Here is a 144,179-nt window from a genome sequence, read left to right on the forward strand (position 1 = left end):
AAACTCCGTAGCGTAACGTAGTAATCTCTCTTTATCACTCTTCTATATTGGTGCGACAATGACAGTTGCGTTTCGTTCGCTACAGAGCTATTATTTTGGTTTTTGTATTAAATACATGTATTTATCATATTTTATCTACACACAATCATATCATAAACCCTCTAGGACGCGTTCAAAAATGCGAATTACAACCAGCATGAATATAAACTGTTTTGTTAGAACAAATTTCTTATAAATCTATGAAAATGTTATTATTGCATAAGTATAACATCAATAATAATATCGAATTTATAAATTCTATCAAATTTCGACGAACTCTAGCCACAAAGCAATTTGATTTACCTATATTTTAATATCAGTAGACATGACGTTTTGTTCAAAATTAAGTGTTGATTGCTAATTGCAAACGATTTTGACAAATCTCGATATCGAACGATGCCTATGGCAGTTGGAGCTGACGTATGTTTGCCTCTAAAAGCTTCATTTACCGCCATTTGACATTAATTTTATCTTTTAATTTAGCTTGTTTTGTTGTTTCTAAGCTAACCATAACACAGATTTCGTGTAAAATGAGTGATCAAAATATTTCGGAGACGCCATAATATGTGTGTAGATAAAACAGTATAATAATAATATATGTAACTGTATATAATTAGGCATTAAAACCCCGTGTGGTCCTATTATGAAACGAGCAAACCCACTCTGGTATTTAAATGTCTTTCATTATAGTAGCACATGGTATAGTACATTGTGCAAATAGGAGATTAAGTCCAATTTTGGATACGAGGGTGGTCATTAAAGGTGGTGGGAATTAAAGACCCGAGTTTGCAATATTCCTACCCTCAGAGTTACTCACAATGTTTTGAAGTGAAAATTTTAAGCGAAACAATTCTTAAATACGGTCACATATCAAACATTACACAGACCTATTCGGCATTCAGCCACAATTGAAAATTATGTAAAAATATTTTAAACGGCGGTTAAATTAACAAATTAAATAATATTAAACATAAACAAAAACATTAAATTGTTAACGTCAGTATTTAAAAAAGTAAAACTCATTTATGCACCTTGATTTGTATGAATAAGTGACATAATTTAAAGAGAACTATAACTCCCTAGAGAGTTATAGTTGTTTTTTTCAAAATCCATAACTCCCGGGGAACAATATAGGTCTTTGTTCTTCAATACACCTGCATGAAATAAGATCTTGTTCGAGCAAGTGTGATGAAAATAATATTTACAGTACATATGGGGCTACTTTATAGCACTAGTGCGAGAAGTAGCATATTACGTTACTGTGTCGAACATTTAAAGGGCCATATGTACTGTAAAACGTTGTACGATACATGTGCGAATAGGTAATTCGCAACTCGTGTCGATTTAAAACACTCCCTTCGGTCGTGTTTTAATTTATCGCCACTCGTTTCGAATTTCCTATTTTTCGCACTTGTATCGTAATGTACTATTCAACTCTTTGTTATGTTTAACTCTTTGTTTGTTGTTTGTTTGTTCGTTGTGTTATGTTTGTTTGTTGTTTGAATCCACTGCTTTGTAAAACAAAACAAGTAACTAACACATGGTTTGATATTGCTGTTTAGACTTTTTTAAATCATAGCCAATGATACATAATGAATAACACAACAAGCAATATGGAGTATAAAATTACACAACCATTTAATTGAAAATGCATTAGTCTTATAAAAAAAAGTTTATTTCACTCATGTTCAAAACAGTGTTACAAAATTTACCGCCATTGCGTGTCTAAAATATGAATTATGTTCGCTAGACTATGGACATTATCTGGCCGTGGAAATAGGACTAAAACGTGTTCAAAAACGGTAAACTCACAATTCCCTACATCCTTGATTTTATTCTTGGATTTGTAGGGAGGAATACTGCGCTAACAGCCCGTGCTTTTGCACAGAACTTGCATAAAAGTGTGGTACACAATGTCAACTGGGACAGAAGGCACCTCCAAATGCACGTACAATTTTATGATTAAATTTCTAATTATTCTAAAATGGCGACAAGCAAGTTAAAAAAAACAGTAAATTGTATAATTATTAGGGAAACTGACACTAATATAATATCAAAAAATACATACATCAGAATCTACTGTCTTGTTACATACCTGTCTAACTTTAGGTAGATAAGATAAAAAATATTTTTACCTAGACCTATCCAAAAGCATCAGGAATCTAATTAAGTAGTTGATGATGTTTTTATTACATGACTTTTTAGAGTTTTCTTCGTATTAAAAAACTGTTTTTTCCACCCCAAAAGAATAAAAATACTGGTACAAAAAATAGCAGGATTACTCATTTAAACATTGTGAACTATTGTAAATACAAATATCTTTGATTATTGTTGCGCTGTGTCTGATGATGTCTTGTCTTACGAGTTGTTCCTCTGGTATTTATATTTTTTATTAATACCTACCATAAACAATTCAACTCTAGAATTTGACCATTTTTTTCCGGTATAATACTTTACTATCCTATTATAAAATAGTGACTTACGTATATATGCTCGAGTTTTACACATCAGTTCTGTATTTTTCATTAAAGAGTAGGTGTATACCATATTTATAGAACAGGTACTTAGTGTTAAAAATGTGTTGTATTTACTCTTATTTATTCTTCTACCTTCCTTTGGAAGCGATTACTGAAAATTGATAATATTTATGTTTTCCACTAAAAGAACATTAAACAGTTTCGTATTCTCATTTCAATTTGTACTTTTATTTTAGTAGAAACATCATTTTTCATGTCAGTGATATTGTATTATAACGTACAGCTTTACTAAGAACTAGGTATACTACGGTGCTGTAAAGAAGCCTCAATGTTATCTAATGTCGCCTTTAAATGGTTTAGAAACACTAAGAATAAATTTATAAAAAACACGTCACTTGTAATACACAATCGTCTTTACAACGATCATAAATACAGGACAATACAAAATGTATTTGCTCTTAAAAGAAAAATAATAATAACATTATTTACATATCACTGATTTAAACTTTCACGATTTTTACACATTATTAACTAACATAAACGGGACTTAATCGCGTATTAAGTTTTAAATTTACCTCCGACGTTTCGAGGACAGCGTTGTCCCCGTGGTCTCGGAAAAGACTGGCTAAAGTTCAATCAGACATCAACATCTTCTAGCCGCGCGAGTTTTTCGAACTACCCGCACTTGATCTTGTTTATTGACTTGAACATTATGCGCACTAGGGATGTTACTTTGTCGACACACAACACTAACGATATTCGATTTTTCGACTGTCGATATTCGCTCTCGCTTACATAAACCAATGATTGGATTCCATGTGGATGAGATCCCCAAACCCTCGTCCCGATTGAAATTGCAATGTTTGTTAAAACTTAATACGTGATTAAGTCCCGTTTGTGTTAGTTAATAATTATTGACATATGTTTCTGAAATGTTTTTGGTGCCTTTATTTTTAGTCTTAATATCTAGTAATCTTAATTAAAAACATTATAATCTCGGTCTACATCAGGGCTTATGCCATTTTGACCATATGACGTGTACTGATTTTTAAGGCAAATTCAGATTTTGACAATATGATTGTAATCACAGCGCGTCCCGCTTGCATTGAGAAAAGGATGAACTAAGATTGTAAAAATCTGAAAACGTTCTGAGGGCTCTTTCCCACTGATCATCCAGTTTTTTGGGGGTAACGGTTGTCTTTAGGATCCCGTTTTAGTAGTATACGTGCTAATATACATAGCAACGTTCACACAAGCATACTATTTGCGGGATACTGCACGGATACTACTAAAACGGAATCCTGCAGAAAACTGTAACCGCTAAAAACAGGATGTTCAGTGGGAAAGAGCCCTTACGTGTTGATAATATGGAGACGTATTCTTTGCGCAATTCGATGGCATAGGCCACCACATGGTAGTTTTAACACTTGCATTAAAACTAATATGCGGGTAAGTGGTACGTGCTAATTATTAGGTATATAGCTATTTTAGCCATGCTTAGGTATATAAAATGAGCATGAAAGTGCACTGATATAGACTGACTCTATATATATAACTACGGAATCATCATAAAACGTTGTCTCAGTAATTGTTTGGTATTATTTTTGGTAAGTTCCGAGGTAGGTGTTGCAGCTTGGGCAGTAGTGGTCGGCATTCCTACAGGAATCCATGCAATAAGGCACGCACACGCATGGCCAGCAACTGCAATATAAAAATATGAAAATTTATTACCAGACAATACTAAAAAACTACATCTTAAAAGAAATACCTAATATATACCAGACAAATATTAAGGCTTATTAAGTTATGGATTGGTCATGTGGTCAAACGCAACAGCTAAAATATTTAAGACAATGGGGGTCAAAAATTGCCTCTGCGAAACCTCAAAAATGTCCGGTAAGGACAACTGCGGCTCCGTCCAAACAATCGATATATAAACGTAATGAGAAAGAAATTATCTGTGTCGGTTTGATTTTTGCGTTTATTATTTCGAATAGGCGTCTGTTTACGGCGCATTTATTTGGCCATTTTTAGCGCTGTTTGAAGTCACCTAGTTCTTATAAGAACAAGAATATTGGTAATATTGAACTCATATTAAAAAAATATTCATCTAGGGCCAAAATCCAGAGAAGAAAATATCGAGAACGTTTGTAAGGAAAAATGATCACTCATCTTTCCTCTTACATTGGAAATAAAACAGTACATTTCGATGCTAGTGCGGAAAGTATGTCATTACTTGAAATGAAGAATGACATTTCCGCACGTGTATCGAACGACGTTTTTTCAGTTGCGAAAAAATAAGAAAAACAACAAGTAGTTTTTTATGCATGTTCTTTAAGACAGAAACGATTGTTAATATAAAGTATTATACTACCTAAGTATCGTTATTTACGATTATTTGTGTCTCGTATATTTAAATTGTATGAAAACAATATCGAATGTTGCCTTTGGAAACTTAAAACATTTTTGCAGAAAGAAAAAACGCCTGTGCTTTGACAGGCGTTTCGGCAGCTATTCCGTTCCATTCAGACAACTTATTAAGAACGGTTTTTCAAATTTCAATATTAAAAAATAAACGTGTTATAATGATGAAGAGGTAAGTAATAAAATATGCTTATATTTATTATTTTTACAATTATTAACAGTAGGTATTTATGCTGATTACGACTTTTAAAGGAAACTAACATTAACACTCATCAATAAGTAGTTATGAATTGGAACAAGTGGAAAAGTAAAAAGCACTAGTTCTCGAGATATCTCGGTACTCGTGAAGTAATGACATAATTTCTGCACTAGAATCGAAATGTACGAGTACTATTACGGTTTGCCTTCTACTCGAAAAAGACAGTCAGTGGAGCCAGTCTATACAAGTTATAGGATATTAAAATGAAGGTACTAGGTACTTACAGGAACAAACACAGTAGCAATGCGATGACGTGTGTTTTTGTGGTTGCTTTATGATCTACCCGTGTCACAATAGAGGCGCGGCATGACGGGCAGGTGAGGTTGGTGGGTTGAGGACCGACTGGGGCTACGTTCATGTTGGATCTGCAGGAAAATAAACACAATTTTAATAAATCCAAAGTGGGTAAGCTCAATCATTAAGTAAAGTAGTGTTTTGAAACACTTGTATTTTATTTGGATTGAAATAGTTATAACACATAAGTAGTTATTTGGAAAAATCTCACTTGACTCGACCGATCGTGTAGTTAGAAAACAATTTTAGTGGAATGTATTTATTAAGCTAGGTACATGTCGGCGAAGTTCCACTATTCGTATGGTCCGCATGGTCATCGGGTGGTAACACATTCTCATCTTCATCCATTAGGATAGAAAAGAAGATAAGAAACAGACGTTTCACTTAATAACTCACTTGTTTATTTATTCACGATTAGAGCTCTTACACAGTCTAGGCTTAGCATAAGAATGAATCAACCAAAGGCATGCAACCACTTAAATAAACTTTCCCGCCCTACCCTTCCAGGTAGGACTACCTGAGATCACGCCACACCACCTGAGCTATAGTTGTTTATCAATACAATTCCCAATTATTAATATTTCCTAGATCGTCTAATGATAAGTTATAATTTAACAATAATGTTTATTTAGTACAATAATATTGTGATTATTTTAATTAAACATGATCAGCTTCTCATATAAAAGTTATAATTAAACAGTCAATTGACTACGCCTCCTTTAAATCAAATATTTTTTATATTAATTCGTAACTATCGATTTTAGATTATTAAAATCTAATTAAAATTAAGTATTTAAAAATATGCATATAAACAAACATCAAGGATTGCCGCCCACATACATTACATATATTTATTTTATTTTAATTGTTTGGCATACAAATGTTAGAGGAGGCACATTTTTTTGACTTTTAAAAGCTTTAAATTTTACCTCCAAATTTAAGACTAAAATTCTAAAACAAATGAAAAAAGTTTTTTTTTTTGTAATATGTAACACTTATACAAGTGATTAGTTTTACTACATTTAATATTATGCATTTTAAGGTTATGGCTATTGTAGAAAATAAAAGTATTTTAATATAACTCACTGAATTATACGGCTACCTACACATGTTTTAAAGATGACAAGTATGACAACTAAGCAGTAACCAATATTGTTGTGAATTTAAGCTTCGAGGCGTAAACTACAAAACTCGATTCGCGATTGCTGAGTCTAGAAGCCTTGAACCGTAAATCCTCGACCGTATAAGCCTCAAATTCGCGTTACTGCTTACGATCACAGAAACCTCGAGTCTTTAGGCCTCATGCTTTAAAGCCTCCTAAGCTTTGAATGTTTAAGTCTATAAGGTTTAGAGCATTTAAGTATTAAAGATTCTAACAAATTACATAGATCAATTTATGCCATATTTGATAATTATACAGGGTGCCCGTGAGGAACCCGAGAGATTTTAACAGCGTAATCCTGAGGTCATTAGAATTAAAAAATATTTTTTTTTTTTTGTGAAATAGGGGAAAAAAGAATAAAATAATTCGTACTTAATCGCATTTTGGTTGGTAAAATATCAATTAAAGTGGGTAAACGATACCTCTAAACATAAAGTTTAAGTTTTTTTTTTCGACTGCAGATCAATTTTATAAGTGACATCAGTCTTTTTGCGATCTGTTAATCACTACACCTAGACATGACTACAAAGTGGCAACGTACCTTGTTGGGTTCATAATATACTTAAAAAAAAACCACGATAATACTTTCTGCCTAGAACGCTCATTGTTTGAGCTCTAATGCTCTACTTAGGCCTTCTAGGTTCGAGGGGCTTGGGCTATGAAGCCCGGGTCTTAAAGACTTACTCTTAAGAGCTCATAAAAAGCTTGAGTCGTTAAGATTCTGAACCGTTTTTGAGCTCAAACCTTCAACGCTTAAGTCTTCAAAACTTAAACCTTCAAGGTTTGCGAGTCTTTAAGGTTTCAAAGTCTTCAAGACTAGTCTTTTAACAGCACTAGTAACTAAGTACTAAGTACGGAACATTTTATTAGCTTTTCAAAAATATAAGATGTATTGGTGTATTGAATTAAATAACCAAGTAATGATGATTTTTTTCAGCATGGGTCACTACCACTACGCACCATCATATAAATGGCGGTTGACCGTCGTCGACATTTCGTTATTTCTTGTCTTCTATTTTAATGATCAATTTGTATAATTGTGATTGGACGTACTATTATTGTTTATTAACAACCGTTGTAGTCATAAATAAAAGTAAAATTTCCATTTTCGTGCAGCAAAAACTGGGAGTGGCGTGCGTTTGGTTTAGTAGTATAAGCGGTCAATGTGATGGATACCGGATGCAGGTAGTCCATATTTCGCTGGGTGTAAGTGATTTGATATGTGACGTAGTTACTAGATAGAGATAGACGCGTTGAGTATGTAGTTGCTAGATGGAAGCAACTGTTAGAGCATAGCAAAAGCATCTCATTACTTTGATTTGGTGACCTTTTTGTCATGAATTATTGTTCCATGAAAATCAACACGTTGAGTTTCATTTGTTAACTTATTTTGATACTTAGCACATTTTGAAATAGTTGGTTTATTCAAAACGTAAAATAAAACTGATAAGGGTTCTATAACTCTGAGAAATGTTAAATTGGCTTTAATTGCTCTGTTAATAGGGTTACAGAGTTCTCGCCTCTTCAGTTGATGAAAAGTAAGGTTAAGCAGGTAGCAAGACTGTTGTCATTGATCACTAGGGATATTGAGGTGGATGTAGGCTTCGAGGAAATCAGGGAAAATGCTGCAGAGGAGATATAAAAATCGGTTCTAAACAAAAAGTTGACCAAAATCAAGGCAAAACTTTGAAGTTGGACCCTAAGTTTAAAGGACCCAATAAGATCATATAGTCACATGAAGGTGACCGTTGTGTTTTAAAGGCTCTAAATTCAAAACGCACCTACAAGTACGCTCATGATAGGTTAAGAGATATGTCCGAGGGACAAGCACCCATTAACATCAGTGATTCTGAAATATCTGAACTGGTAGAATCTGATTAATAACTTTACCATATTGGTAAGTATCTTCTTGAGTCGCAGTCATGAAAATCACAGGGATGATTTTATGTGTCACATAAAACCACAGGGATGGTTATATGTAAAGTGATCACAGGGTTGGTTGTATAGGCTACAGGGATAGCCGGATAAAAGAGACACTGTAATCCAATATTTTGAATATTGTAAAAGATGAGAACTTGTTTTGATGGGTGCTTGAGCTCGAACTATTTCTTTTGTATCAGAATTATTGATATTTTCTTTTCTTAAGGTATTAGTTGCTTGTGTGAAATAACAAAAAAAATTGCATTTTGGAGTTTTCATTGTTCAAAACGGAATTCGTGACAAATACTTAGTCAGGATTGACCGAACTATGGTGATACTGTTCATGTATTTTCGCTGTTGCAGATTCACACGAGGACGTGTGTGACGGAAGATGGCCGTGTCGCATCCTGGTCATGATTATGGATGGTCAAATGACTCTAATGGTCATGAGTCTGTACTCATAACTCGTCGGATGTTGCTGCGGGATGCAAGCGCCATCTGTGGCGCTGTACGGAGTCTAGGGGAAGGGCACGAGAATGGCGAGAGGTCATTCTACTTCCAGCAGTTGTAGAGTGCGCTAGTCTCTTAGGAACTGCACCGCGTTTCGTTAGAAATACCTAGTTAATTTGTGATTAAGTTCTTCGAATTTCCCTCAATAAAATTATAAACAGTGTTTTCTTGAGTTTTGATTTTGATAGTTAAATACAAGTAACATGTCCGAAAGCATATTTCATGAACTGCCAGCATACTAGTTAAACTGTGAGGCTATTACATTGAGGTACTACGCCCCCGGCCTTAGGCCATCTTATTGTTTATTTATTTAAGTTTACAATTGTACCTTAAAAATCTGTACACTCCTTTTTTGAAGAACTTCATACTGTAGACCCTCGGGAAAACCTCGGCAGATAGCTCATTCCACAACCGTAGCGTGCGCGGGAGGAAGTTCCTCTTAAACCGCGCAGTGCGTGACCATTTAGGTTCTAGGGTGTGAGGATGAACACCCTGCCGACGGCGGGCGGTGCGGTGATAGAAAGTAGCCGTGGGCATCATGTCAAACGATTCTTCTGAGCACAGCCCATTGTACAAGTGGTAGAACACACATAAGGAGGCAAAGTCTCTCCTTAGACTTAAAGGTTCAATACCGCTTGTGAGTTGGGATCGACAACGGCGACGACGACGACGGGTCATTTTCCCGTTTTTTAATATACTTAGTCGTATTTTTGGTTCTAACGTTTGAGGCACATTTTTTTTCGAAGCGATTATTTCCGAAAATAAATAAGTTTATCAAAAAATGGGTGTTCAATACCCCCCTATTCGTTTCAAATTACCTATCCAATGACACCCAAAAAAAAGTTATCCCCATTTTATGTCTAGGGGTGGTAGGTACCTTAGTTTTTTTCTAGTTTTTATATTTACCACTTTGCCGCCGTGATTTATTTATATCTACGAGCAAAGCCGCGGACAGAGAGGCAGACAGACGGCCATGCCGAAACGATAAAGGTTCCTAGTTGACTACGGAATCCTAAAAATGTTAGTCGCATAAATGTTCCCCTGAGTTCAGTGTTGTCTACATCTTATTGACTGAGTGGCCTAAGAGCCGCTATTTATTAGGTATACAATGTTCGTTCCAATTTTCCCCGATTCAAGTCTGCTACTTTTAGGACTAAAACTTTATGTTCAATTGTTAATTTACCAACCACTTGATATAAAATATTGAGTTACTGAAACGAGAGTACTTGTACCTAGCTAACATAGCAATTTTTTTGGCTAACAAATTCCAATTGAGGTTTTAACTATTTAACGAGTTATGTCACTAAATGTACCTAATTGCTTCTATTAAGGACGGGATAAGAACATTTGCTCTATTAAAATGATCCAGCTGTAACCAACCCACTAAAAAGACAAGGTCACGGTCAATTTTAGATGCGCGATACGCGGCGCCTCTCGAATTCTCAACACACACGTTTTAGAGAATGTAATAATACTGGTATTTCAAGGGGGTAATAAGCTTAATTAAAGATAACAAAGATTAGACCTATAAGAAAGACTATTGATGATTATTGGGAGGAGGGGTATAATCAGGATCCCTAGTTAGTCTAAGGGGTGACAGGACTAAAAAGGTTAGGAACCACTGCTCTAAAATATATTTGTTCTAACAATACAGTATTAATCATTATGAAAGAATATAAGTTAGTTATATCTTTCGTAAAAAATAAATCAAGTGGGATAGGGCTAAACGGTAAGAAAAGTAACAGCGCAGTCACTGTAGCCTATGTTTTTTTTTAATACGACGTCGGTGACATACAAGCATACGATGGTATTTGTTTATACCAAAAGGTGGCAAACAATAAAGTTTACGCCCCACCTGATGGTAAGCAATCACCGTAACCTATGTTTTTCTTTACTACGTCGGTGGCAAACAAGCATACGGCCCGCCTAAGTACTGGCCTTACACCTAAGCAGTCACCATGGATTTAAAACTACAAACAAGGCGCACGATTCTCATCTTCCCTGTTTCCTCAGGCCGCCCGCACAGTTCTGGCTAACACACAAGTTTTCTCTCCTGTGGATAATAGTTTACAACTTGTGGGCATGTAGTTAATGATTTTATCATACTAATCCAAATAAAAGGAGTACCTTTTCATCTGGATAAGGATTAAATACGAAAATGAACCTTTACACCCCTTAACTTTTGGGTAGGTATGTTTTCGGAAAAGACAGGGAACACAGGTTTATGTTTGGGCCAGATTGAAAGTGACATCAGCATCATAATTCATCAGCAACGCTGCTGCAGTCGCTATCCAACTGAAACCTTTCCTCCAATAATTATGCTTCTTATTTAAGTGGTCTTGATTGTTTTCTTTTTGTAACCTTATAATTTTGTCAATTAAATTAGTGCCATAAAAGTAGCTACGAGAAATTTGCCTTTTACATTAGTAGTGTAGTTATTTATATTGTAGGATCAATAATCAATTGAATCTACTTATTTGATAACTTGTCTTACTCATTATGAATTACACCTTAATTGAATAGATTAGATAGGAAATGACACGCTTTTACATACAAGAAGTGGTAACCGATATTTCCACATAAAACGTTAGTCATCAACGACTGTTAATCTAAATTCTAGCTTATTTTTCCATATTGGGTTTATTGGCCCAAAGACATCTGGCCCAGGATTCAATATATGTATTTCCTATAAAACTTGGTTACAACATTTACATATGTAGATGAGGTATCAGGTGTTTTTTATTTTATTTCACCAGACCAAGCCGAAAAATTTACGTGATATTTATTAATCTTTACTACACTGACATGCCTGATTTGAGATACAGTTAGGTATACTATACTAATAAAAATTTGCATCCTAAGATTGTTGGGGCCAGAGATTAGTTATATTAATTTATATAATTATATATGGCCGACTACCTAGTCACGTGGATTATACATATCATTTATATTACACTATAATATTTTATTTCTTCGTGATTGATTACAGTTGTTTATTGAGAAGAATTCAAGGGTCAAAGTAATTAATGCTAACAATATCATACCACCACCCCTCAACCTTCGAAGTCTGAACAAAAAATACCTCTGCAGTGTATACCAATTATAATGGTCATTTCAGGAGCCGTGAATTTATCAAAATCGTATCATACCTTCTCTTCTTCGTTCACAATGTTTTGTCTTTCACAAACAAAACTCAAATGATATCGATCAAGAATTTGTTTTATTAGACTTAAATCGACCGGAATATAAACAGTGATTATCTTTTATATTGTTTTTGAACTCCCGATAGTTCGACGCAGTTACATGCATCTCATTCACGGGTAACTGGTGTCAAAGTTGTGTAGACCGCGCTCGGTCTACCCTCATTCGTGCGCATCGGCTGCGTTCGCTTTCAACGTTACCACTGGTCGCGTCCACACTTGTTAGTCTTTCCAAGCACGCCACACTCACAGTGACACTGCGCGTGATAGCTGACTCGCGAACGTCATTGTTCTTGACCGCAGCGAAGTGTTCTTTGATTCTACAGGCAATAGTGCGCTAGGCAATAGTGCCCAATTTACGAACTTCCACAGCTGCACTTAACTTTGTACACACCAGGTATCTCCAGAGGAAAATTGTCTTTAGTCGACCGCAAAAATTGTGCAATTTTCCTATGCGGGGTGAAGATAGTTTTTACAGAGTAGTTATTGAGTATTTTCAAATCAAGGGGGTGACAGATAAGATCTTAAAGCATGGTTCCATTTTTATCGCTTGTCACTATGCCCGTCACTTTCGCACTTACATACGTTAGAAGGTGACAAGTATGGTGACAAATGATAAAGAGCCGACCATCTTAGCCCTACTGGACGGCAACAGGATTAAACTACGTGGCTACGAAATCGCAAAGGCGTGGTTTAGGCGCGGTCAGTTACCTAATTAACGCCATAATTATTAATATTAATATGGCAGTTAGTTAGTATTTTGCAGTATTACGAGCATAATTGAATTTAAAAAAAAAACTTTATTTAGCTACATGATAGCTCACAACTGCTTACAAGTAATAAATGATACAAGGTGAACTTACCATTGTAAATAATTTGTACACAAGTTTTAAGGTAAATACAATGAAACATTGAGTAAGCGTCATCTGATCCCCGTACTAGTAAAAACTGTATCACGGTGGATCAGGATTCCCCTTGTCGTTGTTTACATTAATGTGTAATTATTATAACTATTTAATATTAATATAACATGACTTTTCTATCGTTAAATAAATACCACTGGTATCTTGTTAACCTTGTTGCCAGCGCGGCGTGTAGATAAACAGGAAGATGTCTTTATTTGTGTTCCGATTAAATATGTTTTATTGTAATAAAAGTAAAAATAGTAATACATAATGCAAATCACATGATTTGTTTATAACTGGCTCAATTGTTACATAGTTTATATGCTAAACAAATATTTATTTTACGTAAACTGTCGCCATGACAGTAAAAGTACCTATATAAAAAATAGTTACAAGTTTGTTGTTTGCCTCTCTTTTTTACGATTTTTTTAGACAGAAGCCTACCACGATTATGACCATAGAGAAATAGTTAAGTAAGCTCAGAGTGCGTAATTCATACATCAGTTTACTTAATTAATAAATAATAAGTTGAATGTGTTATATAGTAAAACGTATTATTAATAAGTTATGAACTCGCTTAAAACTTAATAGTTAGTTAAGCTTAGTTTCTATTACAAATAAGTAATCGCAAAGCTTGCTAAAAACATACTTAATTACTGAGTTTTTAACTATTTATTGAGTAAGCATAATACTTATTTCTCTATGTTTTAACGAATTTCTCGATAGATTCCCGAGTACCTCTAAGGTTTACAATTGAATTACTTTGTGCCCACGCTAAATTGGTGAAATAAAAAAATATACTAATCCAGGGCTTAAGCTTAGTACTAACAGCAAAACACTTAGGTGAGCAATAACAGCAATACATAGTCTTTGTCTCGTTATAGTTTATCCGCGGTTTATCCAATGGTTAATTAACATATGTGTGTCAACACTGTTACAGGTAGGTACTCAATAAATAGATCGATACACTTGAAAAAGCGACCATAAAAACTATGGTGACCAAGTACAAATAACCTAAAACAAACATCATTAGATAGTTAGATGTTATCTGTATACAAGCATTGGCCTGTGTCGTGCCAAGGTCACTTGTCTTATTGCCTGCTTTCCAGTCGTTTTAAAAGGTAAATGCTATAAACAACGAGAAAACATAAATGGTTTAAAATATTTGTGATCAACGAGCCTTACAGAAAAAATTTACTCATTTTTTTATTTAAAACTTATTTCCGAAATAAAAATACTTTGATTTATTTTTCAGACAGTCAAAGTGGTGAAGAAGGTAAGCACCTACCTACCTACTTATACAAATTTAAAAGGCAGCGACCGGTCAGTCACAAGACAACTTAATAAAAAGGTTAACTATAACAATGTATGTAAATTAAGAGATATTTAATGAAAATATGTCAATCAATACATACTATTATAATATCTGCTCTCTCTGCACGCCTATATAATAGCTAATTTAGTTGTTACATGATATAAGATTATGTATTCTCTGTATTATTTGCCATCTTAGGCCAATCTACCGTTCAACGGAAAAGAAGATGCTCAGATATCTTAAAAGAGGGCTTACCAATATGCCCAATTCACAATGAAATATTACTCGTACTGTTGTTAGAAACAATTGGCTACGCTACCAAACAACCGAATATAAAATTATAAAACTTATATATAAAATACGTATAATAAAATTAACTAACCTGGTATACCGGCTGTCACTACAAAATCACTATATATCGTAAATACTAGGTAATGAATGCCTCAGAACGGGCGCGCGCTCGTGGTGGTGATTTGAAACTAGCGGTAAGCCGTCGTGTTGTATGTCGGCGTCCGTAGCCCCCAAAGAGACGCACGATGACTCATCACTGACGTAGGCGTGATAATAGTAGTCAAATAGACATATGTATATTATTCGTCTTAAACTTTCCTTCTTGATAATCATATGTATTTTCTTTTTGAGCACATGGCTATTTAAGAGTTCACGTTGTGGTAATTGAAATAAATATATGAAATGAACACTGGAAAATGTCTTATCTTACTTAACATATTATTCTTTCACAATTATATGAATGCTTCTATGATTGTTGTACCTGTGACGTTCGTGTGTATCGTGTTTTGGTATAGTAAGATTATATATATTATATAGGTATATATATTTAGTATAGGGCAAAGAGCCATAAAGATAACCTAGTTAGTTATATACTGTAAAAAGAGCTTAAGTAATTTTTGACATGTACAAAAAGGTGACGTATTAAGGTTCAATGTCAAATGACATCACTAAAATAGCAATGGCAATAAAAAATATTAGACGGTAGGGATTGTAACGAGACAGATGTCCTCAGCCATCGTTAATTAGAGACATAGGGACATATAATTGTATATAGGAATACTTTTGTTAATACTGAGCTGGATAGGAAATCAAATATCACAAAGGGTTCATTGACATTATTAATTAAACAATTTAATGTTTGAATCTATGCGGGATAGTATTAAATAGGCTGGGATTGCAGAGAATTTCATAGGAAGACTAGTCTCTTCACATAAGGTTGAAACATAATCATGTAAAACGAAGTTATGTATGTAACTTTTGCATAGATGATTTCTGAACAATTGGAAACTTAATTATGTTAATTACTATAAAACTAGAGAATCATATTATGTATTTACCCTGAAAATTGTGTTAAGTATGAAACTGAAACTCCAAATAAATAATATTATAAGCTAATTTGTACATAGGAAAATATTTGATAGAATGTAAGCATTTAAACCCTAAAATTATCTAACTCTGAATTTCACTGAGAAATCAAGGTGTTTTAAAGAGATAAAAGAAGAATATTCCAGTTGATTTATATAGAATATTATATGTAAAGTCAGACAGTTATTTAAGAAAGTGATCTCCTACTCTTACTAATAAGAGATAAACAAGAAAAGTTTCAAATGATAAAAATTATAGGAAATTGAGAGATTCTAAGCTAAGTGATGCTGTATAAAATTAGGACACATGTTTTAAGAGATAATTCTAGCTATAATTAATAAAGGAAATAATAGGACATACAGGAAAACAAGTAAACAATAAATTAGGTTATTATTTGTTCATGTAAAATTCAAATGTTAAAAATTATGGAAAATTGGGGTTTTTGAAGTTAAATGAAGCTGTAGAAAATTAGGATATATGGTTAAAAGATAATTTCAGTCATAATTAATAGTGGAAATAACAGGAAATTCGAGAAAACATGATAAAAATTATTCTAGGTTATTTTCTTCATAACATCAAAAATACGCAATTTCAAAGAAGGAAGTTTATTAAAAATTGTTAGTAAATAATAAATATATCTGATTTAGTATTAAATTTCATTAAAAATCAAGTATTTTACTTAAAAATTAGAAAAAACAAATCCCATAGGAAAAATTCCGAATAAATGAGTTATTTAAAAATGAATCTTAAGTTCATACACAGTAAGTTCAAATTCGCTTGCACTCTGGAGCCAAAATGTCGTCGATGAAAAGTTAGAAGAGTACAGAAGATACTTTGGGCGACAAACGCAACGAAGAGAGCGATCGAGACGATCAGGACGAAATGAACGTTGTAATACCAAAATTTAGAGGGTATAAATAGGAAGAGCCAAGCTAGTGGCATTCATTCAGTCTCCAGCAGCGGGAAAGAGAAGACCTCCAATAGAAGAAGGAAAACCAGCGGAGCCGAAGACGGAAGATCTACACAGGACTGGAGCAGCCAGCGGAGCCCTACGGAGGACCGGAGCAGCCAACGGAGCCCTACGGAGGACTGGAGCAGCCAGCGGAGCCCTACGGAGGAGCGGAGCCCGAAAGGCAGTCTCCGAAGACAGACGCCCTACGGAGGACCGAAGCAGTCAGCAGAGCTCCGTGTGCTGTCGGCAGAGCACCCGGCTGAACTTCACAGGTTGTAGTCCTCGAGAGTCCGGTGAGTGATTATGTTTTCACTTAGACTGAGTATATTAATATTTCAACCTTCGAGAGTAACTTAGAATTTTAGAGGCAAATCTAAATAATTTACAGTTATTAAGTTTCATTCAATGTTTAGAATGAATTGTTTGAGAGTGGTCTTGAATAATGTAGGAAATTATATAGAGAAGGATAATATGTTGGCTATGCGAATTATTTGTAGCTCTATTCTTAGGGAGACATTTATTTAAATTAATGTGTGTGCTTATATTCTGCTAATCTGAATATTTGTTGATGAATTTACAAATAATGAAGTATCTCTAAGCTTTGCCATAGCAAAATTATATGTTATATTGGAAACAACTGAAAAATATATCTAGATAATATATGATCTCACTTTGGATAAAATATATCTAAGAGAATGAACATGGTTGGAAAAGGGCCTTGCCAAATTGAATAAGGTATCTGGAATGAAAAACTATTCTAAGATTCAATTCAGAATTCAAACTTATAGTGTACATCAGGTCAGCAAAGCATTCCTGAAAGTTTATGGATGTAATAAAACCTCATCTATACTCTTGAGTACTATGCTATATCAAGTGAATCTGGAGTTTGAATTGAATCAGGGTTTATCTATTATGTATTTATATTTTGACTTTTCCCTAATTTGTTTGTTTAGAGAGGTCTATGTAATGAGGATAGTAGTTTTGAAATGGCAAGTGAATTTAAACGGTTATTAATAAGATTCATAAGGTTATAACATAGAATTGTTTGAGGAAACTACCGGATCCAATGTGTTTTCAGGGCGTAGACTCAAAGCATTACTCCTATCATCTACTGAAGCACTCTACAAAAAAACTGTAGAATTATATTAATTATTTTTAGATAGTATGCATTAATGTTAGATAACTATCTTCAACTAGAGTCATAGTACTAGAAATCTCTCTCGTTGTGTCGCGTTGTTAGGCATCTGATAGGTTTCTTGTGGTTTTCTTCCTATCAGTATGTAAGTTTCGAAGCCACAGTAAACTCCTTCACTTAGTTAGTCGACAGACAGGTAATGTTAGGGACTAAAACCAATCAAACTTAATAAAATAATACTCTTCTACTCTTAAATATGACTAAAATAAGTATAAAATCATCTTTTGGTAAATAAATGCTTTAAAAACCTATTCTGTTGTTTGCTTTAGCGACTATCCCTACTTTCCTAAAGAACTTGGTGTTATTAATGGACACAACTTAGGGATCCTAACGATACCACTACGATCTACTTCTGGCCATAGTTATAAGTAAGACTGCAAAGCAAGGAACTAACGACTCATTGAGAGTAGGTATAAGATGGTAAGTTTTAGGTTATCTTTACTTTAATAAATATTATTGGTGTTTTGTACTCTTATATTAGGTTTACTATCAGAAATTAGTTAAAGGGGTAAGTTGAAGGGGTGGGTTTTCTACAGTTTGGTTTGCGTGACCAGGATTTAACTTTTATTCAAGTTAAAGTTAGATTTTATATCGAGTCAGAAGTTCCAAGCTTTGTGGTCAGTTTGTTGTTTTGTGAAAGTTGGAGGAAAGTGGGAACGGTTGCTGAAGCGAATGGGAAAGGGGGATAATTGATATCTACTACATATTTCCTTACTGATATTTTGAAACATAAGTTACACAATCTTGGTTTTTCACTTTACACTACACAACATCATATCCACATTTCAAATCACTGCATTCCTTTGTTTTGTTATTTTATACGCGCGATTTGAACTTAATAACATGGTTGAATAGTTTATTTATTACAAAAAGTTCCTGAAAACTTAGTTTTATCGCAAGCCGGGCATTTTGACAACTACGTCAAGGTTACTCTCTTGTTTGAAAGTTCGGTTGACATTGACATATATATTATTTTGTAAAGACGGGCCTTAGGAACATTACGAATTGGGCCAATACATTGGGTGTCAAGATTGCATTTAGTAACACCCCTGTGTTCCGTTGTATGGCGAATTGCACAGTGGAAAGATATCACGTGATGCCTTTTTCAATTTCTTTTAAATGCTTAATTGTCTTGAAATTATATAACAATTATTACGGGAAAATCGAATACACTCGCGAGTTTTCATATGATCGGAATCATCGGTAAATCATTTCAGATTTCATTAATTTCTAGTTTAAGATCGATTTTAATCGATCATTTTGTTTCATTATGATGGTTGATTGACTTTGCTTGGTGCTCTTTAGGCTGATTTATTGCCTCACTTTATAATAGTCCTTTTCTAAATGCTGATATTTAGTTAAAATCATGCTTCTTTGGTTACGAAGAGTTTTGTTTGTAATTTAAAAGAGAGATGTATTTATCTAGCACATCGGCAAAATCTATTATAACGACATTTATATCAATAGAAATAGTAGCATGGCTTGTTTAGCTGCAGCAATAATGGTAACATTTATTTGTCACTTCGATGTCGCTTTAAAGAAAGAGAGGACCTAAGGTCTCCCTTAAGCTATTTGCCAAGACTTATATACTGGGACAAGAGTGTGGTCTACTTTAGCGTGTGTCTTTGACCATCTGACACGTAGTTTACAAGTGATTAGATAGGTCGGAATTATATGCATGGGCTTATCTTCATTTTTAAATCATTGACTGTAAAGTTTCAAATATTTCTTGCAAGTTTTGGAAATATTAACTTTCTGTTAATCTTAAATAATTAAAAAAGAAATTATTACTCTGTCTTTAAAGCGTTATTCATTTATTTAAGTACAAACTTTGTATACGTCTTATTAAAGGAACCCACTGATTACCAGTTCGACTAATGATTGCATTTTCTTTAGAAGCGGGAATTTTGAAAAGATGTCATTACTTTCGCAATTCGTTTTGTAATTTTAACTCTAGTATTTTTCGGGATTATTTTGCGAGATTTGACATTATTAAGTTATGAATTGTAAGGATATGACATCAGTCAGCGTGCTCTTCCTGTTTGAAGGATATTATAGCATGGTAGAAATGCCGACAATTTGCTTTAAATTATATTATACCTAAACTTTATATTAGAATCATTCTATTGATAGGGCCATCGCGTGGAAACCTGTTTAGTAATTTTTGGGTTTATCATCAACTTACACTTGGGCAGATGGGGAAGTCTTTGGAGACTTTGTTTCATAATGGGTACCTAATGGTAAATCTGTAAGCTAGGCTCGAGTCTTATGTTTTAAGGGCAGTTAGTAATAAATTGTTAGTAATAAGTTGTAGATATCTAATTTGCTATGTTACTATTTATGGATCAGTTATTTAGAAAACTAGTTATCTAGTCTAAATATTGAAAAAAAATAGCATTTAGTTTGTTTGCGGTTAATCTATTTGTAAGGGTACTAGGTCAAGGCTAGCACACACTGGGGTTGAAATAAAGTGGAATATTTCCTTTATTAATGACCAAGTAACACATTTCTGTCACATGTATATTACACATGGAGTCAAATGCATAGCATAATTAGTGAAATCTTCTTAGGCAGCTTGTAGTTTGATGATTTGTTATGGTATCGGACAGCAGACCTCAGGTTGATTAGACTAGAGAACAGGAGAGATTACAGACTTTCTGAAATCAGAAAAATAAATAAAATCAATATCTATTACTTAAGTTAATAGTTTCAGTATATCTACTGTTGTTTTTCTTGTATGATTTAACATTTGTAAGTTTAATATTTAGTTAAAGGTTAAAGTAAGGATTAGGGAATTTAAATTTGTAGATATATTACTAGAATACATTTATAGGAAGATGTAGTTAGCGATATTCACATGTTACTTGGCTGATAACACATAATTTAAGAGTAATTATGTAGGTACCGTGTAGACCAAATTAGGTTAATCACTACATAAAATGTAAGGATGTCTGTATGCATGTATTAACAACTAGATTTAATATTAGAATCGAAATAACAATAACACTGATAGGGTATTCAGACATACAAACATACTTAATTCTCTATCTGTTAAATTTAAATTCATTTTTGTTTAAAAAAAATATGAAAGATACCTTTTTGTTTGACAACATAATACATGATGTTGGTCTCAGGACACTTCTAGGATGCAGGGTGTCTGCACGAACTCGCGCCATGCCATGCTATCTTCTGTGATCTTATGGGCTTGTTTCATTTCAGTTTTACCTTTCGTAGTTTACTCAAGTTGAATCATCTTGACAAGTGTGTAGGACGCTCGGAGTTATGGCTTTCATTTGGCATATTGGGATCATAAATAGTATTTGTGTTGCTAATTTCTCTTCTAGAAATACTGTAATCTATTTATCTTCATTTCCGTCGCGGCGACTACTCCGTCTTGTCACAGATTCTAGGTCAAAAGGTGTTTGTCTGCATCAATAGGATTTCATTTCAAAAGGATTTTGTTCAGGAAACGTGTAGAACCAATCGCAGGGACATGTTGTCAGGAATCTGTAGTCATTTACTAAGTTTTTCAGTCAAATGAAGTGCAGACATTACAAGCTGCTAGTAGAAGGAAAGCCTGATGAAACATGTAAGTAAATTTGTTTTTCAAACAGGGTTTTGAAGGGGCAAGCGTGGCCATCATCTTCTGCGTCTTACTGTCAGTGTCACAATTTGCTTCATAATTGCAGGTTAATACATACTCTATGTATTTAAAGCTTAAAAACAGAGTCTAGAATCCCATAACAACGTGTAAGCGAAGACTTGAAGTACTAGGATCTTCAATCTCTATGTTTTTTTAGTCACAAGATAGTGCAGGTTTTACAATAGAGTCGAAATAGTAAAGCATAATAAGTTATGTGACTACATATACAACTTTCAAACAGGTTTGATGGAACAAGGGCAGCCTATACCTTCTTAGTCTTCTGTAGGTGTTTTTATTCACAATGGATTGGTGCATTTTTTCCAGCCCGTAATCTTGTTACTCTGCATCAGCGATTTTGTAGTATTTTACCTCATTTGAAACTCGATTGGATACTAATGATGATTCATAAACTAAAGGTTGGCAGGCTCATTTTATTTGTTTTTCCATATAGGTCTGCACATTTGACTCTTGTATGGGCGGGAGAGATGTTGCTGGCTCGAAATAATTAGTGTGGCGGTGATAGCTTGCTGTTCATGTTCAGGTTAAATATTTCAGGATGCAGAGTTGAGCTGCAACGAGGTATTTGAAGCTGGTAACTTTTGCTGTTCTGAAATTATACAGTGAAACAAATTATTAACATATAGTAGTTAATTCATAATCAAAGAGTAGAGTACAAATTAAGCTTAGAGTAAGAATTGTCTAATATAGTTAAGCTAGCTACCCAGGAACAGAGATTACATAGTAAATAGGCATTAGAGTTAATTTTTGTCATACTATATATGCAATTGGACTTGTGTGTTTGGTTTGATACATTTTAGAACTAAAATCTGACATGAAAATGTTGTTTATTATTGTTACATGTTATTTAATTTCAAACAGAAACATCAGAGTTTCACAACTGACCCTTCATTATATAATATTTAACATTTTGGGATTTATTTGGTAAAAACAAGTCAAATAGTAAACATTTACCTGAATTAGTGAAGAAGACATGGGAAGTAGTTAGACCAGGTGTAGAGTTTCTTTGAGTCAGGCTAAGTACACTCCGATAGGCTGAAAATTTATGAGACATTTTTTTTGTTAAGGAATGGGTTTCAATGACAAAATAGTATAGTTGGGATTAATTTATGGAAGAGTGTATTACAGGTTGTAGTATGGCAATTTGGCAAATAAATGCAAATTTAGAGTTGCTTAAGTTGATTTACTTTTACTTCGACTTGTGTTGTATGGTTATTTGATTCTTTGATAATGGCTTAGGTTAATTAAAAAACCAGATATGACAAAGAGGTTAAAATGTAAAGGGCAGTCAGTGCCTCTTTCTTTAAAAAAATAATTAAGGGATCACTTTTTAGCAAGAGGTTATTTCAAATTTTGTACTTACATGATAGTTTTCATTGATTTGACTTTGTCAATTCAAAAGGCGCGGCTTAGGCACAATTCATTCAAGTTCTCGCACTTATTGTTTCACTTTGGATGTATTGCTTTTATAACCTGAAAATCAAAACAAATTTATTAAATATTGGTTATGAAAAAATTAGTAGATGTTATTCAGAACGAAACTGTCAGAAAGACTGGATATAAAATAAAATATTATACATAGCTTGTTCATTATGGGGAATTCTTTTATGGGATTGAATAGCAAAAATACATTAATATGGTTTAGATAATGGTTTAAAACTGAAAAAAATACATACCATTTTCTGTTCCGTAATCATCTTAAACTTTTAGTATTTGTATTTTGTTTTAAGTTCACGACAAGGTCCTAGATTCTTGCGAACTTTATTTTAAATCCGGAACCTAGATCAAACACTCAGAACACTGTACATAGATTCATATTTACAATTAATCACAAGGCTTTATAAAAGCAAAACGTTATTTAAAGTCTGAAATATTATACTTACAAACTAAGTTAACACATCAAACAATTATAGCCATTTCGAACTTTGTTCTGCATGTGTGCTGGTGGACGTAATTCTCTACCGGTAAAATCACATGATGCATAATCAAAACGGGATTCAATAAACACGTCTCTTTTATTAGTTCTTAAAATGAAAGGGATACACTGAATTCAATACAATGTCAAATTGACGCTTTAATATGTACGCAATAGTGTAAGGAGCGGATCATAGATAACAACAAAATGGCGTTGAAGCGTTCGCGTTTTATTTCCTTATGTTGGTAGTGTCTTTTTGTATGAATATTTCTTAGATACGAGAAAATGACTGTGACGCATTTACACTTGTCATTAAGGGCTCTACAGATCTTGCGATTAATTGTGTGCGGTTTTAGTTAGTTGTGCTTCGAGTTTTTACGTGTGTTGTGATATATGAAGAATAAAAAGAAGAAAGATCCTGTAATGAACACAAAAGTATTTTCTTTTCTAGTAAAGATAATTATGATATAATTTATTGCGGAAGCTAAATGAAATTCGTAATAGACCGAGTGCAAATGCATTTAGAACTGAATATTGACCACTGTCATGTTTATGTATGGAAAGAGAGAGATATAGAGGGGGAAAAAGAGGAACGTATTTAAGAAATTTATTGGAAACCATAATTTAATTAGACACAAAGAATGTAGAAGAATTAACATGGAACGAAGAAAACCTTATAATGATTAGCGAGTGTTCAAGATTTCATGGAGTGAAGTAAGTGTGAAAAGCAAAGTAGACGAGAAAAGCCCTGGATGCGGACGCAGTCAAATACATTGTTCTGACCAATTACGCACCACTGCCGCCATAGACAGAAACAGACGGAGAAAGATCATAAGAGAGAAAGTGATGCAAAAGGCAGGCCAAGACTTTCAATATGTGGAAATACGACACAGGGAGGAGAGGAGTGTAATATAAGTGCGATTTTGTATTTGTTTTTATCTCTTTCACGCGAATACCGTTTTATGATTAAAATAGATAAGGATGAATTTGTGAAGTGTTTGACCCATCATTTTAAAAAGGTATATCACAAAAGTGTAGTGATAATGAATCGTTCGCGTGTGTGTTAATGTTCATGTTGTGTAAAATATTTAGTTATGTTTGCCGTGTTTGAAATTCTGTGTTTTATAAAAAAAAACAAGATTTTTACATATCGTACAGTCTGTGGAGGCCTGATTTCAACCACAGAGAATAATTTTTGTTAAGTTGGGTAGCCTTAAGCCTACCAATGAACAGAACGGACCGAGTAGCCAACATGTAAGACGCTTACGCTTAGTAGTGATCATAGCGCAACTGTCACTGTCGCACTAATATGGAAGAGTGAAAGAGAGACACAAAGCGTTTGGTAATCGAAGCGATTTAGCAATTGTCATCTTGGCTGTTTTATACTCTATGTTTATCTTGAAGGTCAAAATTGACAAAATGTAAAGAAAAAATAAATTATAACCTACAAAATTGTTGGATAAGAAATGTGACGATAATTTGTTTTTATTTATTATACGCAAAGTTAAAGAAAGCAAAATTAAGAAACGTTCCATCATCAAGAGAAGAGAAAAGACTGAATAAATATCTCTCTGAGTTCTGTAAAGAATCTAAATTCCCATGATCCATGACAAAACAACGTTATTGAAATAAAATTGATTGTGTAATCAATTCATCACTTCAATTCAAAAGTAGATATATGGAATCATCATACACGACAAGATGCCTCAAAGCATTTCACCAGCTTAGAAACAGGAGATAAGATAATAATACGATACGAGTGACCCAACATGTGATTGAGAATTTTGAAGATACATGATTTCTACATCTACTGCCATGCGAAAGCCTACATCAGGGATCGTTACACTGTATATTCATGCATTGTTTCTCACATCAATTCTTGCGACTATGGCCGGATCGTCGAACCAGTTCGTGGAGAAATCTATCTTCGAGATTTACCGGATCATGGTGATATAAGTGACTTATTAGTGGAAATTAGCCTAGAATCAAGGAGCAGTTTAAACTAGAGAAAGGGAAGGAAATTCTACAGTTAAGAGTGTACATCATCTTTAAGAGGAACTTCATCAATATCATACATAACATAACATTTCCGTTCTATCTGTAATGAATATAAAATGATATGAAAGGAGAATCTAGCAATTTCAGCAGGTAGAGAATGGAGAAATAAGAAAAAAAAAAAGGGGAGTGTTACCTAAACTAAGAAAATTATTTATTGGAAGGATAATTACATATTGATGAGTATGATAGTAGAATGACAAACATTGATCAGTACTACTTCTGAATCACCTCTTCTAAGAAATGCCACAGTGATTGAACTAGCGTTCATTGGATCAACGGCTCGAAAGGAAGCAGAGTTAACTTGGAGAGAAGAGAAGAAGCTTCTGAATTGACAAATCTGAAGACAGTAATACTATTTCAGCAAGTTAATAAAGGGAACAGTTATGTTTTAAGTTTAAGTGCAGAAGTGTCAATATAATGTTTATTTAATTTTTTTTAATACATTTATAAGTTAGTTTGTAAGAATAGATTTTAAATTATTTTCCCTCTTAAATTGATAGATAGTGTTGATAGTGTTTTAATAGTAAGGTCATTGTGTTAGAGTAAATAAATTCAAAATAATTTATTAATGAAGATTTTATTCTGACTTATCATTAGTTTTCCTCCACAAAAAAAAAAAAAAAAAAAATATGGTTGCCTTTGGTATAGGTCACTTTTATATTCCATCATGCATTTCTGTCTAGAGTCTGTCTGGTCTGGTGGGTAGTGACCCTACCTATTTTGAAGTCATTGAATCTGGGTTCGAATCCTGGTAAGTGTATTTAATTGTGTAAAGAACATGATATCTGTCTTAGAATCATGGGTGTTTTCTAAGCAACAAAGTGCATATGTATTTATCTATGTAAGTATATATTAGCTCAGTATCCATGGTATCTGTATAATTCGGTATGGGACTAGGCCAGGTTGAGTAAGTTTATGCCCAAAATATTTATTTATTTAATTATTATATAATTATAACGAGCCCATTGTGTCCCACTGCTGGGCAAAGGCCTCCCCCCTCTTCTTCCACTCATCTCGGTTTTGAGCTACGACCGACCATATTTATTTAATATTTAAAGAAATTAAACGACGTTAAGTCTTGACGGGATGCCTTTGATAATAAGGGCAGCGCTAATATTAAAACGGATCACTTATTTCGCAGCTACTGATATATCATATTTGGTTAAGTGGATCAAAGAATTGATTTTGAAGCAGAAGAAAGTGGGTTCGAAACCTACCTGTGTCATTTGAGATGTTACTTAGTTCTCCCGTTACTTATTTAGTTTTTGTTTTTCTCTATATTTTATTTATTATGTTTTTTGTAAAGGCTATTGTAAATAAATAATTTTTATTTTAGGAATTTAAGCCTACTTTAGCTCGCTTCTTTGTACATACCTTGAGCCTATATTTATCATATCCTAAGTACAACACTTCTTTGTATGGAATATAGTATATAGTTCAATTTAAAAATATGAATAGAAAAGAGGTTAATTTATACCAATTGTTTCATTCAATAATAATTGTTCTACGAGATAAACCCTCTAAATAACGTCACAAATAAGATAACACGTCCGTAGTTCGTAAATTTGTATTTTTAGTGAAAGAATTAATAAAGTTTAACTGTCTGCAGTTGATAAACAAATTTCTACATATGGTATTGTATGCCGGCAATAAAATTTCAACTGCAAAATTAAGTTTGTTTCTCCTAAAACATTCATAAAATTTAATAGAATAAGTATCAAGAATCGGATTTTTCATGCTAATATTGTACGGAACCCTTAGTGCACTAGACTGATATACACTAATGATTATTTGGTAAAGTTTCTTGAGAACAGTTTAAATTGTGAAAGAAAATATTAAATCAAATGTGATTAATAAAGGTCTTCGATCGAAAATGTAAGCCACAGATGTGTTGTTCAGTTTTAGGGGATTAATGTTGTATTTATTATGAGTTACCAGGGAATGTTTAAAATCGTCTGATTACGACAACCGAGGATCTCCTAGCTGAAGGTAACTTTCAAGATAGCCACATCATTAGCAAGCAGAATAAACTTCGTGGATCAACACAAGTTGACGGGGGGCTGCTGAACGAGCGCAACGGACATTTCTGTCACCAGAACAAGGAACGTGAGTCATTTTAATTCATAATAATTTTAATTACATATCTATTTAGAAGACCATTAGAGTATTTATAATGAATATAATGTCTTTAATAATTTACAAAATTTTAAGTTACAATTTAACGCTAGATGTCACTGTACCCTCTCGAAACTAGATAACGATGTTCTCCTTAAGATTTTACTTAGTGCTAAAATATTTTAATTCTTAAAAACACCACGAGATGTCACTATGCCTCCTAGGAACTAGCTAGCGATCTGCTACTGAAGATTTTACTTAAAGAAAAAAATCTATCTTTTATTTATTAAAATCATCACGAAACTGTATTTACCACAAACTAATTAACGATATGATGAGTAGAATTATCCTTAAGGTAAAAAAAAAAAAAAAAAAAATGCTTAGTTCCAGTATTTTTTCTATTCAACAATAGATGGTGCTGCAGACAACACAAAACAATTTTAAGATATTATGTATTTTGTGTAGTATTAAGATTATTATTGTGTTACTTCGTCTAGTTGACACTGGATGGTATGAGCTTTAAACTAGATAATGGAATGTAGATAGAAGTTTTATATATTGTTAAGAGAATTTTTAATAGTTTTATGATTATTCGACAATAGATGTCACTAGTTTACTGTAAGTTAGGAAACTTAATTGAAACAAATTTTAATTTGTCTAGTTGGTAATAGACGTCGTAACTTGTAAAACGTTTGCACAAAAAAAAAAATTGATTTTAGTACTTTAAGCAATCGTATGCAAGATTTATTATACTTGTGATATGTGTTTTTCGGAGAAGAAAAATTCCTTTAGATTTCTGCCACAATGACAGTGGGTGCGGTGAACAGGCCAGGGAACTCGTGTAATCATTTTCTTTTAAAATTCCTTATTTGAGCGAGTTTTCGGGCATGGCAGCTGCATTCATGATAGGCAAGATAGTATTTTGATATAAGGTTTTGTTATATTATAATTAATGTATAGTTGGAATTTGCGCAATATCCATATTTATGGGGTACTTGGGTATAAACAGAAAAAAAAATTGTTCACAGTTTTTTTTATTATTTCCGAAAGTTAAAAGTTAATTAAATATTCATGCGTTTAGGAAATTTAATTTATTTTGACCATGTTTATAACGATTTTGTGTTTTTAAACGAAATAGTGAGATAAGCAATGACAGAGTAGGCAAATGTTAGGGAAATATACTAACTTGACAGTGTAGGTAGGCAGACTGATGACTTATGCTTCTTTACGATACATATGGTGTTACTTTACCGCACTAGTGCGAAAATTAGCATATTACGTTATTGTGTCAAATATTTAAGGGGCCATATGTACTGTAAAACGTAGTACGATACACGTGCGAGTGGGTGAACCGTGATTCGTGTTGATTAGAGCACTTTCTTCGGTCGTGTTTTGATTTATCGCCGTTCGTTTCGAGTTTCCTATTTTTCGCGCTTGTATCGTAATATACTATTATAGTAATGACTGAATGATTTCTGTGTAGGAGAGTTTTTTTTGTTTAATGATACAAAATCTGGAATATGGTCATCAAAGTTATGGATATTTCGAATGATTGAGCTTAGGGACGGGAAGGAAGGGGTCGTAAAGGGACATCAACGATCATTGTCAAGGAAAAGTTGGTGCTAGGATAGAAGATACCAGTTTTAGGAGTATTTCTTTGACAATGAGACACTCAACACGCGGTGATGATTAAAAATCCACACATCCTGTATTCGGATGTGGGAGAATCAATGAAGAATATTTTGATCTTTCAAGTATTTAGTAATTGATTTGCCTACATTTGAGTGGGGACATTACGCCATAAAAGGTGATACTAGTTGATTTGATGAGAATTGCGGACTGGTTGTTGGTTCATGGGAATATTATTGTGGGAGGTTATATATCATAAAAGGAATGATCATTTTTGGAGAAGACTACCTTGTCTCATCGTTAGTCCGGACAATGTGGATGCGATATTTGTATGTCAAAAAAAAATTGGCTTAAGGATATCAAACGAGTGGGCAGAGTAAGTTTCTATTAGAGATTACGAGAATTCACACTTTCGTACTTCATCTGAGAGTGGACATTCTGGCTTCCTTATAATCTTGCCTCATGAAACTAATTAAACCTTAAAGACTGGGATTCCTCTTCATAATTAGCTGGTTATTACTGAGTAATGGTCATTTTACATATCACACTTATAATTTTACTCTTTTTGATGCTGCTGTCAACTTTTTGATTGATGGTTATTCAGATAGGGTGAAATCACACTTGGTGGGTGAAATATCGATAATTTTCTCATTTTGGGGTGCGAGATGTTTTCTGTTTGAAGAACTAATGTCCTTCGCGCGTCAAACATCACGAAGGGCAGACTGTAACGAGACAGATGTCCTCAGCCATCGTTAATTAGAGACATAGGGACATATAATTGTATATAGGAATACTTTTGTTAATACTGAGCTGGATAGGAAATCAAATATCACAAAGGGTTCATTGACATTATTAATTAAACAATTTAATGTTTGAATCTATGCGGGATAGTATTAAATAGGCTGGGATTGCAGAGAATTTCATAGGAAGACTAGTCTCTTCACATAAGGTTGAAACATAATCATGTAAAACGAAGTTATGTATGTAACTTTTGCATAGATGATTTCTGAACAATTGGAAACTTAATTATGTTAATTACTATAAAACTAGAGAATCATATTATGTATTTACCCTGAAAATTGTGTTAAGTATGAAACTGAAACTCCAAATAAATAATATTATAAGCTAATTTGTACATAGGAAAATATTTGATAGAATGTAAGCATTTAAACCCTAAAATTATCTAACTCTGAATTTCACTGAGAAATCAAGGTGTTTTAAAGAGATAAAAGAAGAATATTCCAGTTGATTTATATAGAATATTATATGTAAAGTCAGACAGTTATTTAAGAAAGTGATCTCCTACTCTTACTAATAAGAGATAAACAAGAAAAGTTTCAAATGATAAAAATTATAGGAAATTGAGAGATTCTAAGCTAAGTGATGCTGTATAAAATTAGGACACATGTTTTAAGAGATAATTCTAGCTATAATTAATAAAGGAAATAATAGGACATACAGGAAAACAAGTAAACAATAAATTAGGTTATTATTTGTTCATGTAAAATTCAAATGTTAAAAATTATGGAAAATTGGGGTTTTTGAAGTTAAATGAAGCTGTAGAAAATTAGGATATATGGTTAAAAGATAATTTCAGTCATAATTAATAGTGGAAATAACAGGAAATTCGAGAAAACATGATAAAAATTATTCTAGGTTATTTTCTTCATAACATCAAAAATACGCAATTTCAAAGAAGGAAGTTTATTAAAAATTGTTAGTAAATAATAAATATATCTGATTTAGTATTAAATTTCATTAAAAATCAAGTATTTTACTTAAAAATTAGAAAAAACAAATCCCATAGGAAAAATTCCGAATAAATGAGTTATTTAAAAATGAATCTTAAGTTCATACACAGTAAGTTCAAATTCGCTTGCACTCTGGAGCCAAAATGTCGTCGATGAAAAGTTAGAAGAGTACAGAAGATACTTTGGGCGACAAACGCAACGAAGAGAGCGATCGAGACGATCAGGACGAAATGAACGTTGTAATACCAAAATTTAGAGGGTATAAATAGGAAGAGCCAAGCTAGTGGCATTCATTCAGTCTCCAGCAGCGGGAAAGAGAAGACCTCCAATAGAAGAAGGAAAACCAGCGGAGCCGAAGACGGAAGATCTACACAGGACTGGAGCAGCCAGCGGAGCCCTACGGAGGACCGGAGCAGCCAACGGAGCCCTACGGAGGACTGGAGCAGCCAGCGGAGCCCTACGGAGGAGCGGAGCCCGAAAGGCAGTCTCCGAAGACAGACGCCCTACGGAGGACCGAAGCAGTCAGCAGAGCTCCGTGTGCTGTCGGCAGAGCACCCGGCTGAACTTCACAGGTTGTAGTCCTCGAGAGTCCGGTGAGTGATTATGTTTTCACTTAGACTGAGTATATTAATATTTCAACCTTCGAGAGTAACTTAGAATTTTAGAGGCAAATCTAAATAATTTACAGTTATTAAGTTTCATTCAATGTTTAGAATGAATTGTTTGAGAGTGGTCTTGAATAATGTAGGAAATTATATAGAGAAGGATAATATGTTGGCTATGCGAATTATTTGTAGCTCTATTCTTAGGGAGACATTTATTTAAATTAATGTGTGTGCTTATATTCTGCTAATCTGAATATTTGTTGATGAATTTACAAATAATGAAGTATCTCTAAGCTTTGCCATAGCAAAATTATATGTTATATTGGAAACAACTGAAAAATATATCTAGATAATATATGATCTCACTTTGGATAAAATATATCTAAGAGAATGAACATGGTTGGAAAAGGGCCTTGCCAAATTGAATAAGGTATCTGGAATGAAAAACTATTCTAAGATTCAATTCAGAATTCAAACTTATAGTGTACATCAGGTCAGCAAAGCATTCCTGAAAGTTTATGGATGTAATAAAACCTCATCTATACTCTTGAGTACTATGCTATATCAAGTGAATCTGGAGTTTGAATTGAATCAGGGTTTATCTATTATGTATTTATATTTTGACTTTTCCCTAATTTGTTTGTTTAGAGAGGTCTATGTAATGAGGATAGTAGTTTTGAAATGGCAAGTGAATTTAAACGGTTATTAATAAGATTCATAAGGTTATAACATAGAATTGTTTGAGGAAACTACCGGATCCAATGTGTTTTCAGGGCGTAGACTCAAAGCATTACTCCTATCATCTACTGAAGCACTCTACAAAAAAACTGTAGAATTATATTAATTATTTTTAGATAGTATGCATTAATGTTAGATAACTATCTTCAACTAGAGTCATAGTACTAGAAATCTCTCTCGTTGTGTCGCGTTGTTAGGCATCTGATAGGTTTCTTGTGGTTTTCTTCCTATCAGTATGTAAGTTTCGAAGCCACAGTAAACTCCTTCACTTAGTTAGTCGACAGACAGGTAATGTTAGGGACTAAAACCAATCAAACTTAATAAAATAATACTCTTCTACTCTTAAATATGACTAAAATAAGTATAAAATCATCTTTTGGTAAATAAATGCTTTAAAAACCTATTCTGTTGTTTGCTTTAGCGACTATCCCTACTTTCCTAAAGAACTTGGTGTTATTAATGGACACAACTTAGGGATCCTAACGATACCACTACGATCTACTTCTGGCCATAGTTATAAGTAAGACTGCAAAGCAAGGAACTAACGACTCATTGAGAGTAGGTATAAGATGGTAAGTTTTAGGTTATCTTTACTTTAATAAATATTATTGGTGTTTTGTACTCTTATATTAGGTTTACTATCAGAAATTAGTTAAAGGGGTAAGTTGAAGGGGTGGGTTTTCTACAGGATGCAACAATAGGGAATTAAGAACTAGTATTTAGTAGGAACTGGTTTATTGATTACGTGTATACGCCATTAACGTGTTTTGATAAAAAATATGTATCTTCCGTCGCTATAGGTATACTAATTTAAATAGTGATAAAACATCCATGACCCAAGACAAATATTTGTGCTCATTACACAAAATAAATGCCCATACCATACATACAGCAGCAGTTATCCTCAAAAAAGCTATTTTCTTCCAATAGGGTTGTTTCCAATTTTTTGAAACGCTTTTATTACGTTCTATATTAACTAAAAGTTGCCCTAAAATTCAACTTTTATACTAAAAACGGCTTTAAATATGTTAAATTAACAAAATATATTTTGACAGATGCTTTCCCGCCCAAAACGCTCTTTGAAAATTGTGTGACGTCACAGTTTACGGTTTGACACATAACTTCATACACACGTAGAAGATACGAACTGTCAACTGACATTTGTCATTTGTTGTTTATCGCCTAACTGTCAACAGTGTCACTCCGAGAGTTGTGACGTCATCAGAATCTTCAATGACGTTTCGAGTTTGGTCACGGGACGTGTGCCAAAAGATATTTTAAATTCAATATTTACAAAAATATGGTCATTACAAGTCACCTAAAAGTAGTTTAACATGTTCTTATAATCCAAAAGAATTTATTGGGATACAATTCTGCCCTAAGATTTGTAGATGGAAACAACCCTATTCGCTAACATCTGCGTAACTTGCTTTCTATACATCTCGCTCGCACTAACATGCGAGCTGGAGCGCGATGAATAGCAAGTAATTTACGCATACGCTAGCGAAAATGTCAGTGTCAAACTGGTGTTAACCGTACTGGTGATCTTTCGTAACACATATTGCCATTCCCATTCTAATGTTAATAAGTAGTCTCGTCTCGAGATCATTTCATAGTAAAATGTTACCCGCTATGCACTGACTTGTAATGTATTTTATTCATTGTTACCATTTTAATCATCATTTCCTTCCTAATAATTTTGTCTAAATTATTCCTTATTGATATTTTTATCGAAATTAAAATTTGGTAAATGCTAGTCGGTGTTTAAAGATTTTTTTATTTATTTATAAAAGATAACCTTTTCATTTCATTAGGCAACCAACCTTTTGCCAACCTACTTATTTATTTATGTTCAGGAACATATTTTCTTTCATAAAATATAAGTTTCAACCGTCAGACAGATCGGTGAAGGTCGACCATATATCAAAGAGCATATAATCACTACGTTTTAAGAGACGGGACTTCCATACTAGCGAGTGGAAGCCCTTTGTTTCGCAAATCATTACCAAAATGTACAAATCATTACAAAGAACTGTCAAAGAACCATAGTACCAACATAAGCAAGTTAAATAGTGTAGTACGCTACACGCTTGCGTTTCTTATCGATATCGATAAAATGGGGAGGGTTGAAATATAGACTCGTGTCTACAAATTTTGTACTCGAAATCAAGTTAGGATCGAGTCCACATTTAAGTTGTATGTTATATAGTGGATAGTTCTATGAGTGGACTAATACGTGGTCGAGCTTAATGTGGACTCGATTTTTTTTAGAACACCTTGTTGTTCTTCACCACTAGGAAAGATCAAAGTAGCACTTTTTTTCCCTACTAGGAGGGATCACTTTTTCCCCTTTTTGCATACTTCTTAGGTTAAATTATTTAATTTAATTACCATTAATTAAATTTATTTATTTATTTGTACCATAATAATTTTGTCATAGGTGATGTGAAAAGCAGTATGTAAATTTATCGCGTGGTAGCAAAAATATTTCCACCTTAGGGTGGTATTCCACCTCTCCAATTTCTTGGTCCAATGTCATTGCGTCTCACTCTGTCATTAATCAAAATGTGAGACGCAATACACATTGGACAAAGAAATTGCATAGGTGGAATACCACCCATAGGCGTTAACACTTGAATCCCTCACTACGCTACGATTCTATTTTAGAATACCTCGTTACACTCAGATTGTAATTATAAAATCCTTCACTATTTTTTTTCTAATTTTTTTTTATTAAAAGCACTATTTTCAAAATGATCTGCAGATACATGTTTCAATAAATGTAACTTTTCTATGGGAAGATGTATCAGGTCTTCGTTCCCAACAAATTTAACCCACTGCCTGCATCTGAAAACATACAGCCTTGGTTATGTACAGTTAATATTCCAAGTGTTTGCTAATGAGATGATCAACTGATGATTTAGCGCTAATATGCATCTATAAATCAAATCAAATATGTTAAATAATGACCATTAATGCATAGATGATAGATAATTTTCCACTGAAAATCTTCGACGAATTAACTTTGTGTCATATTGCATGCAAGTTCTCAGGAAATTTCACATATTTTATTATATTACTTACACTGATATACAAAATAAACATACAATTATCGATAGTTTTAGTACATCCCTAGTTCACAACTAAAAATAATATAAAATATCAAATTTTCGATGTGTTTAAAGCCTGCTGCACCAAAATAAGGTCAAGTATCTAAAGCAATACGAACCGGTCTTTATCCAAGGGAAATTTCGCCATAAAATCTCTTTTTTCGTGATTTTCTCGAGTGGCTCGCTTGCCACATATTTCACACTTAGTAAACCGTTTTCTCGGTGGCATTGTAACAAACTCGTTCTTTACTCTGATCACGGTTCACTATTTTCGATATTTTCACTAAATAATAAAGAAATTGCACGAAATACCCGAACAAAACATTGAAGCCTTCATAACAAACAAAACAATTAGGCTGACAGTTGACTTGATGTAAACTTGACAGAATAAATAGCACTGACGTTTTATTTTTCTTCGTTGGCAAAGATTTGCGAAACAAGTTCCATACAAAACTTATTTTGTTCCTAGTTGCGTCAGCCTGCATATATAATGTATTTTAGACTATTTTACAATGGGGCAAAGTTGTTGTTTAACCGCTCGTGCTAATATTCCAAATTTTAACCACGAGCTTAGCGAGTGGTTCGAGAAGTGGAATATTGAGCGTTGCGAGGGTTTCAAGGCACGAGGGTTAAATAAACTTTTCCTCTGAGTGAAACACAAAAATTTTCACCACACCAACGCACAGAAAATACTAACTATGACATTCCAAAAAAATCGAAGCAATCAAATCCTAATAAACGAAACAATTATGTACCATTCAAAATCATCAATCAAGTTAAATCTACTAGCCAACATAAGGAAACAACTCAAAAATTGCATCTGATTGGGTACTTTATGCATGAAATGCAACTTTCTCATTAGTATTAAAACAATCAAAATGGCCTTTACCAATTAGGTGTGGTGAAAAAAATATTGTTAAAATTAAATAGTTTTATTCATAAAAAATAACAGAAAACTCTGAATATCACAAGTGCTCCTATGTTAAATAGCATTTTTTAAATATCATGTTGCGGTGTGTATCCTAAAAAATTTTTATATAAGTATAAGCAAATATAAATATTAACAACAGAAAATAAACTTTAATCGCTATTTCAATAGAACTGTATTTGCTTGCCCTATTTAAAAAGGAGCTACTTAGTAGCCAGGCTAAGGTCACATTTCATTACATCAACGCAACATCATGAAACTAGCGACGCTACTATCAATTTCCTTGATAAAGTAAGTAACGCAAATAGTAGAACGATTCAATCGCGATGGCATTGACACAACGCTAGCAACTTTACAGTGACACCGCCTGTTTTCCGTTGCTGCAACGGTTTCGCTGCTGCGTCGTAATCGTAATATAACATTTAGGTACACTGCTGGAGATGGCGAGTGAATTATTTAAATATTTCAGCGTATAAGTGGCTCCATTTTTGATATGTCTCGCTCGAGTTATACAAGTCGAGTTTAATACCAGGTATACAGAAAGGCTATCCAACGTGGGTCCCAATAAAAGCTCCACAATTTGTGCAATAGTGATCGGTATTGAGACACGAGTCCATGCAGTAAGGGAGGAACACGCAAGGCCAGCAACTGTAAGTAACAAACTTTAATTAATTAAAGCAATGCAAGTTTACAAAATATGAATAAAAAATCGGCAAAGCGCATGTCGGGCCATGGTCAGTGTAGGGTGTCACAGGTACCATAATGTCAGTACAGGCCAAACGGGGGCTATTATTATTAAGTATCATGTACATTACAAGCATAAGGTACTAAGAAAGTATCTTCGCAGCACTTTACGCGTCTTTTTACTAAAAAGACAAGATTTTTTGCAATAACTCTATAACGGCTGGGCCGATCATGTTCACTGTAGTTTTCATTGAAAGTATTTATTAAGCTTTTGTTTCACGTTTTATTTTTATATTTTTTGGACCCATGGTTCAAAAGTTAAAGGGGGTGGGGGGCACATTTAAAAAAAATACCTATACAACGATACCCCATACTATTGAATCAAAGCAAAATTAAAATTAAAAAAAAAAAATTTGGTATGGGAGGTAACTTATTTTTTTTTTTGTAGTTTTTATTTTTACCGTTCTGTCGCCGTGCATGATTAATGTATTCATGCCAATTTGCAGCTTTCTAGCACTAACGATCACAGAGCAATGACGGACAGACAGACGAACATGGCGAAACTATAAGGGTTTCTAGGTGACTAAGAAACCCTAAAAACGGGTACAATAGAGTTTGATTGGGCCAATAACTCATTAAAATATACTTATAACAACTAAAGTATTAAAGTATTACGTTTGCTCAACGAGGGTGCAACCACGGGAGTGTTATGAGTCGGCCACGCGCATTTAACTCCTCTGGAATTGCAGGCGTCCGTAAGGCTACGAAGACGGCTTATTATCAGGCGGGACGTAAGCTTGTTTGCCACCTACGTAGTATAAATAATGTAGTCGCAGCCATATCTACAGTGTATATTTTTGATACGACCACATAATCAAAGGGTAGTTAGTTTAGCCTGTAATTAACACACTATCATAGGTTTTTAAAAAATGGACGACTTTTATTTTGTCATACAAAATAATTCAGCAAGCAATGTATAACTACTTTGTTTTAACTCAAAACGTCTCATTAATGACGCGACGTCACAACTGTCACAAGTGATCATGAATCATGATGTCCAAATACATTGCCGGTCGAAAAAAATCCAAAAATTAATTATGCTCTGGCAGTGAAGACTATGCTAAAAAAAATCTTTCAGAATTATAGCACTTTAACCTACGTCTAGTTTAAGTTTGAGGTTAAAGGTTATCAAAAACATACACTGTACATTGCTGGCCAGCCGTTAATCTATTCTTGTTATTTTTAAATATGTTTTCAGAATTTAAAGGGGTTGCAGTTGACGTCTAACAACTTTGATATATTAAAAAAATACTAGCTAGCATTTTTCATCAATCCACATCAATCATGTTCACGGAATAGATAAATGCAACAAAACTAATAAAACTTCTTGATTAAATTGTAGATGTCAACTAAAATCCACAATAATACTACGTACCAGTCTTTGAAACATCGTTGGGCAGAACATAACTTTAGTTTACTAGTTCCATGAATTTTTGTATACCAAAGAGCAGGCAATATTAATACAATATTCTTACGTTACGCTTTTTCCTTGCCGTAAACGTAGATGAAACTTATTGTCAGCTCTTAATTCTTCACACTGAACTTGTACATTTATAATCAAGCTGATTCGAAATCGAGATTATAAAAAACTTTACCCAAAAAGACAAAGCAGCAATGCAGCCACGTGTGTCCGCGTCGATGCTCTACGGTCAACCCTTGTGATTATACTCTGGTGGCATGAACGGCAGGTTGCGAGCATGGAATCGGGCCCAACAATCTGTTGGTGCTGGATGATTACTGCCCCAGGGACCACATGGGTGACCTGGACAGGCGGCGGCCCCGGTGGTGGTCCTGGTGGGTATCCTGAATAAGGAGGGGGCCCTGGTCCTGTGAAGTGAACTGAGAAATTAGCTAAATCAAGGTCTGTTTAATGTTTATATAGGTATACGACATAGAACTTACTAACACTAACTTATTCTTAGGTCTCTTCATCATTATTATTAGGTAAGTTATAAAAAGTAAATTAACATTACGGCTAAGGATTAGTTTCTTCTTAACTTTGTCGCATTAATGTAATTCTTTTTTTCGTCTCTTTTTGTATTAATTATTTATTTATTGTATTAATTTTATGCATGTCACTGTAGGTATATTAGATACTAGTGAAAACTAAACACGAATATTTAGACAAATAATGGGTAACGCTGAGTTTTCACACTAATATATAAAAGTATATTTGACTAGAAATTGGTGGGTAGGTAGGATCAATATACACCGTGATATCAGATTACTTAATACATTTTTTTATAAATAATCGTCTTAAATAAATTCATAATAAGATAAATACACCATAGATACAATATATACCGAACAAAGATGAAAAGTAAAGTTTTGTTTAAAAAAATCCAAGTACTAAAACTTACTCTCCATGTCTGTTATGTTTGCTGTTTTTTTTATATATTTTTACTATAAGTAATATGTGTTTGGGAACTCAATTATTATAATGAACTGAGTCAGCCCATCCAGTATATGAGACATCAAATGTATGTTGTTGATAATTGCAAGATATCAGTGATAAAAAATACTTATCGAATGTAAGACCTGATAAAAACATTACACGAATATATCAAAATTGTATTTATAATAACAATATACATAATGGATATTATATAGAGGATTAGTATAACTAGCTTAAATCTAAAATAGGCCCTTGAGGCATTGTACCAAGGATGCTGACGGCATTTCCTCGTTGTATCGCAATACTAATTCGTAGTGCGAGGAAGTTGCCAGCTCTTCGGTCACCAGTTACGTCAACCAGATGCTTCGCGATTTCTGCAAAAAAACTTGTACGCGCCCCAGCGCAGCGGTCTCAACCCCATGGGCCTAGAGTTTCAACGCCAAATGGTTCAAAATGGTATTCTTATACTTATTACGTTTAATATTTCACCGCTGGAGGTGGGAAGGAGCCAGTGTGTCTACGCAGGTAGCATCCCACACTAACATCCATCCCAGACTCCAAGGAACCAAAGACACCCCATCAGGCCTCTTGCCATCATCCCTCAAGAAGATCAGGCACATTGATGGTGGCAAGAGACCGACTTGACTAATCGGACAGACAGACGGACATGACGAATCTATAAGGGTTCCGTTTATTGCCATTTGGCTACGGAACCCTAAAAATGACAAGATGACCTGCACCGTAGTGAAACTATAAGGGTTCCGTAGTCAACTAGGAACCCTTATAGTTTCGCCATGTCCGTCTGTCTGTCCAAGGCTTTGCTCCGTGATCGTTAGTGCTAGAAAGCTGCAATTTGGCATGGATATATAAATCGATAAAACCGATAAAGTCGTACAATAAAATCTAAAAAAATAATTTTTGTAATGGTGCACGTATCGTGGGGATGAACATTTTCGCTTCAACACTACTCTGGAATATTGTTGGAAAGGTCTTTTAAAACTAATAGAGGTCTTTAACAAAAAAATTTGATAAAGTGAATATATTCGGAGATAATCGCTTTGAAAGAAAAAAAATGTATCACCCCCACCATCAAACTTTTGAACGATATGTCCAAAAAATATTCAAAAATCGTGTAAATAGAGCATTAGAAATACATTAAATGAGAACTATAGCGGACATGATCAGTTTAGGTGATTTTAAATTATCGTAAAAAGTTTCTCCTTCATAGTAAAAGACGTACATCCACAGTTAAACGTTATTAGGACCTTAAATGAGTTGGGTTGTTAAGGTTATTTGGCATTATTCATGTAAATAAACTAAAATTTAAGATAAAAATGGCTTATTTTATTAATTCTATTTTTGTTTTATTTCTCTAAAACACTCCCATTAGCTGTATGAGTAATGCCGTTGTCTATGGGTTTTAGAACGAAAGAGTAAAAAAAAACTAAGACGCAATCCTGCTAATTTTATATTCAGATTCGTTTGCATTACAATGCACTATGTCTAGGACTTATTACTATACTTTACTTTTTCATGTGTGTTTTTCATCTATATAGTATATAGCAATCGAAATGTTTTTAGCTAGGAGATATTTATTTTTAGATATGCAAAGTCTCCGATTGCATATAAGTCCTAAGATACAATAACGGCCATACGTCTACTACTTTAATTAGGTACCTGATTATGCAAATTTGCCTATTTTTTTAACTCGGCTTGACTAACCATCGACTATACTAATAGCTACAGTTATATAACCAATAGACCGCGGGCCAGGAGCATATATCGTCAGTCATCGCGTCCCGGCTGATACTTTGTCAAATGATAGTTTAGATGCTATTATTAATTAAAAAAATAAACTGTTGTATGGCGGTGGAATGACCATCATGCATCAGTTGTTGACATGAACATGTAAAAAAATATATTTTTCAGTCATCCCCTCCCGATTGATATTGTGTCAGGTGATAGTTCAGATGCTGTTTAAAATATAAAAAAAACCGTCAGCCGGTTGTATGGGGGTGGAAAGACCGTCAGCTATTCACATGAACAAGTAAAAAATACGCGCCTTACAACTTTATACCCGCAAAGTATGCGTAATATGTAAATTGCGTAGTCCGTTTATTTGAAACGCTTGATGGAATGCTACATGCAAAGTTTCATGATTTTGCTATTACTATCATAAAAAGGTAAAGCGGTTATTTTTTAAATGTTCATGCGACCAGCTGACGCTCTTAGAACAGCGATACAACCGGCTGTCAATTTTTTAAATTAACAATAGCAGCTGAACTATCATCTGCAAACGGAAGGCTATGAATTTTTTTTTTACATATTTTGGTGGTTGCCATTCCTCACCCACCAACGGAGCGGCAGCTGACGTCCACGGGGGTTCATCATACATAGCCACTTACCACTATACGAGTTTATGCTCGGGAGGCGACTGGTCATGGAAATCTGTTCCTGGCTCGCGGTCTATATGGGATTCTTCCAATAATACTTAGTTAAAATAAGCAAGTAACCAAGAAAACAGTTTATTGCTAAAATAAATAAACACAAAACTTAGACATAAAATCTAGAATTATTTTGTATTTCCCATCACGGAACAATGATGTTCCGAACCATGGGAGGCGTCCGCGGGGCCGAAGCCAACACGTGGAGGCCCGTTTGACACTTCAATGAAATGTGAGGGGTACACCGAGATTACTATTATAGATACACCAAATGTTAAGTTTTAATGTAGTGTTAAAATCAAGCATAAAAATACTTCTAAAGGAGAAAGAGCAATTTGTCCCATGTAAGTATGCTGTTGAGATATTTTATTGTATGACACAGAAAACTTGCAGGGACTAAGCAATTAAAAAAAGAGTGGCGCATATAGACTGTTGTTTTACAAAATACTTGTTATGTGGCCGGTTGTTAGGTGTCTTATATAAAAGAATATGAGCAATGTTGGATTTCTGTTTACCACTACCTACGTTTAAGTGCGTACAGGGCTGGAATTATTTGATGAAACATATGCTTGAATAAAAAAAATTGCTATTAAACACTGAAACTTGCATGTATACTCAAGGCATTTTAAGAATAATAAACTTAATTCCAAAAATTTGCAAAAATACAAATGTATAGAAGTTTATATTCAACCCTTTATTTTCCTATTCCTGCTATAATTATAAGTCAATTATAATTATAGAATAAGAATACTACCCACAATTTGAAAAAAAAAAATTTTTTAATTTGTTTGTGAGGTCTTACCTAATTTGTTTACTTATAATGCATACATATAATTTCTGTAGATGTTTTGTGCCATTTTTTTGTTTCTAGTATTGGTCCCTTTTTTTAGTATATGACATCTATTTTAGTTTATAATATATACATAGTAGTGTGACTACATAAAAATACAAATAAAAATAATAACAAAACAGTTTTATTTGTTCCTTAGTTCAAATTAACGGCAAAATACCTTAGTGCGCCCTTTGAACAGTCAGTTGGACCACTCCTGTCTCCTAGCCACCAACCGGAATGTGAAACCAAACCTAAATTGAAGAATATTATTTCCAATGTAACTACACTCGATATGTTCATTTCTTATATTAAAAAAAAATTAGGGGTGGAAGGAAGTGGGCAAGCTAGCGGAAAAAGCCTAAAATATTAGTCTTCGATTCCACTAACGAATTTCATTCCATTCGACAGAAGAATTATCGAATTTAAACATAGACAAGAAAATTGTGTATTAATTTATTAAAAAAATTCGGACTCTCCAAAAACCCGCTTAGCCCTGCCTCCTACTCTGAGGCCGCGTTTCGACCAAAGCTGTGCGATGTAGCTGAGCGGTGCGAGGATATGTGTAGCGAGGATATAGAAACTACATTACTGTCACAAATGTAAAAGATCTGGGCAGCAATATCGATTTTGACATTAGCGGCAGTAATGCAGTCGGCAGTACTTTCTCGCTGTAATACTGTCGCAGTCGACTGCGCCACTGCAGAAAAAGTCAAAATATCAATTTATCGACAAAATATGAAATTTGACGAGAATTTGACACTCCCTTCAGTAATGTCGCGCTGCAATACTGCCGCAGTAATGCAACTGCAATCGAAATCCGAACGTCACCTTTAATATTTTTTGCTCGCGTTTCGCGCGCAACGTATTCCCGCAACACATTCCACGCGTTTCACTTGTTTTGTAAGCGGGGACAAAGAAGAAGACATTCGTTGCTGTCATACTTTTAACAAATTCGTCGATTTCATTATTTTGCAATAAAATAGCATGTTCTCGTTTTAGGTGGGGTATCCGCTTCAGGATTTTCTCCCCTGTGTTCGTATCCATTAAGATTGGAATCCGATTATGACTACAGCAGCAAAAAAAGGGTGTATTTATCGATTAAATTAGTAACGGAGTTGAACGTTCCAAAAGTGACAGAATTGTGCCGACTACAGCAACGCACGCATTTATCAAGTAAATTGACAGTGGCATCGTCCGTTGTCCTCTGCTGCGTCGCTGTCACAGTATTTCTACAAATCGAACCTTTACTGATGAAATTGAGAGCGGCATCGCCTGATTCCTGCTGCTGCAGTCGCAATCAGAATATAACCCTATTGTATTCGGGCGATTTTCCGCAACTCGACGACTTACGCCTATTTTGCGTGATAGTGAATATAACCCTAACAATAGAACTGGGGTTTTGCCTACAATGCACCACAATATTACACGCCTAATACTTCAGCCTTCATTGTTCATTTCAATTAAACTTAGTTAAGGTAGATGCGATGCGGTGCAATCTGTCTGCGGGATATTCTATGCATGAGCGCGTAAGTATTTCAAACAACAGCACGCAATCGTTAACGTTATTGTTAAGCAGCGTTTGCGGCCATAAAAGTTTATCTTAGTTCATTTTATAAAAATAATTTGGTTTGCCCCTGTTCAATTGCCACCTATAACTTATAAAGCAAGTCTATCTAATGTAGGTTCCGATGAAAGCTCCACAATTTGTGCAGTAATGATCAGTGTTGAGGCATGAGTCCATGCAGTAAGGGATGCATACGCAAGGCCAGCAACTGGAAAAAAAAAACAATTGTATCATGGAAACACAAATCTGCTTTACTTAGATATATACAGTCAGAAAAATGTTAGCTCAGAAATTCTGCATACACATTTGCAGGCTTGCAGGTGTTCTAAGCTAATAGTTTTGATGAGTGTCATAGGAATCGGTACAGTCACGTCTGAAAACATCTACACGATCGAAGTGCCAAAAATATGTATACACGACTTTATGGTCATGTATTAGGATAATGTATACATATTTTTGCCACTTTGTCTGTATCGATATTTTCAGACATGACCGTACAAAAGAAAACCGATTATTAGCACTCCGCCAATGGTTAGTGGGGTGTTGACAATAGGTCAAGCAATGCCTTAGTAGTTTGGCAGCTAAAATAGATACTGCGTCATATATGTTTGGTGGTGAATCGATTGACAAACGTCAAATTTTGACAGCCAGAGCTAATACCATATCATGACCGTAAACATTTCCGTATAGCGCCATCTACGTAGGCTGTTCAATTCGAAGCATGAATTTGTCTTACATTTAACACACCTTATAAAATCAAATTGATTATTTGCTTTAAGATAGACATCGCTACAAAAATAGGCGGCACCTATTTTTGTATATATACAATGTGTTTGTGCACGTATAGCAGAGCCGTTAACCACGTATATTATGATGAATTTAATCTACAAATCACCATTTTTTTTCAACCATTTTAAAATGCATCCCTTCAAAATTTTATGACGCCAAACACGACTGCACTCGGTTAATGTACCATTAGGTATCTGTCGGTAAATGGACGCATATTAACAAAAAAACTTATGAATTAGGGCAAAATTAATCAATTTATTTCTCAGATATTAAATAGTTTATAACAATAAACTATAAATAAACTTAATAATAATAAAAAAGGCTACAAATAAACTTAAAGTAAATAAAAAACGTCTCCCAAGTCACTGCCGATGGGCAGTGTGCCCAGAAAGCTGGCCGCATTGCCACGTTGGATGGCAATGTTTATCCTTTGAGCAAAATACTGGCCAGCCCTCTGGTCACCTGTGGCATCTATATTTCTATAAGGCGGTACGCTAGGTCCTTGTAGAGTCGATGCGCGCTTGGCCCCCACGGCCCCAGCGTTTCGACCCCAAACGCCTCCAAAATGTAGCTACTACTAGGGTGGCGTATTTTCGGCGTTTGAGGTCTTCGGCCGCGGACTCGGCGCGCCCAGCACCACTGCTGGTACCCGAAAGATGGGACGGCGCGAGGGTGTCAACGCATGTGGCATCCCAAACTAGAGGCCGTCCCAACTTCCAAGGCACCAGAGTCATACCGTCGGGCCTCTTGCCATCGTCCCTTGCCAAACCGACGGGCTCCAGTATGGCCGGAACTTTGACACTGACAAAGGCCCTTCGGATGACATCGTTGATGCTGGCGTGTCGGGGTATGCGGCCGGCGCTTCTGCCACAAGAGAGTCCATTGTGACCATAACTATCCACCATGGCACCACAACGGCAGCGATGGGGGACGTTCGTTATAGTCCCTAAACGCAAACAAGCTGCTAGTCGAAAAGTGGAGTTGTCGATTAGGGTGCCTATGGATGGTGCAGGTAGAGCTTGCAACCACAGTCCCGACTCTCACTCCGCAGTGGCAAGAAGACGAGCTCGATCTAAGATAAGGGCATAAATTTCTATCATAAATGCCACAAAGAATTTTCCACAATTACTCGAGAATTAATATCGAGAAAGGAAGATGAGCAAAGGACGTTACCGAAATAAAAATGTTACATTGGGCCGGAGGAGTTACGAACGAAACGAATATGTTAAAGGAACATTCAAGGTCACAAAAATTGAGAACAAACTGCGAGAAAATCGCTTGCGTTGGTATGGGGCGTGATGAGGCGAGACAAGGGCTATATGACGAGAGCAGTAATGCAAGTGGAGGAAATGAAGCGAGGCAGAGGCCGACCAGCCGCCACCTGGAAAAGCATCATCGAAAAAGACCTAAAGCGAATAATGTAGATGCAGTGACACACAAAATAGATTGTTGTGGCGAAAACGGACGAGGAGGGCTGACCCCAAGTGATATGGGAACATAGCCAGGAGAAAGAAGAAGGCTCAAGAATTAATAACAAAGATAAAAATCGTAATGTAAAATTTACTTTTTTTTACATTCTATCTATTTTTCGAAAACGAGGTCATTGACCTGTACTTTTTTTATTGTTAAATTATCATTTATACTATCGTACAGGATATCAGCTAAAAGTTGACATCAAAATGATAGCCCTAGTTAAAACATTTCACAAGTTACACGAGTCCAAACAAGACCTTATTTAATGAGCGGTAACTGTGCAGTCGCGTTTGGCATCATAAAACTTCGAAGGGGTGCATTTTTAAAATGGTATAGAAAAAACATAGATATGGGGAGTGATTTGTCGATAAAATTTATCGTACTTTACGTGGTTATCGGCTTCACTCTACGTGCACATACACATTGTATATACATATAATACACAATGTGTATATGTACGAGTATATGTATGTGTAATTAAAATTATTACTTTTAGGAGTTTTAAGTACCATATACAGGTAACAAGAAATAATTAAAACGCTTCCTTATCTTTCTATTCATATAATAGTGAATAGTTTTTAAGAATCTTATTTAATTTTTTATCGCAATTTTAAAAATTATTTTAATATGTTTTCAGTACAATGTAATTCTGATATAATACTAATCTGCTGATTAAAAAGAGTTCCAAACTATCCACACACCTAGAAGGAAATTTTTTTAGCCAACTTTCAGTTTTTTATTGTCTAATTTGCATTGACTTAGGCTGTTAGTACATACCTAGTTTTAAATGATTTCATAGTAGGTTATACTGATAGTTAAGTAAAAAGCCCGTAATAGTTATCACTTAAAATTTATATGAAGACACTCCCAAACAGCGGTTATTTAGTACCAAATACCGGCACATTTACGAGCACATTCACAGTTTTAATGGCACTTGGAAAGCATCATGTAAAACATGAAAAATCTTACCCAAATAGACAAAGAAGACCAGCCATAATGTGTGTTCGCATCGATGCTTTGCGCTCAACCCTTGTGACTATATCCTGGTTGCAAGAACGGCAGGTTGTGTGCGTAGAATCTGGTCCTACGGTTTGCTGGATGATTACTGCCGCAGGGGTGACCTGGACCGGCGGCGGCCCGGGCGGCGGGCCTGGCGGGTATCCTGCGTAAGGAGGGGGCCCTGCAGGGTGCCCTGATGAATTAGGTACGTCAAAGTCGTTGGAACCTTTACCTAAATAAAATATAACCTTTATTACCTTTTTAAAATTTTACACACGCGTAAAATGAAAAAAGAAAAAAGTTTGTATAGTAACATGAAAAGTAAGTTAAACAGGTAGTGTGTGACTAGGACGCCGAAATTAGCCGAGAGCCAAAGCCCTTATGTGCAATATTCATCGTCGGGTACTGTACCTACTTAAATAAACCAACTAAGTAAGTTATTCAAACACTAACAGTAAGAAAGCGGGAATCGACCATTTACTTATATGTAGATCTATCATTTAACTTACGGCCCGATTCGAAGAATGAGATACGATAACGATAAGTTCTGGTTTAGATAAGTTCTCATTTAGATATCGTTTGCATGTCGTATAATTGACAGAAGCAGCTCGATTCGGGCAACCAATGTCACTTTGACGTTAGAATTATCCTAGATAGATCTTATTGGGATCACAGCGGAATCGTAATAAAGGTCAAATTTGACATGTCGTTTAGTTATCGATCTTTTGAAGATCTTTCCAAGATCCTAAACGTGTCTTAATCATTCTTCGAATTGGGCCATTAGGCAGTTGGTGAGAAGTTAATAATATATACTTATTCAGGTACGGACTGGTTGCATGAACATAATTTGCATTATATATAGTCATAATTTAATAAATAAATAAATTCTTGTAATTTAACATTGAAAAAGATAATATTATTATTTAAGTACCTATTTACCTATGGCAAAAAATATGTTGTTTTATTTCAAGGCATGAGGAGATGGTGCTGACTGTACGACAAACTACTAATAAAATATACTAAAAATAGTAATAAAAGAAGTATCGGTCTTGATGGATGTTATAGGTAAGTAATAGATAGGTAGGATAGCTAGATAAATATTTGCTTTGAAACTTACTTTCCATGATAGTTGCAATTTATTTTACTAATTTCTTCCGTTCCGTACTTTTTGCAAAAAAAAACGTATCCAAATATTAGATAGTAATATTGAACTGAGTTAACCCATCCGTGATGCGACACATAAAAGGCATGTTGCTGATAAATGTTGGTACGTAATCAGTGATAACAAAACTATCGGATATGTAACTGATATAAATTTAAAAATAACTTATTTTTCGACGGCCTAGGCAGCTGGCTTGGGATTCTACAGAATGATAATAAATTATGGTGAAACGCAGATGACTCATGCTATTTGTACTCGACAAACGCGATAAGTGCGTCCGGTTGTCGCAGTTTTATACCTATAGGTCACAGAATGTCTGACATAATAAGCTCTTGTTTCGTATAGTTTGAGGGTGACGCTATTTTATGGTAGTCACTGTAGTCAGGGGATTTTCGCTTTAGGGGTTCGTTGAGAGTTTGATGTGGATGTTTTGTACGAGTATGTATTTAAGTATTAATATAAATCTATCTATCATTATCATCGCCACACAAAGGTCACAAAGATTTTAACTGATAAAATGTAATACAAACCTTTAAAAAAGAGGTTGCCATTATGTGAAAGCTCGCTTTGTGCTGATCAAAACGTAATGTAATTAGTTTAAAATTTAGATCGCGTCTTTATTTACTACTTGTTTACTTTGGTATTGTGGTTAGACGCAAATACGCAGCTGGATTGTGAAAAATTATACTTTACAAAGGGAAGTAAAAATAAATGTCACATTTATACAATTAGAACGTTATTTTATCGCCAGCATTTAATTTTCCGACAAGTCTGTACTTCAGCTATTATCCTTCAAACTTAGGGTACTTTTCAGTAACACACTAATTTAGCCAACTTGCCAATCGTTAACGATTAGTATGTAGCATAGCATAGTCATCTCTCTCTATCACTAATATGGTAGAGCGGTAGTGACAATTGCATTTCGTTCGCTACGGAGCATAAACGATTAGCACGTTGGCTACGCTCTTTTCACATTTCTATCTTCATCCATTCTCTTAAGATGATAAAACCAACGGAGTCTGTGAGCCTAACCTAAGTGTTATGAAGAAGTTTTCTTATAAACCTTTATCAATTAGCAGTACTGATAATTCCGCTACTTGACGCTAGATGTCAACTACGAAAATAATAAGCGTTTTGGTAAGAAAACTGTTGTCTAGAGTCAGCACCCTATGCTTACTTATTTCTCTATGCCAAACTCTGAGCTTCTTTAGGATGCTACTACATAGTATAACGCGGTTAGATAATAAGGAGGTGGAGAGGGATCAATAAAACAATGATACAGTTTTTAACTATGAATATTTACTGATTTATTCAACAGATTTCACTTACTCGTACAATCATAAAATAAAAGACAAACGAAGTACAGGGCATTGAATTAAAACTAAACTTAGGAACATAATTTTGTGAAATCAAGATATATGTGTAATTATATATATAATAAATAAAATAACGGGACTGGTAAAAAAATTACTGACTCTTCACTTCTATTACCAACTTACTATACAAAACATCAGCCTTAAAACTGATGGGTTAAAACTGCTAAAAAGTCTGTTTTGTCTGTAGTATACAAAAAATGTATACATTGAAAACCGCTTGCTGTGCTAAAATTTATAATTTTTCCAAATTACAAACTACACTTTTGGTATTCCAGAGATCACTTGAATATTTTAAATTAGCTCTCAGCCAGGTTAATCTGAATTAAGCTGGTTGAACTAAATAATTTTGGCGAGATAAGAAGTGTTGCATTGAAACCAACGTGTTGAAAAATTGTACATTTTAGGGGTTAAAAGCAAAATAGACTTTCCTATTCCATCGAGAACAGTCCTGTAATATGGTTTACAATGAGTAAAAATGACGTTCGTAAGATGGCGGGATAAGACCAATATAGTATCTAAAACCGTGTATATGAATGCTGTACGTTATTCATCATCGGAAACAAGTTTACAAACGTTAAATACTCAACATTGACTATCGTGTGAACCTTCCTTAAGATAAAAGAGAAATAAAGGTTTAGCTACATACCTATGTATTTTACTCTTACTCCACGGGGGTTAATATACAGCATGCCGTGCCCAATGCAGTTGACACATGTGTCATCTTACCCCAGGAATTTTTGCTGGGTAAAGGTGTAAACGTGTTGTAAATCCTAGGACAACGTCGAGTCTATTGACGACAGTAATCTACTTCAAAATGATGTGAATGTTTTTTTTTTATATTGTTCTAAAAATACGCTGCAATCGGCAAGTAATAAATGCTTGCAGATGACCTTTACAAAAAATAAAAAAAGAGTTATCAACTCGAAATATAAAATAGGTAACAATGAGTATATCAAAAAAGTGTCAACGTCACGCGATCTAGGAATCCTATTCGATGATAAACTAGACTTCCAATTGCACATAGAGCGTATCATTTCAAAAGCGTATCAAATGCTAGGTTTGGTTCTGAGAACAGCAAAGGTTTTTTAAAAATCTTTAAGTTATCTTCTGCTGTATAAATCACTGGTTAGACCCCACTTGGAATATGGCTCAGTAATCTGGAATCCACTGTATAGAAAATATGCAAATGCAATAGAAATGGTTAAAAAAAAGTTCTTGCGGGCATTACACAGACGATTGACAAGGAAACGACTCTACCATACGTTGATCTGTTGCAATATTATAAGTTGCATTCATTAGAGACAAGACGCAAATGCCATGCTGTGACGCAATTACTCTGTATAAAATATGCAATGAGCATAATGAAAAAATAAAAAAATTATAAGACATTATTACACAAATTGACTAATTGTAAGTCCCACAGTAAGCTCAATAAGGTTTGTGTTGAGGGTACTTGGACAACGATATATATAATATGTAAATATTTATAAATACTTAAATAATAATAATAATAATTCAGCCTATATACGTCCCACTGCTGGGCACAGGCCTCCTCTCATGTGCAAGAGGGCTCGGGCTAAATACTTAAATACATAGAAAACACCCATGACTCAGGAACAAATATTCATGCTCATCACACGAATAAATGCCCTTACTAGGATTTGAACCCGGGACCAACGGCTTCATAGGCAGGGTCACTACCCACTAGGTATTATTATTATTATTTAATCTTTATTGCACATAAGAAAACACACTGTACAATAGGCGAACTTAATGCCGTAAGGCATAACAGTAACAGTAACAGTAGGTATAACAGTAGGTATGGAACTGCTGGAGCGGATACGGTTCAGAGTCCCAGCTCGATTCAGATCACACTCTAATACTTTGTTCTCGGTTCCCACTGCCTCTTATAACGCCGGTTTGCGAGCCACCTTAAGTCGCTTCACGACTTGGCACTAAAAGTGGATAGGTATTGACCACTGAGCGATGGGGCAGAATTAAATAGCAATTGTAACAATGCTGCCAGACCAAAACATATTACACGTGATTCGGAATTACGGAGGACTTAAGAACTTTGCGCATTGAAGCAGTTCCAGTAACAACATTTAATGAATATGCGACGCTTACATTCTATTCTTAAAATTCGACTTAAACTACATACAACTTACAAGTATAACTTTGGAAAACAGTGAAAAAATAAACCTAATTCATAATTATGAATGTAACGTAACATACATTTTTAAATATACACGTCGACTTCCATAATATGAGATTATATTAGAATTTTATCAAAGTCAAAAATTTCACATTGCTTCGAATTTGACATACGATGTAGATGGCGCTGTCCGGCTCCATACTGTATGTTTTAACTCTGGTTGGCAAAACCACAACTATTATTTGGTGACTTTTTCAAACTAGTTACCAAGAAAGATAATGACGCTAGACAGAGGTACGACACTATAATTTCTAACATGATGATTTTCTTACGTTTACGTGCGACACGAACACATTCTGCATGTGTGTAAAATCGGCTTGCCATGAAGTCACTATTTTGTCTGTGCGAACCGAGCTCTGTCTAGCTATCAACGCATTAAGGCTGCTGCAGCAGGCGCCATCCGAATGTAACCTTTCTAAGTACGAATTTATTCTTATAGATTAAAAATATTTCTTTAACTATAGCGTGAAGCGAATTTAATGTGCGTAAGATCCAACAAAGGCTCCACAATTTGGGCAGTAGTGGTCTACGTCAAGGCAGGAGTCCATGCAATACGGCACACACACGCAGCACCAGCACCTGAGCAAGAAATACACATCTTACATTACACGAACAGGGTGAAAAATATTACGAAAAACTAAAATCTAAAACAATATCCATTTTTGTTAAATTTCAACTCTTCATTAATAAGAAACCGATTTAAAAATTGTAAAGGGGTAAGAGGCAATTTATCGTTCCCGAGCGAAGCGAGTGCCTTATAAATGGAGCATACAATGGGTATTTATGTTAGAGTCAATTATACATTCCGCTTTTCATTTCGTTGCGAGAAAAATACATATACATAAATATTATACATATATATTTATAAAGCGTGATTTGTGGTAGTACTTAAATTTTGAATTAAAAAATAAACTAACTTTATGAATTATAAGAAGTTATTTTAGTAGGATCGTAGGCACATTTTTGACAGAATTCAGATACAATAAAGATCCGTAGGCCCTTTTTATACTCGTAGTAATATTAATTAATTGTTCTTTAAACTCCTAAATATAAATAAATTACACCTTAGATAATGTACCTTATTTTATGCACAGGCTTGACTGGCTTGAGTGAATCATTTAAATCACGCTTATATAAATGCCTTCATTTTACTGACGCGTGAAGTATGTTATCAGTATGACCTTGGCGTAATGACGTTCGTAACCATCGAGTGAATGATAAAAAGTATAGTGAACTAAACATAATTTGCACCGGTTCATCATATAAACATTATCTTCAAATACAAACAGACAAAATGGATTGTCATAATTTGACATGGCATAACAAGATTGGCAAAACGCTATTTCGCATAAATATAATTTTAATAATTCTTCAATTTGCCTAAAAAACTGTGTTCTCACTCTCATTTACAAAAATGACTAATGTCGGATGATGAAATTCCTAACATTGAAATGACTAAAACTAAAATTACTAATATAATTTATCTATCTTTCTTATTATTTATCTTTCTTTCACCCGGTCTGGATCATTAGTCGTTTTATTTTCTTAAAAAATATTCTTGAAAAGAATGTCATCGTGACTGACCCTCCAAAAAATAAACGCAGTGAGGTTACTTTGCGTTTATAATTTTAGGCTGTAAAAAACGACGAAACATATACTTATGTACTTGAACTCACGGCGTCTGGATCAATACTCCAGCGCTCTGCCATCTGAATCGTGAGTTCAAGTCTCACCCAAGACAGTAATTTTTCCACTTTTAAATTTATCCGAATATTTATTTTATTCTGTTTTTAGTATTTGTTGTTATAGCGGCAACAGAAATACATAATCTGTAGAAATTTCATCTGACTAACTATCACAGTTCATGAGATACAGCCTGGTGACAGACGGATGGACGAACGGACGGACAGCGGAGTCTCAGTAATAGGGTCCCGTTTGACCCTTTGGGTACGGAACCCTAATAGACTCCTATTTTAGAAATGAAAACCCTTACATTTTGTCTCTTTGTTGATGACTAACATAACCTGTAACCTGTAACCTGTAATAGGTCATCAGAATAAAACATATTTTTCCTCGCCTATACTCGTCTCGGCAACGTAAACAATATTTACGGTTTCCATTTTACATTTGATTGTAATAGGAAAACCTGCTCGCCCAAGCTTCGTCAGTAAACAACACTTATCACAATTGAGGAATACAATTTTCTTGGAAGACTCCACACTTGCATTACCTACTGGTTTAAGACAATGATGATTTCCCGTACAAACTTCCTCATTTAAAGGACAACTATATAATAACGCCTAGATAAAGTGTAATGGCAATCTTTCAACTAGCTTATGTAACTTAGTATATGTTTGTGATTGTCACAAATAAATTTATTTTATCGTAGGTATCTTATTTTTACTTAACTTATCCTAACTTATCTCACCTCGTCTTGTTTCCTCTCACCTCGTCTCGTCTCGACTCGCCTCGTCTCGGCCCGGTTCGGCTTGTCTTGGCACGACTCGTCTTGGCTCGTCTCGACTCAACTCGTCTCAACTATTATATTTTATTCAATCTGTTTTTTATTGATTCCCCATACAATCTTCCACCCCCTTTTAAATAAATAAATACTATAGGGACATTCTTACATAATTTGATTAAGACCCATGGTAAGCTCAAGAAGGCGTGTGTTGTGGGTACTCAGACAGCGATATACATAATATACAAATACCTTATATATACATAGAACACATCCATGACTCAGGAACAAATTACTGTGCTCATCACACAAATAAATGCCCTAACCGGGATTCGAATCCAGGACCATCGGCTTCATAGGTAGGATCACTAATACCCACTAGGCGAGACTGGTCGTCACCCCCTAAAGGCTTTGTCTTAAATGGCTTATTTTAGCCAAAACAAGCAAGTTTTCTAGTTTATGGTCAGGTCATAAAAAAACATAACGAGCACCTACCAATAGAAAGGCCTCATAAAACCGTAGGCTAGAATCGGGTGTATATGTATGACAGCTGAAATCAAGACGTACCCAAGTACACAGAGTAACACCGCCATGAGATGCGTCTTCATAGTCGGTTTCCTGTCAATCCTTGTAGATATCTGGGCATTGCAATTGCGACACGTCGTGCGGGTAGACTCTGGCCCCACGACTGTTTGAACGATGACGGTCGGTCCGGCGATCACGGTGGCTCCAGGCGCCGTTGGGTACACTGTCGGGCCAGCTTGAGGATGAGGATACCCAGCGGTCGAGTGTGGATACCCCGTGTTAGCATCTTGTGGCGGGTGGGGGTATGCAGTATGAGGCTGAGGGTGATCAGTATAAGGAGGTGGCGCTGTACGAGGTGTCGTGTCCTGCATTGGAAGCGTCGGGTACCCCGCGTCTAAATTAGAAGCGTCTTTACCTGAAAGAACAACTAAATTACGTAAAGAGACAAATACCATATTGTAGGTATGATAATGTTCGTCTGCATACTGATAACTAAAGCTAAAGAAAACTATGACGCAATGAGCATGTACAAGAACAAAACAAGTATTTTCATAGATAGGACTGATAAGAAGCTACTTACAAAAAGAACAAACAAAAATATATACTAAACAGAAAAAAGACCGATATTATTGTAACTTAGATAACTTTTTGGAATTTCCTAAACAAAAACAGCTAGGTAATCGATAAGACTTGTTAATTTAGAAACTAATTAAGCATTTCTAGGTAGTGCTTATTGTCCTACTTAATCTTACTGTGGATCTGTACAATAAGTAAATAAAAAACTATGTATATTTTATTGAGGTTGTTAAATAGGTACACTCATATATATGTAAGCGGTGTCAGCAGAGAGAACTTTACTATTTTACTAACACGGCTTCAGACATCCAAAAAAGTCCATGTCTGAAGTGACTCTGAACAATCATAATGCAGGTACGATTATTATAAATACGTCCATAGGATACGAATAAAGCGACTAACAAAAAGCAAAAACTTCGCGGCAATTACGCATTATTATTATGTAATAATGTCGTATAATATTTATTATTATTATTATTTATTACGTATTATAAAAAATGAATTTATTAGTTAATGTAAAAACGGTTGAACAGATAATGTTTAATATTATTTTTGTAAAAAGTAATCGTCCCATATCAAGCCTTATTTTCTGATATTTCCGCATTTTTTCAAATCCTCAGTCTAACAGTTAAAATCACTTATACTATAGAAATCATAATTCACTATATTAGCATTCGGCTCCATAATTAATTACCTACTGAGTAAAATGGCTGTGGCAAACGAACAAGGCTAGCATGACCTAACGTATTATAAGGGTTCTGTTTTTGCCACTTACGATACGGAACCCCAAAACGGGTATTTTAATAATATGATTCCACAACAACCGTTAATGACCCCGCCGTCTATCTTATAATCTTGCCCACATTCCCGGTGTTAAAAAAGCTCAAGTACAGCCTAATATAAATTGGCACAAACCAACATAAGACCACGCCTAACAACAGCGTCCTTGGTAACACACCAATTTTAGACTAACCTTGCATTTTATGCGATGCGATCCTATTCACACTTGAAGTGAGATTATTTCAGCCGTAGGTTATTATTACCCACTTTTAGGCACACAACGTAAACAAAGTGAGTATAACAATTAAACAAACCGGACCACACGTCCGAACAGCTAGCTTGTTGTAGCTCAACTAATGGACAGTTTCGTTACTAAAAAGTACGCACGGATAGTTTTTCTGATAAAACCAAACGCATTATGAATTTTTATCAGACAAGCACAGAGGGCATAAACTATTGTTAAAACATGAAGAAATTGAATTTAGTTATTGACTTTGTGTTTGCCTGGTCAAAGTCATGTTAAGTATTTGTTCATAATATATGAAAAAATGCGCCTAGTTGTTTCTCATTTTTTAGGAATAGGTATGGAATATTGACTACTCGATACTAATTACTAATACTAATTATTGAATATTGACTACTCGAGCATTTACTTTCTACAAATTATTTATTGAAAATGTAGTATAGTAGAGGATCCGAAGTAAGATCAACCTTTACTGATCTGCTTACCGGATGAAAATTATATTTTATCAAATGAAATATGTTCCTGAATATAAACTGACTAATAGGGTTGCCGTAAATATTTGTTCGTGGCTATTTTTAATTAAAATTATAAAAAAATATTTTATTATACCTAGCTATATATTTCTTTTTTTACTGATGTGTTAGCCGAACCAACAAAGTTTCAGTGGAAAGCATACAATATAAATAATATGCATCAGTTAGGTTGCTTAGATACTCTTTCCATTCCGTACCTCAAAAGAAAATAACGGAAACGGAACCTCACTCGTGCTCTGTCCGGATGGATCCGTCCGTCTGTCCGTCTGTCACAGCCCATTTGCTCCAAAACTACTAGACCAATTAATTTGAAATTTGGTACATATATGTAAGTCTGTGACCAAAAGACGGACATGTAAAGTCAATAAAATAATTTTAAACATAGGGGCCACTTTTGGGGGGTAAATCAGACAGTTAAAAATAAAAGTTTTGCAAACTATGTCGTGCTGTATAAGTATCAAATGAAGTATCAATGAGCCCTATTGTAGAATCTCATATATATTCATCGTCTCCTAGCCGTTTTCGGCCACAGCAACTACTTTCTACCGCTGAGAGTGTCGCTGGTGCGCTCTCAGGTGACTGACGTAGCCAATCTTAACAGCGAATGTGCGGCCACTCGCTGCAGGTCAGCACCCCTCCGACGTAATTATATGTTATGGCCATAGGTGGTCTGTGAGGAGAGGCAATACCATTTAGAGCCGGGAGCCAGTGTACAGGGGTGGGCACCCCGTGATGAGGCGCATCGTAGCATTTAGCTGCGTATCAATAACGTTTGTGTGGGCACTGTTGAGCCAGGCGGAGGCGCAGTATTCCGCTGTTGAGTATACAAGCGCCAAGGCCGATGTTCTTAGGCAACTAGCAGAAGCTCCCCATGTAGTTCCCGTTATTTTTTGCAGAACGTTATTTCTGGTCCTCAGTTTTGCTGCGGTATTATTAAAATGAGAGCTGTAAGTTAAACTGCAGTCCAGAGTGACACCTAGGTATTTGGGAGACGGATTGTGATTGAGCACGGAGCCCCTGAATGGGATGCTGAGTTTCTTGGTAGCTAGTCGTTTATGTGGATGGAAGTAACACACTTCAGTTTTCTAGGCGCTAGGACACAGTCGCCAGCGAGTAAAGTACTCGTCCATAACGGCTAGGTCATGATCTAAGCAGTTTTCAGTGGAGCTTATATTGCAATCATGCGCGACTAAAGCTAAATCGTCAGCGTAGGCGAATTTCCTCGATTGAGTCTCTGGCATGTCGTAGGTGTACAAATTGAAAAGAGTGGGGGCCAGGACTGATCCCTGCGGTAGCCCATCATTCAACATCCTAGTACTACTGGATTCATTCCCATGGAGGACGCGGAATGGTCTATTGGTAAGAGCATCTTCGTTGATCTTATATATTTTTAGACATGAGATCACCTTGAGGAACTTAGAGAGGAGTCCGTGACGCCACACGGTGTCGTAGGCCGCTGTCAGGTCTATGATGGCAGTTGATGACTTAAAGTTCTCATCGAAGCCTATTTGCAAGTGGGTCGTGAGCGCAAGGACTTGATCACTACAGCTGCGGCCTGGGCGAAATCCTACTCCTATTAGCTGGTGATACTCCTGATAGTCGGTCAGTACTATAAAGTCTGCAAAGTTATACTTTGAATTCAGGGCTAATCTACGAATGCCACAAAGCTCTGTCAGAGGTATGCACCACCAACAACGTAACTTTGCAGTGGATCAAAGGACACAGCCACTCGCGAGATAACGATGCAGCCGAAATATTAGCGAGAGGAGGCTCGGAACTGAAGGTGGCAGGACCGGAGCCAATTCTATATCCGCCTTTTCCTGTTAGCCCCATCTACAGGGCGTGAATGGAGGCAGAAGAGACAGCCGCCCACGTCATTCTCGAATGCCCAGGGGTGGCAGAGTACCGGGCACAACACCTCGGTTCACCGGGGTCTCTCCCAAAAGTTGTCGGCAACATCAAGGGTCTGCTAGGCATCTTGGTAGAGTTGGGTTGGCAAGAGTAATACCGACAACCCATCACTAAAAATAGGCGCAATTATTGGACGTCAAGTTGCGGAAACTAAGCCCGCCAGTACCGGTAACCTCTAACAGGAACATCACAATTGCGCAGCAGCATGCGCCACGGGATGCGAGAGGGCCAAATTTAATCCCAGACTTGATCCCTTGATCCCTGGACTTGGCCCATAAAGGAAGGATATTAAGCAATCCCTTAGCATGGTTTTAATGGATTTCACGGATGTGTCACACAGAAAAATAATAATGTAGAATATAAAAGAAATTAACATAACAATTCCTTCCACTTAAAATGTAATAATTACAAGTCTTACCCTATCTGAGGACACGTACACAGCATTTTACGTATTTTAACGAAATAATATAAATATTGATAGAATCAAGCGTAGTATTATACCATTATTTTAAATATATTACATTCAAAGAATTTTCTGTAAAAAATATGTGGCCAATCTTCACCAATTCTCATGTGAAGAACATGTGACAGATTGCCGAACGATATTTTAAATTGTTTTTATTTTGTCAACTGGCCAGCACAAAGCGCTTAATGAGACGTCTTTACATGCCAAAAGGCATTCTCTGCCAGTCAACCATTGGAAACTCATCAACATATCAGTTGGTGCAGGAGAGATTCATAAATGATGAAGAAAAATTTAACCTAAAAGTCAAATAGAATATACGTATAAACATAATAAAATAAACCTACCAAATTATGATGTTATATATTAATATTTATATATGCAATGAGAATGTCGTCAGAAAGCTATGATGGAAACCTATTTGGCTAATGGACTGACAGGAATACGCAGACATGGCGTGCCCGCGCGATCCATCACTTAGCTAGCATAGTAAAAAAGATGAATAGGTATATACATACCTACTTATGGTGCTCCCACATTGGCTGTAATAAAATGTTACATAACATTGTGTAACAGGGACAACATGATATAAGACCATCATTCGACCATGTGCCTGTATTCTTGTTTGTGCACCATGTGACAGTTTTCCAGCGCATCGCCCGCAACACACTTGAAACCATATCCCACAGTCGACTTCTACGACACCCACGGGAGGAAAGAGGGTGGTAGTACTAACTAAGTATCTTCTTCTGTTGATGTTTTCCTTCACCGAAAAGTGACTGGTAAATATCAAATGATATTTCGTACATAAGTTCCGAAAAACTCATTGGTACGAGCCGGAGTTTGAGCAAGCGACCTCCGGATTGCAAGTCGCACGCTCTTACCGCTAGGCTACCAGCGCTCCGTAGTACTAACTAAGTATATTTTACATAAATCATACATAAATCTCTATAACATCTAAAAGCATAATATATGATATTGAAGGAATATTTTACGTAAGAGAAAAAGCAATGAAACAAAATATTTCAATTGTCTTAACGAAGGAACAACCGACTATTGGGGAGGGCGATATAAGAGCGAAGCCCTCTACGAGGGGCTCGGAGGGCAAAGCCCCTCGCATCGAAAAAACTCATAGGTTAGCACAAAAATGCTCGTAAAACCCGTTTCAATAAAAAAAAACTTAAAATGCCATTTTGGATTTTGTCTTTTCCATAGAAACAATAAACGATTAAAAAAAACTGCACCCGTAACGGATATATGAAATATGCCAAAAAATCACAAATACTTCGTAATATATCTGCGAGGATACAAAGTATTTTTTGCGGTTCTTGAATTGTATTGATTCTTTGTCCCTGCTCCATACCTTTTTTTCGAAAAAAGAAATCGTAACTGGACACTCCTCATGCCAAATTTTCCCAAATTCATAAGTTACTATAACAATGCTAGGTAAAACCTATTTCAATAAAAAATAATTGATGGCTGACTTTGGTTTCTATGTCAATGGGAGCCGAATTTAAGCCCGCAGTGCGATGCCCTAATATCGGCCATAACATATGGTTATTGAATACATAGTAGAGAGCTTATGAGTATATGTCGCAGGGAAATGATGAAAACTGTATTCGCTATGTGCATGACTGTCACGCAACCTAGCATCTAGGGAAAACATAGGGTTTCTGCTCGAGAATTCTCGAGGCGAAAAATCTCGAGAAATTTGTCCTTCGTTGAGGCGGGAAAAAAACCTCAATGCCTCGAGAACTCGAGAAATTGATTTCTTGTCATAAGTAAAAAGAAAACACGTATACATAACACGTGATGTGTCTATAGTGTATTTCTGTAGTTAGTTACATAAATGTAAGACAATTTTTTTTTTACCTTTATACCAACTACTTACATAAAAAACTACCTTGATCCGTCACCTATCGTTCTGGCTTAACAGATTTTCATGGTTTGTAAATTTGAACTACTACCCTCAGATGTCTAAAGAATTCGTCTCGCTTTAGATTTATTTTTTAGAATTAGTTTTTTTTTCTATTGAAGATTAAGATGCTAATCATTTTATTGAAGAACGCTTTTAAATAATTAGTAACTATAACTTCTGAAAGAAAACTAATGTAAATAATTGTATATGATTTATATTATAATTGTTACATATTTGCCTCGACTTATTTTTCAAAAGTTTTTTTGATAAAAAGGCACGTTAAGATCGTTTATCTTCTTTCAAATGCTAAAAGATGAATTATAGGGTCATACAAACAAATATTACAAAAAGAAAAATACTTTGAATAAATCAAATCATTCCGATATATTCCTTTTGGCAAACTAGCGCAATTTTAGCAGCTTTGTTTTTACGTTGAGTAAGTATAAGTATTACGTAGTAAATCTTCTGTAAGTTTGTCACATCGAGTTCAATTACTTGACTCGAATATTCTTGTCTAATAAAATACCATATTGTGGATTGTTTACATTTGATTAAATACCAAAATAAATACACTATAGCATATCACATCGCCTGCGCGCACGCCTGCACCTATAAGTAGTATTTTTGTTGTTGATTTTTTTATTATTAAGTGGAATTTATGATAATTCAAATTTACTATTTGTTTGATTATTGGTCTTACCTATGACTTTTATGCGTCTGATTTATATTAAAGCAAAATAAAAAGAAAATAACATGGTGTTTTTTGAAAGTTTCAAAATTTCTCGATATACTCGAGAAACTCGAGAAATCCTGGTCGGGAATTCCCGTGCCTCGAGAAATAAAAAATTTCGAGAAACCAGAAACCCTAGGAAAACGTTAATTTACTACATCTTATAAAACTACACCAAAACGAATGATAAACTAATAGTTTAAAATGCTGTATATTGTATAAACATGTAGGTACTTTGGTTTTCTGCCGCCAACCGGCAGATACAAAAATAAATGACAGTCTCGAATTACGTGTGTTTCATTCGCCGTCCTTCTAAAGTATTTCCCCGTATATACCATAAAAAACACTAGAAAAACACGCTTTCGTGTTCAAAGTCCATTACGTGACCTTTCTCACAAGTGCAAACACAACTATGATACGATATTCCATCATGGAATACCAGTGCCAATCTTCCGGCTTCATCGTCAGACCTTGAAACCTACTCGTGGTCAAAGTTCATTACAAGACTTTTCTAACAAATCCAAACACAGCTGTGATACGATATTCCATCATGAAGTTCCAGTTCATATCTTGCGACTCCATCATCAGATCAGTTCGACAGTACCATATTATTGTATTGTCGTCAGAACTACATACAGCTGCCAATTTTCATGACGCTACGATCCTTGGAAGATGGGTAAATTAGTTACCTTCGATTCCATTACATAGTTACATACAGGTCGACCTAATAAAGCGTGTTAAAAAACTACTGAACGGATTTTTATATGACTTTCATCTATCAATAGACAATTCTTGAGGAACGGTTTAGGTATATAACTTATTAATGTTTTGTGGAAATTGGTTGAAACATAACGATGTTGTCGAAAAAAATCACGCTGGCTAGGAGTTTTAATCGAAAACGCTGCCTAATCCGTTTGAGCTCATAACAACACACTGTATGGTGGGGTTTTCTTTCTTTCATGTGTTTAGAAAAAAGACCGCGATGTTGAATGTCTATCTTTTAAGGATAACTTACTATTCTCATTCTTAACATCTAGAAAAGGATCACATAATATGTGGCATTTGCAAAGCTATTTACACGGATACAGTATTAATTAAATATTATCAAATTAAATGCGTTAGTTATATTAAGCATTTCATACATATTACAATGGTCCATCATATAATATAATGAATATTTCAGGAGTAATCGTAAATTAAATTTTCATTTCAAGCCATATATGAAATATTAAAGACGCTATCCGCAGTTAGTTCTAATTTTTACCACCTTATGCGCTGGGATCGCTTTACTTACCCCCACCATGCATTTCGCACGTAGCCAATAAGATAAAACATTTTATGGATAAAACTTGACTTGTGTCCGGTTGCCATAGACTCAAATATTATTTATTGTCTTGTCAGTTGTTACGTTTCTGTGTTTTACGTTACTTCGCGGGTTCTTTCTTTCAGTAAAATATTCTTTTAAATTTGCAGCCGTAGTAATGATGTCATACTACACTTACGACCCCTAGGAATATCTGTACTAATAGCATTATAATTACTTCGGATAAAAGTCGTTGTTTTTTCGTAATTGTTCATCATAACTCAAATTTTCGGTTTAGAATAAGCAAGCAAGCGAAATAGCGCACGTGAAACAACCGGTTGGGCGACCAATTCTTCGTTTTAAGGATAGCTCAAAGCTAGATATGTTGTCCTTCCGGATCGATCCCACCGACTGGAAAAGGGAGGCTGAAGACCGCGAGCACTTGAAGAAAACCCTGGGAGATGGAGTAGTTGCACACTATGAAGCATGGCTGAAACTCCTTCACACTAGGCGAGAACTGAGACACCACCAGCGCGCTGATTTCCCACCTTCGTCACCGGGCATGACATTTTCCTGTCCGCTATGCGGTCGCGGCTGCCGCTCTCGAATTGGACTTACTAGTCATTTACGTAAGGGCCGCAATGTTATGGGTGCTATTTAAACCATCATTTAATTGATGTTAATGGAGTAAAACACAGAAACGTAACAACTGACAAGACAATAAAAGGAGGAGTCACCTGTTGACCAAATATAAAAAACTGGCCAAGAGCATGTCGGGCCATGCTGTTTTGTTTTTTTGTTTTCAGGAAGTAAGTAAGTTTTTACTAAGCTTTACTTTCCCGTTATTTATATATATTTCATGGAACCATTGTTATAAAAGACCTATCCAACGACACCCCATACTATACGGTTGAACCAAAAAAAAAACATCCCAAATTTTGGTGTAGGGGAGCCAACAATAAAATAGCCCACTTAAAAAAATGAAATGTCAATTTTTTTTCTTTTCTAAAGTACTATAATTTATTGTACCTACACATAGTTACTTGTCCGGATCAGCTTTTTAAGAAATATCGAATTGAATGCATTAAAACTATTAAAAAAATCTAGTTTCTAAAGAAGACAATTGTGTCTATTAATCCAATATATTAGCCACCAGAGTGCAATCAATGAACTCAAATATGGTGATGACGTCACATCGGGCCGTCAAGGACCGCGCACAAAGGCCCCTATTTGTCCTCGACCGGCGGCGGACAAGCAATCTCCTAATTGAAATGTCCAGCGTGTTCTGTAAATGGACAAAACTGAAATTCTGAATATAACTAAACGTTGCTCCGGAAACTTCGACGTACGCGATTAATCAACATGTCTGGACAATTCTGTTTGACTTTAATTTCCAACAGAATAAAAATTGCTATTAGAGAGGAATCGTGCTACATGCGCACCAGTTTCCGATAATTCTAAAATGAATATGTGCGGATGTCATATTTATATACATGAATGCGTGTAAGTAATCAGACAGAAGTACAATTCGATGAATACTTTATGGTTTCTGTTATTTTTCATTGTTTTAATATTTAATTAAATCTGAAAACATATAGTGAGGTAAGTATAGTAAGATAAAATTATATACCTATATTGTATCTATGACACCAGTAGGTACTAGATAGTTAATGCTAGCGCTATATTTTTATACGGCCACGCGTAGTTCAAATTTAGACTTCTAAATTGTGCTACATGGAAATAAACACATGGCTTAGATTTTTTTTTAAATACAGCGTTAATTAAAATAATAAGACTAGTACTTTTAAGTACTTATTCACATTCTTGTACACAAAACACATTCCACTAGGCACTTACCGTAATGGGTAGATAGCGTGCCAGGAATAGTTGCACTGGCCGATGAATCCATCATTGTGGCAGTTTGTTTTAGACTAGTCTGCGCCGCACCAATAGGTATACTAAAAGAGTATTATAAATAATGCTTTAAATGTACTGTAATAGTAGATTGTTAACCAAGTGATGAAAGGCACTTATTTCTGTCGAGGTAGTTTGGCGCTCAAACGCAGTGAGAGCGCCAATAGTCCGAGACTGAAATGGTGCCTTTCACCCGAGTTGAAGACTCTACTTTTAATTTCGAATTCGAGGAAAGTAAAATACATAGGTACTATTCTGATATAATCCACCGAATAAACACGGGATGGATGAAGTGGAAAGTGCTATCGGGAGTGCTGTGTGACAAGGCTGCAGTGCGTCCAGCTAATATGTTATATGGGGCAGAATGCTGGCCTTTAAACAACAGGAAGATAAGATGCACACTGCGGAAATGAGGATGCTGCGTTGGGCAGGTGGTGTAACATTACTGGATCGCGTACGAAACATACACATACGAGGCAGCTACAGAGTAAAACTTATCCCTGACAAACTGGAAGAAATCCGACTCAGATGGTATGGTCACGTCATGCGGACCACCTAACCACATGACCCAGAAAGGGCTGCAAAAATACCCACCGCCATCCACGAGGCGAGGACGGCGCGAGTAGTGATGTACCGTTCCCGGGAAAGTTCCTTAGGTGGGAAATTTCCTGGATACGTTCCCGGGAATTTTCCCATAGGAAGGGAAATTAGGGAAATTTGAGTATGAATACATCTTGTATTATTAGAAATTCCGTCAAAACCTGGGCCCTAAATCTTTTTACAATGGCATTAAACATTGAAACTCATCCACTGACGAAAATTCCCTAAATTTCCGGGAAATTTCCCATAGTTTCCGGGAATAATTCTCTGGCCAAAATAAATCAATTTTCACAATAGTACTTTTTTAATCATCAAAAACAGTAAAAAACATCATAGTTTACTTGGCATATTGAATGTATATACAAGTCAAAGATTACAACTAGTTTAAACAGTAATGTACAATTTTTTTGCAATAGTACTTCTTTAATAAACAATAAAAATTACAATCTCCACAGTTTAATTTTTACATCGAACGCTCATAAAAATGTAAGATTAAAATGTAAGAGCTTTTTTTAGATTTACTAGTAAGCAAATGCTTATTACACCTAATACTCGTACGTAAGAAGACTGAACGTGGGAATATTGTATCTTTTGAGAAGAAACACCCTGTATATTGAAAGAAAGAGGTAGATATATGAACGCTACAAAAACATTAAAAAATATATACATACAATGCATCCAGGAAAAATAACATGATTGTGAACAAAACAAAAGCCTATTATTATTGCATAATATTTCACAAATGTATACCTTGCATAAAAAAAAAGGTTTTTTTTGTTCATCGCGGTTAATATTCGTTGTAAGTAAATTCTAATTCGCCCAATGACAATAGCAATATTTCCTTACTTTGGAAATATTCCTGGGAACGAGGGAAATTTCCCGGGAATTTCCCATAAGCGAATATTCCTGTTCCTAGGAAAATTCCCACGGCACATCACTAGCCCCGACGAACATGGATGGCTACTACGAGTATAAATAGGGATTTAAATAAGGCAAAAATACCAGCCCAGACGACCCGGGACAGACAGTCCTAGCGAAGAATTACTAGGTGAGCCGACCCCAAACGATGGGATTAAGGCTAGGAAAAGAAGAAGAAGGAAAGTAAAATACATGTGTATTAAAAAAATGCCTAAATATATACTTTTTAAGTATTTCTTGAGAGTGAACTTTCAATTAACAATTTACCAAAAAATTTCGTAATTTATGGAATAGGAAGTTAAATATTAGAATGGAACTTGTACAACAAAACATAATATTACAAGTACAAACAATTTAGGTACATCTTAATCCGATTATGTTATTGATACGCCTGATAATTTTCACCTTCTAGGAACATCCTACAAGAAACAAAATAAATAATAAAGAACAAACGGAATCACGAAAACTACTAGGTACCTATTATTTTTTTCAATTTTGATATACATACTCGTACTCGCTGTCATTTATCATTTACGAGATAATGTAATTGTGTTTGCCACATCTTACCGACGTGTTCCGCAAAATATAATAGAGTAAACATAGGCATTTACGTGAACCGCGGAATGTTGTTCATCATTTCACATCTGTATTCCATTAGCAAATACGGTTTGGCTACCTAAAGATTTACCAATTAACGTTGACCTCCCGTACCCCGTCTAAGAGTTTGTGAAAGCTATGTTTGGGGGAAGTTAATGCTTAATCAAGGGTCTGGCTTAACTAGACGATAGCTAAGACGCAACAAACGCCTGAGGTGCCACAGACCAGGTAACGAGTATGCGGATTAAGGGCTGTCACTAAGGCTGACGCGTTTATATTGCCAAGTATGGCTATTTGGCTAACCGCATCAGGTATGTTAGAGAAGTCGGGTTTCATCCGTCAATTGTGGGACGTCCGCTACACTTATAATTTGTGCTTTCATAATATGTATAACAGGGTACGAAAAATTTCGTCGAAGTTTCCAAATCTTGAAACTGAAACTTTTGTTTAGGCCTGATCAAAATATTGTCAGACACGAATATAAGTAATTACTATCCCCTAATAACTAAAACACAATATAATTCGGTCCTTTAAAAAAAAAACCGAACTTTACCTTTTTTTTCTTAGAAAACTAAATTTGGTCTAAATTTAGTTTTGATTGAATAAGGGTGAGTTGCACTAAACCGTCTGTCAACGGTAAAGCGTTCGCTAAATTTTATTAAAATGTAGAGTGATGTTGATCAGTCTATCAAGTGTGGTTAGTATAACTGGCCCTTAGTTCTATTTAAACAGCTACTGCTTTTTGGGTTAGGTATATTTTCTTAAAACCTAAACTGACTTGGACAAGAGTTCTAATTCAGTGCTCACATGAAAACATCAACACTACCAATAACAACTACTAACAAAAGCTAGATAATTTAGATGAAAGTAACACAAATCTCAAAGTTTATTATAATGTAATTGAAAAGCGACAGCCCTGTTAAGGGAAACATGTCAGCTAGCCCGTGTAATCTCGTTCGGATCGCGGGCCTGAATTTCATAAGTGCTCGGTTCAGTTAATGGATGAAAACATTAACTCCTTAGGGTCTGACGAATTTAGGAGGCTTTACCCAGGTGGCTTGTAAGCATTCACTCACGCCGCTGAGAATTAACCACGGGTTGGCAATCAGCGGAAATCACTTGAAATTCCATGACCCTATTTTATAAAATTGTAAATTTAAAAGCCCAGAAACATTTATGCAATTGATACTGCATATATGATAAACCCGACCTAAACAGATATTGTCGATCAAGGTGTGTAAATCGCGATCTAGGACGACCGGTCTGGCCTATACCTGCGTGTGGTAAGTGCCTATACCTGCAATAATTAAAAACTTCATGGCATGTAGTTTCTTTGCTCCCCTGCCCGCAGAAGATTAGCATAGGTTTAATTGAATTATTGATTTAAATAAGAAACTAATTACTTCTTTCTTTTCTCATAGCATGTGTTGGCGTTTGTAAAGTCCTTAATTTTGTGCTAACCTGTAATATGACTACCTTTGTATCCTGTCTGTGGAAACCTGTAATTGGCTTCTCTAATACATATTTATGTTAACCTAGTTTTAGTTTACTTAAGCTGTTGGTTTTCCGAATAAAATAAAATAAAATAAAAAAAATACCTATATAAAGCCGATGTTTCTGGGTTCGAATCCCGGTAAGGGTATTTATTTGCGTGATTAATACAGATATGTTCCTGAGTCATGGGTCTTTTCTATGTATAATTATTGATCGAAGCGTAGCGAAGGTCTACGTTTTGACTCGCGCAACCTGCTTTTGTATGTCCGGATGTTCTCCTCTACAGGTCGCAATTCTCAACCGATTCGCGTGAAATTTTCTGACCATATTCTATGATTAAATAGAATTCTTTTGTTAATCCAGTTTTTGGATTTTTTTCTTAATGTCGATGCCATGGTTCGTCGCGCCTAAACAAATAGCCGTATCGATTTCATATAAGTCTCTTCTTTGTGAGACATGGTTACAGAGTGATTTGCGAAAAATTTAGATATTTTAGAACGCTGGTTTATGGGGTATTTAGATATTTAGGTTATACTCGAGAATAAGTAACCTATTTCACCGCATAACATATATCTTTTCGTGGCATAGTTGGAATACATACGCTTTGCAAGACGAGGTTCTGGGTTCCAACCCCTAACAATGAATTCTTATTGTTTTTTTTGTATTTTAATTTCTAATTTTTATTGACAAAGTTTTGTAGCAGGGAGAGGGAGGTCTCTGGATCTACCCCCTGAAATGTACCTTTTCGTATTTTTTGTTTCCATTTAAATTTCTTATTGTTGATTGATTAAGCGAGCGCGAAGCCTAAAGTGCTAAGCCTGAAGTGTTAAGTAGTCAAATAATAACCCAAAATAATAACCCTTACGTGTACTCGAATGTATTATTATTATTAGTTATATGATCAAATCAATAAAGGATGATTCACACTAAACCGGACCGGGCCCGGGCCGAGGCGTCTGACATTTTTGAGGCGTGATCGGTTATCACGTGGTGCTTTGCATAGAAAACGAAGCGCTGAAGTTCTGGGCCGGCCCCGGCCCTGTCTAGCGTGAGTCATCGTCTCTGTAGGCATGCAAGATGGGGGATTACAAAACGGGGATCTACAGTGGACAAAGTTCGGTCCACATTAGACCCCCGTTTTGTAATAAATAAATAAAATAAGCTAATAATGTAATAAAAATTCTGAGGATATCGATATCCAACTCAACTTAAAACGCAATTATAAGGTACGGCGCGTAGCATGATCGCGATCTTTTTGCGTCCACGTAATCGATACCCACGACAGCGATTATGATCCGCGTCGGGTACGACGCGACGGTGATACGATACGACAAAATGATACAAATGTGGACCCAGCTTAAAGCATCCAGTTATCTAAGTACCCAAAACTATTGTCGAGACAACGGTTCTCTGTATGTGCTACGCAATATGCATAGTTTCTTATCATCATCACAGGCCTTTGCGTCTATTGCAGATGATTTAAGCATTGCTGTTTAGACAACGGGTTTGGTGACTGTGGAGGCCGATGCGTGAGCGGCACGACCTCCCACATTTTTGGCAGAGAAAGCTCATGCCACCTGAGGTTCCAGTCCCGATTTGCTTTCTGCGACACCTTCTGCTATCTAACGTAGTAAACCAGGCTTGGTCGCATAGCTTTCTCCCCTCCACAACACGCTTGCGCCATCCATCATGGTCTTCAGCTAAAGTTTCCCATGCATGGTGGTCGATTTCAAATGCTGACATGTCTCGCTTAACACAGTCTTTAAAGCGCAGCATCGGTCTTCTAACGTTCCATACGTTCATTCGTATACTATTATGATAAGATCGCTCTGCAAATCGTTTTCGGGCATTCTAGATCCACCTCTTATAACCGATAGATCCTGCTAAACGTAGAACTTAACAAATATATTGACCTTAACTACGCTTTACCTAATTTTCATTTAAATTAGAACAAATTTTCTTTCAAACATCAAAAAAACTTTGATGTACCAGGCTTCGAGTGTTTCAAGTAGAAGTTTCGCTCGCTAGCTCGCTACTACTACGGTCGTTACTATACCAAGGGCACTACCTACCTTTTCTCGAAGCACTTCTAGAACCCTCTTGAAAATGAAAATTAAAAATGAAAAAGCGTTTATCGGTTACAATATTGTGTACAACAAATTGTGGTTGGAATCTCCAGGTAAGTAAAATTATATTTGTGGCTAAACTGGATTGTATTAGATTGAGACGAACGTCTTATTGATCGTCATAATCTCTAGATAACGATGGTAAAAACCGAATCACAGTATTAGGTCTCTATAATAGTTATTAAATAGTCATGAAAGACACAACTTCTTAAGTAATTACGTTATCAAATGCTTGTTCGTATTAAAAACAATGCATCCAAACGGGTCCAAAGGAAGCACATGACAGGGTTTATCATTCCTACTGCGACTGTATTGCCGCGCCACATTGCTACCGGCTAATTCATTGTCGCAAATGTTATTCATCAAGGACATTAGTTTTGATATTGACAGTTCCTGCAAAAATAAAGCCTGCCGCCGGCGATAAATGCGGCTTAAATTAAATTGTTTAAATGAACAGAGTCAGGTAGAACATACATGTGATAAGAATGCAAGTGTTTGTAGTTACTTACTCGTATTTGCAATCATATATTTTAGAGTGTCTCAGTGATATGATATCTATGTAATACATATCGTACTCGTTTACAAATGCAGGACATGACTAAGAATGGTCAACTCTTTAAAGATTGAAGCATTTTTTATTTATTTAGGTATGCTGGATTCCTTGTTAGGAACTTTTTACAATATATATTTAGATAATATTAATAAATTACTAGTATACTAATAAAAATTAAATAATCATGTCTGCGGCTCGTTTATCATCATCCATTTTATCATACCCCCGTGAATTACGGGTCCAATTTAAATGTATGACCAGTGCCGGATTAAGAATTTTTGATGCCCTAAGCATTTCTAGATCTTGGTGCCCCCTCTGCCTAGGCTCATCCAGATTACATTGACAACATGTTTTTTTTTGGTAAACTAAGTGACGTTCATGGTCGCATTACTGCTGCAATTTGTATATTCAATCCATTACTTATTTTATTAAGGAAATTGATGGTGCTGCAGCAGTAACGTAACAGTAATGCTGGTGCAGTCGCCATCCTAATGTCACCTTTATCAAAGCATACGTGAACTAAATGACTGAAATTACCTATATCTATGATTGTGTACTTGCCTTTCCGGCTAACTATGTGATTAAAACCTGCTTTGGTTCACTTCACAAATAAACCCTAGAAGTAACATGACCAAAAGTAACCCGAAAGTTACATGAGGACTGAGGCCCAGAGGCAATTGTGAATTCGTACGTGCGACAGGGAGACAACACGTCGAACGTGGTTCGCGGTTGACCCTTAGTTGGTTCTACCGTGGCAGACTGTCGTGCGAGACCGAAGGCCGAACTGCAGGATAGCAGTGCTTGGAATTGAACCAATGGTGGCAATAGTCAAAAAATAAGGTTGAACATCCGGAGTGCCCACTTGGCGCTTCCGAGCAAGACCTAAAAGCGGACCTTTTTAGGGTTCCGTAGCCAAATGGCAAAAAACGGAACCCTTATAGATTCGTCATGTCCGTCTGTCTGTCCGATTCTGTCACAGCCACTTTTTTCCGAAACTATAAAAGCTATACTGTTCAAACTTGGTAAGTAGATGTGTTCTATGAACCGCATTATGATGTTTACACAAAAATAGAAAAAAAAACAATAAATTTTGGGGGTTCCCCATACTTAGAACTGAAACTCAAAAAATATTTTTTCATCAAACCCATACGTGTGGGGTATCTATGGATAGGTCTTTAAAAATGATATTGAGGTTTCTAATATCATTTTTTTCTAAACTGAATAGTTTGCGCGAGAGACACTTCCAAAGTGAAAAAATGTGTCCCCCCCCCCCCCCCCCTGTAACTTCTAAAATAACAGAATGAAAAATCTAAAAAAAATATATGATATACATTACCATGCAAACCTTCAACGAAAATTGGTTTGAACCAGATCTAGTAAGTAGTTTTTTTTAATACGTCATAAATGGTACGGAACCCTTCATGGGCGAATCCGACTCGCACTTGGCCGCTTTTTATAATTGTAAGTGATTTCCATTCTACCTCACTACTTTCGGTAGTCTAGTAGTACAGAAAAAATAGTCTCATGTCATGTTTTTTTATAGAGATTTTTAAATATATGTATAGTAAAGTTAATTTTCTTGTTAGACCTTTTTTAGTAGCTGTGTCTCCTATTGTAGTTCACAGTATTTCATTGCAGTAGGTATTCATCATATATTTGTACAAAATGACTATTAGTGAAATATGCAATTTACAAACAAACCTATATTGTTAACTCTATACATGTTCATAAAAAACACAAAGGTGATATATTATTGGCCTATACTGTAGGTATTTATATATTTGATAAGAATATCTCGCAAGAATATATGCATTGTTTTTATGTTTAATTTTAACGGCACCTACTTATGATGCGTGTACTTAACATACCCTAATGTTTGTAATAGCCAAGGCAAAAACCACTCAACAGGAATGTGTGACATCAGCCGCGAATGCAAATGTGGTTGTTTATACTCTAGCTTTGGGCACAGTAGCAGGATGTTTAAAATTATTTAAAAACGAATATCTATAGGACGAATACATTATGTACTTGCTAGGTAACCATATTTTCAATAATATTAGAGAAATGTTAACTTGTTTTACACGGATATAATAAACTTCACGCAATATGTACCTATATATCACAATTCTTTGCTCAATATCGTAGACTTCAATATTTAATTTCAGCTTTTCCTAAAATTTAAAGCCGGAAGTAAAAAAAACTCAAATTGTCCGGAATAAATCCTTATGACCTGGAATATTTATGACGTGTTGTATTTTGCCATATCGGGCCTTTGCACGCGTTTCCACAACATTGAGCGGCTATAGTTAAACAAGGGACACGGGCGATCACAAAAATGTGAATAACCACTGTGCAATATATATATGTTGGATAAGCTTGGGCTTTGCGGCCAACACAAGGACACAAGACAGCGTATATACACCCAACCCAACTTGTCAGTAGGAAAAGGCGCGAAATTCAAATTTTCTTTGATTAACCCAACTCTGCGCCTACTGTTAATACTTAACATGTGTTTGTGTTAACGACATTGCACATGTTACACCACTCACACCCGCATACGACAGAAACCTGCTTTATCAACGCGAGTTCCTTAATGCTTGTTCGGATTCGGACTACGTTAGTAATTTGTCAAGTAGCGAGTATTTTAGTTACTTAACGTCCCAGAACACCAAACTTGCCAAACAGTTAGTCGAGTAAATTTATCAGTCATTTACTCGAGTGGATCTATTTTATTCTATTTTTTCTGGCGAATAAGCTCGCCCCGTCAATCTTATTAATCTACTCGACTAAATTATTGGTGTTCACACACGTTAAGTAACTAAAATACTTACTACTCGACTAAATTACTGTAGTCGGAACCATCGATTCGTTTTAAAACACTGCCTACTCACTTATAACTCGCTTGTCTGCTGCGCACATTTTTTGGTCAGTTGATCGATTTTAGTTCTAACTCAACTAAATTACTAACGTTACCCGTTACTCGTCCTCAAGATCCCAAACGCTATTGTTATTTACTATGCATCTGCTGTAAAAGAAAATTAAAGGTACTATAGGCGCTAATAGGGTGTAATAGTAGTAATAATAATCATACCTATAACTTTTTTTTTAAACAAACAAATTTGAAGAAGTAGTCGGTAAAACAGTTAAACATCGATAGATTATTAATATGTTGTAACATGACATCACTGCTTTTGTTCGTACATAGACAATTTACGCACACACTTGCTTTTCATTTTTGGTCGCACTTTTGAAGTTTGATAGTCGTTCTATACTATCCTATTTCTATGCATTATTCTATAGCTATACTGCAAATTTAAGTTAATCTCAAATTATAAATATTGTATTTTTATTTGACGTATAAAAATCTGTACTTTTATTAACAATAAAAATCTGAAATATTTAAATACCGATTATCATCGGAGCGTTGTGGGCTCCCATGATCACTATGTACCTATTTATGCCGTGCGCTTTTCCAATTATTTAGTTTATTTTTTAATTACATTTACATCCATAATCAACATTATTAAATCAAACCAACAGGCTACCTTTCGTATATACCTTTCATATATCTTCATGGCAGAAACAAATTACTCCCTCACAAACCAAGGGAAAAGACAAACTAAAACAAACTCCTTTTAGCCGGAGGACAATACAAACAAGCCGCACCTGATGCAATCTCGTTCCGTTTCCCTGTCATATAGTTAAAACTTGTAATGGGGGCACGGTGGTGTCTCAGCCAAGATTAGTAATATATAATAAATTCTTTATTTTGCAGGCAAGAAACCCCAAAAAAAATACAATGCACATAATAAAAGGTGTAAAAGTAAACAAAATACAGTAAAAGAAATAAAATAAAGCCTTAGCCCACAATTATACTACGTCGGTGGCAAACAAGTATACGGCCCGCCCGATGGTAAGCAGTCTCCGTAGCCTATGTACGCTTGTAACTCCAGAGGAGTTACATGCGCGTTGCCGACCTTAACCTCTAGCTCTAGCAACCTTACTCACCGGCAAGAACACAACACTATGAGTAGGGTCTAGTGTTATTTGGCTGCGGTTTACTGTAAGGTGGAGTGGAGGTACTTCCCCAGTTGGGCTCTGCTCTAGATCTGGAATGACATTCGCTGTGCTGTGCCCTACCACACAAAGCGAGATGACATTCACAATGCCCATACCTCTCTTTTGGACGTAGTTTAAGGACGTACCCTGGTCCAAAAGACGTCCGGTCCGACGGTCCAAATTAAACACGGTTTTAATCGCGAATACGCGAAAATGCTCCGAAAGAAGTGCTATTAATAAATATAAATACCCAATTTTCGACACCACCTTTATTGATATCAAGGTTAAGTAAGACCAAACAAGCAGCTGTATTGTTTCTGTGTTATTTGTTTTTGGTGCATTTTAGTAGAAATATGAACGGAATGGGGGTAAAGGTTAGATTTATTCGGTAATCTTAGTTAACTCTTTCTATTTCTGGTTTAGGTACTCTTTCTATGTAGTCGTGCTTTAAAGTTGTTTTAGTCAGGGCATTTGTCAACTGTAGATAGGTAAAGCACTAAATATACCTCAGATGCCCGTATTATATCTATCTGACCCGTATCCGTATTATATCACGTAACTTACTATATATCGTAAAAAACTTATTTGCCTTCCTATCCGCCGCCGTAGAGATCTTCACACTCCTTCTCTTCTATTAAATGTTCTATTTACATCTTCTTCTCCTCTTTATCTGTCTGAAAATTTTAAATTTTTGGTTGAAGGCAGTGATCACTGGCACCGGCTGCGCTCTAGCGCGAATTTATCACTTGCCATACCTCTCTTGAAAAGTGTTAGTGTATAATTACTTATTATTTTCCACTTTTTTTATTCTCCTTTTTTAGCTTAATTTCCCTATGACTTTTTTTGTGTAATATTTGTATGGTTATCTTATAAATTTTGTATGTAAATTTATATCCTCTACTTTCTGGTACCTTGTTGTACATATTGCTGCATTTGTCACCCTCTTCTCACTCTCTCCTCTCATCTACTCAAAGGTTAACTGGAAGAGATCCCTTGAAGGGATGAGCTCGCCTTAGCTTTTCCTAATTGGAAGTTACTTTTATTATGTGTTTTTGTACAATAAAGAGTTTACTACTACTACTAACTTGGCCCATTTTCGTAAATCTTCCTGGAATATAGTTTTCAAGTTACAAGTTGCGACAGTGCGATCCCGCGCGGCCAATTTCTCGACTCACAAACCGAGCGCCAACTCGCCTCGTACAACTTGATAATTGATCTTGTGTATTTCGTACTATTGTGAAGTAAATTTAGATTGACACTTAAGTACCTACCTACCTTAAAATTAACATCTCATATTGTACTCTAAGAAGAAATTAAATTCCTTTCTATGAAAATATTTTAATGGGTGCTCTGTACAAGTAGACACTTCTGTTATTATTTTGTTTATCACAAATTATTTTTATTTTACTAAGTTACTAAGTTGTCATCGTCGTGTACATTTAACTATTTAACTGATATGAAAATATCAAATAATTCGCCTAGGTTGGGCGTGCGGTTTTCAACCCTTAAGTTGTGTTTCACGCAACTAATGTCCAAAAATGTGGTTTTTTTATTATTATTTTTTTTACAAATACTAATACTACGTCGGTGGCAAACAAGCATACGGCCTGCCTGATGGTAAGCAGTCTCCGTAGCCTATGTACACCTGCAACTCCAATCAACAACAATCAACAATCGCTTTTTGGTAGAATAAAACGTCAGTATGATAAAGCCGATCCCCATAAAGCCTAGTTGGAAATAATATTTATATGTATGTGCAAAGGCCAAGTCACACCAACTGACTTGGTTATACCTACATTAAATCACACAACTTTTTTTGCAGTATTGCAGTTTTAAAAGCAGCAGCATTACTGTTGCAATGTTACTGCTGCGGCATTTGTGTGGGAGCTGTCACTGTCAATTTCCTTTATAAAGTATATCTCTTATGTATAAAGGAAATTGACTACTGCTTTAGATCCCATTAGAATGACATCTTTTAAAAAATATACAAAGTGCCGTGAAGTGACTTCCTTTTGCTTGTAATGTACATGATACTTACTAATGATTTTATTTATAATATTTGACGACCGGTCTGGCCTAGTGAGTAAGTAGTGACCCTGCCTAAGCAGCCGATAGTCCTGGGTTCGAATACCGGTAAATAAATAAATAAATATTATAGGACATTATTAGTGACTCACAGAAAAGTTAATATAGATACGACAGTTTCCCGCGATACCGAACAAACCGTACAAAATTAAAACAATTTAAATTATCTCTAAGGATTTTTTTACTCTTACATGGCAACCAGTTGAGACAAAAACTTCTATTCTTTTCCTAATGTCAACATTTTATTTAAAGCAAAATATATTAAAACCTCCACAAAGTATTATATATTTGTCATGATGGAAAAAATACTTCAAAATCTTGACATTGACATTTCATTATTTTCTCTGGATTTCAGTTCTTATTATTTGCATCTAAGGATTGCATAAATAAATAGGTATTATCTGTATAATTTATACTATAATATTAGGTCACAGGTTATCGTATAAGTGCAAATACATAGATCTTATAGCTCAAAGGCGATCACACTATGATTTATGGTTCAATTTTCATTTCATCGCCTTGCTTCATGGACTCTGAGATTATCTTTTACGACAACTGTGGCTTACTCTAATTGAACTTTTGATTCGCGTATGATTGGAATATTCTCGGGAAGTACTAGACCGTAAGGCAGTATTATATACTAGTTGACATGCCGTGAAAACCTATTTCTTCCCCTAAGAATGAAACAATTCTAAGTTGGATCGTGCCCCACGTTGACTTTCTGTATGAGTCGACTAAGCAATCAATCTATTGTTCAAAATGTGAAGTAACCATCGGATGTACGAGTAAAAATGTTGTTAAAAAACACGTTGAAAGTGGCCAGCACAGAGGATTACAACAGAAGAAAGAAGATTTTAACTTTGATCTAGTCCAGTTCTTAATTCTTTGCAACATTCCGTGGCAGCAAATCGAAAATCCGGCTTTTAAATCTTTCTTTGAAAAGTACATATTCTGGAAATGTGGTGATAGTATTAAGTTACCCGGTGAATCTATTATAAGAAGAACGTATTTGGATAAGTTTTACAAAGAAAAGTTAAGTGTTATACACGGTGACGTTGCAGACGAAAAATTATGGATATCGCTTGACGAAACAACGGACTTTCTTGGGTACTAGTCTATCAGCTACTTAGATGTTTAAAAGTGTAATAAAATAAACACATTGTATTTTTTTGCCTTTTCTAACAACATAAAGCCCGGATTCCCGGGGCATATCCATACTAACATAATGATTGAGGTCGTTCACCCCATGTCGAATCCAAAAAACCGATCACTTTATTACACACATTGACTTAGTCCCACAGTAAGCTCAATAAGGCTTGTGTTGAGGGTACTTAGATAACGATATATATAATATATAAATATTTATAAATACTTAAATACATAAACACCCATGACTCAGGAACAAATATCCATGCTCATCACACGAATAAATGCCCTTACCAGGATTTGAACCCGGAACCATCGGTTTCATAGGTAAGGACATTAGTTTGTGTGATGAGCGCATATATTTGTTCCTGAGTATTGGGTGTTTTCTATGTATTTACGTATATGTATATTATATATATCGTTGTCTGTGTGCCCACAGCACGAGCCTTCTTGAGCTTACTGTGGAACTTAGTCAATTTGTGTAAGAATATCCTATAATATTTATTTATTTAAAAGCCCCCGTTCAAAGTAACCTATTGTGACAGAAGGGTAACCACGGAATTCTACAGTGAGCATGGTCCAACATGCTCTTGCCCGGTTTTTCTTTCATTTACACGCACGTGCAAGTTAGCAACAACGAAGGCCGACGTTTCCATTTCCCGAATGTTGTGGGAATTTAAAAGTGTCTGAGCAAGTAATTGCACTGCCAGTTTCAGGCAGTGGATTTGTAAACTTAGTGGCTTCCGGCTCAGCTAGATTTCTTCCGCGCCGTATCCAACTCGGTTAAAATCTACTAGTTCCTTGAACTTGTTAAGTTGAGTGCATGGGATACGTGTAATACATTGCAGTAAATAGCTGGGAAATTGTTTTCAAATAAAAAGAGTTAAAAACGTGGCACAATCCCCATGTCATGGTTACAACGACTCCATAGCTTTAAAGTTCGCTGACATGAAAATATATCCGAATGCTGTTTCTCTTTTACTTTCTTTAAATTACTTACTGATTCATGGATTTGTGCTTACTGAAAACGGATGGTAATTTCCTGGGCTAACTGAGCCTATGGTAGACGATATTTTTGTCTGTAATATTGGAGGAGTTCCCTCGAGTTCCCATGGATCCTATCATCAGAACTAAATGGAAAAAAATGGGATCAGTCTGTCAGTATATATTATTATATTTAATATAAAAAATCCAATTCCGTTGACAAATTCCAGAGTTCTGAGATAACAAACGTTAAAAAACTTACAACCGAATTGAGAACCTCCGCCTATTGAATTTTGAACTCAGTTAAAAGGAATAGCCTGTTCATATTTCACGTGTTTTTGTGATTAAGACGAAGGTATTGGTATTAATTAATTAATATTTATATTGTTGCGTTGCCTTCTTTATTTTTGTTGCGATAAGAACGTCAATTCGTCACTAAGTAATTTCATCTAGGTAATTCACAGTGTGATCGCCAATTTCCCGCTGCTGCAACGCTGCAGCAGTAACGATGACGCAGCTACAATCTGAATGACACCGTTTGGTATTCATTTCCTTTTAATTTAACTAGATTAGTTGGTAATGACCCTGCCTCCGAAGCAGCAGGTCCCGGGTTCGAATCCTGGTAAGCGGATTTATTTGTGTTTTATCTGAAACATTTGTTATTGAGCTACGGATGTATGTATATAAGTATATATAATAACTGTATATATCATCGTCAAGTACCCACATCACAAACCTTATTGAGCTTACTGTGGGACAAAATCGATCTGCGTAAATTTTTCATAAAATATTAATTTATTTTAAGATATATATTTATAGGGTCGAAAAATTGGTGCAAAACATGCGTTGATCAATGATGATTTTTTATTCCTTGTTTTAAAGTAATTGAATTTAGATACATAGTTTTTAAAAGCTTGGGCCTACAAATGATTGGAACAATACCACCTACTTGGTAAACCTTAAATAAATATATAAAAAATAATAAAAATTGACATTATTTGTAAGTATATGTCACCTATAATTTTTCCGTTATTGTCCTGTATGAAACTAGTAGTTCACCCCGAACTGAGAACTCGCGGTTCGCCAAAAAGATAGATCAATTGAATGCACCTACTTAGTCGCCAAAGGATCGAAAACCGCGTGCGATTTATTGCAAGGTCTGTGGAGCCCATAACTGATAGATTTAAGTCACTATGGAGATAAAATAAACTGTATCTGTGGTAACCCGTATTCTTTCTTGTCTAAAGTCAAATACCTATAATAATATATTTATTGCTTTCGTCTTTATCATGCTGATTATTTTAAACTCGCAAATTCAAAAACAATATTATAAATGAGTAAACCGAGCACTTTCATTTGATACCAAACTCGACCATACTTTCTTGCAAATAATATGACCAGAATAGACCTTTTAGGCTCTTCTAGCTCCGTAACCCCTTGCTCAAGCCTGCTCATCATTTAATGACTAAAATATAATGCCCTCAAATACAGGTTTACCCAATTTCATTTAAATTAAAACCAATTTAATTTTATTGTCCATCAAACTATCCTCTGATAGTTCAGCTTAAATATATCGATACGCCGGGACGTACCCCTAGCCAGCCGTTTGTTCCAAGTTGAATGTAAGAACTTCGCTTAGCTTTGCTCGCTCGTTCGATGATGCAATAATGCGTATTTAGTCTGTCGTTTGGCAAAACAAAACTTCTTTTCGTATTACCAAAACGAACCCACTCGAAACTGCATCACGCCCCTTCGTACAACTTATACAATTATTTATCAAAGTAAAAATAAAACCCTTTAATATGTATCCACTAGTAGGTGCCTACGCAATGCTCGTATTCTTTCCTTTTTATTCCTTGACTCATGTTACAGCCGATTGTTGTTAGCTACTGAGCAAAAATCAAGGAATCTGTGAATTCATTTAAATTTTTTAAATTAGTTTATATGTAGATACCGTAGTTAGTAACAAGATTTCAAATTGTATACAGGTAACCAATGGAAACCTGAAAACTACCTACTATTAACTTCAAAATTAAATAAATGTCAGTGTTTTTGTTTCTTTACTGTGAAAGTGATTAATGTGTATAACAAATAACGATGAAAAACCTCTTACTTACTATAGTGCTTCTTATCGCATGGTTACTCTAAACTATTACTACTACAACAATCGGGATACTTGCAGGTACTCTGACCTAACCAGTTCATTACGATGCGTGCGATGCTCTTTGACGGCCTCAACCCAAGTGAACGAGCCTGTCCAACATTTACCGTGTCCCCACCACTTGCTAAAACTACCGTGTTGCCAACAGTATAATGTTATTTTCCCAACTACCCCTGTATTAATCGGGGTAACATAATATTACGACCTAATCCGCTCGCGCCTGTGCTTTAAAATGCTGTACCACGTACCACGTGTCCGTGTATCACTCGTATCTCTCGCCCCTTTGATGTTCCCTCCATGTTTGTCTCAAAGCTATATTTAATTGCTACCTCGTTATTTTTGGATTAGTTACAGGACAGTTTAATCGTACTGACCCTTCAAACGATGTCAAACCAATTTTAATCGTCAAACGTTTTGTGATCGCAACGAATATAAAACATACTCGTAATTGCTGTAAAATCTCGGAGGGATTCAAGGTAAATACCGATGATTGGTAGCGGGGATGTTGTTAGACAGGGCAAATGTACTTGTAGTGATCACACTACGTAGAGCATCGAGTAAATCTTCCGTTTAATTGGTCTAGCAGGTAATTTGTTTTTTTTTACTTTCCTAATCAAAGTAATGTTATAAGTGTTGAATATATATATGCCGATGTGCGTCTTTATTGTAATCGTCATACACACTTATTTTGTTAACGATTGTAATGATTGATAACATATTTTTTTAAAATTATTTTAAATTCTTAACAAAATATGTAGAAGAGCTGTCGATACTCTTTGAAAATTCTAAATGCGCGGGTAAACATCTTTCAGAGCACATTCAAGAGCAAGCAAATTTGAAAGGTAAATACGATAATTTTGTAATGATATTCAGGGTAACTCTGGCGTGGTTGGCGGCGCAGCGCGGTGTCAAATATCCCTTCATTGTTACAAATATCCCGGCAGATTTAAGCCCGGGATTACCTTTATAAAGCGACCACTTTTGTGAAATATGCTCATTTAGGTTGCGTTGTGGAAATGCGACAGCAAAACAACGGCACTTAATCGATTTTCTTATCCCCATTTGTCGTAATTAAGTAGGATATCACAATAGATGAAAAACGGTTTCATTTTTATTTTATTAGCAATCAATCAGTTTGCAACCAATATTTTATCAGCGGGATAAACACAACAATCATAATGTGCATGTGCTACAACGGAAAACACCGCATACATATCTACATCGTCGATTTTTGGTGCACAGGTACTTTAGACTAAAACATTTAATTTTTCCAGTTGTTCCTAAAAATCTCCTCCTTAGGGGGGGGGGGAGTAATGACGACATCAAATTTTTGTATGAGATTTGTTTTTTTTTATCTCTCATTTTTGGGGTATCAAATGATAGAGCATTATGAGACGATTCTAGAAATACACTCTTACCTTTTAGCCACCGGCTTTCCAAAAAATCTAAAAAAACATTTTCGAAACATGCCAACTTTGGGCTCCCCCAGGTGAGATTTGGCTCGGTGATTTTTTCCAAAACACACTCCAAGCGTAAAATAATAACTATAACTATTTTTTATAGATTTTTAAGTTTTTTGTTTTTTTTTTTGACCTATGTTTAAAATTGCCGAATGTGCCGTAGACGTGCATACGTCAGTTTAATTTGACGATATTACTTTTAAAATTTTAATGTATTTTTATTTTTAATGTTAGAATAAAATTCCGCGGTAGTACGTGTTCCACGTATTCAGGGCAGTTAATGCGGGTCCACTATCGGGCATTTCTTTCTCTAAAGTCTCTAAATTTGGATTTACCGAATAAGGACGTTCCGTGGCGGGAAGTGTGTTCGAGGAGTCTTGTTCTCTTTATTGGAAGCTCATTCCGAAAGATTGACAATTGAAGTCTGTTAACGTAAATAACCGATACATATATAAAATAGTCGCAGGTAGGTTAATTAATTTCTCATAACGAGAAAGTTAATAAGCAGTTATAAATAATAATTCCGGTTAAATTTGAAATTGCCTATGTCTAACAAGTTGAATGTTTTCAATCTTTGCAAGTAATTTTTCAATATTTTTACCTTTTTAAATAAATATGTACATTAGGCATTTTATTTAACAAATTTATATTACCCGTACAGTTCGTTAAAATTATGAAGTTGCTCGGTAGACATTAATTATACTTCGTATCCAAATCCAAGACAACAAATATAATTTACTAGCAGCAGTACACGTTATCGTGCAGTCCAAGTCACACATTTTAGAGATTATAGTATTTAAAAAACAAGTTCGCGCTGTCCCTCTCACTCGCTACGCTGCGTTCCTGCTTCGACATCGCTCCTCCAGTACTCATTACATGTTTTTGTGTTAGTCCGAGTCACACGTATTTTCGCCAAAATAGTGTTCCTCTAAATATGTGTACTTAATTGTGTTTCGATTAATGTTTATTGTGCGCTGAATAAGAAGTATAGAATCAAAACATTATTTGAACTGCCGACCGCCGTACCCTCGAACGAAAAATTGATGTTTATTCAGCTCGGCAAGTCTAGTCTCGTTTGCCATACTCACATGGCAGTTAAACTTTCAATTTGAAATTGTAGGTATATTCGTTTAGCGTAATAAACTTATTACCTAAGAAATCAAGTAAGTAATTTTTACGTTCATACGAAATCACTTACTACAACTACCTTCTTTTTTGAATAAATAAATTACGGAAAAAATAAGTATGGGGCTACAAATAGATTACAATTTGAACTTTAAATAATTGTAATACGTACTATTATAGTATTATTTACTAATATAATATTATTTAGATTTCATTTTATGATTGCATAAAATGCAATGTTCACTCACAATTTTTTTTTTTTTACGAGATGCTTTCGCGTACAGATTTAAATATACAAACCATATCTGAATAAAGTTAATATATACTAGGTAATCGTTTCACGAAAGCGGCTTTTACCATGTCCGATCTACCCTACCATACAATAAAACAGATAACAATGGTAATCCTTGCCGATTGGTAATAAGTGCCTATGAATGATAACAAAACGGGTCTTTATGCAAATGTACATACACAGTACCAACAAGTTTAATGAGCGTCTTATGAGGATACCTATAGGTATAAATATACAGGAGTAATGTCAATCAATACACAATCTATAAGACATTGGAAGACTATTTAGTCTGACTGACAGTTTAAAGTGTTTAATGCCATTAATCGACGTATACAAACGGGACGTGCTATGCGTGCTCCGATACCGTGCGCCCCATGCCCCATATGAGGGCCATAGTGAATCTATCGTATGGATCATGACGGATTAGGTAGTAGGCTTTAATCGGACATCGCGGTATCGTCGAGTCTTGGGTCCAATCGATGTGGTCGCCTCCTAAATTTGATCATCAGTTAGTTACCCGCTTTGTTATTATTAGACAGCTTTGATTAACATAATATAATATAATTTTAAAATGAAATATATTATGGAAAGATATACTTGATTTGTGTAATATTGTGGACTCCGTCTAATAATAATTCTCCTTTCCGTGAGTACTTAGAAGCTTAGGTTTACTGTGCAACAAGATATTCATCAAACAGAAAATCGGTATTAACTGTGTTGATTAAAGTTTTAATGTAATTTTATAATGCACATTAATTAGTTCAAAATTAAAACACATATTAAATAAATATTTTCTTATAAATGAGATGTCGACATGGTACTATATTTGCCCCACTTTAATAGTGAAGAGGCTATCATTACTCCACAATCATTGTGTCGAGGGCTCCGCTTTCACAGCGTCGAGGTTATATTTGCCCCACTTTAATAGTGAAGTGGCTATCATTACTCCACAACCATTGTGTCGAGGGCTCCGCTTTCACAGCGTCGAAGCTATATTTGCCCCACTTTAATAGTGATGAGGCTATCATTACTCCACAATCATTATGTCGAGGGCTCCGCTTTAACAGCGTTGAAGCTATATTTGCCCCACTTTAATAGTGATGAGGCTATCATTACTCCACAATCATTGTGTCGAGGGCTCCGCTTTAACAGCGTCGAAGCTATATTTGCCCCACTTTAATAGTGATGAGGCTATCATTACTCCACAACCATTGTGTCGAGGGCTCCGCTTTAACAGTGTCGAAGCTATATTTGCCCCACTTTAATAGTGAAGAGGCTATCATTTCTCCACAATCATTGTGTCGAGGGCTCCGCTTTAACAGCGTTGAAGCTATATTTGCCCCACTTTAATAGTGATGAGGCTATCATTACTCCACAACCATTGTGTCGAGGGCTCCGCTTTCACAGCGTCGAAGCTATATTTGCCCCACTTTAATAGTGATGAGGCTATCATTACTCCACAATCACTGTGTCGAGGGCTCCGCTTTAACAGCGTTGAAGCTATATTTGCCCCACTTTAATAGTGATGAGGCTATCATTACTCCACAACCATTGTGTCGAGTGCTCCGCTTTCACAGCGTCGAAGCTATATTTGCCCCAATTTAATAGTGAAGAGGCTATCATTACTCCACAGTCATTGTGTCGAGGGCTCCGCTTTCACAGCGTTGAAGCCATATTTGCCCCACTTTAATAGTGAAGAGGCTATCATTACTCCACAATATTGTGTCGAGGGCTCCGCTTTCACAGCGTCGAGGCTATATGTACCCCACTTTAATAGTGAGGAGGCTATCATTACTCCACAATCATTGTGTCGAGGGCTCTGCTGTCGTAGTGTTGAGGCTAAGTTTGCCCCACGTCATAGTGAGGATGCTATCATTACTCCACAATAATTGTGTCAAGGGGTCCGCTGTCGCAGCTGTCGCAGTGACGAAGATATATGCCGCACTTTAAGTTATATGTACTATACAATTCCACAATAATCGTATCGAGGCCTCCATTTCCGCAGCGTCGAGGCTATATGTGCTTCATTTTAAGTGTCGAGGTTATAATGCTTCGGTCATTTGGTTCTTCGGTTGCTTTGCTCCTTTTGGTCGCTTCGCTCTTCGGTCGCTTCGCACTTCGGTCGCTACGCTCTTCGGTCACTTCGCTCTTCGGTCTACAGTCGGTCATTATACATATCTCAAAATGATATCGTCAAAGATATATAACGTTGCTCTACTATAACAGTGTTGATGCCAATGTAATGATTGAAGACTTTAATAGTATTGGAAGTAGCTTTACGCATGTAAATATAAGGGACTAAAGAGCAAAAATATTTAAGGTTGAGCTAAAGTTTACAGGACTTGTAAAAATAATGAAATATAAAGGAGGTTCTTGTTACGCTGAGGTAATTTAATAGGTGTTAATGCGGCCTAAAATACCTTAAACAAAATGTACGCAATGTCATTGCCCTTACAGACAAAGAAATGCTGTATGTAAACAACATATAGGAAAAAATATATCTGTAAACCCTTTAACCCAAATTTATGATTCGTACTCATATCACGCTGTTATATACTCCTAATAACTTCAAACGTCAGCTTTGATATGCTGTCAAGAATATACCATATCAACGAGCCTAATGTAATAAATCCGGTACAATTTACTTACGGATTCTCAGCTCCAAACTTCAGGGGAACATCGCCGCATCAAACAAGAGGTGAACCGCCGTTGATGCACTATCCCGCGACGCGAAATAAGTGCTGTAAATTGTGCAACCATGCAACTAGAGTTATGCTGCCACGTGTTGCAGTCGCTTGCGCTAAGTAGCTAGATTAATAATCGCAATAAAGGGTTGAAATCCTTTAACAATAACATTATTATTGTCTGAAATGTAAATGCTCGGGTTGTCATATTGTCTTGCTGTAAAAGAAAGCTTAAATAGTTTTCATTTTTCGTCGCAATGCACACTGTACAGTTTTATTGTAGGTAACGTTAAAAAATGTTACTCCTTAAAATGAAGTACAAGTTACAAGTCATGCCAGATATTTTGTTCACAAATATATCATAACTCAACACATAATCTACCTAAGTTCCTTGCCACTTGTTAGCGTAGTAGCCATCATCGTTCAGATACGCATAAGCAGATGAGATTAGCTATTTAGTTATAAATAATATCATATTACTATTTCTTGATCTGTGGTAATAACTAAAATTAGTCCATCTATATTTTCAAAGTGATAAGTTTCAAATACTTAATACCTACAGGATACTCTACTAGTAATTGTCCAGACTTAGTTTTAAAGTACTTACATATAGCCTTGATATTTATGGTAGCTTTACAATGAAGAAAATTCTCCTTTATCTACCTCACTCAAAGGCTATTTACCGAGGAAAGTATTGATTGCTGTATTCAAAATTAACTTTAAAGTGTCGTAACATAAAATTAGATTATATTTTAGGGTCAGTAACGCGCATGTAATATACCTCTGCAGTAGCGGGCATTCATAGGCTACGGTGATTGTTGCTCCGTTGTAATTACATCCAGAGAATGGTTGGTAAATTCTAAATTATACAAAATGGTTTGTTTATATGGTTACAGACAGAAAATGCCCATCTAAAACTTATTTAGAGCCAACTAAAGCTTGAAAACACATTTACACTTAATGGCGTCCTGGCTTGTAAATGACATAAAAATAGTTGTACCTTGTGAATATTAAGATATATACAACTTTATCAATATACTACAGTGAAATCAAAGAAAGTTTTATACTTTTTTAATATTAACGAAATGAAATACCAAGAGCAATTTCACTCCTTAATTTTATTATGCTATACATACATTTTACATTTATACTATGTGGATACATGAATAATTATTTAAATTGGATATAAATTAATAACTTCTAGGTGGTACGTTGTTCTCTTTAGTCAAAATCAATAATATCAGTATGTTCGTAACATACTGATTTGATATCGATATTTTATTTTATTTTCGCATTCAGGATTTGAATTTAAATACAAAGCTCTGAACATCTGCTAGTAAATTATATTTGTTGTCTTGGATTTGGATACGAAGTATAATTAATAATCAAACGAACTTACCTGTGAAGTTTGATTACAATTATGCGAGTATCCAAATCCAAGACAACAAAGACCCGCCCCCCATCCCCAAAAATGAAAATAAAATAGTCTCTGTTAATAACACAAAAATAACTCTGAAATAATGAGTACTGGAGGAGCGATGTCGAAGCAGGAACGCAGCGTAGCGAGTGAGAGGGACAGCGCGAACTTGTTTTTTAAATACTATAATCTCTAAAATGTGTGACTTGGACTGCACGATAACGTGTACTGCTGCTAGTAAATTATATTTGTTGTCTTGGATTTGGATACTCGCATAATTGTAATCAAACTTCACAGGTAAGTTCGTTTGATTATTAATTATACTTAGTAAAATACAAGTTGAAGCTGTTGAAGTTCTCCCTTCAATAGCTTACGAAGTCTCTACTTTCGAAACGGTAACGAACCAGCAGCTAGCCACTGCACTCCCAAATTATTCACATCTCCGATGCTCACAAACTTCTCCATTTAACAACGGGGATTATTATTCGTGTTCATTTTGCAGTATTTAATCCCATTGAAGGGCGAGTAACTAAGCGGATTACAATCGGCTGGTCTAACAACCTACTTGTTAGCTAGATACAAGTTCGCCTCGTTAAAACTCGAGACTAGGTATGTGACATAAGAGGCGAAGTTAGATATCGAGGAGTTGTTGTGCACTTGCTCGGGATATTCTGTATTCCCGTCGCTCTAACGATTAAAGAGCTAACGAGTAACTTAGTAAACCAGTATCAGTAAACTAAGTATAGGAGCACCGCGACAGTATCTCGCCTGCGAGATAGACTACCCGTCCCTCTCTAATGAATATACTTTGGAAAAGACAGGTAGTCTCAGTTCGCGGGCGAGTTGGCGGCGCTCCACTGTGGAACGACGCCAGAGACGCCAGACTCGTAGTTGGACATGAGAATGTTCTTTTTTTCAAGCATACTCGTAACTTTTTATGATGTTGACAAAGAATCCTAAAAATTGGGAGCTATAGTCCTGAACAGATTTCCCAATATTCTTACTAATTTCATAGATTTTTGCTTGTACAATAAAAAAATATCGTCGAAAAATCAAAAATTCTCATGTGTAACCACAAGTACGGCGTCGTTTCACAGCGCTCCTGTATTAAAGCCAGGTACCAGAGAACTTGCGAACGGTACACGATGGAAAGAACAACCTTGTCCGCTCCGATTTATTCTTCAGTAAGTAGGTACCCATTCAAAAAGAATTAGCAAAGCGCTGAATGTATTCATAACGATAACGGTTAGCTGTAATGTAGTTAATTTAGGAATGATACATATATTGTTTATGCATGAAAAATAACAAAATCGAACTAAACGTTAAGTTATTTAACTCAATTTCTTCTTAAAATTCCTTTACATTCCGGGATTCGATTTTTTGAGTACTTAGGATTACTAATACAAAAAATCGGCCAAGGGCGTGTCGGACCACGCATAAGGAAGGGTTCCGTAGCTGTAGATATACATTAACTAGTACGCTAGTCGCTATTGGACCTGGAATCGAATTCTGGTAGGATAATTTGTATGTGATTTGTTTGTGTGCGAATATTTTTTATTTCATTTATTTATTTCATTCCATGGTACATACAGATGTTATCTTAGATTAAATTGTCACAACATGGACCCTGAGTAGGGTATAGCAAGTTCACCTTAAGAGCTAATTATTTAAAATTACCTTACAAAACATATTATTACCTTTTGCTTAATATCTAAATTTTTACCAAGTGAGTGATGTTTTCCATATATTTAAGTTAGTAATACCATATAAATAATTAAGTATATCGTCGACTAGGACCTATAGTATAAAGTTTTCTTAGATGAAGAGTCTGAGAGTGGGTCATTGTTGTTCTAAAAAGTGTGCAGAAAGTGATACGTTTCATTAGATTTTCCAAGTACGTCTTTTTAGGGTTCCGTAGCCAAACGGCAAAAAACGGAACCCTTATAGATTCGTCATGTCCGTCTGTCTGTCCGATTATGTCACCGCCACTTTTTTCCGAAACTATAAGAGCTATACTGTTCAAACTTGGTAAGTAGATGTATTCTATGAACCGCATTAGGATTTTTACACAAAAATAGAAAAAAAAACAATAAATTTTGGGGGTTCCCCATACTTAGAACTGAAACTCAAAAAATCTTTTTTCATCAAACCCATACGTGTGGGGTACCTATGGATATGTCTTTAAAAATGATATTGAGGTTTTTAATATCATTTTTTTCTAAGTGGTAAAATGTGTGTGCCCCCCCCCCCCCCGTAACTTCTTTCATTTCATAGTATAAAGTTTTCTTAGATGAAGAGTCTGAGAGTGAGTCATTGTTGTTCTAAAAAGTGTGATACGTTTCATTTGATTTTCCAAGTACGTCTTTTTAGGGTTCCGTAGCCAAATGGCAAAAAACGGAACCCTTATAGATTCGTCATGTCCGTCTGTCTGTCCGATTATGTCACCGCCACTTTTTTCCGAAACTATAAGAGCTATACTGTTCAAACTTGGTAAGTAGATGTATTCTATGAACCGCATTAGGATTTTTACACAAAAATAGAAAAAAAAAAACAATAAATTTTGGGGGTTCCCCATACTTAGAACTGAAACTCAAAAAAAATTCTTTCATCAAACCCATACGTGTGGGGTATCTATGGATAGGTCTTCAAAAATGATATTTAGGTTCCTAATATCATTTTTCTCTAAACTGAATAGTTTGCGCGAGAGACACTTCCAAAGTGAAAAAATTTGTCCCCCCCCCTGTAACTTCTAAAATAACAGAATGAAAAATCTAAAAAAAATATATGATATACATTACCATGCAAACTTTCACCGAAAATTGGTTTGAACGAGATCTAGTAAGTAGTTTTTTTTTAATACGTCATAACTGGTACGGAACCCTTCATGGGCGAGTCCGACTCGCTCTTGGCCGCTTTTTTTATTTATTTACGATAAACAATTAAAGGTTTTAAATGGATTTATCACACAATTTTCATTCTGATATTTAACTCCCCATTCCATAAATAAACTTAAAAGGTCCCTCAACAAATACTACAAAAGTTAATACTTAGTCATGTTTTTTAAATATATATTTTATGTATTTTACTTTCGTAGTAGTAGTAAAAGCACATTGTTTAACTCGGGTGAAAGGCACAATTTTATCCCTTGGTTAACAATCTACTATTATACACTAGTGGCTCTGTGAGCTTTAGACTTCGCGATAAGCTTAGTTTTTTTTTTTGCAAGTGTGCGGGGTGTTAGGGTCGGCAACGCGCATGTAACACCTCTGGAGTTGCAGGCATCCATAGGCTACCTTTTTGCCATTTTGGCTACTGAACTCTTAAAAAGGTCAGGTCAGCTAAACCTGAGAAATTCGTTTTCCTGATTCTTCACAGCAAAAATAAAGTATTTTTATCGGAAGGCACCTAATCTACGCCCGATGACCACGTTAGTCAAACAGAAATTTATTTGTTACTTACTCATCATCACTTAATTAATAGGAAACTATCAAAGATCATATGTATAAATTGATTTATTCACCGAATCGGGTACCTAATTAATAATAAATGTTTATGTCAAACTAATGATTTTTGAAGCCTGTGTATGTTATGGAACACGAGTAAAATAAACAAAAGTTTGCAATCATAATAAGGAAGAACTGCTTAACACAGGAACTCTAGTAACAAAAGCGCGTCAGAAACAAGCAAACACCTCCATTAAACTGTATCCCTTCAAAATTCCCTCAAGTCTGAGACAACTCGTAGTGCATTATCATCGATCGAAGCATCTGTTCCTACAACCTACCTACTACAACATCTATTCTTACAACTTGGCTTATCCGACCGTGCACCTTCCTCTTCTATCGTTACTAGAACGATAGGGAAAACTGATGAAAACCGCACAAAAACCGTGTTAAAATAGGGACCAAGTCACAACGCTTCGACAATAAAAGTTAAGTGCAATCTCCCCCTAGTGTTACGTGAGGTATTAAGAATTTAGGAGCGCAGGAGCCCTCGTTATGGCTTCGACTTGTCTTTATACTTGTTTTGATTGTTAGCCTTGAATGTTTACGTGCCGTAAACGTTTGTGAGATGTAAAGTTTGAGGGACAGATGCTCATTCGTTAGACAGTAACTTGGAGTTCAGTTAACGAGAGTAGACAAATTAGTGCGCGTAAACGGAGAGCCTATAAATGTGCCTCCGGGGCTCGGCGGCAGCGCAGCGGTTTGGGCGGAGGTTATCAAATTCGGAATAGGTTCAATCCTGACATTTCCAGTTTCTTATTTAGCCAGCTTCTGAAATCATCCAACTCACATGAGTTGGTATTGGTAATATGTTTCATACCGGTATTTCGCGTATTTTCAGGTTTTGTCACGTATGTGGGTACAACCTATTAAAAATAAAGTAGTTAAAAAACATGTTTGTCCATAGACACCTCTGTCAACGTGGATTTAAAAATAAATGAAATGATCACGTACATTGTTGACATTTTATTGCATTCATTAAGCCGAAAGTCAGCCGGTACATCGGTGCACGCTGTACCGACAGAGGATTACATCCATAAACATTTGCCGTTTCATCCGCGAGGGGGCGCAATTTATCGGTGCAGACGCGTTAAAAGAGGAAAGGCAGATACCATCCATTAAAACTCCTTTACACCTGGCGATTGGCGATATAAATTCTGGCCATTTATTATTTGGAAAAATTAATAAAAAGTTCGTTGACCCTGACCCCGGTAGGTCAGATGGGAGAGCTTCAGACCTAGATCATAGATCTTGGCCGCTGTCATAAATCTAGCATAAGTAAAATAAAATTCAAATTAGGCACTTAAATAAGTTAAAGTAGGTAAGTAGACCGCTACTTCTATCGACACTATTAAATTTGGTAATCCATTTAAATAAAACAACCCGTATGAAAACACGACGTGCAATCCGGAGGTCGCGGGTTCAAACCCCGGCTCGTACCAATGAGTTTTTCGGAACTTATGTACGAAATATCATTTGATATTTACCAGTCGCTTTTCGGTTAAGGAAAACATCGTGAGGAAACCGGACTAATCCCCACAAGGCCTAGTTTTACCCTCTGGGTTGGAAGGTCAGATGGCAGTCAATTTCCTAAAAACTAGTGCCTACGCCAAATCTAAGGATTAGAGGCCAAGCGGACCCCAGGCTCCCATGAGCGGTGGCAATATGCCGGGACAACGCGATGAAGAAGAAGAATAAAAGTTGTTCATTATGACCTATAAAGTCACTACGCATAAGTAGTATGGCTAGTGGTTAAAATTTCACTCTGTATATTTATTAAAAAAATCGGCGTGTCTAAAGTAACCCTACACGGTGCAGCAAATTACCAAAGGCAGTTACGCTGTTTATATTCCCAGCTTAAATTAGGGAGGAAAATGAACAGGTAACTATGCGTGATGCGTGCTGATGGAAATGTTATATTTTTAGGAAGCATCTCTCAATTTTTATAGGAAGTTTTATTATATGATTATAATAATACTTAGAGAAATACTTAATATTACAATAAATATATAAATATCATTAGCTATGAACTTTTTGGTAGGCACAACGTCTATGCCGTTTTGTTGTACTTAATGATTAGACAATGTTTGGAACTTTTCTAAATTAATTGGCGCCATAATAATAATATGCAGCCAAATTGTAATATGCCTAATAAATACTTCAGTTCCACATTTTAGATGCTCGAATAAGCCTTTATTTTATACCCAACAAACTTTGTATCGCCCTTTGAAAATGATTGTGGTTAAACATTTACACGATCATCTAAAAGGCTAAAATAGAAAGATTATGATAACGGATTGGATTGGATTTTGGAAACAGAAAGTTTATTCGATAGAAACACACAACAAATTTACCTGGGCTCAGCTATCTACATATTTAAAGTTCTAAACTCCACAGCCGCCATAATGCTTCATATTGCTTACCAAGCTTCAAGCGAACCGGTTAATTCTGTTCTCCGAATAAAGGTTTAGCGATAGGAATAGCCGTGCATGGCGGGAAACGATCTAAAGACGTGTACCGCCAACCGCCATGTTCGAATCTTGCCTCAAATCCAGCCAGCCTGCGTCTGATCCTGTACTTAGGGCACATTCCGCTACGCAGCCACAGGAACATTGAACATTCGATGAACGATAGCCAATCTCTAATGTGCTTTTAAGGTATTTGAATGATACCAGAAATATATTGGTTTCTTGCGCTAGCTTCTAGCCACTTACATGCTTTTCGTAGCTGTAGCTACCAGTTGTCACCCTTATATTATTATAACAATAGAAGTCACTGAAAAATATCAATCACCTGAGTGGCTAGTTGACAAACGTAAAAAGTTCATATTGAGAGTTACTATGTATGTTATATAAAGCTTCGACTCATTGTAGTGATTGGTTGTTTATTTTTATTTTTACTCAGGAGACATCACACCATGATAACTAACTGTTATCAATTATAATAGTTGATTAACACAGACTCCAAAGAAAGGGAATCGTCAATAACTTTTTTTACATCCCCGCCAAGACGAGCAAAGCGAAGCGCAAGGGCACTACCTAATACCTTTTCTCGAAGCGCTTCGTCGTTTTTTTGAACACTCATAACTTGGGTTTCGATTATACCAGATCAACAAAATTCTCGGGATATAATGTCAATAGTGGACTTATTAAGCATAAAAAGTGCCAACTGCATAAGCTACTTAAGATTTTATTCATATCTAAAAACCCTCGATTTCGACACTGACTCACTCACTCACTGATGATCATCGTTTCATCAAGGTATTTCCTGAAATCCTATGAAGCTGAAATTTGGCATGCAGGATAGTATTAGTACACAAATAACAAAAAATCCAAAAACTTGAAATTTTTTCCCATAAAGGGGTGAAAAGGGGGGTGGAATTTTGTATGGGGAATCAATAACCGGTGAACCGATTTAGTTGAAATTTAGTATGTAGATAGTTTATATATATGTATATACGTATTTCAGTATTTATTTCAGGAATACACACAACAACACCCACTTGAACAAACAGGGCTTGATTTCGTACGTGACTCAAGAATGCAGAGCGCGCATGACGGCGAATATGTCACCGCGGGGCTTGATGTATGACAGGCTTCACTACTGCCGGTTAACTTATGGAGCTCTTTACAACCTAGGGGTGGGCACACGTCGATAGAAATATTGGGACCGTGCACGACGACAGCTCTATATAGCAGTTGCAACTATAGTCATTGTTACAATTATCAAGCGAGAAGTAAAAATCGTAATAATTTCAATGAAATCTCGTGATAGGTATTAATACTATCTTAGACAATTATGGACGACGTTAGTATTGGAAATTACATTAATATTGTTGTTTTCAGTTAAAAATTAACTTATTTATTTTTTATTTTTTTCTTCTTACGGTAATTATCTACTTATTTCGTTGTACTCGTTTCCAAGATACTTTTAGAAATCTGTAGAATTTGCAATCACTAATTCGTGTTAGTACCATATTTTTCTTAAAAGCAATCAAGTGAATGTTTACTATATGGAAGGTGGAGGTAAGAAATGGAATCTCCATGTACCAAAAAGTGTCATCAAAAAACTTTAAATAGGTGGCGCTACAATACCTAGAATACTTGAAAAAAAAAAAACAAATCATAGACAGCGCACTTCACTCTGTCAATAACCCCTAGGTTCTTAGCTGCTCTAGCGCTACTCTGGAGCGATTTTAGAACAACTATTTATAGCTGACAGCTGGACACTTTTGCAACAGTTCTACCATAAGAGATTTCAGTCTTTTTAATTCCACCCTCCATAGTTTACTGAAAAACCTTCTGACATCTGAGAGCTCATGACAGAGTCTCTACGCGATAAACGAAAACCAGCCTCTCTATCGCTCAAATATGCAAGAGTGATAGAGAGGCCGATAACGAAATTTTTGCTTCGTTTTTCGTGGTAGGCTCTCAGCCCCAATTGTTTCATTTTTATCCGTAGCGAACGCTGTGAATGTGATATTTTCGGATGTCGTTGCGGCAATATTGTAGTTATAAGAACGTTCAGTCCGTCACTCATTTTTGTGCAGAGGGATTATGATTTGAGTTTGTCAAGCAATTTTGGAGATCATCTCGAAACAAGTAAGCAAGCTACTAACGGCTAGTAATGACAGTGACTTTATAAGAAAACGCAATCAAGCTCACGTTTAGCTACTTGCTAAAATCCGGGAACTGAGTTTTGCTATAATATTGTATAATTATGCTGAATAGAATTAAATGTTATTTTATAAGCTAAGACCCTGATGGCCCTTAATAGTAACTTAGCCAATGTTAGCCACAATCTAAATTACAACTTTGCGTTTATTTCGCGCCCATTATCGGTTGTCTTAAAGAGCTACTTTTGATTAACATCTCAAGGAAAGGAACGCATTATACAGGGTTCTTTTTAAACAGTTAGCCATATTTGAATATGTCATTATAGATCAGCAGTAAAACACATTTTTGAAGAAAAAAAGAGGTGCTTTTAAAAAAAATACATTTTTATCCATAAAAAAAAGGTCATTGTACTCGTTTGTTTCGATTCGTGCAATACTATAGTAAGCACAATACACTACGAAGCGATGCTAGAATCTTATAGCCAATCAGGGTTTTGCAAACGCCTGTCGGACAATTTTTCTGTTGTGTTTAATGTAAGTCCACTTGCTTATCAAGCGCATCTGCGACTAAGGAAATCCAGTACGAGAGCACCCAAGCAGCACATTAGTGAATTTTGCAGCTTATCTTATAGCTTTATGTTCTAAATGAGTGGTTTAACAGTGTTTGATAAAACTTATGCCTTTAAACACAACTCAAAACTGTATATGAGATCATCCTGTCACTTGTAGTTGCTTAGGAACGTTTATTGTTTCTACTTTATTACTTATGGTTGGGTAAAGTCGATTTTGCTACTTAAAGTTGCATACAGGTTTTAATTGTCACTGAATAAGAAGCAATAGTGCTATATAAGGCCCTAAAGTCACTTATAAGCAACTTCTACATATAAGTGGGAACATACCCTTATTTGGAACTTTTAATTCCAAATGACTAGTATAATAGAGTAGTATATCACCAATAGTGGCTAAAGAGATAATTTTACGGCCCTTTTGGAACCTAAAGTGATTGCTACTTTAAGGGCTAGAAATACTCTTATTGCCACTCCAACGCATAATTAAGTCTCAATAGGAGGTTCTTGAAAACCAAAAGCAGTTATTTTCACTTATTTCAAACCACTAACGATCTAACAGTTCCAAAATTAGGTCATATACATAATATCCTATCAAAAACATTTTCATGAAAATGTTGCCAAGACGAAACCATAAGGCTCGCACTGACAAAATGTTATCAGATTTCTCGTAGAGACAAGCTTCTAACTCTACAAGCCCTAACTTCAGAAACTCTACAACAAGAGTCAAAATATGTGGCATGACCGTTTCGCTACTGTCACATGGGCGTAAGGTGCAAAATTTATTCACTAAGTATACTTGTAGTAACGAAACGGCCAAGCCACATATTTTGACTAAGGTGTAGAGTTTGTGAAGTAAGGGCTTGTAGAGTTAGAAGCTTAGCTCTACAAGAAATCTGATAACTTTTTGACAGTGTGAGCCTTATAGTTTCGTCTAGGCAACATTTTCCATGAAAATGTTTTTGATAGGATGTCACTTCTTTTTGTAAGTGTCTTCTTTGTGTATTGTCATAAGCATGACAATCTTCCATCCCCTAATATAAATGGTAAAGTAAGTAGATTAAATACACTTTATTGGACCACAGAAGAAAAATTCAGTAACAGATTTACAATGTAAATAAAGGTAGCAACAGGCGTTCTTATCGCTGTGAGCGATCTCTTCCAGACAACCTTAGGGTAGCAGGATATAAAGAACAAAAAGAATTTTGTTTATCCGGTATAATCCAAACCCAAGTTATGAGGGTTCAAAAAAACGACGAAGCGCTTTTAGAAAAGGTAGGCCATGCGCTTCGCTTTGCTCGTCTTGGCGGGGGCACTACCGTGCCCCCAGATTTTTTTTTCCTATTGCGACGCCTCCTCTGTCAATAGCATTCACTGCTTTGCCACTCGCAAGATACAAATAAGTGATTTTCAGACCTGATAGTTCTAAATAGAGAACAAATAAGTGAAAATAAACACTGTAAAATATTTTTTGTTCCGCCAAGTTTACACATGGAGTCCTTGAAAATGAATTATTTTTAACAGAATTTTATCACACTGACGCATAATCACAGACCTTTGATAGTTGTGACGATGTTACTTTAACATTGTACATAACCTACAATCATTAGGTCAGGTTTTTAACAGTTTTATTTCTTATCAGTATCAATTCCTCATTTGATTAAGCACTCTCCTTTTAAATATTCCTGGATCAAATCAAAGGCGCATCGAAATTTACAAAGAAACCATACTATAGTTTCACAGTAAAAAATCATTCGCAAGGATTTCGTGCTTATTTAAATTCCTGTATAACGTGAAGTTTTCATCACTTTACCAAACAGATATGTACATCCAAAGTTAAAATGGCAGATCACATTCACTTTTAAAAAACACAACTTATTGTCTTAATTGTTGCCACGCCACTCAAAGGAAATTGGGCGTCTCATTTATCACTCCTTGACCGAACTGAAATTGTAATACATTCATTCGTTCAATATAAATCGTTCACTGCGCATAACTGTCACCCATAGTTCTAATTGCAACTTAAGGTAATCGAGAGATCTCTTATGGATTCAATTTAGAACCAAAAATAGGCTGCAATTTTTCTCCTTTTTGGTCTATAGTGGGTCTATATGGGTTCTTTCCACCTATATAGAACTTAGTCATGGCTATATATTTCACTTAAGTATCTAAATAGATATGATATACGAGCTATTTCCCACCCCGTGTGCTACTTGGGCACTCCTTAATCGTGTGTCAAGGTTTAAGTTATAGTGGCTAAGCAAAGTACTATGTACCTGCACTACATTGTAATCATAATAACACGCAGCCATTCATATGGCTCACCGAGCAGTTAAGCTAACAGGATTGGATGACTCGTTTAGTGCCCTCTCTAGTTACGAAGGTTATACGGGTCTCGAGGTCATATTGTGCTGGTTTGCTCGATTGCAAGAAAAACTACCCTCTTTTTTATTGTTAGTGGTAAGTGAGATAGACAGATATATTTACAAATTACAGACAGATGGGTGTCTCGTGCTACTTGACAACGCTATGTGTCATGGCATACTGCGTCCGATTATCACGTCGCTCCGCAGTTTGAGCGAGACAACGCTATACGCGTATTAAGCGACGTCCCGCTCGCACGTGCCATGCCCATAGGGGCAGGTCCCTCCGAGTGCGTGCTTTAGGAAGTGGCTACAAATTGCAAAATATTTTTTTTTATTTTTTTTATTCACTAATATTTTTGGGGACTTTTCGCAACTAATATTACCGTATGGCTAACTGCTCAAAAACATTCCTGTATCGGCTAGCGGCGCTAGCGATCTTATAATATCAATAACAAATCAGATTTTTTAATCAGAATTATTTATTACAAACATATTGTAAAAGTTTTCAAGGTTGCGTCACTAAAGCACCACTTTGCCAAGATCCTTCCTTCTGGGGCGGGAAACAACTAATCTCTTGATATATCGACTTTCATCTAAACTTATTTAAAATAAGTTCACCTTCGGAAAAGCAGGTTTTTTATTTCTTGGCTTAAATTAGGATAGGGTGGGTCTGGTTTACAGGTTTATTTTTGCAATCTAATTTGCAGAGTGCTGGCTTTTATGTATCTGGTGTAGTATACAATATATTTCACTTAATACACTCATTCTGAGATTAAAGATGATGGTGACACCTATTCTTAGACTTAAAATACTTTTGTTTAAATAATTTGAGTGTATAATTTCTATTGATTTCAAAAAAAAATGTACGTTAACCTGGTGAAACATCTTTAAAAATCTCACAAATTACATGCCCACTTTCACCGTTAAAGCCCAGCAAACTCTTTGCAAATTTAAAACGAAATAAAGTGAGAAACCGTGCAAAGTTCCCGACACAAACACAAGTCGGTTATCTTTAGCCCGGGAGCGCAGAAGTTTGACATAGCACTTATTGTTGGTAAAACAGTCGCGGGAGTTCTTACGGACGGGGCCCAGACGATAACGAGTTTATAACTCGACACAAATAAACCTGTTTAAAAAAAAAACATTCCATAAGATCTTAGTTTATCCAGTTTATACGAGTAATATTAAAAAAAAAAATATACTTTAATTGGATAATTAACACAAGTATCAATTAATGATACGAGAAAGACGTGTGCAAATTATTCCATGTTTCATGTTGTATGACAGTTGTATACTAAGGTAAATAGCTATATACATATTCGTAATAGTTTCGATGGTATATACGGCGTATTTGAGGATACAGATTCAACACGTAGGAGAGAGCACCTTCTGGAACCCATTCACGAATAAAACAATACCCATACCCATTGGTACACATGATTCGAACTAAGCAGGAATTGGGACTATTTAAAAAAAACAAGCGAAGTGCGAGTCGAACTCGCGTTTCGAGGGTTCCGTATATCACACAATTTTTAACAATGTTGTTTTTTTACGCGAAACGTCTTGAAAAACCCAAATGAGTCGGATCGGATCAAAAAACAGATGCAACGGTGGCTTATGTCTCTGCTACTTTAATAGCTACCTATATTATGAATATACTCGTAGTTTTTATATCAATGTTTAGCAAAGTACAATTTCTTGGAATTGAATGTACCACTGATAGAGATGGCGCTCATTTTGCGCTAAGAAACGACGAATTCGGAGCTAAAATAACCCTTATGCGCGGTATTTATCTCATCACTTCACACGGCGATGGCGACGTATTTCGAAAATAGTGAATGTCATTTGGTAGATATACTACTTAATTAATACAAAAAATCAATTCGTGTGATTATAAGAAATTTAAAAAAAATATTACTATGGGATTTTCACAGAGAGTTTACGAATGCTCTTCTTTGAGGCTACGGTATGCGAAAATTAATGTACAAGACTGAAGTAAAGGAGCTCGGATAGCAAGATCAAATACAGAACAATAGTACAAGTGTTCAAATGCGAAGGCCGAAGGCCAAGCTCCGCGTTGGACAGAAAGTTTGGAGCGTCCGACGGGTACGCGCTTCTCGCAACTTCCCCTAAGTATTACAATAGCAAAGGCCCAAGAAAGAGCGGCATAAATGTAGTTACAAACATGGAACAATCGTACAAGTACCTAATCAATCAATAGTACAGTACAAGTTCCATTGCAGCTGCGTACCAGATACGGCCTAGTCACTTTTTTTTCTTCAGTCCGAGTCACGCTTGAACCTTAAGGCGCGTCAGGCGCATTATTCTGTGTTTAAGCATATTACCTCAACTCGGCCTTAGGCCAAGCGATTAGGCGTGCCTCTCCCGGACGCTTTGGGACTTCGGCCTTCACATTTAAGATACTTGTGAAATTGTCAGAAAGCATGCACAGGCCGGACGCACCAGGCGTTCGGCTCTACGCGGGAATCGGCCTTCGGTCATCGATTTAGAAACTTGTCTTGTACGTACCTACTATACTATGTGTACCAAATTTCAACCTAATTTGGTCCAGTAGTTTCGGAGCAAATAGGCTGTGACAGACAGACAGACGAACGGACGGACGGACAGACGCACGAGTGATCCTATAAGGGTTCCGTTTTTTTTTCCTTTTGAGGCACAGAACCCAAAAAATGGAACGATTAGTTATTGTATGTTGGTTAAAGTTTGGGTGGGTCCTATAACGTGAGGTGGCATATTGGGGGTTTTTAGTGGGTATACCGTGAGCCTCATTAGCCTAGACAGGAGTCCCACATAACCACTCGGGTCACCCCCTGCACCGGGTGGTATGCGGAATGCATTTTCCCCCCTAATAAAAAAAAGGGTCTTATAATCCACTCATTCCGTTTTTAGAGTCCTGTAGGCAAATGGCAAAAACGGATCCCTTATATTAGTTTCGTAATGTCCGTCTGTCCATCCGTACGTGCGTAAATAAATCTTAAATTTACTTCCACGGAAATTATAATGAATATAATCGTTTGAGCCATTAGTTTTTTCCTAAAGAAATATCTTATATCTAAGGTACGGAAGTTACGGAACCCTACATTTTGCGAGGTCCAACATGCACTTGGCCGGATTTTATTGTACTTACTTAATTAGCAGTTCGTTTCGGTTTCGAAGAAATAAATAAACACAATATTTTAACTTCGCAAGTATATAACTATGCAAATTGTTTCTTTTCTGTAGGTTGGCTAAATTGAACACACATCAACGTGCATTTAGCTAATTCAAGCTAAGCAGGATTTAGTCGTCGGTTAAACGGTTAACCACCGACTAACGCTGGCTATGGGGCCATTCCGTTCCAACCCCCACAGAACCCTCTCTAAGCACGTTCCGTTTCGCGAAACAAGTAAACAGACAACTACTCGTTGTGCCTGAAAAATAAATGGTAACACATTTGAAGGTGTAATAGATTTTGAATACAGGTACTTAATATATCTCCATTTTGATCACCATATTTTAGTCCGAGTGAAACTCGTTAATTAGGTTCCTAAAACAGAAAACCAATCCTAATATTTTCGCATGATTACAAACACTGTCTTAAATTGATACTTTCCAATATCTACGAATAACCTATGACTTTTTACCAAGTCAAAATTTAGAGCCGTTGTAATTAAATAAATTTTAATACACTCCTCCCAGATCACAGACAGTTATTATATACACGGCTCCATGTTTTTAGGTACTTTGGTACTTTAAATACATTTCTATCGCACCACTTTGGTGAACAACTGTTCAAAATTATTTATGTAGGTACTTATTTACCTTCATGCTGACGATTTCAATAGATCCTGTTTCAGGAACATTGTTTGCACCGATTTTATATACTACGTCGGTGGCAAACAAGCATACGGCCCGCCTGATGATATGCAGTCTCTGTATCCTATGGACGCCGGCAACTCTTGAGGAGTTACATGCGCGTTGCCGACCCTAACACTCCACGCCCTCGTTGAGCTCCGGCAGCCTTACTCACTGGCAAGAACACAACACTATGTGTAGGGTCTAGTGTTATTTGGCTGCGGTTTTCTGTAAGGTGGAGGTATTTTTCTCATAAATGACGAATTTCAGTTTTGTCATCAGTTGTCACATAAAGTTGGAGTAAATAAATTGTATCTATGAATATGGCGACCATGCACGGTGTCACCTGCGTTGTTCTGAGTAGTACCTGCGTTGTATTGAGCAATGTGAAATGGCGCCCAACATCATTCCCACTGAAATCGCTAAGACAAATGCCTGTGGATACCCACAATATATCCGGTAGATAACTGATGACTAAGTGCCCCGCATTATGCTAAACCGAGACCATTTCTTTCGAAACTATTCGAGGGACAGCCTTATCTGGATTCATATTTCAATCTGTTTGAGCATTCAGAGCACGCTTGCAATACAATGCGCGTGATACTGATAATACGGTTACTATTATTTTTATTTTACTATTGAATATAGACTTTCAGTGCTCGTATTACTGTCCCAGTACAATCTGTATTGATACTTGAGCCAAAAGAGGTGATAAAAGGGGGGTACCTATTGGGCATTTCGAGTACTAGGTCGTCATCTTACTTAAACTTGTAAAAATATCTCATGCGAAAGAGAGTTTAGGCTATAGTTCTTCGCAGATGTATGCAGGTTTCCTCACGATGTTTTCCTTCACTGAAAAGCTAATGGTTTAAAAAGCGGTGGTGGCCGAGTGGATATGACGTCCGACTTTAAATCCGGAGGTCGCGGGTTCAAATCTTGGCTCGTAGCAATGATCATTTGATATTAACTTAAACTTATATTACTATCAAATGAACAAAAGTAGATATATTTTGTACCTACAGTAGGAACCTTAGTCATAATAGTGATTTGTACAACAAGAGAGCAATGTTTCATAATTCTTCGAGTGCTTATTTCGAGTCCCGTGTAAACGAAAGATTCTATATTAGAATCACGTGCGTAGCGAGTGAATCTAAATTAGAATCTTAAGCGTAAGGGACTCAAAAGCGCACGAGATGTAAATAACTTTTCACCTCAGCAGTGAGAACATATTTGGACGGTAAACTTACAACTTGAAAAAATGTTATCCTTCTTCATCACTATTTCAGTCATGTTTTCTTAAGGTATTCTAATAATTAAGTTTAATTACCGCAATAAAACACTAAAGCAAAACGAAATAACGGCAATTCAATAGACAATTTTTTTTGTAAAAAAATATACTTTGTAAAATACGGTCCGAATACTCCGAATTGCGGATACTACTATGTATTTGTCAACTGTAGTAGAGATCATTAAAAGGAAAATTATTTATTTTGCGCAATATTCTCTGTATTTTTTAAGCTCATTCTTTGGATTGTACAATAAAATGCGTAAAATTATGGCGATTTTAACAAATTTAAAACTTTTTTTGTAAATAATTATTACGAATGAATCTCGAACTCGAACGGTATATTAACGGTTTATTATAAACCGTTAATATACCGTTTGAATTACGTTTGAACTTTTTGTCTCTTTCTTTTTGCTTATGTCGTGAAAGGGACAGAGAGAATAAAATCTAAATATTTCGAACTTGTATTAGGTCCCGCACGTTCAAATGACATTCGAATATGAAGGTCACTTAAGTATCATTTTGTCTCACTGACTGAGCAAAATGGAATTTTACTCATTGTTTTTAAGCAGCAAGGTACCTTTGTTCGAGCTGCTGAGGTGAAAAATACAAATAGTTCTTGAAAAGCCGGGCACAGCAAAACGGCGCAATAAATTAGTGCAAAGAACGCAGCAACAAAGGATTAGACAAAAGTGCCCGTACGGTAATGTCCTAGTGCACAATCTTTTCAGCTTAACCCAACGGTAGACGATAGTCCAACTTAATCTACCATAAGATCGGATAGAACATTTAACACAATTTTTAAACATTTATTTCACTGTAAAGACAATTAGACAACACAAATGGACCGCGGTGGCAGCATGGTTCCATTTTTATCACTTGTCACTATACCCGTCACTTTTGCGCTTACATACTTGTTAGAACGTGACAGCCATGGTGACAAATGATAAAAAGCCGACCATCTTAGCCCTACAGCACGGATATGATGGTTGTTCTTGTATAGTGAGAGCGCGACTATGACTGTCCGTTTCATTACATTTCCCGGTGATTTAAAGAGACGGAACTTTATCACGTGGATAAATCCGTCCATTATAAGCCCTCAGATTTCACAATGGTGTGACAGCACATTAAAACTTTACTTTCGGTACAAACAATGCGCATTAAAAGCGTACAGTGAATTAAAAACATTACAAACAAAGTGTTATATCTTATTCATTCAGTTTGTGATTAAAATCGACATAATTTTATGAGTATTGTCTATTGTCTAAAACTGAATTCGCTATTATATAGATGCCACCTGAATGAGTCAAAATTATTATAATTCTTAAGTACAATCTTTGTATCTTTGTTATGTAAATTATTAAGCCATGAGTAGGTACTTTCTGCACCAAATTTGAAAACAAACTTTACTCACTTAATTTGGAGTGTCATAAACCTTGTGGATTCATAATACAATGGTAATAATTTAGGCGTTGGAGCAAGGCTAGGGATCAGCGGCATTGTGCTGGCAGAGCGGCTCGAATCTGCCTCGCGAAGCCCTTTTCATGGCGACGGCTTTAAGCGTCATTTAGCGCGGCACGACGCCTCCGCCACTTAATATTGCGGCCAAAGAAAATTGTCGCGTAATTTAAATAAGTTCAGCGAGACCTTTTCACTGTCTACAGTTTCTCACAGACTGCCCGACTGCATAAATCTTCACAGTTCTGGGTAACGTCTTCATTTTGTAGACATTAATATCTGCTTAACGCTCGCTTTGTGACAATTGACAGCTTTCAACCTTATTACGTGATGCAGCTCCGATTTGGAAATAACGCAGACATTTACAAGATATTTATCATGCCATGTGTTGAATTAAAAATTTTCGAAACTTATTACTATCAGACAGAAAACTTTCAAAACTTATTTTTACCTTTCAGCTATAATGCCCATGCCGTACTGAATGGAAACGCAAGTTTACATATTACGCTTGGACGATTATGAGAGTACGTCAAAGGCATTCAGGTATGATACCTGAACAGAACTCAAACAGTTTCTAAACTTAATTGGAAAGCGAACGGGACGTGTATTTACTTAGTACTCGCCGCCGTGACCAGACTGTATGTACAGCTCTTGTCCGAGTTGTGTCAAAGACTAAATCTCTTGCCGTGGTTCGATGACACTGGGACTGTGTAGGTATGTAATTAAGTAATCATTCATGACTGTATGTTTTTACTGGTTAAGTATTTATTTAAAATTACTGGTATTCACATGGCAATTTTAATTCTTATTGAAACTAAACATTAGGTACTGTTTAGTACAAATAACTAAAGTTTTGAAGGTGTCAACTAATTTGATTTTAATATTATATAAGTATTAAGATCCGTGGATCCAAAAAAAATCAGGAGTCTATATTCGATCGTTTTGACCACCTCGTGGACTTTTTCGTGGACAAATTCTAAGGTGAGATCGCTGAAGATTTTGCCGGCATTTAGATATGACTACTTGGTAGAAATCGTTTGATTTGGTAATTCGAAATACCATAAAAATCTTGCTACTTTATCTTTGTTTAAGTTTTTTTTTACAAGCGTAAGTAAGAAGATCACTTATTTTACAATGTCATAGAAAAAATGCGTCTGTACTGTTATATCAACATTTGCATATTAAGCTCACAGCAAAAATTTAAAGATACAATCCATTTGGAAAGCTTTATGAGAGCCAGCCGAGCGTTCAAAAACGGGGGCTGTTATTGCGAAGGGGAACATACATAATAAAATCTAACTACAAATAATTTTCATAATTGCTGCCAGCCTTCAAAATGTTACACCATCTTTAAAAGGAACATTAAATAAAAGATTGTTTAATAGGGATCGTTGATTCGCTAATCAATGAACACAAACTGCGGGATCACGATCGAGACAAGTAAATCCTACGTACCGTCTAATGCTTGTGGGGGCAAAGTTCAAAGACTTTTGCAATCGAGGGTAGGCGTGATAGTGCAGGTAGGTTGAGAGACAGCGGTCAGGTTTGGGTGCTCATCTTATAACACGAAAGTCGTACTTCGTTTTTTTAGCATTATAAAAAGGGTAAAAAATCTTGATGTGTATTTTTATTGAAAAAGGCTTTTAAAAAATGTCCAAAAGAATGTAGACGGTCATATCACTATCAGTTTTATTTAACGTTCATAAGCGCGATGAAAAATAAACTATCTTTATCTTTAACTACACCTAAAACAAAGTCCCCCGCCGCGTCCTAATGTCTATGTTCGCGACAAACCCAAAAACGGCTAAACGGATTTTCATGCGGTTTTCACCTATTAATACAGAGATTTTTGAGGAAGGTGTATAATTTGTTAAGGTTAAGGTGCGAAGCCGGGCCGGGTCGCTAGTATGCTATATAATTTTTACATATTTGCTGTGACTTATTATGAGTTATTATTCAAAAGTGTTTATCAATAAATAAACACGTCAAGATTGTTTATCCTTTTTATAATGCTTATAAAAACGATGTATTTATAGTTTATGTTAATTCCACAATAGGTACTTAATCAGATATTATATAAAAGTGACATAATGTTGTAAAACTTAGAAAATTTGGACACAAGATGTGTACGAGTATACATCTTGTGTCCAAATGCCCCACGTGATCGCCGTCATATGTTAACGGCACCAATCATGGAACATTTAAGAGAAAATTTGGTGTGTTTTTAATATTTCACCAACACCTGTAAAATTTCTACCGCTTTACGCTTTAAAAGTTGAATGTCATATTCGTCCTTTATTTTTTCTATGTATTGAATGAAAGCTACTGCAATTGGTTTCAATATTATTAACCAATTAAAAATGTGGTTTTTTGCTCCAGTCATGGAATGTATGGCACCATTCATTTTCAAAATAACAAATATCAATGAAAAATAAAACTTAAGCAGCTCTTTGGCTCTTGCTTATGGTAAAATGTTGCCAGCGATTAAAAACTTATGATAAATACTTGTTTTTCAGGATTTGTCTATACCATTCCATTACTGGTGCCAGTTCCATTATAGGGGTGTTTACTATACACGAGGCGAGGACTAAATAATTCGGAATGATTCATACAATACTATATTATATAGGGTTTCTCATATGAGTTGCCGACTTTTTATTGATGGCACAATCCTGGTAGGTTACTTATCGTAGTTGGTAGTTAATTGGTAAGTTATTCTTAAGAGCACTCGCTTGCATGAAAATAAAATATGTAATACCTATGAGGATGTCATTGTGATGATCGGCACTCGACCTATAAAGCGCAGAAGTTAAACAGCGGCCTACGTGTACTTCGAGATATGAAGCGATTACCGCTGAGGGCGCGAAGGTGGCTCCAAGGAATATATCTTTAAGAAAGATTAACGATCTTCAGGTACCCTGCTCGTGTTCAAAAAGGGCATAAGTTACACACTATACTGACAAAATAAGACGTTATGTGCGAAAAGAGCAGTACAGAAGAGCCTGGGGTCGGGTATAATTAAACGCAATGGATAGAGCTTCACCGAAGATTTAGGGAGGGGTCGGCGTCGTGCTGAGTTATGATTTCACACGAGATGTGATTGGCACCCTATAATGAAGACGGTGAATTGACTTTTTGAGTTATGCCGTCGCCTAAGTTTTGCGACTTAAGGTATGGAGCATGACGGACGCGCCGAGACAAAACCTTCAAGCTTATGAAATCAAGATGCACTGAATTAAGACGAAAGTGGAGGACCCGCGCGAAATCGCCTTTTCATATTAACGTAGTTCTCATTTTTACTTAATTGGATATTGATCCAGAGAGGAAATGTACATATGGGAACTGGGTTTGTATGGAGAAGCGGCCGTCCCCTTTCCTCTTAATAACTTTTATTAAGTATCTACCTAATATCATTTTAACAAATAAAACTCTAAGGTCTGATTTTTCAGACATCAGATAAAATTAACAGAATAAGACAGATAATTTTATCCGATGATTGAAAAATCTGTCTTTATCCACTATGTATAAGAATACAAAATTACAAACTATAAACAAATCAACGGTACGATATCGGCCCGATTTGAACTTTAAGATAAGTCAAATACCTATTTAGTCTAGATACCATCGGATATGTCAGTGTCAAATATGACGTTTCCTCAAAGAAGAACGTCACTTTCGACACTGACATATTGTACCTAGACCTATTATTGGACTTATCTTAGAGTTCGAATCGGGCCGTAGATAGCCTTACCGCTAAGACGCGATCTCTTTCAAACTTCACTTTTCACTTACACACCTAACATTACCAGACAATATTTTAGCTATTTATAGTTGAAAGATCCCACCCCTACAGTGTTAACGGATGATTGAAGTACTCGACTATTTTTTAGTATTAGATATAAAATTTTATATGTGATGATATTTTAAACACCTATTGTCATTTAAATAAACTTCTTTGCTTTGTAATTTTTTAACAATCTATTTACTGGTTTTAACTATAATAATACACCAGGTAAAGTAAACTCACTCGAAATTGGATAGTTCGGTCAAAACGGATCGTGATTGAATTACTAATGGAACCACTTGAACGGTCAACCCTCCTCAAACGGAGAAGATAACCCTTTTCCAGCATTTGGCATGGTTCGTTAGGTACTATCCTTGATTTATTAATTTCAGTTCCATCAAGTCTCTCTAGTTGAACTTTCTGACTAATCCAGTGTCAATTGGTAAAGTAACACCTACCTAAATAGGTATAAAACATTCCCAAGCATACAAACATACGACTGTAAACGTTAAAGGTTGGTTTAATCGAAACGTATCCTAAATAATATAAGTTTAAATAAAAAATATCCAATGATACATATATTCAGTAATATTACTACTTCTGCCAGCGGCTTTGTCTGCGTGGGATGAGGATGATAATGATAATGATTGATAAAAACTGTCTTATGTAAGGATATAGGAATATCTAGGCATTCGGAGGGAGGCCTCGGGCCTCAAACTATCTCCATACTGTGAAGGTTGGAAGCCTACCAAATACCGAAGGCCATGCCTGGATAAGCTAAGTGAATCTGCCCCCAGCGAGTTTTGGCTTGTATTTTTTTATATGGTTTTATACAGTGTGTCCCTATCCATTGGACAAAGCCGAAATGTACATATGCAAATCTGCATATTAGGGTATTTAGAACCAGTGTACAAAGTATCATAACAACCGGTGTAGCGGTTTCGAAGAAAATAACAAATTACCATTTTTTACTTTGGAGCAGCCTGTATGTGTTAGTAGCTCCTAAGGTCCTCAAAAAATAGTATGGAACCTTCTTCGGCCTTTTTGATTATCTTTTTTATTTATGACACTATTAAGCTTCTGACTTTTGAAAAATGTCATCATTATCAAATATATCAAACAAATTGTCAAAAACACTGCCTAAGATTAACACAGTGTGTTTCTTTTTGTTGTCGATTATTGCAAATAACTTTTGTTCGAATTTTTTTTTTTTATCTTTTGTTCTAATTAAAAAAATATTAATGTCAGAGCATTCCTGAGAAGTAACCCTACGTGGGATTTCAGGGTTTGTCCAATGGCTAAGGTCACCCTGTATTAATAGCAAATATGCAAAATATCAGCCCCCAAAATGTTATAGATTTTGGTAAAAAAAATATGATCTCCCATCAATATTTTTTTTCTAGCGAGCCGATTTTGACGTGTGTCAGATATATCGTGCATATAGTAAGGGCGATACAACATTTTTTTTATGTACTTTTACGTCAGCGACACCTCCAAGTTTTCCACCAAAGCTAGCCTCTGTAATAAGCTATAAAATGAATGTATTTACTTTATTTTTTGTGATATAACAGGCTGTTTTTTTTAAATTGAATACAACACTATACATTTTCTCTACCCGCTCGTTAAAATTAATCGATCAAAAACTATTTAGATAAACGTGTATGTTTATAATGAACACTGGCCACTTACAAAAAAAAATAAAAAAGTATTCATTCCTTCGAGCGGGTAAAGAAAAATTATTATAATAAAATAAGGGTGACAGCTGGTAACTACAGTTAAAAGCAAGTGAGTGGCTAGTGATGTATTCAATTTAAAAAAAAAACAATCTGTTATACCACAGATAAAATTAAGTAAATACATTGATTTTGTAGCTTATTAAAGAGGCTAGTTTTGGTGAAAAACTCTGAGGACGCTTTGCTGACGTAAAAGTACTTAAAAAAAAAGAATTTTCAATTTTTTTATATCGCAATGTGTCCTATAATTGATGTCGTATAATTGCCTTTACTATATGCACAATATATATGTGACGTACGTCAAAATCGGCTCGCTAGAAAAAAAAATATTAAAGAAAGATCTTTTTTTACCAAAATCAATAACATTTGGGGGGCTGATATTTTGCATACTTGCTACTAATATAAACAACATCATCAAAAAAAAATTACAAGCCAAAACTCGCTGGGGCAGATTTTGCTTAGCTTATCCTTTCATCCAAATCGGTTAAGCGTTTTAAGCGTGAAGTGAAGTTTTAAGGTAACAGACAGAATTATACTTTCGAATTTGTAATAATGTCTGGGAGACCGAGCTTTGCTCGGAAAACATTTAGAAAAACTCAAAAATGCGTTTTTCCGGAGATAAGATCGATTTTTCGCCCCCGAAAACCCCCATATAAAAAATATACTAGAAGTTATAATCTATTGAATATATTACTCGTTTAAAGGTATAAGATTAGTAGAGATTTACTTACTTTGCGGAGAAATGGAATGAACTCTAGAATATGTTTATCTCGATCTTTATTTAGTTCTATTTGGAACTAAATCGGGGCCTTTCAACTAGTTTACACTCTAAATTGACCTGAATAGGAGCTAGACTTTTAGTCATAGAAATGACTACCTACGTGCTAGTACTTATTATTTATAGTATTGAGATGATCTGGCTATAACGTATTACGTACGTTGTTTTAGATTTTGACATCATATTTCAAACGAAAAAATATTATGTTACCATCCAGCACATCCAGAGAGCTTTTTCAGTTGATACTCAATAGGATCCACAAAGGTCACATTTCTTTCCTGCTCCGCCAAGCATGACCACACTGTCACATATATTACTACCCGCCCTTCCCTAAAAACTCTAATAGAACCTTTGCAGCTCCTTCAGGCTCAAGTATAAACTTTACTGCAATTTAACTTCGCAATTTATGTTTATTATATCCTTTGTTTTGTTTAGTTGCTAATTAAGTTTGAAAACGGTTTTTCCCGCTGAACAATAGCGTAGGTACGGGCTTGTGCACAACGTGTCACGCGAGTTTCGATATAAGAAGGGGAGGGTTCACGAAAAAATCACGACAGATCACGTTGGGGGAGGGGGGTATAAGGAGACCTCACGTGTATATTTCAACAGTGAACGAAGGTAAATATAAATGGGAAGGAATTAAATGATCAGCCGTTTTTAGGGTTCCGTAGCCAAATGGCATAAAACGGAACCCTTATAGTTTCGCCATGTCCGTCTGTCTGTCTGTCTGTCTGTTTGTCTGTCTGTCTGTCTGTCTGTCCGAGGCTTTGCTCCGTGGTCGTTAGTGCTAGCAAGCTGAAATTTGGCATGGATATATAAATCAATAAAGCTGACAAAGTCGTACAATAAAAACTAAAAATTTTTTTTTTTTAGGGTACCTCCCCTACACGTAAAGTGGGGGTGAATTTTTTTTTTTCGCTTCAACCCTAGAGTGTGGGGGTATCGTTGGAAAGGTCTTTCAAAACTAATAGGGGTTTTCAAGAAACATTTTTTGATAAAGTGAATATATTCGGAGATAATCGCTCCGAAAGAAAAAAAAATGTGTCCCCCCCCCCTTTAACTTTTGAACCATAGGTCCAAAAAATATGAAAAATATCGTGGAAGTAGAGCTTAAGAAAGACATTAAATGAAAACTATAGCGGACATGATCAGTTTAGCTGTTTTTGAGTTATCGCAAAAAGTTTTCCCTTCATAGTAAAAAGACTTACTTTAATTAGGTACTGATTATGCAAATTTGCCTATTTGTTTAACTCGGGTGAAAGGTACCGTTTCATCCCTTGGTTAACAATTTACTATACTTTAAGCTCCAGTTTAGCTTATTGTGACGGAAGAGTAACTACGGAACCCTACACTGAGCGTGGCCCGACATGCTCTTGGCCGGTTATTTATAAACTGACCTGCAAAAAAAGTATAGCCATTAAATCATTTGGACAGCATACAAAAATTTTGCTGGCAATAAATAAAAATCTAGGTAGGTACAACTCTTGTTTAGCAAATAATTCACAAACGGTAAACATTATAACCAATATCGATCTGCTTCTGTTATAACTTATCTGCTTAATAAATAGTTGAGCTACAAAAAATTTATTTGGTCAGTAAGATTTAAAATTGGTTGGTAGAAAAACATGTATCTAAGCAGTTTAATTGCATGTATGCATATTAAAGGAATGGTAATCGGATATAATAAGACATACTCAAAAAACCGAAAAATGGGACCTTCAAACCCCCTTCTCCAAGCATTTCCCTCTGTAACTTTTTTGGAGCATTGATTGCCTGGCCTAGATGTGTTTTATTGAATATACTGGAGATGGATTCGATCGTACAAATTGATGTCATCACACTCATCACTTACCCGTGCATCTCGCTCGTAAATAAATATTCGTGCCAGCGATTTAAACTGCAAGTAATAACCTTGATATTTAATTGGATGTAAAGGTACCATTCGGATTCAGACTACACCAGCATTACTGGAGCAGTATTGCAGCGCGACATTACAGCCGACTGCATTGCCTGCCGTACCGTAAACTCAGTCGATTGCGTGCGACGTGCGACTTACAGCGTATTATGTTCCTTATATGTAATAGAATATTGTCGACATACTTATGCAGTTTAATAGCGTTTTTGCGCTACACAATACACTAAAGTTTTATCTAAAAGACTCAACCGCCAAAGGTGGAACTTTCAGCCATTATCATGTAAATTGTGAGGAAGCACGGAAGTAATTGTCCTGCTTTATGAACAACATTTATATTCGTAGTGGAAGTAAAGGCAAACTTAACATTGAAATGAAAAGTTGATCGTTTTAAATAGTATTTCAACTACTACCTACTTACATATGCAGCATTGGAATAATCAAAACTCACATACAAAATAATGCATTATTTATTGGTAAGCGATAAACTTCTACTAGTCTTCTAATAATAAATAATACATATATTTCCTCGAGTATCTAATGTAAAAAACACCCAGATAAATACATATCTATCTTCTTAAATGACCTACCTACCTATCAACACACTGTATTTATTGGTTCTGACGAAGAATAAGTAAGTTCACGGGTTCAATAACAAACTATGTCTCGTATCTAAAATAAAAGTAATAGTAACTTTTATAATGTAATTTCCCCACGTCCAAGTAGAACTTAGCTTACGATATCTCTAATAATAACTTAGACTGACGTGTCGTCTAGGATTTAACCCTCCGTCTACCCATCGGCCAAAATAGCCCGTTCTAATATGGACAGCATTAACCGTTCGATAGTGCAATCTGACAGGCAGACAAATATTTAATGCGCTAAATATATAGCAGTGCTGAATGTTGCGTGCCTGGGTGCATAGACAAGATGCCAATCGTTAAGAGGAAAGAGGACGGCTGCTTCTCCATACAAACGTAGTCCACATTTTCCTCTCTAGAATTTGACATTATGGAAAATATTTCTACATAATTTAATCTATATCAACCATATCTATTTACGTTTACCTTTTTTTGTTTTTTTTTTTTTATTATTGTAAAAATTAGGACCGAAAAACAGATTGTATACTAATTTTTAAATTCTCCTAACTCTGATAATAATTAAAAATCAAACGTAGGGGCATAGCTGTTGTTAATATACAACAAATTGTGTCAAAATATTTTCAATAATGTTAATATCCAGAGAGGAAAATGAGGACTCCGTTTGAATGAAAAGACGTTTTCGTGCGGGTCCTCTACTTTCGTCTTAACACTCCGTAGCGATCGAAACGCAACCGTATCTGCCGCACTAATATGAAAGAGTGATGGAGCGAGATAAGTACGCTACGCTACCGAGCTTGACCGATTAGCATCTTGTCTATGCACCCTGAAGTGCTATCGATTTTGGCCAAAGCTAATAGACGTACTCGTACAGTCCACAAAATTGTGAAAAATATACATACTCGTATTTGGTAGAAAACTTAAATAAATTTGTTAATTTCACGTTTTCCTAAACAACGCTAATTATTTTGACGAGGTTATAGTGTATTATGAGAGTCAGAAGTTTATTCGCGTTTTAGGGTTCCGTAGCAAAGAGTAAAGTAAGTGCCTATATTAGCTAATGCGAGCTCTCTTGAAGCATTTTTTGGAAACTCATTTTCAAGGGCTATCTCCGATTTGCATCCGAATCTAACCATGTATGTGTGCGTGCATATCTACATATGCATCCGTATGTGTACTTCGTAGTATATTAGGTCTACTTGGGCGGTTTACAAGTAAATTTTTTGTTTGATTTCTTGTAACTTTATTTGTAACTTGTAAGTTTTTTGATTGATTTCTTATAATTTGTAAGTTTTTTTTTACAAGATACCACACAAAATATTGACTTGTAAACCACCCATGTATACCTAATATTATATAGAAAAGGTTTTAAAATAATTAAATCAGAATATGTAAAAAAAAACCTATTTGATAGTAAAACAAGTACGTTTATTGCTTTTAATTTGGTATACAAGTTAGTAATAGGCTAGTTATAAGTACTAGCAGCTTCTGATTGTTAGGTCAGCTCTTTGGAATTGTTCTTCTATTTACATTTGTTCATCTTTGTGTACAAAGCTGCATTAGCCTCATCTTCTGTGACCTTGTCTCTCAGTCTGACCTAGAACTCTTTCATGTAAGCATAACTAACTTGCCTGGTTTTCAACCGAGCGTTCCTTATTTGACCTTAACATCCAGCTGGACTTGAATTCAATATATTCCGGAGGTAAAATGTCTAGGATCTTGTAGTCACAGTAGGAGTGCTTAGTAGCTCCGTAAACAGTTCGGTTCAGATATTCTTTAGAATATACACATGAGTAATGATGTCGTGATTCGGGTCCTTCTTGTAGCTGATGAATTTCAGGCATAAGTCGAATAGCTTGTCTACGCACGTACGTCTACAGATGCACTCTAGTTCGTCTTACTTAGCGGAATCAAATCGCACAAATCTTTGCAGAGTGTCACCCATTTGTCGTAAAGAAAATCTAGATTGCGCTTTTATTTTTCAGAATTTTGAAGGTCTTTTAATCGCTAGTTGCTTCAAGGATGGCATTTTCTTCTTACCTTCGAGAATATCTAATCCAGCCGGCATTGCCTCGAGCACTATTAAGATTTTAAACCTCCAGGTTTTGTAACATTGGGACTATTTGAATTTTACTCGTGTTTAATGCTTCCTCTAATTTTATTCTGGTCTGCTTTGCACTTTGAAATTAATAGAGAAATAATAAGTTCATACCAATCGTATCTCTATTTACATTTTCTTTTTGACAGTAAACAACAGTTGCTAGCTAACATTCTTAATGTTGTATTCATGCCTTTAAATTGTACCAATTTTATAGTAACATCTGGTGATATAGTTTGCATAATCGGATGTCAACTTTACGCAAAAGTAGGTGTCTCGATCCAATTAATAGAAATCGCCTCCATCTTTACTAATATTAACTACATTTATAAGTATCGCAGCTTTAGTTACCATCCGAATCAGTAGCACTAAAGCTGCTGCAAGATTTATCTAATGAAAACACCTAACTATGGATTATATTGTGCCATATCCCAGCCAATATCCTACCAGGTCCACCTGTGATATAAATTTTACAAAAGCCTCATGGATGTCCTCATACATAATAAGGGCATTATAAGAAAAACCATATTCTTTTCCTTTGTCATCGGCACGGAAATTATTACCGAGGTACAGGAAGGGTTTTCTTGAACGGAGATGTTTTATGGGCTTAATAAAATATTATCGGCATATAAATCACCGTGTGTAACGGTGTTGAACGTTGAAAATTGCTCGACTGCGCTAATTTGTCAATACAGGGAAATGCGCATGCCGCGACTGTAATTTATTGTTCTATTACCGGTTATCTACTTCGTTTTTCACGACGCCTTAGCTGTTGAATGCAGTTTTATTGTTCATATGTTTTATATGTAGGATATATCACAAAATTAACTCCTTGTGAACTAAATTCTATGTTGGCGTTTTTTTTTACTTTAAAACAGACAGACAAGACGCCAGCCGGACTGTAGCTTGTGCGGAAAATATAGACATTTCGTGTCCAATTAGGTAGGTTTAGTTGAACAAATACGAGTATATTTAGCACCCATTTGTCAAAAAAATTATTCCAGGATGGGTGCAAATATACCTCTCGCATTGAATGATAGTCCCTATGACAGTTCATTTTTAGGGTTCCGTAGTCAACTAGGAACCCTTATAGTTTCGCCATGTCCGTCTGTCTGTCTGTCTGTCTGTCTGTCCGAGGCTTTACTCCTTGGTCGTTAGTGCTAGAAAGCTGAAATTTGGCATGGATATATAAATCAATAAAGCCGACAAAGTTTTTTTAGGGTACCTCCCCTACACGTAAAGTGGGGGTGAAAATGTTCTTTTGCTTCAACCCTACAGTGTGGGATATCGTTGGAAAGGTCTTTCAAAACTAATAGGGGTCTTCAACAAACATTTCTTGATAATTGCTCCGAAAGAAAATAAAATGTTTCCCCCCCCTCTAACTTTTGAACCATAGGTCCAAAAAATATGAAAAAAATTCTTGGAAGTAGAGCTTAAGAAAGACATTAAATGAAAACTATAGCGGATATGATCAGTTTAGCTGTTTTTGAGTTATCGCAAAAAGTTTCCCCTTCAGAGTAAAAAGACGTACACCCACAGTTCATCCCTTGGTTAACAATCTACCATACTTTAAGCTCCAGTTTAGCTTATTGTGACGGAAGAGTAACTACGGTACCCTACTCTGAGCATGGCCCGACATGCTCTTGGCCGGTTTTTATTGCATGGAGCTGTCACGTAAATTGTTTGTAGTATTTTTTTAGAAGTATAGCACATTCAGTACTTTATTTAGAAATATAGGTAACATTTGAGTAATAAAACTTTGGTAAAAAAATATTTATCGTATTTTTTTTGTAATTAAGCCCAACCCAAAGACACTTGAAGGAACTGTCATATGGACCATTCTACGCGAGAGGTATAGGTACAGACAGCTGCAGAATTGCATTGAAAGCCTTAGGATGACTTTTCCAATAACAACGTCTGTATCAACAACGATGTAGTGTATAAATAGGAAACTAGATGGCGTTGACAAAATTTGTTACAGCCAAATAACACTAAACCCTACTCATAGTGTTGTGTTGCTGCCGGTGAGTAAGGTTGCCATAGCTCAACGAGGGTGCGGAGTGTTAGGGTCGGCAGCGCGCATGTAACTCCTCTGCAGTTGCAGGCGTACATAGGCTACGGAGAATGCTTACCAACAGGCGGGCCGTATTGCTTGTTTGCCACCGACGTGGTATTAAAAAAAGAATAGATTTTATTTGTATTTATTGTACATCGTCACATTAAAAAATATATATTTACAATTTAATGAGAAAAACAATAATTAAATTAATACTAAATTTATAGGTATGCAAGGAAATACATTTATACGTAAGTTAATTAGATTTCATATAAAGAAAACTAAATGAATGAATTTATATTATGGCTTATTCAAGTAGGTACACAACAATACACGCATCAATGCTGCTTTCTTCTCATATATATCACGCCCACATATTATTTATACACACAAACATTAATAACAACCCCACGAGTATAACACGAAATTTTGCCTCATACACGTCCTTAAATAAAGCAAGTCTGACACTAAGTGCTTAATTACTGTTTACGTGTAATGTGCAAGCTAAAGCTAACCTCTTGTTCACAAGTGATAAATTAAGCCAGTATGCACCACTACTATATAACATAAACAGAACTTACAGAAGGTTCACCTTACACGAAATCGGATGCGTTATGCGGGCAATGCAACTTTGCTCAGTCAATAGCGCCGACAATGATGTCTACTTAACTTATTCAGCATGCCAATTGCCAACCTACTCACAATGAAATTGCCTGATTTTTGAGAAGACATTTACATTAAGTAATCCGAATTCCCGCTAACTATTACTAAGGTGACGGCTACTAAGTAGTTTAGGCGGCCTTTTCGAATACGTTCTTTCAGCAAGAAATATACCAAACTTTAAATAACTTTAAATAAGGATGACAGTATATTTCGTCACTTAATTTTTCAGATATAATGTTATATTAACCATGTAGTTTCCCTATTGCACAGATAGCATAAGCACACACTTAAGAATAACTATTTTGATTAAAACTTCAAAGCAACTTCCGCCCACTTCCGGTTACAGCTTAGGCCGGTGCTGCGGCTGCTCCGCTCTCCATTCTTTATTTATGCGTGGTAGCGTCCACACGTCGCTCTAGTTGCCGAACACTTCGGAACAAGACCACATTATGGTTAACTAGGTAAATGGTAAATACCTACTAATATGTATATATAAACCAACAAAACGATTACCCTATGATTATCCCTTAAAGGATTACCCCTCAGATTATTCACTTAAATATCTAATTAATAGGTAATAGAAACCGTAAAAAAAATAAGTGTATGACATTTGATCATGTGTCGGTCGCGGGACTCTTTCAGCCATCATCAATACGCTGGTACTGTGAAATACGTTCATTAGACTTAAAACACTCAAAACTTTTATGCAATACGTTTTTGTCAAGTTTAACATATATGTAAGTACATATTATACATTTAGTATGCAAATACTAAAAAATATTGTTTTGCTGTATTGCTACTGTGGTTGTATTGCGAGTTTAGAAAACAAATATTATATTTAGTAATTTCGTCTTAATATTTTAATGCATGCCTTATATTATGAATGTGCTATATTAATTACACAGTTGTATGTTTAGATTTCAATGCAACGCGGTGCGTTTTCTTATGAATAATTTATAATTGAATACTTATGATTTAAGATTTTTAAAAACACTCAGGAAACTAATCTTTATTTTATTAAATTCAAATTAGTAACTTGTTTCTCTGGCTCACTTAACTTTTCGCTTGAGTTTAATACGATTAGGTAATGAAATGAGCGATCAAAATTAGAGAAAATTGACAAATTGCGAAAAAGGTGCCACCATTGGGGCTTCTGTATTTCTTGATACTCGACGCAATGTTCAGTAGTGATAGTAGTGTCTCTTGCAACCTTCTTAGACGTCTGGCCGCGCCGCCGCCGCCGCCGCGTCGACGCCGGCGGCATTACTCGCGTCCCTAAGATATAGGGGAAATAAAATGTCACATACCTTTCAACTGCTTAATATTGATAATGTGTTTCGTTTTGGTCAAAGAAATTAATTAGATCACAACTTGGTGAGACGAGAGAGCAATAGAGCATAAAGCTCTTAAGAATCAGCACTGCTGTGCCCCCTTCAAGTGATTTATAGATGATTTACTAACATCAGACTTTATCGCATATTATACCATGGGGCCCACGAATAAAATGTCATACGGCCCGATTCGAAGAATTAAGACACGATTAAGATCTTTAAAAGACCTATAACAAAACGACATGTCAAAATTGACGTTTCTTACGATTCCGCTGTAATCCCAATAAGATCTATCTACGATATTTCTAACGTCAAATTGACATTGGTTGGTCAAATTGACCCGAATCGAGCTGCTTCTGTCAATTATACGACATACAAACGATATCTAAATGAGAACTTATCTAAACCACAACTTATCGTTATCGTACCTCATTCTTCGAAATGGGCCAATACAAAGTTTTCAAAAATTGGCCTTGTTTTAGAGATAATGGCAATTCTTGTGAAAATGTGTTTCTGTAATAGGTAACTTAGTGAAAACCGCCTGTTTGGCTGCGACGCTGCCAGTATGTGACTTGGTTAAGACATACTTACCTAATAAAATACATTAAAGCTTTAAAGGAAACTCGCAATTAATGTGTAAAAAAAAAACTATACCTACTTATTCGGTTGTAGTGTTTTTTTCCGCCAAGATGTAAAAATAATAACGTGTCGTATGCAGAAAACGCAAAACAATATTTTTTAGCTAATAATATTTTTATTTACTGACCAAAACTCATATAACATTTTTTGCTCCTTAAAATCTGTCGGCTTTCGCCAGCCCAGCCCAGGTAGCTATATCGTCAAAACTCAAAATTAAATATTTTTGAGGTTTCAATCATGTTTTAATAAAAATACCTTTTTGACGGCGCAGCAATTACTCTTGCAGTATTGCGGCGCTACATTGATGCCGACTGCGTTGCTACAGCAAATGTCAAAGCTATGTAGTCGACAGCAATGCTGCATCACAATGGCTGGTGCAGTCTGCATTCGAATGTTACTTTTAGTTTCACAAACAGCCTGTATTCCTACAGCAACATTTTACCACCCCAGTTCGTTATCGAGACTGTAATTGCCAAATTGATGGCCCCCACTGTAATGTAATTGTGGCCTGCAACGGTGGCGTGTATACACCGTGTATCATTCCAAATTAGATTCGGCTACGCAGAACGGCTGTCAACGAAAGTGGTTTCGTATTATCTCGTCTTGAGCGAGTGCCAACTTGAAACTGACGGCAAGACTGAGATGGATGGAGGAAGGAGAGTTTTAAATTTTCAACGTTTAAAGGTAGATTGGTTTGGCAATAATGTGTATTACAACAAAAGATCATAGGGTATGACTGTATGACATACAAATTACTTAAATTATAAGGGAGGAGCTACATAATTACAAACGGTTTTTATCACTAAGAACTTGAATTTTTTTGTGCCTATGTGCTCATTGAAGGCAATTTACTGTGACTTCTTTTCTCGCGCTCTTCTAGCGACGGAAATGACGCAATTTGTTGAGTAATCTATAGAAAAATACTATTTTATATATTCTGACATTATTTAACTCTTACTCTTATGATTTTTTTATTAAGTATATATGTATGTTTACGTAAAAACCCGTTATAGTGAAAACGCGTTTATCCTAGGCAAAATTAGCTTTAATTAAAATGAATTTAAAATAATTAGTGAAAACTAGTTTTCAACGTGGCGCTGTGCAAAAAGTTTTCACAGAGCGTTTCGGAAATTTAGTGTTAACTAGTGAAAACGCGTTTTCACTGACGCGAAACGGAAAACTTGTTTTCACTAAGGCAAACGCGTTTTCGCTAGATACGGGTTTTCACAGTAATATATTTATATGTAATTTAGTTTTCGAAAAAAATGCGGGGCCAGAGTATGGTAGGTAAATAGAGTCCGTCTAAGGTAACTTTATACAGAGTTGACATCATAAACTTTAAATTCGTAGGTATGAAAATATGTCGTTTATAGAGTCGCAACCACGCCAAATCGCTGTCGGCACTAATGCTGCTACTGCCGCAATCCGAATGCAACCTGAACAACATTTTACGAGCCTATTAAGGCTTGAGGCCTTTCCAAAGAAATATACATACAAATAGACTTAATCTAATATTCACTTAACTTTACACGCGTAGGTAGATATGCTACCCAAAACTTTCACAAATTTCAAATTATTGTTAATTACTCACGCGACCAGGAATCAGACACGCTCATAAATTAGAAACAAGAGATAAGCTGCTACACATTCAACATTTCCAAGTGAAACTTTGTATCAAAAACTCCTCTCTTTGTGCGGGCATCCTTTGAAAATTTCCTAAACAGCGCTTTAAACTTTACTCCTAACTGCTGGTTTTCCAGTTTTAGTGCTAGCGGTACGCCAAAAAACGCTGTAAATTGTGTTAAAACCGGTACGATTGATCTTTAGGCTATTTTAATCAAGGCGTCGTCTTTTTTTGATTAAAAACCTATCTTGTGTGGTATCAAATGAAAGGGCTTTTGAAGCCAATTCTAAAAATATTTAACATCATTACATTTCAGTCACATTTTACAAATTAGAATAAATATACGATACCGTTCATTTTTTTAATAAAATATACCTCAAATTATACCTAATATCCTCATATCTAAGCCTAAGAAAGCAGTTTAGAAAATATTTGCGTTTACTTTATGTTTTTTATTTTTCCTTATTACAAAGTATTTAGTAAAACTGGTCTTCGTTCCTGTTTTCTTCCGTTTTGGTTCTACGGGTCAAATTGATTCAAATGGCCTAAAGATCAATCGTACCGATTTGCATACTTTAAACACCATTTGCAGCATTTTACTGAATTTCGGTGAGTACCGCTAGGACTATTTGTTCGGAACTGCGCGCTCGGTTCTCGGTTTTTGGCTCACGGCTGTCGGCGCTCGGCGCTTCGGGCTTCTTTAATTTATTATCAAAATTAACGTCAACCCGCGACTGAGTTACGGGTAGAGATTAAGACCTGTACGGGCTACTGCATTTTTAAGAATTTCCTTATAGAAACACGTAGAAAAATTTCACCTTTGAATGGAAACAAAAGATTGTCCATTCCATGAATCTATGGAGCATTTCATTTCCCTGCTTAATAACGTAGGTACCAATATTATTAAAAATAAAGTACTCGTACTCAATAAAATACGTAAAATATTTTAAAATACCTAGAGGTGATTGAAAATGTATAAAAAAAAAGTTTTTATAACAAATCAATACAGTTGGTGTTGCCGCTGTGGTCTACGTTAAGTTCCATTTTATTTAATGTCTACTCTTTTTTTTTCTTTTTTATCACAAAAATGATTGTAAGCAAGTACATATCATTTACTGAAAGACAATTATATATCCTTCTACATAAATACATTGTAAGTAAATCAGATTCTGAGAAACGCTTAGAGCGACAAATTTAACTTAGTTTATATCAAGACGACTAATTTGCAATCTGGTAACTACGTTTCAAACTGATTTATAGCAATTGAGATGGTAGCAAATGCTGCAATTCGTGGCAACATTAATAAATCAAGTACTAGTAAGTAGTTGAACCCAACTGAGTAGAGATCGAGATATGAATTATCAAATCAGTTTATAACATAATTCGGGTGGTTATGCGGACGCGCATATAAAATAATAATGAAACAAATACGTATGTCTTTATTCATAAACACATTACTGGCCTGAGTTAGCTATGAATCGTTTGTCTTTATCTGTCATTCTGACTTGTGTATTTGTAAGAAAGGGATAAAAGATAATTTAACTAAATCAGGCCCGTAAAATTTTATGAATAAGGGGGCTAGTATTTACAAATAGGTTCTTATTTTACTTGAAAAGGTGGGAACGTACAAAGATTACAATGATTTCTGACATTATTTTACTTTATTTTTCTAAATTTAATTTAAATACCTTATATTTAATTTTATTGTATAATGTATAAGTGTATACCTGTTTAATAAAGTATTTTTAATTTTGATATAGGCAACTAGGCCTATATGATCATATTGATGATAATTTTGGTATTAAGAATGTTATTATTTCCGTGAATGTTGTACAATAAAAGAGCCGAAGAAACAAGCATTAGGTATACCAAACCCTAGGGTTTTTTTTTAAATGTTCACACAATATAAACGACACGCATCTACTTACGTGGATTGCCTGCGGTGTTTAATAGTCCATTATGCAACGAGGGGGGGTAAGTAAAATATTGTACGAGGATTTGGATATTCATGACAGCCGCAGGCTGAAGTGAATTAAAGACTCGAGTAACAATATTCTTACCCCCAGAGTTACACACAATGTTTTTCATCACTCTTCCGAAGAAAAAACTAAATTTTAAGCGAAAACATTTCAAACATTTGCCCGCTACATTTTCATGTTTTGACAGTTTAGGAATCAATGGCTCAGACCTATCGGACGTTCAGCCACAGTTGAAAATTGTGTAAAAATATTTTAAACGGCTATTAAATTAATCAACTTAAATATTTTTAAACATGAACTAAAATACTAAATTATAAACCTTAATATTTTAAACGTAAAACTAATTTATACCTAGTACATTCGTATGAATTACTAGAAAAATAAAATTTAAAAATGATATAACTTTCTAGGGAGTTATAGCTTGTTTTTCACATCCCATACCTCCCGCGGCAACAATATAGGCCTTTGTTCTTCAGTATACCTGCATAAAACAAGATCTTTTTCGAGCAAGTGTGATAAAAATATAATAACATATTTGCGAGTAAATACTGCTTCTTTGTTTGTTTAAAAACTACCTTTGCTTTGTTATTGGTTATTTATTTGGGTTATGCTTAACAAAGTATTGACTATATACCTAATGCGATTACACAGTATAACAGCGATCAGTCTGCTCGTTAATTAGTCGATCCGCTTTGTCCCTCACAATGGGGTATTGTTCGCATGTGGGCCAATCTTCCCGTGTTTTGCTCCCTGTATGCAACTAAGCCCCTGTGAATATTCCTGAACCATATTTATCTCTAAATGGAAGGATCTAGATTTACGTGATCCTCTATTGTATGGATTCAAGACATATTCAAACTGGACCTTTAGGCTACGTAAAACGTTGTTGTAATGAAAATTTGCCGAATGTTGGTTGGTTGGTTGTCATCTGCGAAAAGTTGCTTGGCAAGTGATATTCGTACAATAAAACTTCGGCGAAAAGGCAGAACACCACCAATAAAGTAGACGTCCGAGTGCCCGGCACTGTCCCAGTACATGTCGTATTTAAACTGTGTCATAGTTCATAGTAATACGTCACAACCTCACAACGCAACGGGCTGTCACCTATTAAGAATTATCAGCATGTCGAGCAATAGGACGTGTACCGTTTTACTAACATAATAACCTATAAATAAAACACCGGTCAAATGAATGTCGGCCATGCTCAGTTGGTTTTACATTGGTAACAATTTACGTTTTTCTAGTGCTATTTGGCTGCGGTTTTCTGTAAGGTGGAGGTACTTCCCCAGATGTGCTCTCCTCTAGATCTGGAATGACATTCGCTGTGCTGTGCCCTACCACACAAAGCGAGATGACATTCACAATGCCCATACCTCTCTTATGCCCATACCTGCAGTTCGCTGATAGGAAATATCACACACCGACCCGACCTGGGCACACCTCGACTTAATTCTAAAATCAATTAGCCATGTTTTCCGAGTCAGCGATATCGGTTTGTACCGACAAGGGCCCTCGATGATCGATGGATATTGATGGGGATTTATTTTATTTTCACCCCAACTCGTTCGGTGTCATTCGAAATTGATTGGTTGTGAAAACGCCAAAAGTCCGCCGTCAGATTAGACTTTTATTTATTCTCTCGCATTCATCGCCTAACAAACATAAAGTCCGTTAATCAAGAGATAAACCCGATGAATCCCTTTGAAATTCACCGTTGACTGACATTGACAGGTTGTATAAAATATTTTGAAGGCTAAATTACGCTATCACAGACGTTTTATAAATTTAAAAATCCTTTGAGATGGCTTTGATAATAAAATAATTGGAGGTGCAGATTTGGATTTCCTAAACATTTTTAAGTAACAAATTACACATTATAGGAACAAGGTACGTAAATGTGCGACTTTGAATCTACACTGTCTAACAAGCCAATTCTAATTTTAGTTCTTAGACCTGTTTCCAATAATATGATACTGATCTGTCAGTGTCAAAAGAGTCATTTCTTCAGCCAAAAACGTAGGTGTTATTCGCACAATAAACGTGCGAATGACAGCTAACTAATATCGTACGAGCTACAAGTGTTAACGCAGCGTAGCACAGTACCTTTTAATACTTGGAAACCGATTGTGATTAAAAAATTTGATATGGTTTTCATCTCATTTAGATAAGACCTTAAGTCATCTCATCAAGCATCTCATGCGCACCGATAAGTGCGAGCGAAATGCCTTGCGACTCCTGATAGCAGTTCACTGACAACATCGTTTTAAAATGATATAAAGATCTTCTTGTTTTTTTTTATATCACGGCAGTGGCAAAGCATACGGCCCGCCTGATGATAAGCTATCACCGTAGCCTATTGACGCCTGCAACTGCAGGGCCGTTACATGTTGTGTTTGTTTATAATTTATTGAGATTAGGCATTTTGAACATCACAATTACTTGTAGAAACTCCAAGTACTTTTGAAAATGCTGGGCTGCTTTTAGCCTAACATGCCAACATGGTTATAAACCACCAATCTTTAGTGGAGGATGTTATCAATTTCAACGTTATTATTAGATCGCCTAAATATAAATATATCGTATTTGTGTCGATAGCAAATCGATTATACATGCAACTTCGGGACACAGCAGTTTGTGAAAAAAACATCGTTTTGCACACGCAAACGTTCCTGTGGCACGGAATGTTTGACCTACATTTTTATGTTATTTCTAGTACGATTTATAGATTTGTATTTGATTAAAGATGATGTTTTGCCAAACTTGAATGGCTTTTTGTTTTATTGGCCACATTTTTATAAACCACTTATAAAATTCTAAGATTACATTTGTAAATATTTGTTGTTGTTGGTAAAGTTAATATCTGAATCGTGGCATAGCGACACCAGCTCTGATTGATTTTCTACAAAATATGTTGCAATGCAATCACGTGGCAGATTTGCAGCTGCGGCGTGGCAATAGTGTCCGACCGCTTTGCCGCGAGCGCAGACCGCAGTACCAATTATTTCGCTGCACTGCCGCGGCCAAAAGCATGTCGGGCCATGATCAGAGTAGGGTTCCGTAGTTACCCTTCCGTCACAATAGGCTAAACTGGAGCTAATAGCATAGTAGTTTGTTAACCAAGCCAAGTAACAGCAACAGGCTCGGGTAGACTAGTCTATTAAAATGTTTGGCTCTACACCCGCACAGCCATTTCCATCGCTGACGATGACGCCACGTAAATCCCGTATTACGAGCATGTGGGCAACACAAGCGTCACAGACACTTTTACGTGATTTATAGCTTTTTACCACAGTGTAACAAATATTTAAATAAAAGATTACGAGGGGAATTAGAAATACGCCCTATGGGTTCAGTATATAAAAGGAAATATTTATGCAAATATGTCGGAGTCGGACATGAAAGCAAAATATCAAGTCGAATATTAAGGACCTACTACTATCATCAATTCATCATGATACTAAGCATATCCGCTAAGACCGCCTGTCGTCACCTTCCATTAAAATATAATAACACAAAACAATACGAAAGATATAAACACATTATAAAAAACCTAACCTAGGGTGCCGCCAGCAGCGGGACAGGGCCCAAGCTGCCGGTGGTTAGGGCCGCAGAGAGAGCAACCGCCGTACTATCCGCGTCGTGTCCAAGATCACCGTCTTCTGCATCTGACGCTTGATCCAACCACCTATAGCGAGATACTCTCAAGGTGTTGGTCGAGACTCTTCGCTATGAGACCGTTCGCTGAAACGACTATCGGCGACAATGATCGTCGAATCAACATCCCACATGACTTTTATCTCGTGAGCCAAGTCTAGGTAGGCGATCGATGTATTATCACGATGTCATCAGGCTTATTGGCTACAATAGTCCTATCAGTGATAATAGATCGATCCCAATAGAGCGTGGCACGACCATTTTCGAGAACTGGTGCAGGTGAGTACTTGTAGTACGGTACTTAGCGGGCCACAAGGCCGTATAGAAGGGCAAGTTGCTGGTGAATAATCCTGGCTAGGAGATTATGTCTGTGCAAGAACTCGCCGTTAGCAAGATGAGAACAACCGGAAATGAGGAAATGATATGCCTGAGTGTCTCTCCGGGACGGCGGCATGCCCGACAAATGTCGACCGTACCGTCCTTCAGGATATATTTCCGATAGTTGTTCGTCATCATCACTTCGTCCGCAATTGCACAGGCAAAACCCTCGGTTTCTCCGAAGAGGTCCCCTAATCGTAACCAGTTCACCGACGCGAGCAGATCCACGTCGGGTCCCGTGAGGGCCTTGTAGAACCGCCCGTGTAGCACCTTACTCTCCAATGCCGTCTTGCGATCCGCAGTACTTAGTACCACAGGTTTGCGCCAGTTCTCGTTTGCCAAGGAGAGCGGCGTGAGGTTCCTGTCTACTGCCACCTTATTATCCACTGCTCGTCACAGCTTCCTCTCAGTGGTAGCCGAGTGTTTACGCTAGCTATTTCTTAGAAGACATTAATTTCAATCGCAACTTTCCTACCAATATCAATGTTTATAAATAAGTATCCTATCCTCGACGGGGTTTTTCTTTATTGCTTATCGCAACTTAAACTAAAATCATAAATAGCTACTGGGAAGAGAAATTAGAAAATAATTATTTCTGTGAGATGCATATTATATTATAATATGCATCTCTTTAGACGATGCGTTTTTATAAAAAAAGCGGCCAAGTACGAGTTGGAGTCGCCCATGAAGGGTTCCGTACCATTTATGACGTATTAAAAAAAAACTACTTACTAGATCGCGTCCAAACCAATTTTCGGTGGAAGTTTGCATGGTATTGTATATCATATATTTTTTTTAGCTTTATCATTCTGTTATTTTACAAGTTACAGGGGGGGGGACACAAATTTTACCACTTTGAAAGTGTTTCTCGCGCAAACTATTCAGTTAAGAAAAAAATTATATTAGAAACCTAAATATCATTTTTGAAGACCTATCCATAGATACCCCACACGTATGGGTTTGTTGAAGTTAAATATGTAGATGTCCTTCAGTTGAAATTGTGATTGGGGTTTGGGGAGTAATAACTTTCCCTTTATGACCCAATTTTTGTCGGGTAAACAATTAAATTTGAAATTTCGCCGCGATATCTGCCGTTATCGATACACGCGATCGTGTTTGTTTTAAATTTACGGTGTATTTTTATTCTCTGTCTGTTTTGAATCAATTAATTTGTAACAATATTTTGAATGTCGGTTATATACTGGTATATATTACAGTCTGATAAGTACCTACATAGGTATAATTAAACTGAGTGCAGAAGGGTGAGACGAGTCTGGTGCCTAAAGTCTAGATTTAAGTAAACACCTAATATCAAATAGTAGCAACTATAGGTATTGTCAGTCATCAAAACTATTACTACACTATACCCAACAGGAGCAGGCAGATTTTAAAATACCAAACAGGGACGGCGCCACAATCATAATAATAATATCAGTCTGCTGAAAATTGTAAGAGCGGTTTCAGACTAGCGTTTTATACGAGCGTACGCGTACGCACTACGCACGTGTTAGCTCGTAAAAACCAAATGTAGGGAAATGTAACGCGAGAAATGTAAGCTCGTACCAGCGAAACGGCTGTATAAGCGCAGAAAAATACGCTAGTCTAAAACCGTCCTAATACGAATATAATGTATCTGCTTACACTTAATTACAATAACCGAATCACAGTACCCTACACTATCCGTGTAGTCTTATTTGTCCTACCCCTAAAGTAGGTGCGAAAAATCCGAAGGTGCGGTGCGTAGTGCGTACAAAGTTTAGCCCCCGCCCACACCCGTATTGACCTTATTCAAATATCAATGTGAATCGGAATTTGAATATTGCTGATTATATTTTTGGAGCTAAACAACAGGATAAACTAGTATTAGTTATCGTTATGATTTTATTTGCTTTTACAATATTTTTTTGATGGTACTACAATATGTTTAAAAGCAAATATCTCAATAGCAACGCAGTAATATGCCGAAAAATGTTGAATATTCATCAACACTTACTTCAACAGTAGTATCCGGGGGTCTTGAAGTTATCTTTACTGCCCGGGGTGCATCTAAATGCGAGTCAAAAACAATGAAAGTAGTCTACAGCTCAGCGTATTTTTCTGTTTGTAGGAAATATTATTACTTATATAATTTTGCTAATACATAAAACTTCATACGACCAACTTCCAATTCAGAGAAATGCCATATAACCACTATAATACTAATAAAACTTGAACGTGATACAAAATTTTTAACCCCCTTAGAGGTTGAGTTTGTCAAAATCGCTTCTTGCCTCTTGTGCAGTTTATAAACGCAACCTAGTATGCAAATTTTAACTTTCAAGCTTTTATAGTTTTGGCTCTGCGTTGATAAATCAGTCAGGACACACGCATGTATATTATAGATTTTCTGTAATGTTCAATACACAGAAGAAATTAGGGACTACATGTATATGGAGAACCGGTCGTCCCTTTTCTTTTTGATATCATCTATTTATGTATACATAATCGTCGCGTAGTTCCCATAGTACATACGTACAAGCTTTGCGTTTTGGAGATAAGTCGATCTGAGTAAGATTGTCCCCAAATATTTCTATATTTGTAATCGAAATCCGTTTTAGAATTTCACTTTCCGAAGATTCCGGCTTTAGCGCTGGCATTAATGCCAGATGCCAGGCACACAACTTTGTCAAGATCTTCGTAGCTTTAGGCCACGTGGCCATGGCAAATGGTGCCCCGATTTCATCGCGACTGGGATGTAAGGTTTTGTCTGATTGGTTGCATATTACCTAGGGATGAACTAAAGGAAGGAAAACACAAGAGTTCACTTGATAGTAGTTTTATTTCTTCTTTCATAACTCCTACATACCCTAAAAATTCAACTTCTAGCTCAGACTGCTAACGGTAGAGCTGTTGGTTCATTCATATCTGTATTCTTACACTATAGAACAAACCACCAACAAACTAGTTGTTTAATTAAATTATATTCTGGTAATTATTATAGGTGTAACTTACCTAAGCATTAAATTTGGCAAGCAACACTGTCCATCAGACCTCAGTAAACCTTGATCATTATATTAAAATTATTCATTATAAATGTGACAAAAGCAAAAGGTTACCGATCTATGACAATGAAAAACTTGTTCTACAAGTAAACTATGAGCTTCCTAAGGGCTACCTAAGGGTGACTTAAGGGTTTTCTAAGGGCCAACACATACCTGCTGCCACAGACGATGTTTACTCCTCCTAATTAACTCCTCTGCATTCCGCCTGACGAACCAGACAGACGACAGAAAAGTCTGCTGCAGTCTCTTGACTATAGCATTTGGGTTGGAACTCGTAACAATGGCCGTAAAGGCGTCCCGATCAGGGCGAAGAGAAGACCCGTCTCATACATCAGCTTGCCACGCTCAAGGGCACGCTCCTCTTTCCTCAGCAACTTGGCAAAGGAAAGCAACATTTGCCTCGACCTATTAAAATCTGGAAAGAATAAATAACTTAAAGTCTTCCGAGTTTGGATTAAGCCGGTTTGCAATGAAAACACTTTGCGAGAATTACTTACCCAGAAACCGAAATATGTACTCGTATCTCCGTAACTATATACTCGTATGAAGACAATGGATTTCCACGTTGAGTTTTATAAATAATATATTTTAATTAAATAATTTGTAGCAATCAAAGTTCTGACACTAACCCATGCATGTCGTATTTTCTTCTCATTCTTTTTTCCCTCCATTTCAAATTTAGTACTCTTTTCATCCAGAACTGCATGTCGACAGTCATATTGTGCTACCTTTTAAAACATGTAAGTTTAATTACCTACTTACCACACAATATCAAATACAATTATTTCTATTTGTAACTAAACTAATTAAATTAAATTATGTTCAATATTTCTAAAAAAATATAATACTAAATAAAAAGAAACTACGAAGTTACGCCAACACCACTAGATGGCGCTATGTGACAACTAATTGACCGAGCGTTAGCGGAGTTGAATCGGAAATAGTTATTTGTTTTAGAAGAAGCAAAGTTGCTGTTTAACCGCTCGCGCTAATATTGATACCCGAGCAAGCGAAAGATTCCAAAATTGAACCAAGAGAGTAGCGAGTGGTTCGAGAAGTGGAATGTTGAGCGTTGCGAGGGTTAAACAAACTTTGCGTCCGAGTGAAACAAAATCCACCACACGACACCAACGCGAGAAAACTACAACGAAGTACCAAACAAACTAATTACATAGATCAAATCCAAATGAACGTAAAAATTTCATACAAAATCATCATTTAAAAGTCAATTCTACTAGCTAACATGAGGAAACAACTCAAAATTTGCATCTGATTACTTTGCCCAACATGTGGATAAAATAAAACTTTCTCATTCATTGTTGAATAATCAAGAGGGCCTTAACTAGTTGATGTGCTGAAAAAAAAAATATGGCGCCCTTCTCTCTTTCATCGATCTGAATTTTAAGTTTTCATTTTCACTCCGCCTTTGCTTTGAGAATTTCCATCTAGAAGAATCACATTACCCTAAGATATATTCAATAAAACTAGTCTTTTGCCTTAAGCTGGCCCAACTCGTTACAATAACCCAAAACACACTATTAACACCTCATTCACCAAAATTAACACAAATATGCTCACATACAAGTAGACAGCTATAAAATATTACTTACCCCTTCCTATAGTCTAATAAAATAAAATAAAATAAAACTAATAAACCATATAGCAATAACAGTAGGTACATTTTGCGTTTGCAGATATATATACCTTTAAAAATATAGGACTGAAACTGTTGCATCACTCTTAAAATGACAAAGATTTCTATGAAAGCCTGGCTGTCCTACTGCGTCAGACGGACCCCGCGGAAACGTTACTGTCTTTCAAATTTAACGTTTCACGGAATTAATTTTAATCTACTCCGTTCACATTCAGATAAAGCTTTTATGTTTGTATAGATAGTTTTCGAACGTAGGTACTAGACTCAGTTTATTCCAGGTGTAAGTTTCGTTAAAGTTAGCAAGTGTAATAGAGAAGTTTGTTTTAGTTCTTAGTTTAATATTGACTAGAGTAAAGTATGAGGGTGCGCTGTATCTCTTGGCTTAGCCCATACGTCGGAACTCGACTGTAAGTAGGTATAAAAAGTTGGAAGAGTTGTTATTATAGTGGTTCCGCTTATTTTTCAAATATGTATTTGCGTAAAACTTAAACATGTTTTATGAATGAATTACTTTGGCAACGAGTGTGATGTGACGGGCGTACTAATAGGTATAAAAACTTATACGTAATAACGTATACTACCTCAACGAGCTGAAAGAAAACATTTTATGCAACAGAAGGAAACGACATAGTTAATTATTTAAGTGACACACAGAAACGTTTTCTAGGCTACTTTACGCCTTCTGTTGTCCTTCTATGACATTATACTGAAGTGAATAACTGTTGTCATTGGGCCAACAACGAAAATGCGAAACAAAAACAGCTATCTCATTGGAAACGGTGAGACATCATATTAGAATAGAAACCTATCAAAAAACGTATTAAAATAACGTTTCGTAATGACTCCGTAATCACCCAGTATTACCCAATATTCTCTGCTTCAAAATAAAGGATTATCTTTATTAATACTAACAAAAAAACGTACATATTTCCCAGTCGTTATTATCGATAGCAGAGAAACCCATCCTTACCGACTCTAACGATCACGTTAATCAAAGCGACGACAATAGTACTCTGCTTTACTTTTGATATTTTTCAACGTGGATCCAAATAGGTCAGTGCACCGGGCCGGCAATGCTGCCATTGTTGCCTCGAGTACAACAATAGGTAAACGGGAACAGTTGTCAGTCGCGAGCTTTGTCCGATATCTCCCCGATGCATAGATCTGCGGCTTCGTGCATTCAGGCGTCGAAATGAAAATGTTACGATTGGTTCTATACACCTATTGTGGGAAGCATAAATATTGAAAATTGTCTGTTGTCAATTTTATTGGATAGCCGGTTTTATTTTACTTACTAGTATCGATTAAAACAATTTAGTACATTCTGCATACACGAGTGGTGTTCAGAGTACAACCCATCGTACCTATGATAACACTATATCTATAATAAATATTAAAGACACGGAAAAAGTCTTATAGGTAATAATAGAAAAAGCTGGGAAACATTATCTTCTTGTTTAATTTTATCTTTGTCATATATATTTACCCATCACGGAACAATGGTGTTCCGAATATTTGGGAGATGTGCGTGGCCGTTTTGACACTAAGATTGAGATGTAAGCCCTTGCCCGTGTTATGGTGTCACGCGATTTTTCCTTACCCGGCTATGAGAATTTCCAGGAGGAAAACCGCGTGCAATAATGTTACCAAACTTACTAAACTTCAAACAGGTGCTAACAAAATATTTCCATCGGCTATTCAGGGCTATTAAAGAATATTAAATAAAATGTAAGTTTTGTGACACATAATTTATTATATGTCTATCTTTTTTTACAGGGAAATTTTACTGCAGGTAAATCGTTAATCTAGCGTTTAGCACCTTACACTAACAGTGTCCGTGGGTAGAGCTGGGTCGTGCCAAAAGTGGTTCCTAATGATTTACAAGCAGTCCTATATATGATTGTTAGTCCCTAAACTATCAATTTCTATCACATACGATTTGTATTTAATTTACTGTATACTTTAAATTTACGCCTCTAGGATGGAAAGAAATCGTTCAGCAACCTCTACACATATGTTACCGTCAGTTCAATCCCGTTGTGCCATCCTCCGCGTGTACCAGAAACAATTGCAGCGGTAGGCGATTGACCCAATACCGCAGAGCACCGCAGAAGGACTGAGGCTTCAGCTTGTCTCTCCTCCACCCAGCAGAAGATCGAATTCCTCATCATTAATGTATACATGTGTAGACTTCCATAATCCAAAACTGCAAGAACCAGAGCATCAACAACTGCAGCAACTACTTCAACAACTGTAACTCCCAGTCAGCTGAAAAAAAATAATTTAATTAGCTACCAGAAGCATGCGGATTCTTACCAGCTGGAAATCCCAAGAGTGGACTCATCTCACAGCTGTGACAATCCCTCCCAACCACATTATTTCACCAGCAGACTGGAGACAAATCGAATGGTCAAGTTATGCAGGGACAAAGGATTAACAAAGGAATCAAACTTGAAGACACTATTTTTATTCTAATTAGGACCTGTTTCATAATGTCTAAGTAAAGTATTGGATAGCCAATTAACAAATACATTAACTTCCAGATAAAACTTCCTACTAAACTTAGCATTTTAACTACCAGTTAAGCTTATTTGAAGACTGTGAAATGCCAACAATGGCTTTATTTATCAAATAAGTGGCAAGTATTATATGTAGCTTATTCAGGACTTTCGTTGGACATTGTAAAACAGGCCCTGACTGTTATTGGTGGCAAAAAAAAATACTGTATAAGTTTCCCAGCTCATCCTGAACTTGGATTGATGCTACAAGAGCATGGTGTATTTCGCTTCACTTCTATAACTTATAAATATGTGATAGCAAACTTGAACACATACGCCACTCATTCCAGTACCCGTCGAAGTAATTTTTTATCGTGCCGCGTTGCAGATTCGCAAAGACTCGAGGGTTGCTCGGTGTCATGGGTGCAAAATTATATACGAGTAACTCACTACCCGTGGAATTCAAACTGATACGAAGCGATATCGGTTTTGCAAATCGTCTAAAAACTTTACTAACAAAAAAAACGCCTGCCGAATTTGTCGAGGTGTGTAGGTAGAGGTAGCGACCCGAAATTATAAATCTTAAGTAAACCTGTTTTTCGATCTTCAACCTACTTAGAAAATAATGCATGCATACATTAATTAATAATATGTATGTACCTGTTAAACGTCTATTGAACTTATGTGCTAATGACTAAATGTTTTATGTACCAACCTAATTTGACATGTAAAATACTACGTTTTATGAATAAAAATCTAAATCTAAAATAAATGTCCAACCAGGGCGAGAACCAGCCAAGAAATGATCTCTAGAACAAATCCCTCTTGAGATGACAACCACAAAAAAATAGCAATTACTGTAGTTCATAAATTAAATAATTATTATTCCATATAGTTTAATTTAATTTGCAGTAGCAACACCATCAGCTGCTATTTGTTTCTTATTGGCTAAATGGTTGTCATAGGTAATTAGTTATTGTTGCTACCTCAATGACTTCCTTGCCACACAAAAAAAAAAAACAATATTATACTTACTTAAGACAATTTTAATATCGTTAAACTGAAATTTACATACAAAAAAATATGCAGTGTCATAATGGGAAAAAATATGCAGTGTAAATACTAGGCTATGGGATAATGGACTGGACGCAAGCCTAATAAAACGGTTAACATTTTATTTCCGGTATCGTCACTTACGTCTCCACATCTACCCTCGAGAACGCAGCTCTCGACTCTACTCTGGACGGCCGACTACGGCAATCCAGAGGTAGAGGAACCTATCTCACAAAACCACCTTTCGGATGACAGAGATCCCCCAGGAGCACTCGGGTATGTGGGGTCGCTACTCCCCAAAAGTTCACCACAAGTTGCCCTGCATTGACTGATTGTACTGGAAAAACCAGAGGGCAATGGATGTGACGACACATCCCTACCTCTACACACACATATATATATTATTTATTATGTGCTCTGTGATTATATATACTACCTCACGATGGTAAAAAACCGACGTGGACCGACACTGATGTAGTAATAAATACCGGTCAAGTGCGAGTTGGACTAACACAATTATTAACAATATTATAGGACATTATAGGACATTATATTATAGGACATTATTACACAAATTGACTAAGTCCCACAGTAAGCTCAATAAGGCTTGTGTTGAGGGTACTTAGACAACGATATATATAATATATAAATATTTATAAATACTTAAATACATAGAAAACACCCATGACTCAGGAACAAATATCCATGCTCATCACACGAATAAATGCCCTTACCAGGATTTGAACCCGGGACCATCGGCTTCGTAGGCAGGGTCACTACCCACTAGGCCAGACCGGTCGTCAAAAAAATTAACAATGTTATTAACAATTTTTTTTTGTATGTTAAACGTCTTGAAATACACGAATGAGCAGGATCAAAAATTGAATATACCTATCGCTGACACTCTCTGATCGCTCCTTTTGCGCTAGAAACCACGCAGAGCTAAAATAACCCTTATGCGCCGTATACTAAGTACACTAAGTGATCCGTATTACTAAGTAATCTCGGCAGTCTATGGACGTTTTTTAAAAAAAAAGTGACGTCATTTGATAGACCTTAATTAATTAATACAAAAATAAAATATATAAGATTATAACAAGTTGTAAAAAAAAATATGTGTGATTTTTTACAGAGATTTTACGCTCGCTCTTGTTTGAGTTTAATGTTTGTGAAAATAAATATACAAAACTGTTGCAAAGTGAGCTACTTTACTATAGAACAAACAATAGTACAAATGCCCAAATGCGAAGGCCGTAGGCCGATGTCCACGTAAAGCTGAAAGCTGCGAATGTCCGACGATTGCACGCTTTCCGCAACGAGCTGCATGTATCTAGTGCTCAAACACGTAAGACTAGTACAAGTACCTAAGTACCATTGCGGCTTGTGCCAGATACAGCCTAGTTGCATTTTCTTTTCAGTTCGACTCACGCTTGAAACTACAGGCGCGCCTCTCTCGGACGCTTCTGCCTTCGGCCCTACCCTACACGGTGCTCGGCCTTCGGCCTTCGCAATAACTGTCTACACGACGTTTCACGTAAACCATGGCGGCTGTGCCTCTAAGACAGCCTAACGGCATTTTTGTTCTTAAGTCCGACTCACGCTTGCCTGTAGATTTCTAATAGGTTTTCGTGTCATCTTTAGGTGAAGAACTATTTTGTGTATTTTTTACAAAATTTTAGACCCAGTAGTTTCGGAGACAAAAGGAGGGAATGGTCATTTTTTGCCTATTTTCTTGAATCATTTCTAAATCGTTTATCGTAAAACTATAAAAAATATATATTTGAGATTCGCACAATGACTTGATATTAGTTTGGAAAACTTTGTTTTTTTAATTTTCTCATTTACCCTCCAAAAGTGGCCCCTATGTTTAAAATTCATTTGTTGACGTTTCATGTCCGTCCTTGGGTTACATATGTGTAGCAAATTTCAACTCAATTGGTCTAGTAATTTCGGAGCAAATAGGCAGTGACAGACGGATGGACGGACAGACAGACGCATGAGTGATCCTATAAGGGTTCTGTTTTTTCCTTTTGAGGTACGGAACCCTAAAAATATTGTAATTCAAAATAAGTAGGTATGTTATATTATAAAACTTTAATATAAATAATAAGATTAGATGTTTTTCCTACTCCTCTACTGTTATCTGTCATTTATGCATTCATTAAAACGAATATAAGAACATACATAAAAGGTTTCAAGAAAAGTCTATATTGTATATTCCTCATAAAAGCTCTTGTGCTTTTAATCGCTATAACGTTACTGCGATTAATGGCTACCAACCTAATAAAACCAAAACGAATACAGTTTTAAACTAAGTGCATTGCTGCCAACTTACAAAATATTCATTTGGTTGCATAGTAAAAATAATTACTTCATAAGTCAGAAACACGCATGTGACACCCGTAATATAGCAACACCCATAGACTACGAAGACCGCTTAGCGTTGCTTGTTAGTCTCCGTAGGCTACGGTGGCCAAAATTGAGAAAAAACTGTCCAAAAATTTAATTTAGCAAGTAGCAAGTACCAGGGCCTCATGAGTTACGAGGTGTCGCTGACCGGCCGGCCGCGGGCCGGGGCGGGCGGGTAACAATAACAAGGTATGCTCGCGCGTCTTGGCTATATACTTTTGCTTTACCTAAATTAAGATTTATTTTTGTTGACTCGTAGGAAAAATATTGTATGCAACGTTGTATAAGTAGGTCAAAAAATGCTCGTGGCGTATTCCTTTACAATGTTCGCCTACTCCTTCGGCTCCGGCTCACATTGTAACTCACGCCACTCGCTGTTTGTGGAGACCGGTCTGTTTAAGCTTACACGGGGTACAGGTAATGTTAAAGTATGTAACTTTTCTTTTGAGTGGCATTAACGTGAGACACTTCATTCGGTTCTTGTCTGTTTTAATTTTTTGTCTTTTAATTATTTATATAAGAATTCAACCCTTGGCGACCCTCTACAACTCTAAGGATAATTTAATATCTTTTTTTTATTTTATCTCTGACACTTAGAGACTTATACATCTCTAAAGAATTTTAGTATTATATGGTTTTATTTTTTTATCATAGTTTTTTTTGTGTAATTTGACATTTAGAGACAGTCTCTCTTTTCTTCCTCGCGTTGTCCCGGCATTTTGCCACGGCTCAAGGGAGCCGGACCCCAGGCTTGACAACTACATGACATGACATTTAGAGACAGTATACATCTCTAATAAAGTATTTATTGTTTCATCGATTCGATATTTGTAATTGTTTTTTTTTTATTTATTTATTGTTTGTAAAAATGGACATGTAAAAGTGCCCCTGTGGCCTATTTGCTGAATAAATGTTTGATATTTGATATTTGATCGCCCTTTTTGACCCTTCTTATACAACTGTTGCATAAAATACTATAATGTGTCTTTATTGGAGCCAACTCATAACCAAGACACCGAACATTTTATGAGTTTAAAATCTACGTGTCCATTTTAAACCGATTAAAGTCTGTCTTTCATAACAAAACAAAGGTCGCGTTAACTGACTCGTCTGCGAAATGAAAGCCATCTCACTTTACCAAGACACCAAACATTTTATGAGTTCAAAAACCACGTGTCCATTTTAAACTAATTAAAGTCTGCCTTTCACAACAAAACAAAGGTCGCGTTAACTGAATGAGAATTTAATTTAATGTCCACAATAATTCGATACTGAATGGCAAATAGCATAGCTTAGAAGTTAAAATTTATAAAAATATATTTTAGGGAGGGTGAAGGGGGAGTGGGTGCAGTACATGTATGAAAAATAAGATTTTATTTTGAAAGTAAAATCAACGTGCTTGCCGTGCAAAGCGAGCGAGGAACAGATTTCTATGACCAATCACCTCCCGGGCGAAAACACGTATAGTGGTTAACGGCTAGGTATGATGATCTCTCGTGGGCGTCAGCTGCCGCTCCGTTGGTGGGTTGAAGAATGGCAGCCACCGAAAAACGTAAAATAAAAAAATTGGCATCGCCGCCCGTTTGATACTTTGTCCGATCATACTTCAGATGCTATTGTTACTTTAAAAAAATCGTCAGCCGGTTATATCGCGGTGGTAAGAACGTCAGCTGGTCGCATGAACATGTAAAAAATAAGCGCTTTACCTTTTTATGATAGCAATAACAAATCATAAAACTTTGCATGTAGCATTTCATCAGATGAAACGCCTGAAACGCCATAAACGGATTACTCAATTTACACATTATGCATACTCACAACTAAACTGGCATAGGGGTGTAAAATTAGAAAATTGCTATTGGTAATTAAACAATAATTACTTACTGAATAGACAATTCTGTTTGCTCGGATCAATTTTTATTTATTCATTTGTACTTATACGCCAATTGTCCCAACTTAACTGTTTTTGATGATACGAGCTTATACTGATGAATTACTTTGCTTTTATTCTTTTGGTCGTAACCAATAAATTGAGAATTCTTGTGTGTTCGATGAATTCCGGTTTATCATTATGGTAATATTTAATACTAACCAATGTTACCAGTTGCCGCTGCTACACTTTTATGCTATACCAAAACCTTTTAACCAAATGCTAAACTGATCTCTGTTTAAAACAGACAAACTTTTCTATATCTTAATTCCTGTGAAGTATAAACAAAACCGTAAATATTGAATTCTTGTTTAAGTAAAGTGAAAATGAATAATTCATTGTGCGATTTGAATAAAAAACATAACATTTCACTTTTGACGACAAAGTGATAAGTACCGTAAACCGGGGTTAATTTGATCAATTTTAGAGTTTGGTACCATTTATTGACGATACTAATATACATAAAATATGAAAATAAAATGTAATAATCGGTTTTTTCTCTTCTTTCAGCCCGCTAAATAAAAAAATGGACTTATGTTTTTTCAAAAATAAATAAAACCAACGCGATCAATGTTATATTGAGAATGGGGTACTTTGAAACCACTACTGACAATCTAAAGTAAACCCGCTGAAAAGCCCGTAAAAAAACCATGCTTCGATTACATTCAATTTACACGTCACCATGATGGTGAGGGTCCGTCTTACGAATTTTCAATCTGACGGTCACGTGACACCTGACACGAGTTTAACATTTTTTCCCCATCACAAAAAATGCACAGCGCCGCTAAAGAAGTTTTCACTTCAATAAAAAAATAAAAATCGGATAAGTACTTTTTAAGTTATATATCTTTTTAAGGTGTGGGGTTTGATAACATACCAAATGATACAAATTAATAACTTCAAGCGCTATATTTATAAAAGTAACGTAGGAACTTTACTTATCATCGCACTTAGTAGCAGATTTTTGAATTTCAACCTTTTCCGTTTCAGTAAATATGGTCTGTGCACCCGGGTTTTTGATATGTTGCCTTTACAGTTAGTAAGAAATCTCGTGTGCTTCCGATGCGGCACTAATATATTTTTTGCCCGCCGCTATGTCTGCAAGAGCATCATAGATAACAACTCTT

General features: G+C 35.8%; 3 protein-coding genes and 1 long non-coding RNA gene across 4 annotated transcripts; all 4 read right to left on the reverse strand.

Moving 5' to 3' along the window:
* Positions 1–1,696: 1,696 nt before the first annotated feature.
* On the reverse strand, positions 1,697–15,045 carry LOC133517058 (lipopolysaccharide-induced tumor necrosis factor-alpha factor homolog). Its single transcript, XM_061850201.1, has 3 exons — positions 14,888–15,045; positions 5,424–5,564; positions 1,697–4,217 (listed from the first exon to the last, which is right to left on the reverse strand). The coding sequence occupies exons 2-3, from the start codon at positions 5,555–5,557 to the stop codon at positions 4,115–4,117; spliced, it is 237 nt and encodes a 78-aa protein (XP_061706185.1). The 5' UTR covers positions 5,558–5,564; positions 14,888–15,045; the 3' UTR covers positions 1,697–4,114.
* Positions 15,046–20,489: 5,444 nt separating this feature from the next.
* Positions 20,490–23,164, reverse strand: LOC133517059 (uncharacterized). Its single transcript, XR_009799319.1, has 4 exons — positions 23,054–23,164; positions 22,645–22,725; positions 21,125–22,279; positions 20,490–20,686 (listed from the first exon to the last, which is right to left on the reverse strand). It is a non-coding gene; the product is annotated as an uncharacterized LOC133517059 (long non-coding RNA).
* Positions 23,165–36,524: 13,360 nt separating this feature from the next.
* Positions 36,525–65,984, reverse strand: LOC133517410 (uncharacterized). The gene is made up of 7 exons (XM_061850725.1): positions 65,834–65,984; positions 55,561–55,933; positions 53,011–53,111; positions 47,750–48,011; positions 45,864–46,171; positions 38,879–39,110; positions 36,525–37,187 (listed from the first exon to the last, which is right to left on the reverse strand). Exons 1-7 carry the CDS (start codon positions 65,886–65,888, stop codon positions 37,085–37,087), a joined length of 1,434 nt encoding a protein of 477 aa, XP_061706709.1. The 5' UTR covers positions 65,889–65,984; the 3' UTR covers positions 36,525–37,084.
* LOC133517061 (lipopolysaccharide-induced tumor necrosis factor-alpha factor homolog) lies at positions 42,188–49,763 on the reverse strand. The gene is made up of 3 exons (XM_061850202.1): positions 48,897–49,763; positions 47,750–48,011; positions 42,188–44,726 (listed from the first exon to the last, which is right to left on the reverse strand). The coding sequence occupies exons 1-3, from the start codon at positions 48,901–48,903 to the stop codon at positions 44,624–44,626; spliced, it is 372 nt and encodes a 123-aa protein (XP_061706186.1). The 5' UTR covers positions 48,904–49,763; the 3' UTR covers positions 42,188–44,623.
* Positions 65,985–144,179: the final 78,195 nt, after the last annotated feature.

The sequence above is a fragment of the Cydia pomonella genome, chromosome 4, assembly GCF_033807575.1.
Source record: "Cydia pomonella isolate Wapato2018A chromosome 4, ilCydPomo1, whole genome shotgun sequence".
Taxonomy (NCBI): Eukaryota; Metazoa; Arthropoda; class Insecta; order Lepidoptera; family Tortricidae; genus Cydia; species Cydia pomonella.

Coding starts and splice junctions, on each gene's coding strand:
- LOC133517058 (XM_061850201.1), bottom strand. CDS start 5,557: ATGAACGTAGCCCCAGTCGGTCCTCAACCCACCAACCTCACCTGCCCG. Junction 4,218..5,423: donor TTGCTACTGTGTTTGTTCCT/GTAAGTACCTAG, acceptor TTTATATTGCAG/TTGCTGGCCATGCGTGTGCG.
- LOC133517061 (XM_061850202.1), bottom strand. Junction 44,727..47,749: donor GGTCTTCTTTGTCTATTTGG/GTAAGATTTTTC, acceptor TTTTTTTTCCAG/TTGCTGGCCTTGCGTATGCA.
- LOC133517410 (XM_061850725.1), bottom strand. CDS start 65,888: ATGATGGATTCATCGGCCAGTGCAACTATTCCTGGCACGCTATCTACC. Junction 53,112..55,560: donor GTGTTACTCTGTGTACTTGG/GTACGTCTTGAT, acceptor TTTCTTGCTCAG/GTGCTGGTGCTGCGTGTGTG. Junction 46,172..47,749: donor GGTCTTCTTTGTCTATTTGG/GTAAGATTTTTC, acceptor CTCTTGTGGCAG/AAGCGCCGGCCGCATACCCC.